The sequence below is a fragment of the Cibotium barometz genome, chromosome 5, assembly GCF_041138505.1.
Source record: "Cibotium barometz isolate CiBa-2024 chromosome 5, ASM4113850v1, whole genome shotgun sequence".
NCBI classification, from domain to species: Eukaryota; Viridiplantae; Streptophyta; class Polypodiopsida; order Cyatheales; family Cibotiaceae; genus Cibotium; species Cibotium barometz.
The window spans coordinates 59,411,882-59,556,060 of NC_141050.1; the positions used below are offsets into that span (position 1 = coordinate 59,411,882).

The 144,179-nt window shown below is 42.9% G+C and overlaps 2 protein-coding genes across 3 annotated transcripts; one reads left to right on the top strand and one right to left on the bottom strand.

The window, feature by feature from the left end:
* The first annotated feature begins 15,737 nt into the window (after nucleotides 1-15,737).
* Nucleotides 15,738-88,528, top strand: LOC147638707 (3-hydroxyacyl-[acyl-carrier-protein] dehydratase FERN, mitochondrial-like). Of its 2 annotated transcripts, XM_086798669.1 has the most exons (3): nucleotides 15,738-16,145; nucleotides 48,755-48,870; nucleotides 87,963-88,528. In XM_086798669.1, the coding sequence occupies exons 1-3, from the start codon at nucleotides 15,762-15,764 to the stop codon at nucleotides 88,051-88,053; spliced, it is 591 nt and encodes a 196-aa protein (XP_086654795.1). In that variant the 5' UTR covers nucleotides 15,738-15,761; the 3' UTR covers nucleotides 88,054-88,528. The 2 variants fall into 2 exon arrangements, with proteins under 2 accessions (XP_086654795.1, XP_086654796.1); XM_086798670.1 differs by lacking the exon at nucleotides 48,755-48,870.
* A 2,117-nt stretch (nucleotides 88,529-90,645) lies between these two features.
* Nucleotides 90,646-95,497, bottom strand: LOC147638708 (zinc finger CCCH domain-containing protein 63-like). Its single transcript, XM_086798671.1, has 8 exons — nucleotides 95,120-95,497; nucleotides 94,559-94,941; nucleotides 94,235-94,414; nucleotides 93,692-93,742; nucleotides 93,476-93,595; nucleotides 92,742-93,017; nucleotides 91,583-91,918; nucleotides 90,646-91,366 (listed from the first exon to the last, which is right to left on the bottom strand). Exons 3-8 carry the CDS (start codon nucleotides 94,385-94,387, stop codon nucleotides 91,208-91,210), a joined length of 1,095 nt encoding a protein of 364 aa, XP_086654797.1. The 5' UTR covers nucleotides 94,388-94,414; nucleotides 94,559-94,941; nucleotides 95,120-95,497; the 3' UTR covers nucleotides 90,646-91,207.
* Nucleotides 95,498-144,179: the final 48,682 nt, after the last annotated feature.

Here is a 144,179-nt window from a genome sequence, read left to right on the forward strand (position 1 = left end):
TTTTATTTTTTTACTTTTATTTTCTATTTTCTATTTTTTACCCACGGACCTTTTTCCCTTTCCCTTTCACTTTTTTTATTTTGACATTCTCCGTTCTAGAGGGGAGAAGTAAAGACACATTTTTGTTTTGCCCCAGGACCTTTTCCCTTTTTCCCTTTTACCTTTACCTTTTTTGTATTTTGTATTTTTTACCCACCGACCTTTTACCTTTTCCCTTTCTCTTTCACCTTTTCATTTTTTTTTTATTTTTTACTTTTTACATTTTTGGTTTATTATTTATAGTTTTAATTTTTTATTTTACTCCAAAGGGGTTTTCCTAGAATCTTTGACTTGGGGCTTGCACACATTAAATGCCTCCAGCTACTCAAAATAGACTTTTGGATTTTTTTGGCTAGTGGCCTAAAAGCGTGCACACATTAAATGTGGCCAGCCAATCAAGATGTCACAAATTAGAGAGAGGATTAAGCATAATTAACTCGCATTAATTACACCAATGCAAAATCATAGAATGTGCAGAAAATAGAGAAATTTTGGTGTGTTGCCAATCCTCCCCTAATTTCTATTTTTTTCCCGATTTCTCAACTTAAGGAGTTAAATTTTGGAGAAAAAATATGCTAGAAAACCGGTTTTATGGTCTATTTAACCCAATTCTTTACTAAATATCATGTTCAATTAACTATTTTTTATTTCAAATTTAAAAAATGCAAAAAACCACAAATTAAATTTGTAAATAATAAGTGGAAGAAGAATTAACCTAAATGCACAAATTGCAGAACCCACAGAAAATGAAAAACATGCAGAAATTGAGAAACAGGTAGAAATTATAGAAATTGAATAACACGTAAAAATTACAAATTCCAACAACAATGCCACAAAATAGACAGATTTTCAACAATTCATTTCTACCCTTCTTGAAAAACAGAAAACATAATTATAACAAAAATTAATCATATGCACACATGCATTCAAAATGCATTGTGGTTATGCGGTGGAGCGACGCCATTTATGGGAAGGCCTTACACCATCGAAAGAGCGCTTTGCCCAACCGCACTCGATAGCATAAAACAACTCAACCAAGAAGCTAATCTTTCATAACCTAGCTCACAATTGTGACTGTTATGAAAAATATGTTGTGGGGACTATGTTATGCAAAATATCTTGTGGTGACTATGTTATGCAAAATACCATGTGGATATGGACATCATTGCAAGTGTTCTATAAGGATACTTCTTGTAAGATTCCTCCCCAACCCCTCAAGATGTCCAGTTTCTTCCCCTGTATCAATCCCCTTTTCAGAATAATAAAAGATCTTGTTTCTACTTGTTTTGGCCTAGAGAGAGAAAATATTCTAGAGAGAGATAATCCAGTTTTTAGATATCTTTGGATGGAAAAATATCCCTTCTTATTAAAATAAACTCCCCCGAAACAGAAGTTTAAAAAGAAATTCCTAAGGTGCATTAGAAATAAATTATAATGTGCACAGACCTTAGCCTAAGGATCAAGATTTTCTAAAAATTTTGGATTATGGTCCAATTAAGGTTCCTATGGACCAATAAGATTAATCCAAATGTAGGGAGGAGATAAATTGAAGAATAAAAGAAAAAAACCTAAAAAATGAGTAAATGCTCACATAAGATGAAGAGTGGACTAAGGACCAAAGAAAAGAATTAAAAAACTGAATTTTGACACCTCAGAGTGGGGATCTCCCCTCATGAAGTAGGCACCTTTTTCTTATCATTATCCCCAATTATTAATCAATAAAATGAGATATTTTCATCTCTCCTCTCTCCTGTTTCAAAACTAGATCCAAAAAGTAAGCTGAACTGACCCAAAAATGGTCAAAAATTAACCAAACTGATCTGGAAAATTCTCTACTCCTGTTCCTCAGCCATCTACATTGAATTTTTTAATAATTCAATTGTTTTTTGCCTAATCCTCTCCAAAGTGAATTGGTGGCCACTTTTGCTTCAAACAAGAGTAGAACCCTCAATCCCTCAAGCCAAAGGAGAGCTTACAAGCTCCATGTAAGTTAATTTTCTTACTTTGTTCGAATTTTAATGAAAAATCTATGGTTTTCTTGATTTTTATGTTTTGCAAATGATTGAATTAAATTCAAATGCTATGCCTTTGATGAAAAGGCCACCCCCTTCTCTTCTTTACATTCGAACCTTTCTTAATCCTAGAAAGATTAACTAAGTGATTAATTAAACTCTTCTTATTGTTTACTCTCTTGAATTTAGAAAATTGTGTAGATTAGAGTTCTATAATTCTAAATTGGGTTAAAGAAAGATAAAAATGAGAAATGGCCAGCCATACAAAGGAGGTTATGGCAAAATTTTCCAGAATTTTGTGAAAAAGAAAGTTTGTTTTTATGTTATTCCAAAAGAGTAATTCCCATCTTTTTTGCATCTAAAAGAAATATTCTAATTACTCCATGTACTTATTCACCTATGAATATGCATAGATATCATTGATATTAATTATTAAATTTGATTTCTATGCATAGAAAGATGCATAAAGGAATTTTTTTAAATTACAAAAGTGTTATTCTTATTAAATTTGAAGATGCATAAAGGAATTTTTTTTATTATAAAAGTGTTATTCTTATTAAATTTTATTTCTATGCATAAAAAGATGCATAAAGGGTATTTTTTTATTACAAAAGTGTTATTCTTATTAAAATTGATTTTTATGCCTAGAAAGATGCGTAAAGAAATTTTTTTAATTATAAAAGTGTTATTCTTATTAAATTTGATTTCTATGCATAGAAAGATGCATAAAGGAAATTTTTTATTACAAAAGTGTTATTTTTACTAAATTTGATTTCTATGCATAGAAAGATGCATAAAGGAAATTTTTTATTACAAAAGTGTTATTTTTACTAAATTTGATTTCTATGCATAGAAAGATGCATAAAGGAAATTTTTTATTACAAAAGTGTTATTCTTATCAAATTTGATTTCTATGCATAGAAAGATGCATAAAGAAATTTTTTTAATTACAAAAGTGTTATTCTTATTAAAATTGATTTTTATGCCTAGAAAGATGCGTAAAGGAATTTTTTTTATTATAAAAGTGTTATTCTTATTAAATTTGATTTCTATGCATAGAAAGATGTATGAATGAATTTTTTTATTACAAAAGTGTTATTCTTATTAAATTTGATTTCTATGCATAGAAAGATGCATAAAGGAAATTTTTTATTACAAAAGTGTTATTCTTATTAAATTTGATTTCTATGCATAGAAAGATGCATAAAGAAATTTTTTTTACAAAAGTGTTATTCTTGTTAAACTTGATTTCTATGCATAGAGAGATGCATAAAGGAATTTTTTTTATTACAAAAGTGTTATTCTTATTAAAATTGATTTTTATGCCTAGAAAGATGCGTAATGAAATTTTTTTTATTATAAAAGTGTTATTCTTATTAAATTTGATTTCTATGCATAGAAAGATGCATAAAGGAATTTATTTTATTACAAAAGTGTTATTCTTATTAAATTTAATTTCTATGCATAGAAAGATGCATAAAGGAAATTTTTTTATTACAAAAGTGTTATTCTTATTAAATTTGATTTCTATGCATAGAAAGATGCATAAAGGAATTTTTTTATTACAAAAGTGTTATTCTTATTAAATTTGATTTCTATGCATAGAAAGATGCATAAATGAATTTTTTTTATTACAAAAGTGTTATTCTTATTAAATTTGATTTTTATGCATAGAAAGATGCATAAAGGAATTTGTTTTATTATAGCGTTATCTCTTTAAAAATCGATTTTTAATGCTTAAATAGATGCATAAAGGAATCCTTTTTATTTTAAAAGTGTTACTCCTATTAATCTTATCCGACTCGAACCTTGAATCAGACAACCAAGACCAAACTCTTTCGTCAGTTTCGAGGAAAGAAGGAGTGACTAGTTTATAAAAATACACTCAAAACTCCCAGCAAATCTGAAACTAAGTTTGAGACCCTTCGAATTGATTTGTGGATCAAGGTTATAGTATTCGAGGAATTTCGTATGAAATTCAGAATTCCGAATAAGAAGTTTTGGGGATACTGATTCAAGAAATACTCCTTGTATTCAAAAGAAAATCAAACTGAAAACTTGCATAGAAACCCTGTTTTCTTAAAGGAATGTCTTCCGCTAGAATGCTAGAGGGGGTAGAGGGCTCTCTCAGCTCATCTTCGAGCCACTAGACTCTCCATCAACAAGAGAATGCCCTATAGAAATATCAAGCATACCAAGGGGCTCAACCACTTTCTCTTTACCTTTATGTGATGTCATGTGAATCAGGATGTAAATGAATGATATGGGATGTGAATGGATGATATGTGATGTGAATAGATGTGATGAGATGTGATGTGAATCGGGATGTGAATGAATGAGATGTGATGACATGTGAATCAAATAGATGTGAATGAATGGATGGATGGGATGTGATGTGAATCAAATAGATGTGAATGAATGGATGGATGGGATGTGATGTGAATAGATGTGATGAGATGTGATGTGAATCGGGATGTGAATGAATGAGACGTGATGACATGTGAATCAGATAGATGTGAATGAATGGATGGATGGGATGTGATATGAATTGATGTGTTAGATCACCGTAGCACCACTACGGGTGCTACCACAAGAGGGGACGGCCTCTGGCTCACCACCTAGCCACAGAGGAAGAATGAGGATTTTCCCTCATCCCCCAGGCTATATAGTGTGTGGTCTACCGTCCACACTAGCCTGCTGGTCGCCCATGACTCCGCATGGGCATCCTCTCTCACTGAACCCCGGATGGCCACGTCCTTGACGCTCCGGCTGAGGCATTGACGCTAAAGCCCCGTCTGGCCATCCGGTCTGCCGTCAGTCACTCACAAGCGTTACAGCCTACGTGACATTACTCCCCCCTTAAGAAGAGTTTTCGTCCTCGAAAACAAACTGGGGAAACCTCTTGGAAATTGCATTACGGCATTCCCAAGTAGCTGCCTCCTCATCCATGTCTGTCCATTTAACAAGTACCTCCTGGTACACTTTATATCGGGTTTGTTTGTCAACGATACCCTAGAATCTTTTCAGGTTCATGTGGTATCTTTGGTGGCTCTATCAAGTCCACCAAAATCTCTGGAGAAACTGCGTTCTCTAACTCAGGAACTGATTTCTTCAGTTTACTGGCATGGAAGACAGGATGGACTTGAGAACTCTCCAGTAACTCAAGTTTATATGCTACGTCCCCAATCTTTTTAAGGATTTTAAAAGGACCACAATATCTCGGAGAAAGTTTATCACACTTTCCCGTTTTCATGGTTTCTGACCTCACAAGAACCTTGAGGAATACAAAGTCACCTTCTACAAAGGTCACCTTTCTACGTCCTTTCTACGTCCTTTCTCCGCATAAGTTTAGCGCGATCCTGAGCGCTACGAATGCTCTCACATGCGGCTCTGAGCATATCATTCATATCTTCAAGGAAATCTTTGACAGATTGAATCTTCTCCTTTTCTAGGCCTACAGCCATCGGAGATCTCCTGGAGTCCATACATTAACATGAATGGTGTAAATCTAGTCGTCGCTGAGTGTTTGGAGCTGTTATAGGCAAACTCCAATAAGGGCAAGTACTCTTCCCAATTAGATTGCTTCTTAATAACATAAGAACGCAACGTATCCTCTAGAATTTGGTTAACTCTTTCAGTTTGACTATCAGACTCCGGATGATCTGCCGTACTCATACTCAGAGTAGTATCCAACTTTTTGAAGACTTCCCTCCAAAAATGACTGTTGAACTTTCTATCTCTATCCGACACTATCTGCGGGCAGGCCATATAGCTTGTAGAGATGTTCAATAAAGAGTTTTGCCAACTCTGGCGTTTTAACAGTTTTCTTCGTGGCGATAAATTTTGCCATTTTAGTTAACCTGTCCACTACCACCCACACCAAGTCATTCCCTTGACTCGTCTTGGGTAAACCGGTAATGAAATCCATGGAAATGCTTTCCCATTTCCCCTGAGGAATCTCCAGTGGACGGAGTAGTCCTCCAACCTTAAGACGTTCGTGTTTATTGACCTGGCACTTATTGCATTTCAGCACATAAGTTTGGACGTCCTTAAACAAACTAGGCTAATAAAACTGTCTTTTTACTAGTGTATAGGTCTTCTGAATCCCGAGATGACCCACACTTGGACTATCATGACTTTCTTTAAGAATTTGGGCCCGAAAGTCACCAATAGTTGGTACACATACTCTACCCTTGTAGAGTAAGTACCCGTCGTCGCGTCAATGGAGTAATTAACATATTTCTCCCCCCGACAAAGTTTATCACTCCCCTTTAAAGCCGTGGCAGTAAAAGGTGATGAAGGGCCTACATCAGAGCTCTCCGGCTCCAAACTATACCCAGAAGACATGGCTAGTCTCTCCGGACTAACTCTCACTTCCCTTCCCATTGCACCTTCGGCCAGTCTCTCCGGACTAGCAATCCGTGCCAACGAGGGAGGTGGTCGCGTCTGTGAAGAAGTGCGTACGCGTACAGCATGCTAGACCTCTGTAAAAGATGGATCGTGCTCACATAAACCATGTAGTGACTCCAAGAAATCATTCTTGAAGACTGTGAAACTAAGTTCATTAATCTGTGGCATGCGACTAAGTGCATCTGCCACCATGTTATACTTACCTTTCTGGTAACGTATCTGAAGGTCAAACTCTTGTGGAATCTCCGCCCACCGAGCTTTTCTACCCTTCAGTTCACTTTGACTTGAAAGCCATTTCAGACTTTCATGGTCCGTCCGGACCTCAAAAGGAGCACCATATAAATAGTGTCTCCACTTTTTCAATGCATGAACTATCGCTAGTAACTCTCGCTCATAAGCTGAGTAGTTACGTTGCGCACGATCTAACTTTTTACTCTCAAATGCAATTGGGTGTTCCCTTTGCAGAAGTACGGCCCCAATGGCCTCATTACTAGCATCTGTTTCCAAGACAAATGGCTCATTTGGATCGACAATAGTCAAAACACGTGCAGCTGCTACTACGGTCACCTTGAGCTTATCAAAGCTCTTCTGTTGGACTTCCCCCCAACTAATGTTTTTAGTTTTTTACCGTAAACTGGTCAATCAACGGGACTGCGATCTTCACGTAGTCCTTCACATACTGTCGGTAGAACCCCGACATGCCAAGAAAAATCTGCAGTTCCTCGAGATTCTTCGATATTGGCCATTTAAGAATAGCCTCTACTTTTTCTGGCTCCATCCGCGTACCATCGGCGCGGATATAATATGGCCAAGGTAGTGAATTTCTGTTTCAAAAAATTCACATTTGCTCTTCTTTGCAAATAGTTTGTGCTCTCGCAACAACTCGAACACTAGACGCAAATGCTCTATGTGTTCTTTCTGTGTCTTACTGTACACAAGAATATCATCTAGGAAAACTACTATGAATTTTCCCAGATATGGACGTAAAATGCTGTCCATCAGCATCATAAACATCGCTGGAGCATTGGTTAGCCCAAATGGCATAACCGAAAACTCAAAATGCCCGAAACGGGTCCTAAATGCTGTCTTCGCAACATCATCTGCTTTAATTCTAACCTGATGATACCCTGATCTCAGGTCTACTTTTGTAAAGTATCTTGATCCATAGAGTTGATCAAACAACTCATCCATGCATGGCATCGGCGGCGGATACTCGTTATCTGATTAAGAGCCCTATAGTCTATGCACATCCGCATAGATCCGTCTTTCTTCTTTACCAGAAGAATAGGCGATGCCCACGGACTTGAACTAGGCCAAATAAAGCCTTTGTTCAAATATTCCGTCAATTGTTTTTCCACCTCCTGTGCCTCGGAGTGGCTTAATCTATAAGCAAGTTTGCTTATAGGTTTTGATCCTGGCATAACTTTGATGCCATGGTCTACTTCTCTAGATGGTGGTAAGCCATCTGGCAAATCATCAAGAAAAACATCCTGAAATTCCTCTAATAAATTCATTAAAGTATCTATGTACTTTTTCTTTAATGTCTCTTTCACCTTGGATTTTTTCTTGTTTGAATCACATGCATGCCAAACAGGGTTTTCAAACAGTGGGTCTCGTCCAAGGCTATTTTGTTTTCCTTGTTTGTCTACCGCAAACATCATCTACAGTTTCATCTACGAAAACAAAATTTAAAAGAGGGTAACAAGCATATACCTCTGCTATCTGGCCTCTACTGTGCACAGCTCCATGGAAGAAATAAGTGGTGTGGCGGGGATAGTACGATCGCCCTGCAGGGTAATGACTCTACCTCCATGCTCAAAACGTAGCGTATTATGTAGGTAACTCTGAGCTAGACTAGGGCCCAACAAGCTATACAGCCACTCCCTGCCTAGATATACGTCTGCTCTGGCTAAGTGCATGACCTGAAAGTTAAGCGGAGCCTCATAGTCCTGCATAGATAATGGGACCCCCAATACTACGGTATTCCATACCGTTTTGTCATACCCATTGGCTAGGCCAACAGTATACTCATGATCGCTCTGGGTCTCAGTCAACCCCAACTTCTTGACTAATGTGAGTAGTTCAAGAAGTTGTGGCTAGCTCCATCATCGATAATAAAAACTCTGACTCTATAGCCACCTACGGTGCCATACATGCGCAGTAGTTCAAGAAGTTGTGGCTAGCTCCATCTCATCGATAATAAAACTCTGACTCTATAGCCACCTATGGTGCCATACATGCGCACCATGTCATGCGGACCTACAGTAGGCTGCCACATCACTGGTGTCACTGAACAAGCATGATGCTCATCACAATGACACACTGTCACCTCTCTGAACTCTGCGAAACTAAGAGGGAGTCTCTGCACTGTATGCAACTGCCTAGAGGATTTACCATCTCTTTTGGGCTTACTTCTGCTCGTGCTGGCTTTAAGCTTTGGACACTCAGCCTTCGTGTGCCCTACATCGTTGCAATTAAAGCAGCGATTTTCCTTTCGCGCTTTAATATACTCCTGTAAATTTTCCCCCGCGGGAACCTATGCAGGAACCACCCTGGTGTTGGATTTTAATTTTAATTTTATTTTAATTTTATTTTTATTTTTGCATCCGCCTGGGGACTAGCCGCCGGCGCTGGCATGGCGGCTGGCTGCTTGGGCTGCGCTAGTCGTCTTACTCCAGGCTTGGAGATGACAAGGCAGACACCTCACCCCCTCCGATAAGGTGCCGTGACCTCCACTCCGGGCTTGGAGATGGGCGCGCCACAGTGTGTGCGAGCAACCGGTCCTGCACAGCAGTGCCAAGCGTCCAGATTCCCAGCCCAAATCCCTCTGCCTGGCCGTCTTCCCCCCCACACACAGTGGGCTATTACATAGTCGACCAGATTCCCACACACAATCAATAGCACCAGACAGCCGCCCTTACACAGTCGACTTCTTTTCTTATAGAGAATTAAACACAAATTGACAAGCTCCAAAGCAAAAAAAAACACAGAAATTGCTTACCTGCAATGGAGAGCTTGAGTGTGTGTAAGGGAGAGAGAGAGAGAGAAAATAGAGGAAACCTTCCTTCCAACTATGTTCAACCTCTTCTTCTCCATGACTTCTTGCTGTAAGTCCTTTGGGATAAGGTTATCCCCCCAAATTTGATTGAGAGCCAATCATTAAACGGCTGGGCCCGCTTTGCACACCACTCGCGATCCCGACGCCAAGCTCTGATACCAATGTTAGATCACCGTAGCACCACTACGGGTGCTACCACAGGAGGGGACAGCCTCTGGCTCACCACCCAGCCACAGAGGAAGAATGAGGATTGCCCCTCATCCCCCAAGCTATATAGTGTGTGGTTTGCCGTCCACACTAGCCTGGCTGTCCATGACTCCACATGGGCGTCCTCTCCCACTGAACCTCGGCGGATGGCCACGTCCTCGACGCTTCGGCGGAGGCGTTGACGCTAAAGCCCCACCGTCGGTCATAGGCGTTACAGCCTACGTGACAAGATGTGATGAGATGTGATGTGAATCGGATAGATGTGAATCGAATAGATGTGAATGAATGGATGAGATGTAATGTGATGTGAATCGGGATGTGAATGAATGAGATGTGATGACATGTGAATCAGATAGATGTGAATAAATGGATGGGATGTAATGTGATGTGAAACGGGATATGAATGAATGAGATGTGATGTCATGTGAATGAATGAATGAGATGTCATGTCATGTGAATGGGGATGTAAATAAATGATATGGGATGTGAATGGATGATATGTGATGTGATGTGAAATAGGATAAATGTGAATGAATGAGATGTGATGTGAATGGATGAGGTGTGATGAGATGTGAATATGGGTAAATGGGAGTGGATGAGATGTGATGAGGATAAATGAGGAAAGATGTGATGAGATGGAAAATGATGTGATTGGATGAGAATGGGAATACATATGAATTGAATGTGGATTAAGTAATGTGGATTGATGTGGAACAATGTGGAAAGACGGGAGTTCATTATAGAAACTGTATTTAAGACCGTTTTATGTCAATAATGCTGGGGAAGCATTTTGACCATCTTGTGAATGAGGTCGTGAGAGACCTATGTGTTAAATTTGCATCACCTGTGCTGACGGAGAGTCAACGGAGGAGGACGTCTCGCATAGCAAGGTCAGCCGAGGTCTTGAACGGCCTCGATTTGATTTAAATGGTGAGCTTCCGGTACGATGGACGAGGGACTAAGGAAACGGCCTATGAGTGAAGCGCTAGGTGACATACGAAGGATCCTAGAGGGTGCTGACCATACGGTGCCTGGGCTCTGGGTTGCCGAAGATACCCACACGTGCATCATGGAAGATATTGGAACAAGGAGTAAGAGTTGTTTTCTGAATTTGGGCATGGATATGGTTGATTTACCTTGCTCGTCCTCAACGAATGAGTCCATGGCTCTTTTATATGGATGTGTTGGTTGATCTTGCTGATCTTCAACGGAGATTCCTTTGATTTTTATAAGTGAATATATTACCGGGTACTATGAGCTAGGAACTATTGAAAAGGCCCTTGAGTGGACAGGTGGTGAGCGTTCTGGTTGCCAATGATGCCATAGATACACCGATGAAAGAAAAATTGGAAATTAGGATTCAACCAGGTATTTTGGAGGATTATGATTAGTGATACTATAGTTTCATTAAAAGATGGTTTTAAAGACAGCTGAATCTGTGAAAAAGGCAATTTCATATTAGGTGTGTAAGTGGTGTGACTAGTTTTAAGTTTGCATGAATATCCAGCTAGGGGACCTAGGAACTCTTTTTCTTGGTACCTGGGACAAAACCTAACCAAATTCTTAAATGGATCCCATCACTACAGTGGTTGGGCGGTTGGCTAACCCACGGGACTAGAAAGGGTTAGGCTGGACTGATGGATCCCTAAAATGAGACTCAATTCTGTTATGGTACGATAGATGAAGTAAATCTCAGATAAAAATTGTTCTATAGAAAAGAATCAACGGCTGTGCCTCTCAATGAGGAAAAAAGCGTTGGTCTCTATGATCCAAGTGCAAGTCTTTTTCTTGATCTGACTATGGGACTTACGGGTTCAGTCAGATCACTTCAATTAATTAAGGCTCTTGATTACGTTAGAGTAAAATTATCCTGGAGAAATTGTCCGTGCTTTCCGGGTGAGGGAAGTTTTTCTGGGTCCTATTTTGGAAGAACCGAGGGATTAGTCTCTTGTCTGGATATCCATGGGCAAGGCCCCGACGAGTGAGGGACCCTGGCCTGTGCAAGAAGTGCTACTTCCACTGTGAGCACCCTTGAATTCGTTGCATGGAGGGGACATGGATCTTTCAGCTGGTATCAAAGCAAATTGGCTAAAGTGGATCAACTGAGAAACCAGAAATGTCAAAAATTTATGAAGTAGCAGTAAAAAGGTTGTAATTGTGTGATGAAATTCATACAAATTGATATTCAGAATGAAGATTCATAAATAGGTAATTAGGTCTTCAAATAGGAATAATCCGCAATTGTATGGAATCTTTGACTTGCTTGAGGCCTAGACATGATAGTGTTTACCTTAAAATTCCAAGGACCGTGACTACCCGTATATACCGAGGGTATAATTGTAACTCTTTACTGGCAGTATATACGAGTAAATCTAAGACCTTGAAATTATAAGCAAAAATGCTATCCAGATGATGAATTCGAATGTGGTTGATATGATTTTAAAATTCTAGTTGAGAACTGATGAGTTGATTTGGACTGTGATTGAAAAATGATGATTCTTGAATTTTGGTTGAAAAGCGATAAGCTGAGCAAAACCACAATGAGGATGAATGGGACGAGTTCCTGTGATGATGTTCATAACTAGAATGACGATAATGACTTCAGCAAATCACTATGAGATTAGTGGATTATGCTGACAGATTGCTACTGTTAACACTTGAACTAGTGGATCAAGTTAAGGGATGACAAATTAAAAACCTGTATAATTGAAATTCTCATGGAGGAATGTTCACATGGAAATTTCGGTCTAATGGACCATTATTGTGTTAAGGATATGAATGATATGATTTGAATGAATTGTTATGTGATGATGAGTTATATATAAGGGATCTTTATCCCAGGATTCTGTCGGGTTCACCAAACTATAAAAAACCCCAGAATCAGTTGGATCTTAAGGGAAAGAGTTGTCCTCTAGTTTGCGAGATGAGGACATCTCGTGTTTTTTAAGTGGGGTAGGATGTAAGGTTCCTCCCCAGCCCCTCAAGATGTCTAGTTTCTTCCCCTGTAATCAATCCCCTTTTCAAAATAATAAAAGATCTTGTTTCTACATGTTTTGGCCTAGAGAGAGAAAATGTTTTGGAGAGAGATAATTCAGTTTTTAGATATCTTTGGATGGAAAAATATCCCTTCTTATTAAAATAAATTCCCCCGAAACAAAAGTTTAAAAAGAAATTCCTAAGGTGCATTAGAAATAAATTATAATGTGCACAAAAGACCTTAGCCTAAGGGTCAAGATTTTTTAAAAATTTTGGATTATGGTGCAATTAAGGTTCCTATGGACCAATAAGATTAATCCAAATGTAGGGAGGAGATAAATTGAAGAATAAAAGAAAAACCCCCAAAAAATGAGTAAATGCTCACATAAGATGAAGAGTGGACTAAGGACCAAAGAAAAGAATTAAAAAACTAAATTTTGACACCTCAGAGTGGGGATCTCCCCTCATGAAGTAGGCGCCTTTTTCTCATCATTACCCCTAATTCTTAATCAATAAAATGAGATATTTTCATCTCTCCTCTCTCCTGTTTCAAAACTAGATCCAAAAAGAAAGCTGAACTGACCCAAAAATGGTCAAAAATTGACCAAACTGATCTGAAAAATTCTAGAATCAGTTTGCTTGGTTAGAGGCTCACTTTTTCTATAAATAGAAGCCTCCCCCTTCGTAAAAGCTTAATGGTGTTTATGCAGTGTTACTCTACTTCTGTCCTGAGCCATCTACGTTGAATTTTTTAATAATTCAATTGTTTTTGGCCTAATCCTCTCCAAAGTGAATTGGTGGCCACTTTTGCTTCAAACAAGAGTAGAACCCTTAATACCTCAAGCCAAAGGAGAGCTTACAAGCTCCATGTAAGTTAATTTTCTTACTTTGTTTACGAATTTTAATGAAAAATCTATGGTTTTCTTGATTTTTATGTTTTGCACATGATTGAATTAAATTCAAATGCTATGCCTTTGATGAAAAGGTCACCCCCTTCTCTTCTTTACATTCCAACCTTTCTTAATCCTAGAAAGATTAACTAAGTGACTAATTAAACTCTTCTTATTGTTTACTCTCTTGAATTTAGAAAATTGTGTAGATAAGAGTTCTATAATTCTAAATTGGGTTAATTACATTAAGTGAAGAAAGATAAAAATGAGAAATGGTTAGCCATACAAAGGAGGTTATAGCAAAATTTTCTGGAATTTTGTGAAAAAGAAAGTTTGTTTTCATGTTATTCTCGCTCCAATAAAGAGGCATTGGCCTAGCTGGCTTGGGATATAATTAGCTTGCCTAAGAGTGAAGGTGGTTTAGGCATCCTTCATCTCCCTTCTAATACTATTGCTAGGCTGGTAGTGCTTTTACCCAAGTGTCTTCAATAGAAGGAAATCTGGTTAAGGATGCTAAGGAAACTAGTGGACTGCTCAAGTGTTTATTTTGATGCAGTTTGGCAAGGTCTAGGTTGGAAAGATAAATTGTTTTCTCATGCTCCTCTCAAAGTAACATGGTCCTCACTATGCAGGATGCTTTGTACTAAACGGAAAGAGGTGTGGAACTTATGGTCTGGGATGGTTGTGGTAGAGCTTCACGAAATTCTTTGATGTGTCTAGGGATTTGGTGGACTCATAAGTTTAACCCCCCTTTAGCTTTACAAGGCCCTAGAATAGCCAAAAGGTTGAACAAAAAGGTTTCATGAGATTTATTGACTGGGATGGGGCATCAGTGGGTTGGAAATAGCCTGAGCAACTGGAGATAAATCTTGCCTTATCTAATAGGGAAGTGCAACTTGTCAGATATAAGGAGGTGCAAAATGGCTGGACATCCATAGCAATGGATGAGTCTTGTTGGATTAGGGACTAGTCCTGGTTTAATGGATCTAAGCTAGACAGAGGTACAACCAAAGTCTTGTACAATGCTTTGAGAATAAGTGAGGCATCTACTGTAATAGAATCTGGAAAGTGAGCTGGAGCTCCAGTTGTTGGAGAAGGAAACAAAAGGCAATATGGGAGACTGAAATACCTATTAAATCTCAGTTTTTTCTTGTGAAGAGTGTGTATGGGAGCTCTACCCACTGGTTCTAAACTGGTTTAGAGGAACTTCACAAGTGGATGTTGCCCTAGATGTAAGACTGCCTTGGAAGATGGGAAGCATGCATTTTGGGATTGCCCTGCCATTAGGGGAGCTTGGGTTAAGATTGGGAAATGGGTCCAAAGCAACTTAGTGGGTGCAAAGTCAGTGGGGGGATTGGTTGATTGGGATATTGATGATTTGATTTTTAATATTATCAGATTCTATTGCCTGTGGGAGATCTGGAATTCTAGAACTGAATTGTTTTTCAGAAAACTTGTGACACATGAATTGATGTGAGTGGGTTGATGCATAAGTGTATATGTATGTGCTGGTCTATATGCTTGGTTAACAAGTTGAGTGGGGCTGAACTGTTTTAGTTGATTCAAGCTCTACAATCTGCCATTATCTGACCCTTCTCCTTTTAGGTGTTACATGTAGACATACTAGGCTATGTCTAATGATATGGTGTTCTGGATTGCAGGGTCTTAGAAAGTTGAAAGTGGATGCCAACTAGTCAGATATGCGCCTAAAAAACGAAGAGATGGTACAAGAAGGTCAAGCAAGCAAGTCACATCTTTGTTGCTTTTAGTGAGAATCTAGTAGGTATTAGACCAACAGTCAAAATTTGATTCAAAAAAGGGGATGTGAAGGGTGATGTGCTGGAGAAGCAGGCCCCTAGGGGATGTTCTACTGAAGCTATGGTTGAAGCTTGCATCTTGCTTGGGTACCAGATTTCTTGGGAAGAGTCATCTTTTGTATGTAAGGATGATAAATGGGAGTTGGTTTGTAGGTTGCCTAATAGAAGTTGCTAAATTTGCTGTTGTTGATTGATTGTGTCGGGGTTGGAAGGATGTGATCTAAAGCTTCTTTATTGGAATAATATATATATAATATTGGTAAAAAAAAAAGAAAAAAAAAGAGAGGAGGAGGTATTGGGTTCCAATCTAACAAAGTGTCATCTAAAATTCGGCACAAACCAGTGATTCTTCATGAGGCTACTAACTCAACCGAGTCTCCTGTGCGCGAAAGTCCTAAGAATTTCAGGTGTCATACCTCATCTCAAAGGAAATAGATTTATTGCAGGACGACCTGCAGTAGGACCAAACCCTCACCATCTGGATAGGAGAATCCTCTGCACAGAAACCATATCGGAGGAGCGTACAGACCAGCCCAATAAGCTCTGTGAAAGGAAAACTATCTCATTAGAACGCTGCTTTACCCTCAAGGATGTGCAGTCATTCTGCCAGCTTTGCCAGATTACAAATCCAATTCACCTGGAGCTCCCAGAAGCTCAACGTCGCGGGTTTTCGGCCTGCTTAGTGCCAGAACTGTTGTATGCTGGGCTTTTTCCTGCAATCATTGGCACACATTTTGTAAGTTGCCTACTTTACTTTGATACATATACATATGTGTGTGTGTGTGTGTGTGTGTGTGTGTGTGTGTGTGTGTGTTTGGGGGTTGGGGTGGGGGGCGGTGGGGCTTAATGCTGTTTGAAATGTGGTAGACATGTTTAAACTTTAAAGTGTTGCAGTAATGGGCATCTGTTCTATCCTTAATGTGCTATATGCATTGGATTTTAAGGTGCAAGAAGTTTCCAACTGCCTCCGAGGTCTACATATATCAACGTTTAACAATGGCACCCTCCTCTTTGTTTTGTAAGAAGCATCGGCCATGGCCTATGATACAAGGAGGTTGAGACGAAGATACTACAAGAGAAGTTGCATACCAAGCATGCTATGGATTTTCATGCGCAATTGCTTCAACTATTGGAGCAGCCAGAGCTTTTTGAACTTTTCATATCTGGCAAATATTTTGATTCATGATATTGATTGTCCACAAAAGCTTATCCAAGGGAAGGGGAGAGACATATGATGTGAGGATCACACAGAAACTTTTTTGAGAGCTGAATATGGCCAATGCGATTAAAATAAGAAGGCTGGATTTAATGATTAGGTTGATTCAAAGTCTACAAATGTGAGTGCACTGCTCACAAAAAGATTCTAGCTAATATAAGAATCTGAATCTTGACGCGGCTCATCGCCCGCGTATTCATAATGCGTACCCATTGACCACCGCCAACTAATGATGAACTTAGTTCTTGAAGGAATATTCTAGAGAATATTCCCTATACCATTTCGGGCCGGTCCCCGGACCCCAGCTAATGCTTGTATCCCTCATTATCTCCTAACCATCAATGGTTGCAACTATGATCCCTTCCGGCATCTAAGCTGGGGTTCCCACTAAAGATATGTGCACCAATGGCTTCTCCTCACAATGGGGGCTGTACAAATGTGCACCACATATCAATGTGAGATACATGTTGAGAGGCGGGCATTAAATATATACTAACATCCCCCCTTAATGTCCACCTGAAGATGAACTAAGAGTTTCTTGACCCAATGCCAAGTCTATGAAGATGTCGAGTGAGCTGGTTCTTCCCAAGAGCTTTGGTGAAGATGTTAGCGCAGTTCTACTTCGTAGAGGTGTACTCCAGTTTCACAATCTCATTCTCGATCAACTCCCACACACAATGATATTTAATCTCAATGTGCTTTGTGCAAGCATGAAACACAGGGTTCTTTGCAATGGCCCTGCAACTCTGATTGTCGCATCGTAAGGTCATGGCTGACCTCACTGGAACTCCCATATCTGCTAGAATCCTCTTCAACCATACTGCCTCACAAGAAGTAAAACAGCCTTGTACATTGCCTCAATTGAAGAAAGTACCACTGTGGGTTGCTTCTTACTAATCCAAGAGAACACACCGGATCCAAGTGAGAAGCAATATCCAGAAACCGACTTTCTGGTGTCATAATCTCCAGCTCAATCGGAGTCACAATATCCCACTAAGAAGTCACCAGATATGTATGTAATTCCATACTCGAGTACCTTTGATGTACCTGAGCACACACATTGCTACATTCCAATGACTTTCCCTTGGTTTGTTGGAGAACCTGCTCAACACACTAACTGCATAGCGAATGTTTGGTTTAGCATTGCACAAGAAAATCAAACTCCCAACAAGCTTCCTGTACATCTTGATCTCAATCAAAGGTGAAGTGTCCTCAGAGGAAAGTCTAAAGTTTACCTCCATTGGTGTACTTATTGGCTTGCATTCTGTCATACCAAATGCCTTCAAGATCTCTGTTGCATACTTATGCTGAGAAATGAAGATCTTGTCAGACTCTTTACATAGAGAACAACTATCATATATTTGCCATCCTTTCTGAGTACATACAAGTTAGCATTAGATGCACTTCTAGAAACACCAATATTTTTGAAAAAAGTATCTATTCATTGGTACCATGCCCTTGGGGCTTGTTGTGCGGACCATCACAGAGGAGGTCTCACCGACAGTGCAAACTCTCACCTGTGCTCATGAGGTATGGTCTAAATTGGAGGATCTCTTTGCTCGAGATTCGTCGATGAGGGCAGTTACCTTGCAAGGGCAGCTCTACGGTTTGTTATTCCCTGAAGGCAGTTCCATGTAGTTGTTCCTCATGAAGGCCAAGGTTATCCATGACTAGTTACTAGCTATGGGTGCTACTTTGTCCTCTTCTCAGTTGGCTGCACTTATTCTCACTAAGCTTCCCCTGGACTATGGTGTGATTTGTCGATCTTTGCGGTGCCAGGTCATATCCACTCAGTTGGATTTTGATGCTCTTAGCTCCTACTTTTGGAGGAGGAGTTCTTTCTCGTTTCACAGGGTAGGTTGAAGGTGTCAGTCAACAGTTCTGACGAGGCACTTTTCTCAGTTCAGAAGAAAAGTGAAGCAAATATAAAACACAGATGTAGGCCCAGGTACAAGACCTGTAAATGCTGGAAACTGATGTTTATTGTTGAAATCTGAGCACGAGGGAAGCTCGTAGGTGCTGTACAATGGTAAGAAGCAGTAGAAGCAGCTGCTAATGACCTCAACTGGATGCTGAAAAATGAGATGAACTGGGGGAAAGGAAGTCAGCCCTTATATATTCCCCCAGGATGCTGGTTGGCGAGCTGTGGCAGGCCGACAGCATGGCAGTAGCATAAAATGCTACAAAAAATGTCTAAAAATACCAAAAAATGGTAGAAAAACTGCTGAATAATCTCTGCTTAGATATGCCAATGCAGGGCCTCATAAATGGCCAATACAAGCATGAAAAAAGTGATGTAGACCCTTTGGAGATGATATAATCCAACACCTCCTCTTCACCAGAGGGGCGGTCCAATACCAGCACGTTGAAGTAACACCTCCATAGTAGCTCTCGGAAGTGGTTTGGTGAAGAGATCAGCCACATTGTCCTTGGTAGAACAGTAGGCCAGTCGAAGAAGGCCCAACTCGATCTAGTCGCGTACAAAATGATCATGCACTTCAATATGCTTGGATCATCCCTATATCACAGGATTCTGTGCTAGAGCAATAGCACTTTGAGAATCCGAGAAAATAGTAACTGGGGAAGTGTCGGCACAGCACAAATGCTCTAGAATTTGATGAATCCAAAGTGCCTCAGTGGAGGAGAGAAGGTAGGATTTATACCCAGCCTCGGTAGAAGAATGTAACACGCGGAAGCTCTGGGAGTCTTCTTTCAGCCCTAAACACTCCTGGAAACAGGCTGATGCAAAACGCAGATATAGAGAGAGAGTAGAGAGAGAGAGATATGCTAGAAATTCAGTATATTACTATAGTACAAAAAGGTACTTGTCTGCAGCCCTAGGCTGCCTTGAAGAAAAGGTGATAACACCCAAAATTCTGTCCCCCTATGGGACTCCTACTAGCCCAATCCGTAGGGGATTGAATGGCCTATACAATGAGCATGTGTGCCTATTTATAGGCCTTGGAATCATTGTAGAACTGGCCGACTGCTGGTTGGCCAAGCAGTCGTGGGCATAATCCATACAAAACCTGCGTTTGTGTCAGATTTGGACTAGCCGCTTCTGATCTGGTCCAGCCGCCTCTGAACTGGTCCCGCCACCCACCTTTGCAAGCAGCCGACAGCTCAACCTTATCCTTCCATGCCCTTGCTGTTGGGGTAAAGGCGTTATGCCCACCCTTATAGTGTGTACAAGCCCATAAGTTATAGTACATAGTACACTTAGTACTTTTAATGTACTAAGTGCACTATGTGTACTAGTGCAATATACATGTGTGATAGGGGAGTCACACAACTGGTATAAGAGCCCTGGTTTTAGGGTTTTGTTCTCAAGTGCTGCATCGCTGGAATTCAACTGGAATTCATTTGCTGCGTGTGTTGAACTATTCGCAGGCAGGTGGGCGGAAAGAGAAGGAGTCGAGGGCAGCCTTTTCTCCTTCAGCAGAGAGGCGAAGTGACGTGCTGCAACAGACCTTTGTAGTGGCTAAAGGCGAGTGTGGTAGCTCTACATGGCGAAGGCAGCGCTGGCCCTTCAGCGTGGAGCGAAGAAGCGCTAGGCGAAACATGAGCGAAGGCGGGCGTTGAATCACACGTAGGCGGAGGTTGGGCGAAGGCGTAATTGCGCGCTGGATTGCAGTGACGGGCAGATTCACCCGCGAGCTAGTTCTCGTGTGCTGGGCGCAAACTGTGCGCCTAGTGGCCATCGCTACAACACACAACTGTCCGTCAGTGTCTGTGCGCGCAAGCTCTTGTTGCTGGAAGGCAGCGTAGCTGGAGCGCGTGGTGTGCGTGGCCTCCCTGCAGTTCGCCTGCATCGACGATGTTGAAACCAACATCCAGCATGCGAATACGTCAATAAGGCGAATGCGTTGGTGAACCCGACGTGAAGATTCCACACCTTGTGGCTTTACGCCTGCAGCAGCCAGGCGGAACAGGCCTTCAGCGCTGGGCTTCGTGGAAGGTGCAAGTTCTACATCTTGTGCACCTTGTGCCTGCGACTGCCCTCTTGAGGTCTTCCGTGCTGCTGTCCACAGAGCTCTGCAGCGTTTGGATCAGCCTGAGCGTGTAGCAACATCAGCAAGAAGCCTCCCTCCCTTTTCTGCAACAGCATCAAATTTTCTGCAGCAGCATCACCACCCCCCTTTCCTGCAACAAAAAATCAGAAATTACAAGGTATTTTCCTCAATTTTTTTTGGGATTTGCAATTGAGCAAGTACAATCAACAATTGAGCAGATACAGGTGTCGAATTGCTCAATTTTGAGCAAAATTGGCAAAATTGGGTGACATTGGTCACAATCAGGATCAATTTGCAGGAAATTGGTCACAATCAGGATCAATTTGCAGGAAATTGAATGTCGAAATTTGGGGCTTTTGATGTAATTGTGCAATTAAGCACTCATACAAGCTGTATGATGTGAGAAATCGCACATTTGGGCAAAATTGCAGCAAATTGCAGTGCAAATCAAGGGGCTTTTGTGCCGATTGAGTTGATTTGCATGCAGGCACTCGCATTTGATGCTGTGGATAATGTGTTGATGCCTTACAAGCACTCAATGTGCCTGTGAATCAAGGGGCTTTCATGTATTTGATGTATATGTGGCCAAGGGGAAGCATCGTGAACACTCTGGATGCCTCCATGTGCGCTAATGTACCATGTATGATCAGAAATTGATCTTAAATCAAGGGGCTTTTCAAGTTTGTATGCTTGTTGAGCTTGGCAAAGCAGCAGGCAAGACATTTATGCCTTGAATCCTCAAAAATCAGCTTGCAGTCAAGGGGCTTTTGCCCAATTTCTGTTCGGGACTGTTGTATGCAGTGTACAGGACTGTAAAAGTCTGATTTTCACTCATTTGGACAGCCAGGAGAGCATTTATTGCTATTGTACCTGCTGGTACAGATTTGGCACAGCTTTGTGCAAGTTTTGGCATGGCTGTACACTGTTTTGAGTGACCAAAAGGTTCAATTTCAGCTGCTGTACTTGTCGGTACAGGTTTGGTACATCATTGGTGAGCACTTGGTACTGCTGTACAGTACTTTGGAAGGGCAAAAGAGCACATTTAAGGTGCTGTCCAAAATCTGCAGCAACCAGATTTTGGTGATTTCATCACATAAAGTGGGAGAAAAGTTGCATTTGTGCTTCCGCAGTGGGAGATAAAGCTTGGGAGAATAACTGTGAGCACTTTGTGTGCTTTTGGTGCAGTGTTTGCACATTTTGCAGGGAGTCAGGCATTGACAGGTTGCATTTTGCTATGGCAACCACAGGTGAGAGCTCTTCATTGCTTCACATCAAGAAGCTTGAAGGCTCGCATAACTATGATATTTGGCAAACCCAATGCTACAATGTGTTGCTCCAGAAAAAGCAGCACAAGCCTATCAAAGAAAGAGGTGTGATGCCCGCTTCTCTTACTGCTGAAGAGTGGGAAGATATGGATGAGCTGGCAAGATCTACTATCATGTTGTCTGTGTCAGACTCATTACTTTTCAGCATTCGTGAAGAGAAGACAGCTTGGGGAATGTGGCAGAGATTGCAGGACTTGTATGCCCAACAAAGTGCCTCAAGCAAAGTGTATTGGTTGAAGAAACTCATAGGTCTTCAGATGAAGGAAGGGGCGTCTATGACAGCCCATCTAAATGAGTTTAATGGTATTGTCAGCCAGGTCATTAATCAAAAGTTGGCAATGGACGATGAGTTCAAAGCCACTTTTCTGTTATGCACTTTGCCAGAGAGTTGGGACACATTCAGGACAGCCACTAGCAATTCGCATGCTATGCTGTCATATGCAGATGTTGAGGGTGCTCTTCTTCAAGAAGAGATGAACAGGAAAAACAACTCTGTTGGAAAGTCCAATGCAATGAATGCACGTGGGAGATCCCAGCAAAGGAGGAAAAGCCAAGAAAGGGGAAGGAGCAAGTCTCGCTCCAAAAAGGATTTGGAATGCCATTATTGTGGCAAGAAGGGACACATTAAAAAGCAATGCTACAAATGGAAAAATGATCAAAAAGAAAAGGGAAAAGGCAAAGACAAAGAGAAGGATGAAGCCAAAGATGTAAAGCCAAAGGGCAAAAGTGGAGTCAAGATTGAAGAAATCAATGTGTCACATGCAGGTGGCAGTGAGGATGAGGTCCTATTTACGTCTTCACTTGATGCCCATTCACTTCTTACAGGTGGTCATGGTATGCACTCATGGATCATTGATTCAGGTGCCTCCTTTCATGTCACAGGTTGCAGAGACTTGTTTGTCAGGTATACTGCTGGCAATGAAGGAGTGGTTTATTTGGGTGATAACCATGCATGCAAAATTCTTGGCAGAGGTGATGTGAGGCTTGTATTTTCAGATGGATCACAGCTTATGCTCCATGATGTCAGGCATGTGCCTGAGATCAAGAAGAATCTGCTTTCTACTGGACAGCTTGATGATGCTGATTATGTTACCACATTTGGTAGTGGAAAGTGGAAAATTAGTAAGGGCTCACTGGTTGTTGCCAGAGGCTCTAAGGTGGACACTCTTTACTTTATGCATGCAGGTGTTTGTCACCATGCTAATGTAAATGCAACCGAGCTGCCGGAAATCTCTATGTGGCATAGCCGGTTGGGACACATGAGTGTCAAAGGAATGGAGCAATTGTCTCGTTTGGGTTACTTGCCTTCTCTAAAGTTTTCAAGTTTTCAGTTTTGTGAGCATTGTATATATGGTAGGCAACTACAGTGTCCCCACACGAAAGCTCTTGGACAGAAAGATGCTCAGTTAGAGCTTGTGCATACAGATGTATGTGAGATGCCTCAGCTTTCTTTGGGAGGGGCAAAATATTTTGTGTCTTTTATTGATGATGCCACACGCAAGGTGAGGGTCTATCCTCTTCGTTTGAAGAGTGATACATTCTCAGTGTTTCAGAAGTTTGTTGCTCTTGTTGAGAATCAAACTGGCAAAACACTGAAAGCTTTGCGTTCCGACAATGGTGGAGAGTATATGTCCAAACAGTTTCAGGACTTTTGTGATGCTGAAGGCATCAAGAGGGAGCTCTCTACTCCTTATGATCCTCCACAAAACGGGACAGCAGAGAGGATGAACAGGACCATTCAGGAGAAGGTCCGTTCTATGTTGTCACATGCTGCATTACCTCATGGTTTTTGGGCTGAAGCTGTTATGACAGCTGTTCACCTTATAAACAGGTCACCTAACACGAGGCTTGGTGGGAAAGTGCCAGAAGAAGTATGGACAGGGAAGCCTCCGTCATACAAGCACTTGAGAGTGTTTGGCTGCGTTGCGTACGTGCACATACGCAGGGAAATGCGCACCAAACTTGATCCTAAGTCTCACAAATGCATATTCCTAGGATATGGTGACAGAGGTGAAATGGGGTATAGACTTTGGGATCCCATGAATAGAAAGATCATACGCAGCAATGATGTCATTTTTTATGAAACATGCATGTATAAGGAGCCTGCAAGGCAACAGGAGCCTGGCAGAGTCATCTTTGATGATGATGGACATCATGGACAACAACAAAGGGCTGTAAATCAGCTATTACAGCAGGAAAACCAGCCCTTAAATGGTGCTGAAAATGGTCCAAATGGACAGCCAGACATGGCAGAAGATATCCCTATGGATATACCACAGTTAGAGGAGATACCGGGCATGATTTTTCAGCCTTATGGCATGGAACAAGAGCCACCAATGGGTGATATGCAGGCTGGACAGCAACCTGCAAATGATGGTCATTGGGTACGGAGGTCCACAAGACCCTCCAGAGCCCCTGACAGGTTTGTTCCAGGGGTTGACTACTTGATGCTTACTGACTGTGGGGAGCCCTCATGTTATAAGGAGGCTTTACAGAGGGCAGACAAAGCTCTTTGGGAGCGTGCCATGAAGTCAGAGATGGATTCTCTGCATAAAAATGAAACTTGGAAATTGGTGCATTTGCCTGTAGGCAAGAAGGTTTTGCCATGCAAGTGGGTATACAGGCTCAAAGCTGCACCAGATGCAAAGCCAAGATACAAAGCCAGGTTAGTGGCTAAGGGCTTTAAGCAGGAATATGGTGTGGACTTTGAGGAGATCTTCTCTCCAGTGGTCAAAATGACCACACTTAGAGCTGTGTTAGCTTTGGTTGCGCATGATGATTTGGACTTGATTCAGATGGATGTGAAGACTGCTTTTCTTCACGGTGATCTCCATGAGGAGATATATATGCAGCAGCCAGAGGGTTATGCAGTAAGTGGAAAGGAAAAGCTTGTATGCAAGCTGAAAAAGAGTCTTTATGGGCTCAAACAGGCACCAAGAGAATGGTATCATAAATTTGATACATTCATGAAATCTCAGAAATTCAGGAGAAGTGACATAGATCAGTGCTTGTACACCAAGAAAGCTTTGGATGGCAGTCTATTGATTCTCATCTTGTATGTTGATGATATGTTGATTGCCGGGAAATCTCGTAAGGAGATGGATACCTTGAAGCAGAGGCTGCATCAAACCTTTGATATGAAGGATTTGGGTGATGCAAATCACATCTTGGGTATGCGGATACTTCGGGACAGAAATCAGCATGTGTTGTATTTGTCTCAGAAGGAATATATTGGCAAAGTTTTGCAGAGGTTCAATATGGACGGGGGGAAGAAGACTAGTACTCCTTTGCCTCCATATGTGAAACTCAGTGCTATGGACAGCCCACAGTCAGATAGAGACAGGGCTGATATGGCCAAGATTCCGTATGCTTCAGCTTGTGGCAGTCTCATGTATGCCATGGTTGCTACTAGGCCGGACATTGCATTTGCAGTGGGAGTGGTTTCTAGATACATGGCCAACCCTGGCAAGAAGCATTGGGAAGCAGTGAAAGGTGTCATGAGATACCTGAAGGGCACACAGGATATGTGCATTTGCTTTGGCAAACAGGATGCATTAGTGCATGGTTACACGGATTCGGATTATGCCGGTCATCCAGATAACCGGAAGTCTACTACCGGTTATGTGTTTACATTCACAGGAGGTGCTGTGTCATGGATATCCAGGATGCAGAAGTGCATAGCCTTATCTACTACAGAGGCCGAGTATATTGCAGCCACTGAGGCTTGCAAGGAGGCATTATGGCTATCTCGGTTAGTGGTTGATTTGGGCTATACAGGGGATATTCCATTGTTGCATTGTGACAGTCAGAGTGCCATCCAGTTGGCAAAGAACCCTGTCTTTCATGCAAAGACGAAGCATGTGGATGTGAAGTATCACTTCATCAGAGAGGTGATAGAGAACAAGCAAATTCAGCTTGTTAAGATTCATACGGATGACAACCCGGCTGATCTGTTGACAAAGAGTTTGCCTCCGGAGCGGTTTGCTCATTGCAGACACTTGATGGGCATTGGATGAGGCCAGTTTCAGCCTTGATATGGCCTTGTATATTATCATGTACATGCTGATTTTTCTTTTCCTTCATTTAAGGGCACTTTGCCTTTAAGTGGGAGGTTGTTGGGGTAAAGGCGTTATGCCCACCCTTATAGTGTGTACAAGCCCATAAGTTATAGTACATAGTACACTTAGTACTTTTAATGTACTAAGTGCACTATGTGTACTAGTGCAATATACATGTGTGATAGGGGAGTCACACACTCACTTGGTGAGTTGACTTATCCCCACAACTCTCTCTCTCTCTCTCCCTTGCTTCTCTGTGTATGTCTCCCACATGACCTAACCCTAATTTTCTGTTTCTCCCACACACTTGCTACAAGTCCACACTGGCCTGTGCTGCACCAGATGCTCCAAACTCCTAGTTCTACTGATCTTTTACTGGTTGCTCCCTTGTGGATGAGCCCTGAGAAGGTACATGGCATTGATCATGCACATGACATCCCCCTTTGCTAAACTTGATGACGGGATTCCAACCTGCTCTTGGATGACTGTCATCATCCCAAATCCTTTCCCGAAGTCCCTCTGTCATCCATCCATCCATCCCTGGCAACCCTTTTCTCTGAAAGCTCGGCCTGTTCTCCAAACCACTCTGTCTCAGACTAAGATCTATGCATCTGTTCCATCTAGTCCACAATCCTTTCTTGCCCTGACTCTGAACACTGTCTTGGTCTTCATTCCTGAGAAATGAGTCTGGCACTCTCACATCACCCTTGGAGGATAAACCTCCCTTGGGACCGTTGCCCGTGAACCTATCTGGCTCAGAGGACTGCCATCCCCTTTGGCTTTGTGGAACACCACCAACAAACCTCCTGGGAGCTCTTCCCGATCTGTGTTCCTTGCCTTGGGCTTCGTATCCGTGTACTTTCCTGTACCTTGGACATGTACACCATCATATGGGACTGATTCAGTGTCTAGCTTTGCTGAGCCTGAAGCTCTGATACCAATGTAACATGCGGAAGCTCTGGGAGTCTTCTTTCAGCCCTAAACACTCCTGGAAACAGGCTGATGCAAAACGTAGATATAGAGAGAGAGTAGAGAGAGAGAGAGATGCTGGAAATTCAGTATATTACTATAGTACAAAAAGGTACTTGTCTGCAGCCCTAGGCTGCCTTGAAGAAAAGGTGATAACACCCAAAATTCTGTCCCCCTATGGGACTCCTACTAACCCAATCCCTAGGGGATTGAATGGCCTATACAATGAGCATGTGTGCCTATTTATAGGCCTTGGAATCATTGTAGAACTGGCCGACTGCTGGTCGGCCAGCAGCCGTGGGCATAATCCATACAAAACTTGCGTTTGTGTCAGATTTGGACCAGCCGCTTCTGATCTGGTCCAGCCGCCCACCTTTGCAAGCAGCCGACAGCTCAACCTATGCCCCTGCTACAAGTCCACACTGGCCACACTGGCCTCTGCTGCACCAGATGCTCCAAACTCCTAGTTCTACTGATCTTTTACTGGCTGCCCCCTTCCGGATTAGCCTTGAGAAGGTACATGGCATTGATCATGTAGATGACAAAGCAGAAATAGTCCTCTGCTTTTGAGACTTCAAAGAAACCAATCCAGAACCAAGCATGAAGCAATATCCAGATGTAGACCTCCGAGTATCAAAACAGCCTGCCCAATCAGAATCTGTGAAGCCAACCAAATCAACACCACAAGAGTAGGTGATGCCATAATCTGAAGTACCTCGAAGATAACGAAGAACTCTCAAAGTTGCTTGCCAATGAGACCTTCGAGCGGCTGATGAGAACTGGCTGAGGACACTCATAGCATAGGAGATGTCTGGACGGGTGTTGGCAAGGTAAAGCAATGAGCCAACAATCTGCTGGTACTGTGTGGAATCCACCAAGGGTGTATCATCCTCCTTGGATAACTTGGCATTGGGATCCATGGGACGAGAGGTGTGTAAAATCAGACAACCCATAGAGTGTGAGCAATTTCCTCACATACTTCTGCTGAGAAATGAAGATACAGTCATCTTTCTACCAAACCTCCAGCCCAAGAAAATAATGTAGAAGGCCAAGATCAGTCATCTCAAATGTCTCTGAAAGCTTGGACTGAACCTGTGTGACCAACCCAATATCTGAGCTAGAAAGAATGAGGTCATCAACATACAAAAGACACAAATATCTCCATCAGAAAGAAGCACATAAAGATTGCTGTCAGCATGTGCCCTCTCAAAGCCAAGAGATCTTCTAATACCCGGCACGGGGTGCTTGTTTGAGACCATAATGAGCCTTCTGCAAAAGATAAACATGGGTGTCCTATCCCTGAATCACAAAACCAGGAGGCTGCTCAATAAACTTCCTCTGAATCTCCATTCAGAAAAGCCGATTTGACATCCATCTGGAACACGGGCCATCTGAAGTGTGCAGCCAGAGCCAAAACAATCCTGATGGTGGTATACCTGGCTGTAGGAGCAAATGTCTCATCAAAGTCTTCACCTGCCATCTGAGCATATCCTCGCGCAACAAGGCGGGCTTTGTACTTGTCCAAAGTACCATTTGCATGAAATTTGACTTTGAAAATCCATTTCACACCAATAACATGACGATGTAAAGGCTGTGGTACCAAACACCAAGTGTTATTCCTCTCAATAGAGGCCCTCTCTGCTTCCATGGCTTGCTGCCACTGTGGCTGTGGAAGAGCCTCCTCTGGACTCTCAGGCTCATCAATCTCCTGGAGAGAACTCATGAGAGCATAATTCACTATGTGATGAGATGTGGAAGCCCGAGATGAACGGCGAGGTCCAATGGTGGTGGTAGAGATCTAGTTATGGAGCTGTGCATCAGTGAGACCTAAAGAGTTGTTGAACCCACCGAGGTAGGCCAGCCTTCCTCTCAAAGCGTGAAGAAGAAGATCCAGCTGCAGTAGAGGACCTCATCTGATGTTGCTGGAAGTGGTAATGAGGTAAGCACTAGTGAGGGTAATCCCGGAGTCAAATCAGGACTCATAGGGTCTGGGAGCTGCAGAAGCTGATGCAATGGGAACGGGTGACTGTAAAGGAGTAACTGGCACCGGGGTTGTAGCAAGGGGAGGAGGAGGAGCTAGACGTGGAAGAGGTAAAAGATCACTAGCATCTGCTGGGAATGGATCATCCAAAAAGTCGGAAGATGCATCAGGTGGAGAGGAATCAATGCCAAACAAGCTCTCATCAAACCGAGCATCAGGGGAAATGATAATGTCATCAGCCTCCGGATCCCAAAAGCGGTACTCTTTGGATCTCAGATTGTCCTGTGAAGATCATCCTCTTTGACTTTGGGACGAGTGGTCCTTTTCTTATCTGGGACATGCACATAAGCAACACAGCCGAAAACACGAAGATGAGAAACAGACGGCTTGTGGCCTATAAAAGCCTCCTCGAGAGTCATCTCCTCAACCACTTTTGTGAGAGAGCGGTTAATGAGATAAACTAAGGTAGCCACAGCGTCACCCCAGAAAGCACAAGGGAGACCTGCATGACGCAACAAAGCACGAGCCATCTCTTTGATGGTCCGGTTCTTTCGTTCCACAACTCCATTCTGCTGAGGAGTGTAAGGAACAGTAGTCTGCCGGTGAATGCCCTTTGAAGCAAGGAAGTCATCAAATGGTACAAACTCGCCACATTATCAGTCCGAAGGAATGAAACTCTACCCCCAGATTGATTTTCCACCATCGCGATCCAAGTCCTAAAACTGGCAAAAGCATTTGATTTGCGAGCTAGAAAACATACCTAGACTTTGCGAGTGAAATCATCCACAAGAAGAAGAAAATATCAAGCCCTGCCAAGAGACTCAACCTCCATAGGTCCTACAAGATCTGCATGTATAAGCTCTAGTCTTCGGGTTGCTTGATGAGTCGCCTCCTCTGGAAATGCATCTCGATGATGCTTGCCCATCATGTAGGATGAGCAGATGTGTGAGAGAGACCGGAGCTAAGGTAGTCCGCTGACAACCTGCTTAGAATGGAACTTCTGTAAGGCAGCAATGGATACATGACCGAAGCGAGAATGCCACAGAAGTATCTACCTCAGAAACCAAAGCCAACACGGGTGAGAAAAGCTGATGAATATGGGAATCAGTGTGAGGGATTTGGGAAGAAAAATTGGTGATCTTGTAGAGACCCCCATCGTGGACTCCATTGGCAACAATCGAGAGAGTCTTCCTGTCGATTACTTCGATGACCTCATCATCAAAGTACACACCAAGTCCCTTCTGAGAAGCTTTGTATATTGAAAACAGATTTTTGGAAATTCGTGGTACATGTAGAACATCATGTAAGGTGGCACAGGAACCCAAAGAAACATTACCAACACCGGTGACAGGAAGCGAAGAGTTGTTGCTGATACGAATTGAAGAAGAGAGAGTCTGGTAGTCCTCCAAGGTGTGGGCCTGATTGGTCATGTGGGCAGAAGCACCACTATTACCAACCCATTCCACCGCTTCAGGTGTGACACTAACCTCTTCAGGAGAAGTCATCTCTGTGATCACGAGGAATGAATCCTTTGAAGAAGTGGATGAATTTGTGACTGCCATGTATGCAACCTTGGCAGATCCCTCCTCTGAAACTTTGCCTTTATCTTTGGTGTTGTCCTTGTCAGATGCTTTAGAAGCATCCTGGGCTTTATACTTGGCTTTTGCTACTCCAGAATCATCACGACGAGCAAAGCAGCGAGCCTCAGTACGACCTGTCCTGCCACAATAATCACATTCTGAAACCGGCCTCTGGTAGAAACCAAAGTGCGGTAGAATAGTAGTCACCTATCCAATTGTAGTCCAGACAAATAACAAATGAACAGGAGCTAGAATGCTCCAGAACAAAAAGGAAAACGACACCTGTTGGCCCCAAAGCTTGGTGCCCCTTTCGGTATTTCTTTATTCAAATTCAATGGAAAAGTTTAATTGAGTACAACAAAGCCAGTCAAGGAAAGTAAACCTGCATGTTCAATCTGGCAGCCCTCAAGACCTCTTAGCATAGAGGATTCACATACAGATCTGTGTACCACAAAAGCAATACACTGTGGTCTCCTCTAATTAACCAAGACAATACACTGTGGTCTCCTCTAATTAACCAAGACAATACAACAGGGCAACCTTGAGCACGCATCTGGCTGTTCCATGTTCATGGCTCTTCAAACTCAGCCAAAGTACAAATCCACTGTCCAACTCTGTTTCCACCCTTCAAACTGCCATACCCCTCCTCTCACAAAGGGCCAGAAGAAACAACTCTGTAGCAGACATAAGCCAGTGGAAAGAAAGAGAGAAAGATATGTTCAGAGTATACCAACTGTTATGCACAGTTCTGCACCGGATGGACTGACCGTACCAGCCTGTACCCGCAATTGCCTGTGTCAGCAACTCTGCAGCACACGTGTGCACCTGTCCGTACAGATTTGTACTTGCAGCACGTGTGTACCTGTCCGTACTATTCACACTGCAGCCGCCTGACTGATGCATCGCCTGTATTGTTGGACTGGGCTGGATTGTACCCGACTGTACCTGTCCGTACAGAACTTCACCTGCAGCTGCCTGAATGTTGCGCTGCCTGCACAGCTGGACTGATCTGTCCGTACAGTACCCGCATGTACCTATGCGTCAGAAAAAACTGCAGCACCTGTACCAGGCCGTACCTGTCTGTACCAGTCGCCCTGCAGCACCTGTACCGTACAGCTCTCCTTCCGGCATCCTGCTCCAGCTTGCTCTCCACGCAGCCAGACCACCCGTCTTTTTTCAAAAAGCAAGAGAGAGAGAGCATGGAGAGGGAGGCGTGTACTCTAAAAGTAGAGTAGCCCCCTCCATAACTATCCTAGTGGCCCTTTAAAGTTTATCAAACTTTCTAAGGGCCACCCAAGGTTTATAAACTTAATAAAGTTAGATACCTTGGTCCCCTTTCACAATTGGGGCTGTCCACACATATTACTTTTGTCCGGACACCCAAGTATGCATCTTTAAAAATTTATGTTGCATTTATCTTGCTCACCAACTACCATGCTCACATTTATGCTGTTCCACTTTCACAGGGTCATGACATACCCCCCTCTTGAAAAATGGCAAGCGTCCTCGATTGCAATCTGGTGATACAGCAAAATATCCAAAGTGAAAAGTACAATATGGCAAGATCAGTGTCCCAATCTCTCTAAGCCATGCATATGTAGCAACATTCACTGCAAACCAATGGTGTAGTAGTAGTCCAAGTTGTATACCACTGTGAACCATACACAACCACAACATCCAATGTGACTAGTACACATATATCATAGAAGTCCCATAAACAGATGTACTGTTAGCCATCAGTACCTTCGGGTGAGACAAAAGCTGCGCCAAGCAACCTCTAGATGTCATCTGAGCCTGTCTGTATCAAGGGAGTGGAGGTGCTACCCCCCTCTTGAGCATCAGGCAATGCTCCAGACTCATGCTCTGCTGAACCTGAATGAGCCGTAACAAGAGTCGGCTCCAACTCAAAGGCATCGAGATAAAGCTGCAAAACCTGAGGTGAATCTGTTAAGTCACCTTCCTCCATCCACTTCGCATCCATCGGTGAATAGTTCTTGAACTGCACAAGATAGCGACGGGAAACTTTACCTCGTACCTTTCTTTCCTTATGTGCCAGTATCTGCTCTGGAATAAGAACCTCATCAAGTTTCTCAACTTCCGGCTGAGCCTCATCTGATACATTCTCAGGCACATCCCCACGGAAAGGTCTAAGTAGACTCCATGAAATGCATTGTGAATCCTCCAGTGATCTGGTAGCTTCAAGCGATAGACCACCTCACTAATCTTTTCCAGTACTTGAAAAGGTCCATAATAGCGCATGCTCAACTTAGGGAATAAGCACTCTTTACCCTTCATCTTTTTGAGCCTAGCTTTCTCAATTGCAAAAGAACCCAATCACCTAATGCAAACTGTAATCCACGTCTGTGACGGTCTGTTGCTTTCTTTTGCTTTTGCTGAGTTTTCTGGAGTGCCAACTTAACTCTCCGATAAGCTTGACATCCATGTTTTTCACATACTGGTCAGTCTCAAAGATCTTATCCTTTGTGTATGCTGTCTTATGCACATCCTCGGGTCTAATGCGTATCTGATGATACCCGCTTTTCAAGTCTATCCGACTAAAGACTGTTGAGTCCAGTAAGCGGTCCAATATGTCATCGATCCTCGGAATAGGGAATCAATTCTTGATGGTATTCTTGTTTAGCGCCGTGTAATCTATACACATGTGCTAAGAACCACCTTTCTTTTGCACGAAGAGCACAGGTGAGCAAAAGGGTGATGAGCTAGGCTGGATCAACCCTTGTTGGGCTGTACTAACGCGGTACGGCGGTCTATTTGGTGGGGTACTCCCCGGAATTAGATCAATAGCATGATCTTCTAGCCTTTCCTGAGGAAGTTCTCCTGGCAATGACTCGAAAAAACAATCTTGGAACTCACGTAAGAAAGCAGTCCTGTCTTTATCCAACACAGACAAATTAGATTTAGACTTATCATCTTTTGCATCCTTTACAAAAACCAAGAACGCGAAAGATGCTTTTTCATTACTGATGAAATTGCCGAAGCTGATACAATAGGAACAGATTCCCTTTAAGCTTTACATCCAAAATATGCTCTTTCCCTCTATGAGTCAAAGTAATCTTCATGTACTCTATGGCACCATGGCATACCCAACAAAACATCACATCCATCAAGTGGCATGATGAAGAACTCACTGTCCACATAACCCTGCACATGAAGCCTGAGCTTCCCAATAATAGGAGTAACGGGTTCTACATACCCAAGACAAGCCATATTAGCCTCATACAAAGGCCCCATCTCCTCTGGGCGGATTCCCAATTGGCCAGCCAAATCCGGTGAAATAAAGTTGGCTCTAGCACCTGTGTCAAAGAAAATCAAGGCATGCTGATCTCTCACTTTGCCCCATGCCCTGCACAACTCAGTCTCTTCACCACCCGGCTGTTCCCCAACAAGATCAGGAACTAACCCTGCAGAAGGTATTGGTTTCTTAGACTTAGACTCCCCTTTAGTGTCAGAGTCCTTTTGGGACTTACGCTTGGGACAGTTAAAAGACATATGTCCCTCCTCTGTACAATAAAAGCACTTCCAAGCATCCATCAAAGCCTCTCTCCTCAGGAGTTGGGCATTGGTAACTTCTTATACCGCTTCTCTGTAGACCCTTTTGCATCACGCGAAGCATGCCTTGACTTTTCAGATTTCTTGCTTGAGCTTTTACTTCCTTTAAATCCAGATGAGACTCCAGTGAGTAACGCGTTTGCCGTCATAGCATTCTCTATCATCTGCGACATGTTTGTTACTCCAGTCTTTATGCAATAGTCACGCACTTCCTTGGGCAGCCCACAACAATACTTCTCCACCTGCGCAGACAAAGGCACTGCACGATAAGAAGTAATTGGGAGTAAAGCTTCCCAAAACTTCTTATTATAATCCTCAAGATTTTCACACTTTGATGCATCTAACTTGTGCCATGTTGTCATTACATCCACCTCAAAAGTAGATGTGAGCCACACGGAAGAGAACACCTGTTTAAACTGTATCCAAGTAGATGGTGCTATGTCCTATAAAAGAAGAGTGGACCACCACTGCAATGCATTGCCCTTGAGAAATGTCACGTACATCCCGCACTTGGATGCCACGTAGACATTTTTTGTACAGAAGGTGCAGAACCTGGGATGGTGAACTGTGTTAGAAGTCATCTCCTGTCTATTTTTTATACACCAAGGCCTTTGTTGTGGGTGTGTCCGCCCTTATGAGGTGTTTTATCATTTTTCCACACTCCCCGTATTTTTCCCTATTTTTTCCCATTTTTTCCAGTGGTGGGGAGGGTTGCCAGAGAGTGGCAGGAGCACTCCAGGGCTGGCCGACTGTCCCAACAGCAGTCCTACTGCTGGCCGACTGCATACAGATGATGCGTAGGCCTCTGGACTGCTGGCCGACTGCATTCACACAATCGTGGACCTTTATCTGCTAAATGCAGTCGTGGAGTTGTACAGTGCTGGCCGACTGCTCTCCCTGGGATGTATATATAGCCCCCTTGCCCCCACCACTTCCTCATTCAGTTTTTCTCGGGATCTTGTGTATAGAGAAGAGTTTACACACCTATCTCTCTGTGTTTCTTGTGCTGTTTATTTTCTGCAGTCTACTTGCTCTTGTCTACCCAAGTTTGGTTATCATTTCCGCTGCATATTCTGACATGGTATCAGAGCCCTAGGCTCTAGACAGATCTTGGGCGTTTTTCTGAGCAAGAGGGGGAGCGTTAGGCTGCTGATTGGTGGACTGTTTTGGGCTGAACGGGAAGAGAAGGTGCAAGAGGAAGGCGGGCCAAGGTGCTGGACAGCCACTTGTAGGTTTACAGATTTTTTTCCCACCCACCCACCCTTTCAGGTTACTCTCCGCGATGGCAGATTTACTAGAGATGGCTGAGAAGCACGTGAAGATTCCGACTCTTCCCACGTTCCCAGTGGATCGTCAGTTGGACGGGTCCAATTACGGCATCTGGAAGGTCATGATGGAGTCGGTTCTGGAGTCATATGACCTTGCTGATTTTATTATCATCGAGGTGCCACGGCCGGAAGCTGAGGAAGGGGAGTTATTATCGACGAGGAAGGACCGAGAGGCACAGGTACACATGTGGGATCGTGTCAACGCCAGGGTCCGGTCGTTTATTTTCCTCAATTGCACACCACAAGTGATCAATCATGTGAAGCACATGACGCTAGCGAGAGGCATATGGGAGCACTTGGCTTCTTTGTATAACAGGGTGTCACCCATGAAACGGATCTCCTTGAAAGTGTAGATGCGGGTTATGAACCCTGCAAAGTCTTCGACGATGCGGGAACACATTAACAAGCTGCAGGCCCTTCAGCAGGAAGTCCTACAAGCTGGGAAAGAGATATCATCTGAAGATATGGCCATCACTTTGCTTTCCCACTTGCCTGGTCAGTATTCTGCTTTCTATTCCTCGTTGATCATGAGTGGCAGGCTCAGCACCATTACTTGGGAGGAGCTTGTGCCAATGGTCTTGGACCAGGAGGAACGTTTCACGAACCCTTCTCACGGCGGAGGTTCGGAGGCCTTAACTGGCCAACGGTCGAAAGGCCGGAATACCAACAAGGGCAAAGGGAAGGCTTCACCAGAGAAGTCTTCTGAGAAGAAGCCTGATCCAGAACGAGAGAAGCTGAAGGCCGAAAGATCTTGTAATGATTGTGGCGAGAAAGGCCACTACTGGAGGAAGTGCCCTAAGCGGACAGGGAAGAGTGCTGATTCCTCAGCCTCAGCTGCAAAGACTCCGGCATTTGTGCACTTAGAGATGGTGGACTCCGATGCTTCATCATCTTTGAGCGAGGAGGCAGTTGGCTTCACCGCGAAGGATACCCGGGAATGGATTCTCGACAGTGGTGCTTCCAGGCACACGACTCCATCCCGTGACTTCTTTCTGGATCTGAAACGGCAGTCAGGTCGTATCTTTATTGGCGATAACACCACTATTCCGATACATAGTGAGGGCCGGATGGAGATTATTCCCGACGGCAAGGGGGGCAAGCATGCTTCCCGTGTTCTTTATGTCCCTGCTCTGGGTTTTCATCTTTTGTCAGTGCATGAGGTATGCAAGACTGGCTTTCGGGTGGAATTTGAGGAGCATTCAGTTGCTCTAAGGGACCGTGAGACAGGCAAAGTTGTTTGGGAAGGCGGTGTGGAGAATGGCATCTACAAGCTCTCTACACTCTCCTCATTGACAGGCTCTCAGGTCGGAGATTTGTGGCACTTTCGTTTTGGCCACTTAAATGTGGATGCTTTGCGGCGCGCCTTCCGGGACCAGATGGTGGTTGGCTTGCTAGATGTTGGTAATAGGCAAGGACGCTGCAGTTCTTGCATACGTGGTAAGCAGCACAGGGAATCCTTTCCGAAGCAGGCTTCCAGGCGGGCTTCGAAACCATTGGAGTTGATTCACATTGACTTGTGTGGACCACAGCAGATACCATGCTTGGGAGGATCTCTCTACTTCATGCTGCTTGTTGATGATTGTACCAGATTCACGTGGGTCTACTTTCTTTCCCAGAAGGACCAGGCTTTTGCTCGGTTCAAGGATTGGCACGTGATGGTGGAGAAAGAGTCTGGATATCAGGTTAAGACTCTCAGGGCTGATAAAGGAGGTGAATTCTCCTCGACTATATTTTTCAGGTTTTGTGCAGATCATGGCATCAAAAGGGAATTGGCCAATACCGGATCGCCTTCGGAGAATGGAGTTGTTGAACGTAAGAACAGGACTGTGGTGGAGATGGCGAGGACCATGCTGGAGCATCGTGATCTTCCACGTCCACTTTGGGGTGAGGCTGTGGCAACGGCTGTCCATACCATTAACCGCTCTCCGACGACTTCTGTACCCCATATGACTCCATTTGAGGCATATTTTGGCAGGAAACCCGATGTCTCGCACTTCCGTGTCTTTGGGAGTGACGCGTATGTACATATTCCGAAGAAGTAGAGGGGGAAGCTTGACTCCAAGTCCCGCAAGCTGGTATTTGTGGGGTATAACTCTCTTTCCAAGGGATACAGGTTGTATGATCCAAAGAGGAACGAGATTGTTGTCAGCCGGGATGTGGTCTTTGACGAGCATGTTCCAGCACTCAAATGCCAATTTTGGGTTAGGCATGGAGTAATCCTAAGACACATTGTCTGTCGAGACAGGGAATATCTGCAATGTGCGGCTCATCATTGAGCTTCCCCCGCCCACCAATTTTAAGGGATCCCAACGTTTCATGGGACATGTTGGCTATTATCTCGGCGATTCATTTTTATGTATGTTGATATAGCTCAACCTCTTTAAGGACTCTTGATCCTTTTGTAGTGGACGGAGGAATGCCAATAGGCTTATACCACCCTCAAGAAAGTCTTGGCTAATGCTCCTATTCTAAGATCCCTCAACTGGGACATTATCTTTCATGTCCACATTGACGCCGATAGGTTGAGCCCGCAGCTGGAGTTGAGCCTCCGCGACCACAGGAGGCTGCACGATCTATTCGAGTACCTAGGTGGTTGTTAGACACCCTTTGGGAGTCAGGTGTCACGGAGCTACCCTCCGAGTGGACCACAGAGGACGGCCCTCGAAGATCACATCGAGTCCGAGATAAAAGCAACACGGCAGAGCTTCTTCAGGTGAACTATGCCTTGATGTCTCGTATCATGCGGGACAAAGAGCCCACTTCTGTAAAGGAAGCCCTTTCACAGGATACTTGGAGGAAAGCCATGCAGGTGGAACTTGATGCCATCGAGAAGAACAACACTTGGGAGTTGGTACCGACGCGGTCGAAGCGGTCAGTCATTGGTGTCAAATGGGTCTTTAAGACCAAATACGCGTCTGATGGGTCGGTGGACAAACACAAAGCCAGGCTTGTGGCTAAAGGTTATGCTCAGCGCGACTACGAGGATACCTTTGCACCGACTGCGCGGATGACCACGATTCGGACCGTTCTTGCCCTTGCTTCTTCTTAGAGGTGGCCCGTGTATCAGATGGATGTAAAATCTGCGTTCCTTAATGGTGACCTGCAGGAGGAGGTGTATGTTGAGCAGCCTCCCGGCTTTATTGCTCCAGGATCGGAAGGGATGGTTTACAGGTTACGTAAGGCCTTGTATGGTCTTAAGCAGGCTCCCAAGGCTTGGAATCAGAAGATTGATTCCTTCTTTATTCGGATTGGATTTCAGAGATCGGTTGCAGATCCGAACCTGTATCTCTTTCGGGAACGCGGCATGGTCACACTCATCATCCTTTATGTGGAGGATCTCATTCTCACCGGCGGTCATGTGGAGCACATTGGAGTGACGAAGGCTGCCTTGTCAAAGGAGTTTGAGATGACCGACTTAGGCTTACTCCACTTCTTCTTGGGATTGGAGATCTGGCAGACCCAGAGGGGGTTTTTCGTCTCTCAGCAGCGGTATGTTCATGAGTTGCTTGAGGCCTTTGGGATGGAGAACTGCAAGCCTATTACTTCGCCGATGGACCCGACACAAAGTTAACCGTTACAGATCCTTGTGAGCCAGTTGATGCCTCGCAGTACCGGAAGTTGGTTGGGTCATTGATCTGGTTGCTGAACACCAGATTGGACTTGAGCTTCTCCGTGGGGCTGTTGAGCTCTTTTATGCAGACGCCATTGAAGACTCATTGGGACGCAGGATTGCGGATCTTGCGGTATCTGCAGAGTACGAAGGATCTGGGACTCTTTTACACAGGAGGGAATGGAGTCAAGCTCCAAGGTTGGAGTGACTCAGATTGGGGAGGAGATCCAGACACGAGGAGATCTACTTCAGGATACAGTTTTACCCTCGGCTCAGGAGCAGTTTCTTGGAGCAGCAAGAGGCAGCCAACTATTGCCCTTTCTTCGACAGAGGCAGAGTATCGGGCTGCTTGTGGTGCTGCTTGTGAGGTTGTATGGCTGCGGAGGCTGCTAGGCGAGATTTGGTTTCCACAGAGGGAGCCCACAGTCATCCAGTGCGATAACCAGAGTTGTATAGCTATTGCTCGGAACCCGGCTTTCCATGCCCGGACCAAGCATATAGAGATACAGTATCACTTTGTACGTGAGAAGATCTTGGCTGGTGACATCTTGCTACTTTATTGTTCGACGGAGGACAATGCGGCGGACCTCTTCACGAAGTCTCTACCTCAGGCTACGCTCAGGCGGCACTCCAGCTCCCTTGGGTTGGTTTCACAGCCAGGAGCTGAGAGGGGGTGTTAGAAGTCATCTCCTGTCTATTTTTTATACACCAGGGCCTTTGTTGTGGGTGTGCCCGCCCTTAGGAGGTGTTTTATCATTTTTCCACACTCCCCGTATTTTTCCCTATTTTTTTCCATTTTTTCCAGTGGTGGGGAGGGTTGCCAGAGAGTGGCAGGAGCACTCCAGGGCTGGCCGACTGCCCCAACAGCAGTCCTACTGCTGGCCGACTGCATACAGATGATGCGTAGGCCTCTGGACTGCTGGCCGACTGCATTCACACAGTCGTGGACCTTTATCTGCTGGCCGACTGCATTTATGCAGTCGTGGAGTTGTACAGTGCTGGCCGACTGCTCTCCCTGGGATGTATATATAGCCCCCTTGCCCCCATCACTTCCTCATTCAGTTTTTCTCGGGATCTTGTGTATAGAGAAGAGTTTACACACCTATCTCTGTGTTTCTTGTGATGTTTATTTTCTGCAGTCTACTTGCTCTTGTCTACCCAAGTTTGGTTATCATTTCCGCTGCATATTCTGACAAACTGGTCCCATGTGAGCCCAGTCTGGGACGAGTCAGCCAGGGATCCATCTCAGTCGTCCGAGGTCAGGTGTGCATTGTCCTACACATGAGTCTAAGGTCAGGTGTGCACTGTCCTACACATGAAACAGTGCTAGTTCGCGCTGTGAGTCTCCCTCTAGAATGATGTCAGTGATTTTGTGTATCTGGTATGGTACCGGATGCCAGATCATTGAGTAGTTAGTGTTTAGGACAAGGGGCCAGCCCATAGGGCTACCCCGGATCTTAGTGTGGGCATGGGAATGGTGTAGAACCACCCCCATGAAGGCTAGGAAGGCCGAGGCTGAACCCAGCAGCCATGGAGGGGCTGTAGGACAGCCCTAGGGCAAGAATAAGGCAGATTCCAGGATATTACAGCCTTTATATGGCTGTAGGGCAAGTATGCGGCATCCCATACAGGCTGCCCAGCCCTTGGATTGTGGGCAAAAGCTGTGCCCAGCCCTCTGGAAGCAGGCGCATCACCTTTCAGCTTGATAGGGAAAAACGCAGCATTTTATGGGATTTTATTCAGCATTTATTGCTGAATATTCACAGTCATGGGACATTAAATGTTGGCCGCCTGGCTTTGTGCTGGCTGACTGCTGCAGTAGGAGTACTATATAAGGGAGAGCCCACAATCCCATTCATTCTCCACCAAGAGCTCAAGCATAAGAGGCTAGACAAAGCCAAGAGGGTGCTAAGCAAAGGGGCGAAGGATTCAGGTCAAGGGCAGGGTATTCCCAGCCAAGAAAAGGTCCAAGATTGCTGTATTTTCTTTCATATTTCTCATCATTCTAATAAAGCAAATACACCATCCGTGGTGGGGGCCCTACAGAGGGTAATTGGGACCCAATACTGTGTCCTCTCCATCTCTCCCTTCTCTCTCTATTTTCTGCACATCTCCTTTCAGTTTGTGCGTTAATTTCCGTCGCGAAAAGAGTGCTGAATTCTGAGTATTGAAGTTACCGATTCTTCTCCGAAGCTTCCGCATATTACAGTGGTATCAGAGCCTACTCCAAGTACAAACATTCAGCAAAGAAACCAGAATTTTCTCTCGCTCGTGTGGTTGGTTTTTAGACGCCGGTGGACTACCCCTTTCGGAGTGACTTCTGTCCCTGGAAGGATGGTTGGTTTTTAGCCTCCGGAAGCCTCATGAAGTCTCCCACACAGATAGTGGATGGTCAGATTGCGTTCTGGAAAGGAATTGCATTTTCTTGCTATGGCGAGCTTCGACGACGAGAGAGACCAAGAACCATGGGACCAGAGTGCACCAGGCAGCCCAACTAGGGCACGAGGCTTGTATGTCACAGACATGTTCCAACAGATGATGCGAGCAATCGTAGAACAGACAGCCAAGTTGGATGAGCAGAAGGCGCAGATCTTGGCTTTGGAGGAGCGTACCCGCTCTCCAGCGTCGCGTTTTTCATCTCCTCCTCCCTCCCCTTCTGTATCCCAGATACCAGATCCTCGACACAGAGACCCTCTCGCGGGGTCACAGCCGCAGCCAAGCTCTTTGCTTGAGTTGTAGATGCGTGCATTGAAGATCCGACAACGAGAAGACGAAGCCATGCGACGCGTGGAACACGAGCGTTACCTTAGAGCCTTGGACGCCAGAGCCTGCTGCCCCATATTTGGTTCAGCTTCTGGCTCAATTTGCTGCTGAATTTCTGCACCACCTTCATCATTTGCTGGCTGTCCTGTACCCTCATGAGTTGGATCACCAACTGTGGAATGAAACTCCATAGGTAGTAGACCTTCAAACACATCATTTTCAGCCTGATTTGCATCATAACCAGCCATGGATATTTCTGATTTTTCATCAAAAATCACATCCCGACTAGTGAATATCTTCCTGGATAGTGGGTCATATAACCGGTAGCCCTTGCTCTCACGGCTATACCCAACAAAAATGCATTTTGTGGCTTTATCATCCAACTTCCTCCTCAACTCTTTGGGTATGTGTGCATATGCAAGACACCCAAAGATACGAAAATGTGATACAGAAGGCTTGCGGCCATGCCAAGCCTCAAAAGGAGTAATGGAAACCAATGCCTTTGTGGGACATCGATTCAAAATATGACAAGCACACATGACAGCTTCCACCCAAAAGATATGTGGTAGCCTCTTTGCCTTTAGCATACATCTGTCCATCTCCATGAGTGACCGATTCTTCCTTTCTGCAACCCCATTCTGCTGTGGAGTATAAGGAGTAGTATACTGATGTTTTATACCTCTACTCTCAAGAAAGGAATTCAACATGTGTGACATATATTCCCCCCCTCGGTCAGAACGGAGAGTCTTGACCTTGCATCCTGACTCTGTCTCAGCAAGTGCTACAAAGGCCAAAAATGCATCATATACCTGTGATTTCTGTGTCAAAGGATAGACCCAGCATATATGAGAGAAGTCATCAATGAATGTTGCAAAATAGAAGCAACCACCTAATGACTTCGTCTGCATGGGACCACAAAGATCACTGTGTATAAGCTGCAACTTTGCAGTTGCTCGTAGAGCCTGATCACGTGGGAAGGAAAACCTATGCATCTTTCCCAAAATACATCCTTCACAAATGTGATCTGGAGGCTTCTCCATGAGAGGTAGATCTGTAAACATGTTATGTCGCTGCATAAGCATAAGACTACCAAAATTTACATGCCCCATGCGAGCATGCCATAACTCCGCATCAACCATAGCTGGAGTAAAAGTGAATGCATTATAAGCAGACTGATCCACTGGCTGAAATGCATCCAACTGATAAAGTCCATGACATAATGTACCAGTAAGCATCAAGGTCAAAGCATTAGCTTTGTCTCTGACCATGCATTTATCATCATCAAAGTGGACTTGCATTCCACAATGTGCTAAAGAAGAAATGGACAACAAATTCTTCTTTATCCCTGGTACATATAAGGCATCTGTAAGGCGGAGAATGGAGCCATCAATGGCTGTGAGCTGAATCTCCCCAATGCCACGAACTGGATATGAAGCATTGTTGGCACACTGAACAGTTTTGCCAACAGGGGCAGGGCCAACATGACAAAACAAATCCCTGCGAGATGTGATATGCTTTGAGGCACCACTATCAAAATACCAAGTACATGCATGCTCTGTCATATTGAGTGCCTGTGAAGACCAAGAGGCATCATAGCTGCATGTATAGAAATAGTAATCTGTGTCCTCAACAAAAGAAGCAGTCTCTGGAGGAGCTTTAGAGGCATCATTTACAGACATCCCAGCTTCCTTTGCCTTCTCTTTGACAATCCTCTTTCTACACTCTGTGATGTAGTGACCTGGCTTCTTACAGTAATGACATTTGCCCTTCTTCTTGGGTTGTCCATCACCTTTCTTGGTATCCTGTGATGAACCACCATCACCTGAATTTTGATTTGAACTCTTTGGCTGAGTTTTTCCTTTCCCCTTTTGACCTGTAGTAAATGCTTGTTCAGCACTTGTGTTCATATTCATATTCTTCCTCATTTGCTCTTCTTGTAGCAAGAGAGCAACAAGTTCCTGATACTTAAGGGGTTCAGCAGCATTCCTCATGCTGAGGTTCAAAGAGGTATGAAAAGCCAAGTAAGATCTTGGCAAAGAGTGCAAGATGGTGGACACAAGCTGTGTCTCAGGAATAATCTCATCCACATTGATGAGTTGCTCTCTCAAATCCTGCAGCTTGTTTAAGTGGCTAGACATATCATCTCCTTCATGCATTTTCTGATTTTCAAGCTCTCTCTTCAAAAACGAAATTCGAGCCTCATTACGAGCAGCATACATCTGCTCCAAAGTCACCCATGCATTCTGTGAAGAGCCAGCTGAACGAATATGAGGTATAATAGACCTCTGTACTGACAATGCAATGAGTGACAAAGCTTGTGCATCCCTAGCATCCCATGTCTTCTGAGCATTTGTTCTTTGAACAGGCAATGGCTGCCCTGGAGCCTGTACCTGTTGTCCTCGTCCACGAGCACCCCCTTGGGGAGGAGTCTCTGGAGCCAATGGACCTGGACGTGGTTCATCACCACTAACAAAATTCCAAAGACCTTTTGCCACAAGCACATTTTTCAGCATAAAACTCCACAAGGAGTAGTTCGTGCCGTCCAATTTGTCTTCCTTAGACAAATACGTGAATACATCACTCTGCTGTTGATTTGCCATTATGCCTATGCACAATGTTGTACCTGTGTATCAAAAAACCCAATAGCAAGAACCCTGAAAGCAACTGTACTCCACTGAATACAGTTCACCCAAATATGCCTGCACTCTCAATCCTCTGAATGTGCAACTCACTGAACCAATGACTGAGTAGAGCAGCAAAAATGGCTTACACAATGCCAAAATGTCCCAAAAATGCCTAAATTACTGCACCCAAAACCTTGCAAAAAGCCTGTAGACTTCTTTGCAAGAAAGTCTGCCTGTATCTGCCTGTAGATTTTCACAGAGAAAATAGAAATGCCCAAAAAACAAAATTTGTAATGCTTACCACAGTTGAGATTTCAACAGGTACAAGTACAAGTACCAAGTACAAGTTGACTGCAGTGTGCAGGAGCGAATGACTTGAATGTTGTACTGTGCAGGTACAGTTTACTGTACGGAGCAGACTGCAGGTACAGTGGAAGTACGGCGGATGTACTCAGATGGAGCACTGTACTGAACAGTGCGAACAGGTACACTGCAGGCAGGTACAGTACGGGTACAGAAGCAGTCGACTATAGGCAGGTACTGGTCAGGTACGGAACACTGTGCGCAGGTGTGTACAGAGGACTGTACGGAGCAAGGCGACCACAGTACAGTACTGAAACAGTCGACCAGTGCTGTGTCGACTGTATTCAGGTACAGTCGGCGCTGACTTGTACGGAGCAGGCACAGATGTACGGAACAGCAGGTACTGTCGGTGAACAGGTACTTGGTACGGAAAGCTGCAGTGTACCTGCTGAAGGCGGCGAGCTGGTACGGGTAGGTACTGTTGTACGGGGTGGACAGGACCTGAAGGCGACAGTGTACGGGCAGGGCAATGGGTAGGCCTACGATGCTCTGATACCAAATGAAGGCCTATGCACTGTTCGGGTTAGGGTTTGGAGATGCTGCAAACACTGGCGTAGAGAACAGAGAGAGAGAACACGACTGCTGTATATTCAGATGATAAAATGTGAAGTACAATAGCCACATAATAAGTGACCTAAAGAGATGTGTTCACACCGGGTGGACCAAAACACTTATAAACTGCTTATAAGTGAAACTAAGCTAAACTAGGGTCAAAATCCTCCACTAACTGAAGTAAAAAGTGCCCCAGTAATCTACTGATGATCACTAGCACTCCTCTAGGTGCATACACAGCAAAAAACCCAACAAAGTATGTGCCCGAAAATGCCAGTGCTGTACTTGTTTCATATGCGGGAGATTTGCTCATAACAAAGTGCACATGCACATATGTTTGCATGCTTGAAATAGTTTTTGCGTGAACCGTTTTTGTGTGTTTGCCTACTTTGAATGTCCAGTTCACGGGCCTAGGACGCCTACTTCTGTACCATTCGATTGCCTTGTATTCTGATGTGTTTTGTGGACTGTGAATAGGTGGTAAGTGCACACAAATCCCTTTCATTAATTTAATAAAATGGTTTGTATGGTTTATAACCTTTGTAGGTTCACATTCATTTAAAATGGGTGGACATTTTTACCAATGCCTTGGGGCCAACCCCATGGTGGGCACCCTAATGGCCAGCAAGTGTGGGTGGACACCCCACATGTGGGTGGCCCAATGAGTAAGCCACCTAACTTGCACGAGTGTGGGCATCTTCTCATCCTTGTGAGGCTAATCGTCACCATCCTGCTCTTTCACCACTCCATCGTTTTTCCTCATACTAGGAGCTACAGTTATCCAATTGCGAATTCGAGCACATATATGTGATCAACATCACAAAAACGTCCATCTCCACCTCTCCATGCGCGTGAATCAGCAAATCTACCTGGAGGCCTGTATGGCTGCCACATCAGCAAGCTAAACTGAATGGACAGCACTCTTGGAGGTGTGCCATGCATCGGCTGCTTGGTTTCGTACCTGGGAGTGTCCACTGGTGCCAGCTCTCCATTTTCAGCATTCCGGTGTTGTGAGAGGACGAGCCAGACGCTAGTACGGGCACACCAATGTTGTGTGTGGACTTGGAGCACAAGGGACACGTTTGCTTCTTTCCAGTGACTGACGGGGAATCGACCATGGATGAGGGCATGAAGGGCTCAAGAAGAGAGATGAGAGTGCTCGGAATTGAAAAGCATGAGGGATTTGTAAAGGGAAATTACTATTTATGGTCTTAATGATGAAAATGTTTACAGTGAAAGCTAATCACACCACTAACCATGCTAAAAATGTATGTACATGCCTGTAACAAGGTAAAAGTGCACTACAACAAACCTAGCTATAGAATGGTATAATTTCAAAGAAGAGGAAATATTTTTTATAGCAAGAGCTCGTCACCAGACACAACTTAGGTAATGCTGAAGGAAATCAAGGTCAGTTTGAGTCCACTATTGTCTGATTGTGTTAAGTGTGGAGACTTAAAAAGCACAAGCAAAAGCAAAAGTCCAAAGCAAAGGAAAAAAGTAAAATAAAAAGCAAAAAAGAAGATAAAAAATCATATTCTATCCAGTAATGCTTTTATTTTGTGCACGTTGAAAGAAAAGGGGGGGGAGAACTTATAAAAAGTGTGCTTAGAGGCAAGAGAAAAAACAACCCTCTCTCTCTCCAGTTACTTGCACAGAGAATCTGCTATGTCTGATGGAACTAGTGGAGATAGTAAGAGCATACACACACTTGGCCCTGTTAACAAAGACTGAAGATCTGAGGCATAAATCTTGTCAGTGTATTGTCTTGTAGTTATTCGGCTCCATGTGGTCCAGTCTTGTGTATAAGAATAATGGTATCAGAATTTAGAGAACCAGATGGAGGGACATCGTTACGTAGCTAGCAGTGTTGCAATGCATCATCAGAAGTAAAAGTGGAAGGATTTTAATGTGTGCCATTTTGTGTCTTGTACGCTGCAGCCATCAGGACTCCATATGAGGACCATCTGGTTTCTCTTTTATGTTATATGTTTTTTTTTCCTTTACCTGCATAAAAGAGATTTCTGTTAAGTATGAAAGAACAAATAAAAAATCACAGCTGAAAGATCCATATAAGATAGCCGCAGCCAACCAGGGGCGCGGTGATGCCAAGCAAGTGCAGTGGAAGTTGATGAGAAGAAGATCCCGTGATCGCACTCTCTCATGACTATAGTGCGCTTTGCTTGTGCTCATCTGGACAGCCCCTGTGTATGAGCCCAAGGGGCCATAAGAGGATGGATAATATCTCCCCAAATAGTACAGATGCACTGGGTGTCATAAATATGAATGCCCTCAATCACCTTTGTGCAGCTGGCTTTCCAAATCTGCCAGGCTGTGATGCTGACGATAATCTCCCAAGTGGTGGTGTCAAGCCTCCCCTAGGGTGGTGTGTAGTGTGACCGATTAGTATCCTGTAGTGTGCACTTCTAGGCCAGTCCTGTGTCAATCATAATGGTAGTGTCATGTCCCTGCCCTCAAAGAAAATCTGTGGTTTAGACTTACCAAGACAGACAGTAGAGCCCCAAGTAATGTAGATATTGCCTCTCTTCAATCTGCCTATAAGATGAGCTAAAGAGTTCTAGGTCCTCTAGGATCCCAATGACGAAATTTGATGGGGTATCCACCATACAATCAAAGGCACCAAGATCCTCAAGTCACAGACTCAGGGAGGGGGTCAATCCCAAGTATCTTGCAAACCATACGTCAATTTAAGCACGTGGATGCAGTAAATACAGTGGCGGAGATTTATGAGATGATTTTGGAGTTAGCAAACCAAGAATTAGCGAGGCACAATCCAGGTACGTGCACAAGGGAGTTAATTTCAAATTTTCTATGAACATAGATTTACATATGTATGAGACCAGTTTTCGTTGCTAGTGTATTTGGTCTTGAGAGGGGAACCAGCTAGCTCATTCGACATTGTCTACAAAGTGTTGGAGAACACCATTTCCAGTTGAATTTAAGCTATGCCACTTGGAATTAGAGTGGCTGAAACTGGACCTCTAAAACGATGATGTAGCTTCTTTTATTTTTGGGCCAGGGAAGCACACTGCAGAGGTTACAATTGGTGTTTGTCCTGCAAGGTACAAGACATTGAATATGCATAGTTATTGCTAATTCTTATGAAACCTTGTCTGTAGATGTCACATTGTTGCTTTGATATTGCCACCTGTTTTTAAATCGTTGATTGACATTTCTTTGCTTCTTCTACATGGAATGACATTTGAACCTTATTAAAGGTGTGCCTCTGAACTGCTTTTACCAAAACACGTGGTATTGTTTCAAGAAAGTTTCAGTCTGTATCTTTCTCTCATGATCATCCTTCTTGCTATAGCTTGATGATCACATAACTTCAGATGATGGATCAAGCTAACAACTGTCTACTGGAAACAGCCAGGATCCATATATGTATCACAGAGATTGGAGTTCAAAAGTCCAGTGCTTGTGGGACATCATCTTCTTGCTGAAGTGAAAGCAATGCATTTGAGGAGTGTTCGAAATAAGTACAGGTGCAATTTACACGCTCACATTTTGTATGCATTGCCAACGATTTGAAATTTGGGTAAAGCATTAGTAATTTAGGCTAGGCCAGCCCTCATCAGAAAAGCTTTGAGAACATCAGTCCAATCACATATCTATATAGTGTGGCTTGAAAAGTTTAATGTAACATGACTGGAAGCTAAGCGTGATGAAGAAGCGCCAATCTACTGCATTATCATGATTCTATATAAGGATGAACACAGATCCAAACTCATATCTATAATCTGTGTTCTTCCTGCTACAATGCATAACAAAAGGTTATTGCACTGTCCTCTACTAGAGAAAGGGGAAAACACTCATGGAAGCTGCAGTGATGACCATGAAAGCCCCGTCTGCTGCTGTCTGCTGCCTGGGTAAGTGGCACTGCAGATTGCTCACAAGATATTGATATGACCCTCAACCTGCCCTTACATAGCCCTGTTTGCTGCTGTCTGCTGCTTGGGGAAGTGGCACTGCTTGCTCACAAGATATTGGTTATGATCCTCAACCTGCCCTTATATATGCATCTGAAAGCTGGTCGACCTAAAGGGCTGCTGGGTGGCCTGTAGGACTGGCCCACAATCCCGTAAAGTGTCATATGCTATCCATGTTGGGGCTGACCACTTGTCACCCACTTGTTGAGGTGCCCAAAACGTTGCCCATTCTGTCCATAATCGCCCTTGAACCTTGCCCTTCGGGTGACTGCAGCTTAGGATCATGTCCATGTGCATCCTAATTAAGGCAGGCAAACTTGGAGCACTTGGGTACCTTTGCTCAATTCTGAAGGATCGGCTCTAGAACAGTGTGGGTGCCAAGGGTGCCCACACTCTACTGGACCGGACAATCTCTGGCTATCACAACAGCACACCATAACACCGCTACATGGTGACACCGCCACAGTGGATCAACCCTAGAGGAAACATCCTGGAGCATTCAATGGACTATCCAGAAGCGGAGGCGCACACACCAGCATTGTCGGCAGTGCAGTGACACTCCAACAAGCATCTTCTAGAGATAGGAGATTCCACCAAGGGCCGCCACACTGATCTCTAGAGGAACCATCCCGGAGCATTCAATGGACTGTGCAGAAGCAGAGGCGCACGCACCAGCATTCAAGGCACTGCAGTGACACTCCAACAAGCATCTTCTAGAGATGGAGATTCCACCAAAGGCTGCCATTCCGATGGCATCTACCAGAGATAGGAGATGCCACTGGCTCCACGGACTCTACCACGTCTTGCAAGAATGCTTATATGGTCCCTCAACTCATCTTGAAGGACATCCTTCATGCTTCATCCTTTATACTACATCCTAGCCTTATCCTTGGGTGCTGTGGTCACGGGTCATCAATTTGAGCTTGTGTGTCGTCCTACTTACTGTAACCTCTGTTGGGTGTGCACGGTACAATGAAGAGCATGTAACAGTGTCTTGGAGTAGTACAAGTGTTGCCTAGTATTCTTGTCACTCTTGCCGAACTTGACACTTGTGTTATGTTCCACTCCATTGTGTTTGTAACTTGGTTGTAACTTGGTAGAATACTAGGCAACACAAGTGTTGCCTAGTATTCTTGTCACTCTTGCCGAACTTGTCACTTGTGTTATGTTCCACTCCATTGTGTTTGTAACTTGGTTGTAACTTGGTAGAATACAATGCTAATCAATACACCTAAATACATCAAGATTTAATGGACAACATGCTCAATACCAGAAGTAATTTGCTGAATTGACAAGAGACACACAATGAGCTGGAACGGCCGGCCCCTCCCCCAAATAAAGTATATTGATCTTGGGAGAATCAAGTACATAGTGTCGTGGGCATTTCCGACCAGATTTCCATACCAATGCATATTAATACAGTATTGCAAACAAAGTGGTTGTCGGTGTATACTTGCAACTCACACTACCCTCTCAAGTGCCCATGTTCCCTACCATGTGCTCTCTATTGTTCCACCAACAGAAGATAGCAACAATCTGCGAGAGAGAACGTAGGATAAGAGAACACTACACAGGGTATGTGATCTTGAAATCTGGTTCCTCCCTCTTGCTACTTGCTTCCATATTTAAGCATAAAAGCTTACCAATTGCAAGTAGAGTTGATGACAGCGGAAGTCTTTGTGATGGAAGTGCTTGGAGTGTTGAAATCTTCGATTTGTCGCAATTCTTCATGATGACGAAAGTCTTCAAGAGGATGAAGGGAACCCTGTGAAAGTTTCTCCTATGGTTCAACTTGAGAAAGGAAGGCTGAAATTAGGGTTCTCAGCAAAAAGACCAAAAATTACAGCAAGAAGGAGAGATGTTTTGCTGAATTTCAGTCATTGGGAGTGTGTAGGAGAGTGAATAGCACCCGGAAACACTCTTGGAAGCTTGGGAAACACCCTAGCAAGCTTGGATATGGAGTTGAGAAGGAGAGTGCAGAAAATATAGCCCAAGAGGCCTCATGAAGGATGCGTCTACTTCTAGAGAGAGAGGGAAGAGTGAGGTGGTGAGTTGTCCACTCTAGGTGGCAGGTACGTGCTTTGTGGAGCAAGCTAGAACGGACACATGGCTGGTTACTCCTTTTGTACAAAGGGGATAAGGTCTTGGCAGTGGACGTTGGGCTTTGTCCACCTTAGGACATCAGTGTGTGAACACCAAGCTGGTCATAATTTATAAGTGAGTTTTGGTTGCCCAAAACTTAATGAAGTGTATACACACTCACTTATAGATTAGTGCTAATTCCTAAGGCTAGGTTTATGACCAATACTTATCACTTGTCACATGCCACATAACCATGTCAGTAGACAGTTTCACACGCACGGTTCATGGGCGGACGTCCTCTTACCCGGAACTACAAATTGGTCAAGCAAGCATGAAAACATCATGCAATTTTTGCAAGCAAGCACATAAAGATGCTATGCAATGTAGCATTGGTATGGACAATCCTTGTTCATGAGACTATACCAAAATAGACGTGCTCCAGGCAAGTACACGAGGTACCACACTCAATGGAACACCAATCTACTAGGCATTTACGGGTATGTACACAGAGGCACAAGTCCGAACGGAAAGCCAAATCTACAGTATCACATGAGTAGCATCAATTCCCGGTATATACAACTGCCATGGATACCAGTCCAATGTACATACATGATGAGAAAGCACGGGTGGATCAATTAGGTGGCCAAATGGTGACATTCCCCCCGGCTTCTAAACAGTTGTCCGCAAGTAAAAAGCATCCAAATATGTCTGAAGCACATGCGGGCAATCTCTGAAAAACTCTTTATCTACCCATTTAGCATCAATGGGAAGATAGTTCTTAAACTTCACAAGGTAACGCTTGACAGCTTTGCCTACGGCAGGCTTGCGTTTCTTGTGATACACAATCTGCTCTGGTTGCAAATCTCCTCAAGTTCATCCACTTCTGGCGGATCGTCAATGACCGTGTCACGGGACTCCAGCCCTACATACTTGCGTAGGAGACTCGCATGAAAAGCATTGTGTATGTGCTAATGACTAGGCAATGCCAATCTGAAAGCCACTTCATTGATCTTATCGATCACTCGAAAAGGCCCAGAATACCTGGTTGTAAGTTAGAATATGACGCCAGGTCTCTTTGCAAGTCTTGCTTTCTCAATTTCAACAATACCCAATCATTCTCTTTACCATCCAATTGCCTTCTATGCTTGTCGACAACCTTTTTATGCTTGTCTTGTGACCTTGCAATGACTGTCTGCACCTGAGAAAAAGCAATATCCAAGTCTCTTACATACTCATGAGCTGCAAATGTCTCATCCTTTGTGCAAAGGATGGGTGGCAAAACCACCTTACCATAAACAATCTCAAAGGGGGCCTTTCCCGTAGATGCATGCACCGTATTGTTGTATGCAAATTGCACAAGCGGTAAGTACTTCTCCCAAGAAGACTTCTAATCCGCCACATAACATTTCAAGTTGCAGTCTCACTTTGCCCATCCGTTTGAGGGTGATAAGCTGATAAGAAGTCCAATTTGGTGTCCATGTTATCAAATAAGGCCCGCCAAAAGAGACTTGTAGTCCTGGGATCTCTATCCCCCACAATGGACTTTGGCATTCCATGATGCTTCAACACTTGTGCAAGATATATTTTAACCATATGCTCAGCTTTGATGATCTTTTTGACTGGCAAGAAGTGAGCTTGCTTGCTAAACCTGCCCACAATTGTCCAAATTGCATCATTATCCTGTTGGGTCCGTGTGGCAAGTCCATAATGAAATCCATTGTAATACTTTCCCATGGCTACGTGGGAATAGGTAATGGTTGAAGCAAACCTTGTGCCTTTTGCCTATCATATTTGATGATTACAAGTTTCACGGGCTTATGAGCCAGATTCCTCCATACATGGAGTGAATACAAATGAATTAAATACCATAGATGTTGTTGGTCATGAAACCATTTGTTGATGAAGACTGTGTCACAGGCAATCTCCCACCTTCACTAGGCTAGGCACCCGCACTACACTGGTCTTCCAGGACCGTGCACCAACAGGCACGCTCGTACTAACACCAAGCAGGGTGATTCACCGCAGAGGGAGGAAAACCTGGTACTACAAATGAAAGCTTTTCTCCCAAATTCCCAGGCCAACTGACCTTCATTGGCTCTTAGAGCATGGTCAGGGCAAGCACAAGGAAAATAGGATCTCACAGAATCCCAAAGAGAGAGAGACAAAAGAAACATTTGCAAAAGAAACTATGCAAAATAGAATTCTTGCTAGATATGAGAGGAGAAAAACCTAGTTTTTACACTATATGAATGACCCATTGCCATTGACACGTGTAGCTAAACAGTTCAGCCAACTTGCTGATTCGAAATCAAGTGTAGACTGGTTTGGGGCAGGTACTAGTTCTATAGAGCCTTAAACATGTTGCACAAGGGCAATTACGGGCAGGTACTTGCTGTATCAGTCCAGAAAGGAGGGAAGACAACAAAGCCTTGTTTTAGTGCACCAGGTAAGAGAAAAAGTGTCAGGTTTGCTGCAGTCCACCTGAGAAAGAGAAGAGAGAGTTGGATTCTGTTTCAGCACGCCGGCAAGGAGAGAAAAGAAAGAAAGATATATTAAGCATCTACTATAGACCCAATGGGCCTATGAGACCAAAGTGATACAATAATGTCCATGGCATATCTCATCATGGAATGGAAAATAAAACAGAAAGAAAACATAAACATAGCTATCTCACTGGGGTGATACAAAACTGTCCATGGAAACTCATCATGGAATACTAAGAACATAGAAACATGAGAGCAACATCAGCTCCGAGTAGATGGTATACCCCTCTCCAAAATATCAAGCATGGGGCTAATGAGTATGGCCGAGAGGTCTCCCTTAGCTATGTCACTTGGAAAGGTAGCTCGATGGTGGTGGAGCATGTCCTGGATCTGGAGCTGATGAGGTGAAAGTGGCCAACGGGGGGCCCAGGCAACGTTGGTCCTGGAAGTTAGTGATCCTGGAGAGTGGACCGAATCCCTCACGAAATAGACAGTGAAACCTCCCGCGGATCTCATAGTATACTGGGCAGCGGCATATGTAATGCTCCTTCATCTCAACCTCTGTGTGGCATAGTCGGCAGATCCTCTCCTCTCTGGTTCTCCATATGAGCTTCCCGGCTTTGAAGATGCGCTCAGCTCTACCGTCTCCATTCTGAGGCGGTGGGATGAAACCCGTATCTAGCCAATTGCAATCCGCATGGCATGGGACATGTGAACACTCAAGTAGCTCTGCTGCTGGATGAATCCATCCTCAGTGAGTGTGAGGAAGTGATCTCTGTAGAAGTGCATCTTCGTGGGGAGCTCCGGAGGTGTGATCCATGTGCAATGTGTGTAAAGGCTGAGAAGATCTAACTGGATAACCCGATTGGTATCCACGTGAGACAGCCGGAGAAAAGGGGAGTCAAAACTGTACTGAAGGGGGGGTAGGCGATCTATGCAGAGCCCATATACTGAGAACCAAGTGGAAACTAGTGCATACCATACTCCAGAGTGCCCCTCAAGTGCTAGCTCTCTGGAGGACTCCGAGGCAAGCCTTGGGTACCTGTGGGGATCCATGTGACTGATGCGATGGAGGTATGTGATTGTCTGGAGGAAGAGTGCATCGACTACCATGGGGGCTGCAGCAAACTCTGCCTGGATAATCTGGTGTGGGACTGATGGTTTGTTGTAGATCATACGGGACAACATCATGACCTGGGGCCTCTCAACTTGCTGCCAATCCTCATGGGATAAATCTGACCCCAGAAGGCTGCTCCATACATCAAGGCTAGTATGGGGATCAATATGCTTGTAAGTGTGGGACCAGCCCGGCCTAATCCATCAATGAAGCTCGAGATCCCAGCAATGTAGAGGCCGAAAAGAGTGGGTGATAGAGGGCAGCCCTGTTTCACCCCAATAGTGCTGGAAATCTCTTGTGATGTACCTCTTGGGGCTCTCACTCGTTCAGCGATGGACTCATAGAGGGCGATGATGCTCCAAACCATGTCAGATGGGACTCTGATCTCGTGTAGACGGTGTAGGAGGCGGGCTCGGGGTACAATAACAAAAGCTTTGCGGAAATCCACAAAGCAGCAGTAAATCCTCTGATGTCGTGCTCTACCCTCCTCGATGATGGCACGGAGGGTGAAGATGTGGCCAAGGGTAGAGTAGCTCCTACGAAAGCCAGCCTGTCCTGAGGCTCTGCATCCCTAGCTCTCTGCAAATGAACTGAGCTCCGCCTCTAGCACTGATCCATAGAGTTTGGCCAATGTGTGGCCAATCATGATCGTCCTGTAGTTATTAGGATCAAGTGGATCTGTCACGACCCTGTGTTTTTCTCTGGACAAGATGCAGGTGTGCACGGGGACATGGTGGACAGTGTGAATGGCATCAGGTGGGAGTGAAGATGGAAGCCCATGTGTGGATAACCCCATGTGTGAAAGGGGCCAAAGAGATTTTAGCTTTGAAGGTTTAAAAACCTTTAAAATCATTTATTAAGCCCTTCATTAAAGAAAAACGTGGCCCATATTCTAATTTGGGGCCACGTGTGCTTTTTGGGGAAAAGGAGGGCTAGCAGGCAAAAGAGGCGCCTATCCCTAGAGGAGGCGCATGTGCTTTTTTTTTGGGTGGCTGCGTAGAACTGGACTGTAGGCTGGCTGCGCACAGGGGATTGCTTGCAGGTCTGTACGGACAGCTGTACGGACAGGACAGAAAACAGGCGCATACAGGCTGCTGTGCATGGGGAGTCTTCTGAAAAAGAGGCGCATACAGGCAGGGGCTGCAGGGCTGTGTTTCTTGCAGGCGGCTGTGCGCCTGCAGGACAGCAGGCGCACAGAGCTGGGCGTGCTCTCTCTCTCTCTTTTCCTTGCCAACAGGTGGGCTGGATTTCAGGCGCATCATACAGGAGGCTGAACTGTGTGTTGCTTGGGCAGTTTTCAGGGCACCTTTTGATAGGAGAAAAAGCGCATGGCTGCAGGCGCTTTTCTATCTCTTTCTTGGTGCAAAAACGGAGGACTGGACTGAACAGGGGGCTGGTTTTTTCATGAACATAGACATCATGATGATGGTGTTCAACTGATGGAACTTTCAGCCTTTCTATGCTTTGATTCGGGACTGTTTTGGGACAGTTTATGGGCTGTTTTTGTTTGGCTGCAAATTCAGCTATGTGCTTGGGTTTTTGGCTGCAAGTACAAGGTCATTTGGTAATGTTTCTTGGCATGGGAGTGATGCAAGCTCGCATGGCTGCGTGCTCATGGAGCATTTTGTTTTCTTCCTGCTAGAAAGGAACAGTGGGACCTACAGTATGGGAATCTCTACGTTGCCAGATGTTTCATGAGGGAACAGGTAACTAGATGTATGGGAAACATGACAGAAGTTTCAAAGGGAAACAGGCCTAAGGGTTTCATGTGGAAACAGGTCGTAGGTTTTCTCGAAAAGACATGTTTTTGGGTTTCTCCAGGAGATAGGTCACATGCAGGCAGAAGGTACAGGAGTGGACACATGTTTGATACAGCCTTGCTACTGATAGGACAGGGGACAGGGAATCCATGACAGAGATGGATAGTACCCTTGGAAGGTAGAGAGGGTTTGTACAGGTGTGTCGACTGTATGGTATGCTGTGCTGTGATGCGAGTTCTCTTTTGAGAGACAGTTTGAGAGTCTGTGTTGTGATGCAGAAGCACTGGATGTGTCAGGGTGTGATGCTGTTCATAGTGTGAGAGGCTATGGATGGTTGTGGCAGCCTTGATCATGGGAGAAAGCTTCTGTATGCAGACTCAATGTGAGAAGAGTCTTTCGATGTGAACAATGGCTGGACTTGTTTGTGGATGCCGAGTGGACAAGAAGCCAGATGCAGGTTCTTTGCAGGCTTTAGGAGTTCTACTGTGACGGCTGAGCTCCCAGCCTTATATTGTAATCAAAGCTCTTACAATCAATTAAAGAAATACCGCAAGGGGCGCCACTGCGATTTGGGGCCAATCGGTGTCCGTGTAGTGTTTGCAGGAGCACTCTAGCTCCCTCTGTTTGTTTTCCTTTTCTAGGTCTTCAATGGTGTTGAAGTGTTTTATGTGCGAGTGTTTGTTCCACCGCCCTTTGGGTTTCTGAAGGCCGGTTTACATGGTTCCGTTTGCCGGGACACATCGTCGACTTTCTCAAGGAGGCGAGTCCGTGGTTGCTTTGGTCGGGACAATCGCCAACTTTCCTAAGGGGGCGAGCTCGTGGTTGTCTCATGAGAGTCACATCAAAAGCTTCAACATGAGGAAAGTAAAAAGGAAGTGCAGGACACAGTACAGGATTTTGTGTCTTTGCCTATATGAGGTGAAGAGCAAGAGCTGAAGATGAAGTTCAGGAGAAAAGACATCAAGGACAAGAAGTAGTCGGCCAGGAACAAGAAGCAGTTGAAGTGTTATGGTGCAAGAGATGCGTTGAAGGCTATGGCTTTCGACAGTTTGTCACCAGTGGTGTCTTCATAGAGGCTTGATGGGTTCGGAAGACAGTTTCTTTCTATGTTAGTGGTGATCTACTATGCTTCATCGAGGACTTGTGCTTATCACTTGGGTGGAGTGCAAGCAGGTTTTGGGTGCCTGAGGATGTATCAGATGAGGCTCAGATGGAAGTGGAGGAACTTGACGAGGTTCTTCTTCCCAAGCATATACTGGCACATAAGGAAGGAAAGGTACAGGGTAAGGTTTCCCGTCGCTATCCTGTGAAGTTCAAGAGCTGTTCACTGATGGATACGAAGTGAATGGAGGAGGTTCACTGATGGATGCGCAGTGGATGGAGGAGGGTGACTTAGCAGATTCACCTCAGGATTTGGAGCTTTATCTTGATGCCTTTGAGTTGGAGTCGACTCTTGTTACGGCTCATTTAGGTTCAGCAGAGCATAGGTCTGGAGCATTACCTGATGCTCAAGAGGGGGATAGCACCTCCGCTCCCTTGTTACAGACAGGCTCATTTGTTATCTAGGAGTCGCTTGGTGACATCTTTGTATTCATCCGAAGGTACTGAGGCTGACAGTACATCTGCTTATGGGACTTCTATGATCTTGTGTTCTAGACACATGAGATGATGGTTGAGTATGGTTCACAGTCGCGCGCACCTGGAACTATAACTGCAACCATGGATAACTCTATGGAGGACATAAGTCTTGCGAGCAGTCCTAGAGTTGGTTTGGTTCATGGAAATATGGATCGAACTCTATTTGTGCATGTATGCATACACTTTTTGAGGTAGAGGTATTTTTGTATTCTGGTGCCATTGGATCTTGGTACCATTGAGAATACATTGGGAAATACTCTGCATTGTGTCATCTGCTGCATGTATGTTGGTATGATACATCAAGTGCTTTATTATGTTCATGGATGCACCACTGGGTGTGTGACTCCTGCGGGATGGCCATGAGACATATGTGGGAAAGTACTTAGTGGATGTAGTGTTTGGATGCATTGAGTGCTTTCATATGCTCATGTTTTACCATCAGTCATGGGTCCTGCGGGATGCCCATGGGCGTAAGACTTGCGAGCAGCCCTTAGACTGTTACTTTGGAGTAGGTAGAGCATTTTGAGGAGCATATTGTTTGCGAATGCATATGTGTGTCATGCATATGTAGAATGATGCATGGTTTTGTTTTTGGCTAACACAGTTAACGTGTTTCCATTTGGTTTTAGACTTTTGCTGTAGGTTCTGAAGGAACAAGCAAGAGGACAGTGTGGCTTATTGTGCAGGATGATTATTCTATCATCCAGATGCATTGGAAGGCCATTGTTTTTGCCATATGGGATATCTTTGCTCATGAGATGCTTTACTGTGCCATTGAGTGCAATCGAGGACGCTTGCCATTTTTCAAGAGGGGGGTATGTCATGACCCTGTGTTTTTCTCTGGACAAGATGCAGGTGTGCACGGGGACATGGTGGACAGTGTGAATGGCATCAGGTGGGAGTGAAGATGGAAGCCCATGTGTGGATAACCCCATGTGTGAAAGGGGCCAAAGAGATTTTAGCTTTGAAGGTTTAAAAACCTTTAAAATCATTTATTAAGCCCTTCATTAAAGAAAAACGTGGCCCATATTCTAATTTGGGGCCACGTGTGCTTTTTGGGGAGGGCTAGCAGGCAAAAGAGGCGCCTATCCCTAGAGGAGGCGCATGTGCTTTTTTTTGGGTGGCTGCGTAGACCTGGACTGTAGGCTGGCTGCGCACAGGGGATTGCTTGCAGGTCTGTACGGACAGCTGTACGGACAGGACAGAAAACAGGCGCATACAGGCTGCTGTGCGTGGGGAGTCTTCTGAAAAAGAGGCGCATACAGGCAGGGGCTGCAGGGCTGTGTTTCTTGCAGGCGGCTGTGCGCCTGCAGGACAGCAGGCGCACGGAGCTGGGCGTGCTCTCTCTCTCTCTTTTCCTTGCCAACAGGTGGGCTGGATTTCAGGCGCAGCATACAGGAGGCTGAACTGTGTGTTGCTTGGGCGGTTTTCAGGGCACCTTTTGATAGGAGAAAAAGCGCATGGCTGCAGGCGCTTTTCTATCTCTTTCTTGGTGCAAAAACGGAGGACTGGACTGAACAGGGGGCTGGTTTTTTCATGAACATAGACATCATGATGATGGTGTTCAACTGATGGAACTTTCAGCCTTTCTATGCTTTGATTCGGGACCGTTTTGGGACAGTTTATGGGCTGTTTTTGTTTGGCTGCAAATTCAGCTATGTGCTTGGGTTTTTGGCTGCAAGTACAAGGTCATTTGGTAATGTTTCTTGGCATGGGAGTGATGCAAGCTCGCATGGCTGCGTGCTCATGGAGCAGATTGTTTTCTTCCTGCTAGAAAGGAACAGTGGGACCTACAGCATGGGAATCTCTACGTTGCCAGATGTTTCATGAGGGAACAGGTAACTAGATGTATGGGAAACATGACAGAAGTTTCAAAGGGAAACAGGCCTAAGGGTTTCATGTGGAAACAGGTCGTAGGTTTTCTCGAAAAGACATGTTTTTGGGTTTCTCCAGGAGATAGGTCACATGCAGGCAGAAGGTACAGGAGTGGACACATGTTTGATACAGCCTTGCTACTGATAGGACAGGGGACAGGGAATCCATGACAGAGATGGATAGTACCCTTGGAAGGTAGAGAGGGTTTGTACAGGTGTGTCGACTGTATGGTATGCTGTGCTGTGATGCGAGTTCTCTTTTGAGAGACAGTTTGAGAGTCTGTGTTGTGATGCAGAAGCACTGGATGTGTCAGGGTGTGATGCTGTTCATAGTGTGAGAGGCTATGGATGGTTGTGGCAGCCTTGATCATGGGAGAAAGCTTCTGTATGCAGACTCAATGTGAGAAGAGTCTTTCGATGTGAACAATGGCTGGTGGACTTGTTTGTGGATGCCGAGTGGACAAGAAGCCAGATGCAGGTTCTTTGCAGGCTTCAGGAGTTCTACTGTGACGGCTGAGTTCCCAGCCTTATATTGTAATCAAAGCTCTTATAATCAATTAAAGAAATACCGCAAGGGGCGCCACTGCGATTTGGGGCCAATCGGTGTCCGTGTAGTGTTTGCAGGAGCACTCTAGCTCCCTCTGTTTGTTTTCCTTTTCTAGGTCTTCAATGGTGTTGAAGTGTTTTATGTGCGAGTGTTTGTTCCACCGCCCTTTGGGTTTCTGAAGGCCGGTTTACATGGTTCCGTTTGCCGGGACACATCGTCGACTTTCTCAAGGAGGCGAGTCCGTGGTTGCTTTGGTCGGGACAATCGCCAACTTTCCTAAGGGGGCGAGCTCGTGGTTGTCTCATGAGAGTCACATCAAAAGCTTCAACATGAGGAAAGTAAAAAGGAAGTGCAGGACACAGTACAGGATTTTGTCTTTGCCTATATGAGGTGAAGAGCAAGAGCTGAAGATGAAGTTCAGGAGAAAAGACATCAAGGACAAGAAGTAGTCGGCCAGGAACAAGAAGCAGTTGAAGTGTTATGGTGCAAGAGATGCGTTGAAGGCTATGGCTTTCGACAGTTTGTCACCAGTGGTATCTTCATAGAGGCTTGATGGGTTCGGAAGACAGTTTCTTTCTATGTTAGTGGTGATCTACTATGCTTCATCGAGGACTTGTGCTTATCACTTGGGTGGAGTGCAAGCAGGTTTTGGGTGCCTGAGGATGTATCAGATGAGGCTCAGATGGAAGTGGAGGAACTTGACGAGGTTCTTCTTCCCAAGCATATACTGGCACATAAGGAAGGAAAGGTACAGGGTAAGGTTTCCCGTCGCTATCCTGTGAAGTTCAAGAGCTGTTCACTGATGGATACGAAGTGAATGGAGGAGGTTCACTGATGGATGCGCAGTGGATGGAGGAGGGTGACTTAGCAGATTCACCTCAGGATTTGGAGCTTTATCTTGATGCCTTTGAGTTGGAGTCGACTCTTGTTACGGCTCATTTAGGTTCAGCAGAGCATAGGTCTGGAGCATTACCTGATGCTCAAGAGGGGGATAGCACCTCCGCTCCCTTGTTACAGACAGGCTCATTTGTTATCTAGGAGTCGCTTGGTGACATCTTTGTATTCATCCGAAGGTACTGAGGCTGACAGTACATCTGCTTATGGGACTTCTATGATCTTGTGTTCTAGACACATGAGATGATGGTTGAGTATGGTTCACAGTCGCGCGCACCTGGAACTATAACTGCAACCATGGATAACTCTATGGAGGACATAAGTCTTGCGAGCAGTCCTAGAGTTGGTTTGGTTCATGGAAATATGGATCGAACTCTATTTGTGCATGTATGCATACACTTTTTGAGGTAGAGGTATTTTTGTATTCTGGTGCCATTGGATCCTGGTACCATTGAGAATACATTGGGAAATACTCTGCATTGTGTCATCTGCTGCATGTATGTTGGTATGATACATCAAGTGCTTTATTATGTTCATGGATGCACCACTGGGTGTGTGACTCCTGCGGGATGGCCATGAGACATATGTGGGAAAGTACTTAGTGGATGTAGTGTTTGGATGCATTGAGTGCTTTCATATGCTCATGTTTTACCATCAGTCATGGGTCCTGCGGGATGCCCATGGGCGTAAGACTTGCGAGCAGCCCTTAGACTGTTACTTTGGAGTAGGTAGAGCATTTTGAGGAGCATATTGTTTGCGAATGCATATGTGTGTCATGCATATGTAGAATGATGCATGGTTTTGTTTTTGGCTAACACAGTTAACGTGTTTCCATTTGGTTTTAGACTTTTGCTGTAGGTTCTGAAGGAACAAGCAAGAGGACAGTGTGGCTTATTGTGCAGGATGATTATTCTATCATCCAGATGCATTGGAAGGCCATTGTTTTTGCCATATGGGATATCTTTGCTCATGAGATGCTTTACTGTGCCATTGAGTGCAATCGAGGACGCTTGCCATTTTTCAAGAGGGGGGTATGTCATGACCCTGTGTTTTTCTCTGGACAAGATGCAGGTGTGCACGGGGACATGGTGGACAGTGTGAATGGCATCAGGTGGGAGTGAAGATGGAAGCCCATGTGTGGATAACCCCATGTGTGAAAGGGGCCAAAGAGATTTTAGCTTTGAAGGTTTAAAAACCTTTAAAATCATTTATTAAGCCCTTCATTAAAGAAAAACGTGGCCCATATTCTAATTTGGGGCCACGTGTGCTTTTTGGGGAGGGCTAGCAGGCAAAAGAGGCGCCTATCCCTAGAGGAGGCGCATGTGCTTTTTTTTGGGTGGCTGCGTTGACCTGGACTGTAGGCTGGCTGCGCACAGGGGATTGCTTGCAGGTCTGTACGGACAGCTGTACGGACAGGACAGAAAACAGGCGCATACAGGCTGCTGTGCGTGGGGAGTCTTCTGAAAAAGAGGCGCATACAGGCAGGGGCTGCAGGGCTGTGTTTCTTGCAGGCGGCTGTGCGCCTGCAGGACAGCAGGCGCACAGAGCTGGGCGTGCTCTCTCTCTCTCTTTTCCTTGCCAACAGGTGGGCTGGATTTCAGGCGCAGCATACAGGAGGCTGAACTGTGTGTTGCTTGGGCGGTTTTCAGGGCACCTTTTGATAGGAGAAAAAGCGCATGGCTGCAGGCGCTTTTCTATCTCTTTCTTGGTGCAAAAACGGAGGACTGGACTGAACAGGGGGCTGGTTTTTTCATGAACATAGACATCATGATGATGGTGTTCAACTGATGGAACTTTCAGCCTTTCTATGCTTTGATTCGGGACCGTTTTGGGACAGTTTATGGGCTGTTTTTGTTTGGCTGCAAATTCAGCTATGTGCTTGGGTTTTTGGCTGCAAGTACAAGGTCATTTGGTAATGTTTCTTGGCATGGGAGTGATGCAAGCTCGCATGGCTGCGTGCTCATGGAGCAGATTGTTTTCTTCCTGCTAGAAAGGAACAGTGGGACCTACAGTATGGGAATCTCTACGTTGCCAGATGTTTCATGAGGGAACAGGTAACTAGATGTATGGGAAACATGACAGAAGTTTCAAAGGGAAACAGGCCTAAGGGTTTCATGTGGAAACAGGTCGTAGGTTTTCTCGAAAAGACATGTTTTTGGGTTTCTCCAGGAGATAGGTCACATGCAGGCAGAAGGTACAGGAGTGGACACATGTTTGATACAGCCTTGCTACTGATAGGACAGGGGACAGGGAATCCATGACAGAGATGGATAGTACCCTTGGAAGGTAGAGAGGGTTTGTACAGGTGTGTCGATTGTATGGTATGCTGTGCTGTGATGCGAGTTCTCTTTTGAGAGACAGTTTGAGAGTCTGTGTTGTGATGCAGAAGCACTGGATGTGTCAGGGTGTGATGCTGTTCATAGTGTGAGAGGCTATGGATGGTTGTGGCAGCCTTGATCATGGGAGAAAGCTTCTGTATGCAGACTCAATGTGAGAAGAGTCTTTCGATGTAAACAATGGCTGGTGGACTTGTTTGTGGATGCCGAGTGGACAAGAAGCCAGATGCAGGTTCTTTGCAGGCTTCAGGAGTTCTACTGTGACGGCTGAGTTCCCAGCCTTATATTGTAATCAAAGCTCTTATAATCAATTAAAGAAATACCGCAAGGGGCGCCACTGCGATTTGGGGCCAATCGGTGTCCGTGTAGTGTTTGCAGGAGCACTCTAGCTCCCTCTGTTTGTTTTCCTTTTCTAGGTCTTCAATGGTGTTGAAGTGTTTTATGTGCGAGTGTTTGTTCCACCGCCCTTTGGGTTTCTGAAGGCCGGTTTACATGGTTCCGTTTGCCGGGACACATCGTCGACTTTCTCAAGGAGGCGAGTCCGTGGTTGCTTTGGTCGGGACAATCGCCAACTTTCCTAAGGGGGCGAGCTCGTGGTTGTCTCATGAGAGTCACATCAAAAGCTTCAACATGAGGAAAGTAAAAAGGAAGTGCAGGACACAGTACAGGATTTTGTCTTTGCCTATATGAGGTGAAGAGCAAGAGCTGAAGATGAAGTTCAGGAGAAAAGACATCAAGGACAAGAAGTAGTCGGCCAGGAACAAGAAGCAGTTGAAGTGTTATGGTGCAAGAGATGCGTTGAAGGCTATGGCTTTCGACAGTTTGTCACCAGTGGTATCTTCATAGAGGCTTGATGGGTTCGGAAGACAGTTTCTTTCTATGTTAGTGGTGATCTACTATGCTTCATCGAGGACTTGTGCTTATCACTTGGGTGGAGTGCAAGCAGGTTTTGGGTGCCTGAGGATGTATCAGATGAGGCTCAGATGGAAGTGGAGGAACTTGACGAGGTTATTCTTCCCAAGCATATACTGGCACATAAGGAAGGAAAGGTACAGGGTAAGGTTTCCCGTCGCTATCCTGTGAAGTTCAAGAGCTGTTCACTGATGGATACGAAGTGAATGGAGGAGGTTCACTGATGGATGCGCAGTGGATGGAGGAGGGTGACTTAGCAGATTCACCTCAGGATTTGGAGCTTTATCTTGATGCCTTTGAGTTGGAGTCGACTCTTGTTACGGCTCATTTAGGTTCAGCAGAGCATAGGTCTGGAGCATTACCTGATGCTCAAGAGGGGGATAGCACCTCCGCTCCCTTGTTACAGACAGGCTCATTTGTTATCTAGGAGTCGCTTGGTGACATCTTTGTATTCATCCGAAGGTACTGAGGCTGACAGTACATCTGCTTATGGGACTTCTATGATCTTGTGTTCTAGACACATGAGATGATGGTTGAGTATGGTTCACAGTCGCGCGCACCTGGAACTATAACTGCAACCATGGATAACTCTATGGAGGACATAAGTCTTGCGAGCAGTCCTAGAGTTGGTTTGGTTCATGGAAATATGGATCGAACTCTATTTGTGCATGTATGCATACACTTTTTGAGGTAGAGGTATTTTTGTATTCTGGTGCCATTGGATCCTGGTACCATTGAGAATACATTGGGAAATACTCTGCATTGTGTCATCTGCTGCATGTATGTTGGTATGATACATCAAGTGCTTTATTATGTTCATGGATGCACCACTGGGTGTGTGACTCCTGCGGGATGGCCATGAGACATATGTGGGAAAGTACTTAGTGGATGTAGTGTTTGGATGCATTGAGTGCTTTCATATGCTCATGTTTTACCATCAGTCATGGGTCCTGCGGGATGCCCATGGGCGTAAGACTTGCGAGCAGCCCTTAGACTGTTACTTTGGAGTAGGTAGAGCATTTTGAGGAGCATATTGTTTGCGAATGCATATGTGTGTCATATGTAGAATGATGCATGGTTTTGTTTTTGGCTAACACAGTTAACGTGTTTCCATTTGGTTTTAGACTTTTGCTGTAGATTCTGAAGGAACAAGCAAGAGGACAGTGTGGCTTATTGTGCAGGATGATTATTCTATCATCCAGATGCATTGGAAGGCCATTGTTTTTGCCATATGGGATATCTTTGCTCATGAGATGCTTTACTGTGCCATTGAGTGCAATCGAGGACGCTTGCCATTTTTCAAGAGGGGGGTATGTCACGACCCTGTGTTTTTCTTTGGACAAGATGCAGGTGTGCACGGGGACATGGTGGACAGTGTGAATGGCATCAGGTGGGAGTGAAGATGGAAGCCCATGTGTGGATAACCCCATGTGTGAAAGGGGCCAAAGAGATTTTAGCTTTGAAGGTTTAAAAACCTTTAAAATCATTTATTAAGCCCTTCATTAAAGAAAAACGTGGCCCATATTCTAATTTGGGGCCACGTGTGCTTTTTGGGGAAAAGGAGGGCTAGCAGGCAAAAGAGGCGCCTATCCCTAGAGGAGGCGCATGTGCTTTTTTTTGGGTGGCTGCGTAGAACTGGACTGTAGGCTGGCTGCGCACAGGGGATTGCTTGCAGGTCTGTACGGACAGGACAGAAAACAGGCGCATACAGGCTGCTGTGCGTGGGGAGTCTTCTGAAAAAGAGGCGCATACAGGCAGGGGCTGCAGGGCTGTGTTTCTTGCAGGCGGCTGCAGGACAGCAGGCGCACAGAGCTGGGCGTGCTCTCTCTCTCTCTTTTCCTTGCCAACAGGTGGGCTGGATTTCAGGCGCAGCATACAGGAGGCTGAACTGTGTGTTGCTTGGGCAGTTTTCAGGGCACCTTTTGATAGGAGAAAAAGCGCATGGCTGCAGGCGCTTTTCTATCTCTTTCTTGGTGCAAAAACGGAGGACTGGACTGAACAGGGGGCTGATTTTTTCATGAACATAGACATCATGATGATGGTGTTCAACTGATGGAACTTTCAGCCTTTCTATGCTTTGATTCGGGACCGTTTTGGGACAGTTTATGGGCTGTTTTTGTTTGGCTGCAAATTCAGCTATGTGCTTGGGTTTTTGGCTGCAAGTACAAGGTCATTTGGTAATGTTTCTTGGCATGGGAGTGATGCAAGCTCGCATGGCTGCGTGCTCATGGAGCAGATTGTTTTCTTCCTGCTAGAAAGGAACAGTGGGACCTACAGTATGGGAATCTCTACGTTGCCAGATGTTTCATGAGGGAACAGGTAACTAGATGTATGGGAAACATGACAGAAGTTTCAAAGGGAAACAGGCCTAAGGGTTTCATGTGGAAACAGGTCGTAGGTTTTCTCGAAAAGACATGTTTTTGGGTTTCTCCAGGAGATAGGTCACATGCAGGCAGAAGGTACAGGAGTGGACACATGTTTGATACAGCCTTGCTACTGATAGGACAGGGGACAGGGAATCCATGACAGAGATGGATAGTACCCTTGGAAGGTAGAGAGGGTTTGTACAGGTGTGTCGACTGTATGGTATGCTGTGCTGTGATGCGAGTTCTCTTTTGAGAGACAGTTTGAGAGTCTGTGTTGTGATGCAGAAGCACTGGATGTGTCAGGGTGTGATGCTGTTCATAGTGTGAGAGGCTATGGATGGTTGTGGCAGCCTTGATCATGGGAGAAAGCTTCTGTATGCAGACTCAATGTGAGAAGAGTCTTTCGATGTGAACAATGGCTGGTGGACTTGTTTGTGGATGCCGAGTGGACAAGAAGCCAGATGCAGGTTCTTTGCAGGCTTCAGGAGTTCTACTGTGACGGCTGAGTTCCCAGCCTTATATTGTAATCAAAGCTCTTATAATCAATTAAAGAAATACCGCAAGGGGCGCCACTGCGATTTGGGGCCAATCGGTGTCCGTGTAGTGTTTGCAGGAGCACTCTAGCTCCCTCTGTTTGTTTTCCTTTTCTAGGTCTTCAATGGTGTTGAAGTGTTTTATGTGCGAGTGTTTGTTCCACCGCCCTTTGGGTTTCTGAAGGCCGGTTTACATGGTTCCGTTTGCCGGGACACATCGTCGACTTTCTCAAGGAGGCGAGTCCGTGGTTGCTTTGGTCGGGACAATCGCCAACTTTCCTAAGGGGGCGAGCTCGTGGTTGTCTCATGAGAGTCACATCAAAAGCTTCAACATGAGGAAAGTAAAAAGGAAGTGAAGGACACAGTACAGGATTTTGTCTTTGCCTATATGAGGTGAAGAGCAAGAGCTGAAGATGAAGTTCAGGAGAAAAGACATCAAGGACAAGAAGTAGTCGGCCAGGAACAAGAAGCAGTTGAAGTGTTATGGTGCAAGAGATGCGTTGAAGGCTATGGCTTTCGACAGTTTGTCACCAGTGGTATCTTCATAGAGGCTTGATGGGTTCGGAAGACAGTTTCTTTCGATGTTAGTGGTGATCTACTATGCTTCATCGAGGACTTGTGCTTATCACTTGGGTGGAGTGCAAGCAGGTTTTGGGTGCCTGAGGATGTATCAGATGAGGCTCAGATGGAAGTGGAGGAACTTGACGAGGTTATTCTTCCCAAGCATATACTGGCACATAAGGAAGGAAAGGTACAGGGTAAGGTTTCCCGTCGCTATCCTGTGAAGTTCAAGAGCTGTTCACTGATGGATACGAAGTGAATGGAGGAGGTTCACTGATGGATGCGCAGTGGATGGAGGAGGGTGACTTAGCAGATTCACCTCAGGATTTGGAGCTTTATCTTGATGCCTTTGAGTTGGAGTCGACTCTTGTTACGGCTCATTTAGGTTCAGCAGAGCATAGGTCTGGAGCATTACCTGATGCTCAAGAGGGGGATAGCACCTCCGCTCCCTTGTTACAGACAGGCTCATTTGTTATCTAGGAGTCGCTTGGTGACATCTTTGTATTCATCCGAAGGTACTGAGGCTGACAGTACATCTGCTTATGGGACTTCTATGATCTTGTGTTCTAGACACATGAGATGATGGTTGAGTATGGTTCACAGTCGCGCGCACCTGGAACTATAACTGCAACCATGGATAACTCTATGGAGGACATAAGTCTTGCGAGCAGTCCTAGAGTTGGTTTGGTTCATGGAAATATGGATCGAACTCTATTTGTGCATGTATGCATACACTTTTTGAGGTAGAGGTATTTTTGTATTCTGGTGCCATTGGATCTTGGTACCATTGAGAATACATTGGGAAATACTCTGCATTGTGTCATCTGCTGCATGTATGTTGGTATGATACATCAAGTGCTTTATTATGTTCATGGATGCACCACTGGGTGTTTGACTCCTGCGGGATGGCCATGAGACATATGTGGGAAAGTACTTAGTGGATGTAGTGTTTGGATGCATTGAGTGCTTTCATATGCTCATGTTTTACCATCAGTCATGGGTCCTGCGGGATGCCCATGGGCGTAAGACTTGCGAGCAGCCCTTAGACTGTTACTTTGGAGTAGGTAGAGCATTTTGAGGAGCATATTGTTTGCGAATGCATATGTGTGTCATGCATATGTAGAATGATGCATGGTTTTGTTTTTGGCTAACACAATTAACGTGTTTCCATTTGGTTTTAGACTTTTGCTGTAGGTTCTGAAGGAACAAGCAAGAGGACAGTGTGGCTTATTGTGCAGGATGATTATTCTATCATCCAGATGCATTGGAAGGCCATTGTTTTTGCCATATGGGATATCTTTGCTCATGAGATGCTTTACTGTGCCATTGAGTGCAATCGAGGACGCTTGCCATTTTTCAAGAGGGGGGTATGTCACGACCCTGTGTTTTTCTCTGGACAAGATGCAGGTGTGCACGGGGACATGGTGGACAGTGTGAATGGCATCAGGTGGGAGTGAAGATGGAAGCCCATGTGTGGATAACCCCATGTGTGAAAGGGGCCAAAGAGATTTTAGCTTTGAAGGTTTAAAAACCTTTAAAATCATTTATTAAGCCCTTCATTAAAGAAAAACGTGGCCCATATTCTAATTTGGGGCCACGTGTGCTTTTTGGGGAAAAGGAGGGCTAGCAGGCAAAAGAGGCGCCTATCCCTAGAGGAGGCGCATGTGCTTTTTTTTGGGTGGCTGCGTAGAACTGGACTGTAGGCTGGCTGCGCACAGGGGATTGCTTGCAGGTCTGTACGGACAGGACAGAAAACAGGCGCATACAGGCTGCTGTGCGTGGGGAGTCTTCTGAAAAAGAGGCGCATACAGGCAGGGGCTGCAGGGCTGTGTTTCTTGCAGGCGGCTGCAGGACAGCAGGCGCACAGAGCTGGGCGTGCTCTCTCTCTCTCTCTTTTCCTTGCCAACAGGTGGGCTGGATTTCAGGCGCAGCATACAGGAGGCTGAACTGTGTGTTGCTTGGGCAGTTTTCAGGGCACCTTTTGATAGGAGAAAAAGCGCATGGCTGCAGGCGCTTTTCTATCTCTTTCTTGGTGCAAAAACGGAGGACTGGACTGAACAGGGGGCTGATTTTTTCATGAACATAGACATCATGATGATGGTGTTCAACTGATGGAACTTTCAGCCTTTCTATGCTTTGATTCGGGACCGTTTTGGGACAGTTTATGGGCTGTTTTTGTTTGGCTGCAAATTCAGCTATGTGCTTGGGTTTTTGGCTGCAAGTACAAGGTCATTTGGTAATGTTTCTTGGCATGGGAGTGATGCAAGCTCGCATGGCTGCGTGCTCATGGAGCAGATTGTTTTCTTCCTGCTAGAAAGGAACAGTGGGACCTACAGTATGGGAATCTCTACGTTGCCAGATGTTTCATGAGGGAACAGGTAACTAGATGTATGGGAAACATGACAGAAGTTTCAAAGGGAAACAGGCCTAAGGGTTTCATGTGGAAACAGGTCGTAGGTTTTCTCGAAAAGACATGTTTTTGGGTTTCTCCAGGAGATAGGTCACATGCAGGCAGAAGGTACAGGAGTGGACACATGTTTGATACAGCCTTGCTACTGATAGGACAGGGGACAGGGAATCCATGACAGAGATGGATAGTACCCTTGGAAGGTAGAGAGGGTTTGTACAGGTGTGTCGACTGTATGGTATGCTGTGCTGTGATGCGAGTTCTCTTTTGAGAGACAGTTTGAGAGTCTGTGTTGTGATGCAGAAGCACTGGATGTGTCAGGGTGTGATGCTGTTCATAGTGTGAGAGGCTATGGATGGTTGTGGCAGCCTTGATCATGGGAGAAAGCTTCTGTATGCAGACTCAATGTGAGAAGAGTCTTTCGATGTGAACAATGGCTGGTGGACTTGTTTGTGGATGCCGAGTGGACAAGAAGCCAGATGCAGGTTCTTTGCAGGCTTCAGGAGTTCTACTGTGACGGCTGAGTTCCCAGCCTTATATTGTAATCAAAGCTCTTATAATCAATTAAAGAAATACCGCAAGGGGCGCCACTGCGATTTGGGGCCAATCGGTGTCCGTGTAGTGTTTGCAGGAGCACTCTAGCTCCCTCTGTTTGTTTTCCTTTTCTAGGTCTTCAATGGTGTTGAAGTGTTTTATGTGCGAGTGTTTGTTCCACCGCCCTTTGGGTTTCTGAAGGCCGGTTTACATGGTTCCGTTTGCCGGGACACATCGTCGACTTTCTCAAGGAGGCGAGTCCGTGGTTGCTTTGGTCGGGACAATCGCCAACTTTCCTAAGGGGGCGAGCTCGTGGTTGTCTCATGAGAGTCACATCAAAAGCTTCAACATGAGGAAAGTAAAAAGGAAGTGAAGGACACAGTACAGGATTTTGTCTTTGCCTATATGAGGTGAAGAGCAAGAGCTGAAGATGAAGTTCAGGAGAAAAGACATCAAGGACAAGAAGTAGTCGGCCAGGAACAAGAAGCAGTTGAAGTGTTATGGTGCAAGAGATGCGTTGAAGGCTATGGCTTTCGACAGTTTGTCACCAGTGGTATCTTCATAGAGGCTTGATGGGTTCGGAAGACAGTTTCTTTCGATGTTAGTGGTGATCTACTATGCTTCATCGAGGACTTGTGCTTATCACTTGGGTGGAGTGCAAGCAGGTTTTGGGTGCCTGAGGATGTATCAGATGAGGCTCAGATGGAAGTGGAGGAACTTGACGAGGTTATTCTTCCCAAGCATATACTGGCACATAAGGAAGGAAAGGTACAGGGTAAGGTTTCCCGTCGCTATCCTGTGAAGTTCAAGAGCTGTTCACTGATGGATACGAAGTGAATGGAGGAGGTTCACTGATGGATGCGCAGTGGATGGAGGAGGGTGACTTAGCAGATTCACCTCAGGATTTGGAGCTTTATCTTGATGCCTTTGAGTTGGAGTCGACTCTTGTTACGGCTCATTTAGGTTCAGCAGAGCATAGGTCTGGAGCATTACCTGATGCTCAAGAGGGGGATAGCACCTCCGCTCCCTTGTTACAGACAGGCTCATTTGTTATCTAGGAGTCGCTTGGTGACATCTTTGTATTCATCCGAAGGTACTGAGGCTGACAGTACATCTGCTTATGGGACTTCTATGATCTTGTGTTCTAGACACATGAGATGATGGTTGAGTATGGTTCACAGTCGCGCGCACCTGGAACTATAACTGCAACCATGGATAACTCTATGGAGGACATAAGTCTTGCGAGCAGTCCTAGAGTTGGTTTGGTTCATGGAAATATGGATCGAACTCTATTTGTGCATGTATGCATACACTTTTTGAGGTAGAGGTATTTTTGTATTCTGGTGCCATTGGATCCTGGTACCATTGAGAATACATTGGGAAATACTCTGCATTGTGTCATCTGCTGCATGTATGTTGGTATGATACATCAAGTGCTTTATTATGTTCATGGATGCACCACTGGGTGTTTGACTCCTGCGGGATGGCCATGAGACATATGTGGGAAAGTACTTAGTGGATGTAGTGTTTGGATGCATTGAGTGCTTTCATATGCTCATGTTTTACCATCAGTCATGGGTCCTGCGGGATGCCCATGGGCGTAAGACTTGCGAGCAGCCCTTAGACTGTTACTTTGGAGTAGGTAGAGCATTTTGAGGAGCATATTGTTTGCGAATGCATATGTGTGTCATGCATATGTAGAATGATGCATGGTTTTGTTTTTGGCTAACACAATTAACGTGTTTCCATTTGGTTTTAGACTTTTGCTGTAGGTTCTGAAGGAACAAGCAAGAGGACAGTGTGGCTTATTGTGCAGGATGATTATTCTATCATCCAGATGCATTGGAAGGCCATTGTTTTTGCCATATGGGATATCTTTGCTCATGAGATGCTTTACTGTGCCATTGAGTGCAATCGAGGACGCTTGCCATTTTTCAAGAGGGGGGTATGTCACGACCCTGTGTTTTTCTCTGGACAAGATGCAGGTGTGCACGGGGACATGGTGGACAGTGTGAATGGCATCAGGTGGGAGTGAAGATGGAAGCCCATGTGTGGATAACCCCATGTGTGAAAGGGGCCAAAGAGATTTTAGCTTTGAAGGTTTAAAAACCTTTAAAATCATTTATTAAGCCCTTCATTAAAGAAAAACGTGGCCCATATTCTAATTTGGGGCCACGTGTGCTTTTTGGGGAAAAGGAGGGCTAGCAGGCAAAAGAGGCGCCTATCCCTAGAGGAGGCGCATGTGCTTTTTTTTGGGTGGCTGCGTAGAACTGGACTGTAGGCTGGCTGCGCACAGGGGATTGCTTGCAGGTCTGTACGGACAGGACAGAAAACAGGCGCATACAGGCTGCTGTGCGTGGGGAGTCTTCTGAAAAAGAGGCGCATACAGGCAGGGGCTGCAGGGCTGTGTTTCTTGCAGGCGGCTGCAGGACAGCAGGCGCACAGAGCTGGGCGTGCTCTCTCTCTCTCTCTTTTCCTTGCCAACAGGTGGGCTGGATTTCAGGCGCAGCATACAGGAGGCTGAACTGTGTGTTGCTTGGGCAGTTTTCAGGGCACCTTTTGATAGGAGAAAAAGCGCATGGCTGCAGGCGCTTTTCTATCTCTTTCTTGGTGCAAAAACGGAGGACTGGACTGAACAGGGGGCTGATTTTTTCATGAACATAGACATCATGATGATGGTGTTCAACTGATGGAACTTTCAGCCTTTCTATGCTTTGATTCGGGACCGTTTTGGGACAGTTTATGGGCTGTTTTTGTTTGGCTGCAAATTCAGCTATGTGCTTGGGTTTTTGGCTGCAAGTACAAGGTCATTTGGTAATGTTTCTTGGCATGGGAGTGATGCAAGCTCGCATGGCTGCGTGCTCATGGAGCAGATTGTTTTCTTCCTGCTAGAAAGGAACAGTGGGACCTACAGTATGGGAATCTCTACGTTGCCAGATGTTTCATGAGGGAACAGGTAACTAGATGTATGGGAAACATGACAGAAGTTTCAAAGGGAAACAGGCCTAAGGGTTTCATGTGGAAACAGGTCGTAGGTTTTCTCGAAAAGACATGTTTTTGGGTTTCTCCAGGAGATAGGTCACATGCACGCAGAAGGTACAGGAGTGGACACATGTTTGATACAGCCTTGCTACTGATAGGACAGGGGACAGGGAATCCATGACAGAGATGGATAGTACCCTTGGAAGGTAGAGAGGGTTTGTACAGGTGTGTCGACTGTATGGTATGCTGTGCTGTGATGCGAGTTCTCTTTTGAGAGACAGTTTGAGAGTCTGTGTTGTGATGCAGAAGCACTGGATGTGTCAGGGTGTGATGCTGTTCATAGTGTGAGAGGCTATGGATGGTTGTGGCAGCCTTGATCATGGGAGAAAGCTTCTGTATGCAGACTCAATGTGAGAAGAGTCTTTCGATGTGAACAATGGCTGGTGGACTTGTTTGTGGATGCCGAGTGGACAAGAAGCCAGATGCAGGTTCTTTGCAGGCTTCAGGAGTTCTACTGTGACGGCTGAGTTCCCAGCCTTATATTGTAATCAAAGCTCTTATAATCAATTAAAGAAATACCGCAAGGGGCGCCACTGCGATTTGGGGCCAATCGGTGTCCGTGTACTGTTTGCAGGAGCACTCTAGCTCCCTCTGTTTGTTTTCCTTTTCTAGGTCTTCAATGGTGTTGAAGTGTTTTATGTGCGAGTTTTGTTCCACCGCCCTTTGGGTTTCTGAAGGCCGGTTTACAGGATCTCCGGCTTTGAGGACGGGGGTGATGGTGTTGGTGGACCAAGAGGGTGGAAATCCTTCACAAAGGGCTCTATTGAACATATAGGCTAGTAGGGGCGCCAGGGTATCATTGGCATGCAAGATGTACTCGGCAGTGAGTCCCTCATGATCCTGAGCTCGCCCATTGCGTAGTCTACAAATGGCCTTGAGGACCATGCCCTTTGTGAAGAAGGTGAAGGTGGTGGGACGGGGATTTGGTGGTGGGGGTAGTGGTGGTGGCTGATGGGGGATATGATAAGAGGGAGCGTTCATAGGAGTGCCATGTGTCCGGGCAGGTGATAGGTGTGGGAGGGCGATGTTCTCAGAGTTTCCTCCAGGCCTCTTTGTAGTTCGGCCCTAAGAAAAGTCGGTATAACTCATCCTCTATCCGAGCATAGAACTCTCGTTTCTTGTGTTGGGTGAGTCGTTGGGAAATCCGTTGTGCTTGGCGCTTTGTGATTTGCCCAATCCGTACCTCATGCTTAAGATGGGAGCGTGTGGCCCGGCATTCGTCATCATACCAACAGTTTTGGGGCATGGAACCGCAAGGTGGCTTGGCGGTAGACCGCCGCGTGCATATGAAAGAAGCAGTGGCCTTAGGCCTGGTTCCCCTTGAAACCTTTGTCCTGTTTCCATACAGAACCATTCAAAAACAGTGTCTACAATGGCATACATCCAGTTACCTGTTCCCTCATGAAACATCTGGAAACATAAATATGCCCATAACTGTAGGTCCCTCTGTTCCTTTCCATAAGGAAGAAAACAATCTGCTCCATGAGCATGCAGCCATGCGAGCTTGCATCACAACCATACCAAGAAGCACATCCAAGTGACCTGTACTTGCAGCCAACCAAAACATCCCATAAATAGTCCCTGGAATCCACTCTCCAAGCTGCCAAACCCCTCCTCCCAAAAGAGAGAGAAAGAAAAGCGCATGGGCAAGGCTGCTGTCCAACCCGACGCTCCCTGCTGTCCAGCCCTGCCAGTCCTCAAAGAGAGAGAGAGCGTGCTCAATCCAGCCCCGCCTCCTAGCAAGAGAGAGAGAGACATGGCAGTTCAGCCCGCCGGTTTGTTGCACAAAAGAAAGGGCCCTGTGTGTGCTGCTACCCGACTTGTAGCAAGAGAGGGAGAGAGAAGCTTGTGGATGAGCCTGCTGTCCAGCTGGACTCTGCGCTCCCTGCTCAGCTCTCCTTTTCCTACAGCCCAGCCTGCCAGCTCCCTCATGAGAAAGAAGAAGAAGAAGGCGTGTACATGCTGTTCTGCCCTGCCTGTTTTTCACCAAGAAAGAGGCCTCTCTCTACAGCTGCCAGCCCCTCCATAAGAAAACGCACACACCTCTAGCTTTTTTTCCCTGACCGCTAGAAAAGCACCTCCATAAGCTGGAGCCCGAATTCTTCATAAAAAGGGTCTCCCCCAAAAATAGCTTATGGGCCACGATCCCTCCATAAAGAAAGAAAGAAAGAAAGAAAGAAAGAAAGATTTTATTAACGTCTTCCAAAAGACCGAACTCGGCCTATGAGACAAATCAGTGTACCTGTGTGGGGTATCCCCTGTCATCCCAACAAAATGAAAAAATACTGAACTAAAAAGCTGAATCTGGGTGTGCAATAAGTACAATGAGACACAGGGTCGTGACATACCCCCCTCTTGAAAAATGGCAAGCGTCCTCGATTGCACTCAATGGCACAGTAAGGCATCTTATGAGCAAAGACGCCCCATATGACAAAAGCAATGGCCCTCCAGTGCATCTGGGTGATAAAACAATCATCCGGCACAATATGGCCACACCGTCACGTGAAAGTGACAAACAACTCTTGCTTGTTCCTTCAGAACCTGCAGCAAAAGTCTAAAACCAAGTGGAAACACGTAACCTATGTTAGCCAAAAACAAAACCATGCATCATTCTACATATGACACACATATGCATGACACATGCATTCGCAAACAATATGCTCCTCAAGATGCTCTACCTACTCTAAAGTAACAATCTAAGGGCTGCTCGCAAGCCTTACGCCCATGGACACCGTGCAGGACCCACGACTATTGGTACATCATGAGCATATGAAAACACTAAATGCATTCAAACAATACATCCACTAGATGTGGTTGGAGTAAACAAGGTCAAGCTCATGATAAAAAAGGACCTGAGTGTAATGTGAGATGGGTGGTGGTGGTGGAGGGACAAGTGGTGTGCAGGTAAGAGTGAAAGAGAGGTAGGCATGGTCAGCTTCAAAAGGGGGTGGCAGAATGGAGAAGTCGGGGAGAAGGTGTGCCAAAGCCGGAGATGCCATAAGGTAGTCCATAGTGCTAGTACCTCCTGAGTGAGGGAAGGAGGTGAGGGCGCCGGAGGAGGGCCATCGGGACATCCCATTATAAATAACGAGACCATGTGCAGCTCCCAGCTCTAAGAAATATCTCCCATACACTGTGACCTCCTCACGGTCCTGTGATGATCGCTGCAGCCCTGTGTCAGTGATGTCCAACTCCTGTAGTTTGATAGGATCATCTAGATCGAGTAGTGGGACTTGCTGATGTAAACCGGCCTTGGTCTAGATCTCCTGGCCAAACCAAAAACATGTTTCCTCGAGAAACCTATGACGTGTTTTTCCACATATGTCCCTCTTGATGCTTTACCCACTCTGCTCATGGCCATCTTGTAGGAGCCACACCCAGTGCTGCATCCATGAACATAATAAAGTACTTGATGTATTATACCAACATACATGCCTCACATGACACAATCCGGAGTATTCCCAATGTATTCTCAAGGGTACCAGGATCCAATGGCACCAAAATACAATAATACCTCAGAAAGTGTATGCATGCATGCACAAATAGAGTTCGATCCATATATCCATGAACTAAACCAACTCTAGGACTGCTCGCAAGACTTATGCCCTCCATGGAGTCTCGAAGTGTTAGCTCAGGTTGCCGCAGACTTTGAGCTCAACCAAACCATGCCATTCCATAGGAGACCAGGTCCACAAACAGCATCATCTCAATATCCAGTTGACCAATCCTGTGGTCAAGAATAGCCAGAACCATATGACAAAGATCAAGGTCCCAATCTTCCTCAATCATACCTTAGTTCCAAAGCAAAAACCATCCATAGTTGCAGTTATAGTTCATGGTGCGGCCGATTGTGAACCATACCCAACTGTACCATCTCATGTGACTAGTACACAATATCATAGAAGTCCCTTAAGCAGGTGTACTATCAGCTATCAGTACCTTCGGGTGAATACAAAGATGTCACCAAGCGACTCCTAGATGACAACTAAGCCTCTTTGTAACAAGGAAGCGGAGGTGCTACCCCCCTCTTGAGCATCAGGCAATGCTCCAGACCCCAGCTCTGCTGAACCTGAATGAGCCGTAGCAAGAGTCGGCTCCAACTCAAAGGCATCAAGATAAAGCTGCAATACCTGAGGTGAATCTTCTAAGTCACCCTCCTCCATCCACTTCGCATCCATCGGTGAACAGTTCTTGAACTTCACAAGATAGCGACGGGAAACTTTACTTTGTACCTTTCTTTCCTTGTGTGCCAGTATCTGCTTAGGAATAAAAACCTCATCAAGTTCCTCCCCTTCCGGCTGAGCCTCATCTGATATGTACTTAGGCACCCAAAACCTGCTTGCACTCCACCCAAGTGGTAAGCACAAGTTTCTGATGAAGCATCGTAGATCACCATTGCTAAACATAGAAAGAAGCTTCCTTTCGAACCCATGAAGCCTCTGTGAAGATACCACCGATGACAAAGTGTCAAAAGCCATAGCCTTCAACCCATCTTTTGCACCATAACACTTCAATTGCTTCTTGTTCCTGGCCGACTACTTCTTGACCTTGGTGTATTTTCTCTTGAGCTTCATCTTCAGCTTTTTCTCTTCACCTCATATAGGCAAAGACACACAGTCCTGCACTACCTCCTGCACTTCCTTTTCACTTTCCACATGTTGAAGATTTTGATGTGCCTGGTGATTGTCTCGGCCAGAGCAACTACGGGCTCGCCTCCTTGAGAAAGTCGACGATGTCCCGGCAACGGAACCTTGTAAACCGGCCTTGGTCTTCGGACAAAACCAAAGGGCGGTGCAAAAACAAACTTGCACACAAAACACTTCAACACCTTTGAGGACCAAGAAAAGGAAAACAAACAGGGGGAGCTAGAGTGCTCCTGCAAACAGTACACGGACACCGATTGGCCCCAAAACACAGTGGTGCCACTTGTGGTATTTCTTTAATTGATTATAAGAGAGCTTTGATTACAATAAGGTTGGAAACTCAGCCGTCACAATAGAACTCCTAAAGCCTACAAAGACTCTGCATCATGGCTTCTTGTCCACTCGGCATCCACAAACAAGTCCAGCCATTGTTCACATCAAAAGACTCTTTCACATGAGTCCTGTATACAAAAGCTTTCTCCCATGATCAAGGCTGCCACAACCATCCATAGCCTCTCACCCTATGAACAACATCACACCCTGAAACATCCAGTGCTCCTGCATCACGACGACGACTCCAAATTGTTTCCCAAAAGAGAACTCGCATCACAACAGAGCATACCATACAGTCGACACACCTGTACCAACCCTCTCTGCCTTCCAAGGGTACTATCCATCTCAGTCATGGATTCCCGAACCCCTGTTCAATTAGCAGCAAGGCTGTACCAAACATGTGTCCATTCCTGTACCCTCTGCCTGCATGTGACCTATCTCCTGGCCAAACCAAAAACATGTCTCTGGTGTTATCTTGGATATCGAGGGCTGCAGGCATCCAATCCAACTCAGCGTAGGGCTTGTGTGAGAGGCACTTGCACTCCCACATATGGAGCAGCCATATGTACGACTAGTCAACACCCTTAAGCTCATCCGCGGCCTGTATAGGGGAAATGCTAACAAATATTGAGTTGAGGGGGCAACATTGCCCAGGACAACCTTCTGATGCCAGCACGCGCTCTGCAGTTTCTCGTCACCACAAGGTGGACTGACAGGTTCAGTAGGTGCAGTTTAACAACCTTAGCACGTGTGCACCAGGGGCAACAGGTCAATTGGGCCGACTACCTCTTCTGGGAGCTCCATGCAGTCTGCTCCCCAACCCCCAAGCCAAGTTGGCGGCAGCAACATTACTAATGAGGGTTCTCTATTATGCAATGGGATGGGTTGGCTACTGTGTGCGGTCCGATTGAGCGGACCAGATGCTGTTGTTTCTTCGTTATATCCTACATCCACCTCTTCTATTTCCTCACTAGCTAAGGGGCCACACCATGAACCCGCACCTACAGAACAGCCTCAATCACCCCCAAGCCCCAGGCCCACACAAGAAGATCTCGCTACCACTACAGCTACAAAAGCCGCTATGAAGGCTTAAGAAGAGGAAGAGGAGCGCTAGAGGCAGGATTTTCTTAATAGGAGTTTATATGAGACCCCACCCGCTGACAGGTTCATGGAGATGCCTCCTCATGATTAGGCCAGGTCTTCATCCCCCAGTGACACCCAGAACACATTCAACACTCTCTGTTGGGCTCGCGCAGGCAGTTTCAGTTCTAGCCAGAATTATGCAGAGAGTATCCATGCGGCCCGCGGAATTGTGCCTAACTTTGCCCACGGCTTTGCCAACATGGCACGGGAGCTCATCTAACAGATGACAGACTGCATCTCCCGATAGCAAGAAGTGGCACAACTTTCACAGAGGAAAATGTTATTAGCCAAAGCCCAGGAGAGAGCGGTGTCTGAGGAGTTATACCAGACCAATGTATAGTTCATGGAGCTGTTGAAAAAGTTCAACCAACAAACAGAGCAACTGGGCATATAGCTATCAACAGAATTACTGAGCTCCAGCAACAGGTCAACCAAGCCCATGTAGCGGCCGCGACGACAGCCCACAAAGAGCTTACAGTCATTGAAGGACTACATGAGGAGGCAATGAGCTAGGCCTAGATAGCAGAGGATACTCTAGCCCGCACCATCGCTTATTTTGCAAAGCATCACGATTTAACAAAGGCCACCATCCATCGCGTGCATGAGCAGCTCGAAGATGCTGAGGCCCGGGCCACCCAACCGCCATCCACTCCATCGGCTCCTTCGTCCAGCTCAGTCGACCACAAGGTGGATGCACTCATGGAGACCGCCACCGAGCTCCCCATTTTGGCATTTCCCCCTCAAACCCCTTATCAGCTCCTTGATCTACAGTTTCGAGCCATCCGCCTTAACCTTCTCCAACACGATATCTATATAGAAGAGTCCCTCTCCCGCCAACAGTATACATATGCTCTATCCAAGCTCCCCATAGATAGCCCAACTCTCATCCCCCATTTTTTCTTCCGGGGAGTACTCACCTTCCAACACCCTCATGATCTCTTTGAACTCCCTTTCCACCCCCACCCTCACAGCCTGGAGTTTATTACTTCGTTATGGCTTCCCTGCCACCACAGCCCAATCTGATCTCATTGATTTATCTTTACCAGATGGCGGATGCCCCTACCCCTATCTCCCTGTCCTCTCGAGCCAAGCGCTGCAGTACCTCCGCACAGCTGGTTGGCATGTCGTCCACGACGCCTACCTCTCCCTCCTCAATGATCCTCTACCACCCTACTCGGCACCCGGCTTTCTTATTCTCTACCACCGTTGCTTCATCCAAATCAAAGTCATGAAATCCACTGGCGTATGCCAGTTCGACAACACCCACATCGTCTTTCCATGGGAGTACAGCGAAGCCGAGGCTCCCGCCGCAGTCAATTTCTTCTATGCTCATGATCCTCAAGCTGCCGCTGTGTGACATGCAACGGAAGTCTTTGTATTGGAAGATCCTGTCACACAAATGCTCACACCGTCTTCTGTATCCTGAGTTTCATGAGTTTAGCAATCCATTTTAATACTTCAAACTTTTAAAGAGATGAGAGAGAGAGATATGAGAAGTGTACACCAGATTGGGTCCCGAATTACCCACTGAAGGGCCCCCTATCCCGATAACGAGATAGTATTTGCTTTATTTCTTTGGAGAGAATGATTGTGGATTGTCGATAAGCCAAACGCAAGATCTAGGAGGATCGGAAGCCTGGCTGAACTTTACACGGCTGTAGAAACACCTCGATGAACTGATCTCGAGCCTATGCACTCTTCCCAAGGGCATGAGGAAGGGCTGCACACTTGAGGCTGAGAAAAGGAGATGGTGGACTGTTCTAAGCTATGTTAGAATGTTGTAAATGCTTATGAATGCTATGTTACCTTCACCAGATGGCTGGGGCAGATGTAGATGATGCACTGAAGGCTGGATACTGATGTAAACTGATGATTCAAGGCTGAGAACTGCTGTAGACTGAAACGCAGACCTGTAGGGATGATCGCTTGCATGCACTCTCTTCTTCTTCTCTCTTGTGCTTGTGAGATAGCATGTTAATCCATTAATAGTGATGGATGGGTCAAGAATACAAATAAAAACTCAGGGTAACTTCATTAGAAGTGGCAGAACCGCCATTGCAGAAGCAGAGGAAGGTAATCCTAGAACGACAGTTACTTCCAGGACCTAACCAAATGAAGCTCCTATGGAAGCCAACATCTTTCAAAAAACGAAGAGGGGGAAATCGAAGAGAAATCGGAGTAAGGCGTTGATCCTTCGCCACAGGATCAAAGTCCAACTGGTAATCCAAGAAAAGTAGTTGTCGTGGGCCAAGGGTAAAAGGGTTGCCAACAAGTGCCTAAGATGTGGCTTTCGGGGAGTTGAAGTCAACTTGGAAGAACCCTTGTCGGATGTCCAAGTAAATGTGCATCAAGGAAGTGCACAGGCAGTTCCGACGGGAGGGCTGCCAGAAGCCAATCTCTAACTTGTGAACGGGCGGAACTCGTCTTGTGAGAATTTGGAATTTGACGGTTCTCACGGCCTATGGGAGTGGAGAAGGATTGGCTTGGGAAGAAGCTATAATGCTAATCAAGGGATGGGCAGCTGACTTTAACACTCTTTTTTTTATTCCGTATGTTGATGCAGGCATAGAAGCAGGAGAGGCAAGAGGAGGGGCTTATCTACGCAGGAGAAGGGAAAGAAAGCGAGAGGAAGAGAAGAAGGCGGCTGAACAGAGAAGGGGGGGGGGGGTTGAATGGCAGGCATGAGCACAGAGAAGGGAATGGTGTGCATAGGAGGCAAATGGCGGGTAGGTGGAGATGTGCCCAGAGAGGAGGAGGGCGCAGTGAAAGGCAGGCAGAGTGAGCTGGGGCACAGGTCTGCAGCAGGGGAGAGGTGTGCATGTCAACAGTATGGGGAGCTCCTCCCAATACGGCTGCATGTGCTTTGGATTTTGGATCCTCTCCACTCGGTATACATATGGGTAGAAAGTACTTGCTCTTGCAAGTCATGACAGATCGCAGACTTGGCACGAGAGGAAGACCTCAACTTGGGCTGTATGCAATTTTTTTAACTCATGTATGCAAATGATGTGGTGCTCTTTGCAACTTGGCAGGTCTCTATGATCGTGTTGATGGTAATGCGATGAGGTATCCTTCGTGAAGTGGAAACAACACAAGACAGACAATGCTGAAAATGAGCAACTGCACAGTGACACCACACTAGGCCGGGAGCCATTGTTCTTGGAGAGCCCCTTGGCTGCATTTTGTTGTTTGAAGCTGTTCTGGCCTTGTACAGTTCTGTTTGTGCTCGTTGGGCGGCACCCATAACCAACCCTTTTTTTCCTACCACTCTACTTCACCAACACACTTCGTTGCTACTTGGATTTGTGCCTGGAAGTGTCCTAGTTTTCCATTTTCAGCACTCCCCAACGCGAGTCTGCAACCTAGGTGCTGGTACGGGCACACCAGTGTCGTGTGTGGACCTGGGAACACCAATTTCATGGTTGCTTCGCTTCAGTGAGAGCTGGGGATTGCTAGAAAACGTCTACAGCAACAGAATGCTTCTCTGACATACAATCTTGTTTGGTACATGCATTCGTTCAATTTGTATTTGGTGTTTGGGGAGAAGGGGGTGGCGGGGTGTGGAGGGTGGGGGGTTGTTTCAGCTTCCCGGGTGCCAACAGTACAACATAAAGTAGGTGGCTTGATGATGTGGTGCCCGTAGAGGTGGTTCAGCTGGGTACTGAAATGGACAGCAACCAACACATTGAGAGGGGCACCCTTAAGATGAGGATCACAAATATGCAGTCATAATTGCAATTGAGTGAGTGTAGGCTGTAGACCCGTGTGGACAAAAAAGATGGAGAGCTTTTGTGCAGGAAAAATGACGATTAAGCTTGTAGGGATGGGAGCCGTCATCGTGCATGGGATTTTAGGTGTCCACACCTACCCTGTTTTAGCACATGGGTGGTCAACCCTCACTTCTGGGGTGTCCACCACCAATCCCCACAGCTTGGCCAATAGGGTGTCTACAAGATTTTGATTCCGGGCACTTCAGTAAAGTGTCCACCCATTTTTTAATGAGTGTGAACTTGCAAAGGTTATAAACATTACAAAACATTCTACTAGTTTAAAATTAAGGTTGAGAGTGCAATTACCACCTATTCACATGCCACAAAACACATCATAATTTAGTGCATTTGCACGGTTCATGGGTAGGCGTCCCAGCTTCGTGAAGTCGACATTCATGGCACATGTGTGCATGTGGACTTTGTCATGAGCAAATCTCCCGTCATGGATCATGTACATCACTAGCATTTTCGAGCACAAGTCTGGCACGTCAGAAAGCGCGGAACAATGATCTCGGAAACTGAGATGCTGGCCACAAACGGGCATGAAAACTGGTATTCCGGGCACTTGGATCCACACACTGGCCTCAATAAACGGGCACCATGAAGGTTCCTTGGCTCCGTAAATTGACACGAGATTAGAGGAGACCATTTGGGTGGCCAAATGGTGCATCCCCCTGGCTTCTAAATAGTTGTCCTCAGGTGAAAGGCATTGAGGTACGTCCGAAGAAGCTGCAGATAGTCGGTGAAATATTGTCAATCCACTTGCATCAATAGGAAGATAATTTTTGAATTTCACAAGGTATTGTCTGGAAAGCTTGCCACCAACTAGCTTCCTCTCCTTGTGAAATACTATCTGCTTTGGCTGAAGTTTTTCTTGATGCTCAATTACCTCTTGTGGCTCCTCCATGACAGGGCCTTGATCCCTAGATCTGGCCCCCCATGCTTTTGCAATAAACTCACATGAAATGCATTGTGAATCTTCCAATGATCAGGTAATGCTAACTTGAAAGAAACTTCATTACCTTGAAGGGCCCATAATACTTCGTAGAAAGCTTAGGGCATGCTCATGTTGGATATTTCAGAGTCTAGTACGGTGTCCAGTGTTGTGTGAACACCCTCTTATTAATAGAACATAAGATAGGGCCTTGGTGCCTATATAAAGAATTGTTCCCCCCCCCCCCCCAAAAAAAAAAAAAAAAACAAGAAAAGATTCTTCGGTTAGTTACCAAAATGCAGCCGAAGTGGCTAAGTGCATGACCCAGTCTCCATCATAGGAGACAAGAAAAACAGATGGGAGTAGAGAGGCTCTTCCTCAGTGGCTGGTGCTCTTAGAGGAAGGCTATCTCATGGGTGGAGGGGGGCGGGGGGGATTGGGACAACCAAATAGGTGGCCTGTAGTACCAAGTGACCTGTCTGTTTCATAACCCTGAGGAAAGGGCTGCTGCTCCAGATCTACAAAAAAGCCTCTCAGCGTTGTCGCATATACTTAGAGCTGCCTCGCAACTTCTCCCACTGACCATGGAGGGTGTGAATGGTATTCGTCCATATGCTCTTGATGGACTGAGCAGGCGGCGTGGTGTTGCCCTCTATGACCTCGCTGGAGAGCGAGTATGCTTGCATAATCAAGAACATGTGATCTAGGATATCCATCATGGCATGTGTATTTTCTCTTAAATTCGGCACTTCACCACTCCTTGCTTGGCTGTCCATAATGCCAAGTGCAATATTTACGCGGTGTCCAAACCCACAAGATTGTTTCCCCGCTAAGGAGAGGGCAAAAACCGTGCTCTCATACTAATGTAATTTACTTGGTCGGGAGCAAGGGGTGGGATTGCTGGAAAACCTCTACACTGACGGAACTCTTCTTCAACATACAATCTTGTTTGGTGCTTAAAGAGCCCGTGGAACATTGTACAAAATAAAATACTCTTGGTATTAGGAGGGAGGGGCCGTGGAGCCCAGTGTGGTGTCACTGTGCAGTTGCTCATTTTCAGCATTGTCTGTGTCTTGTGATGTTTCCATTTCATAAGTGTTAAGTGTTGTTAATTATTTACGAGACAGTGCCCAAATAGTGGACCGAAGCAACCATGAAACTGGTGTTCCAGTTCCACACACAACATTGGTGTGCCCATACTAGCACGTGGGTTGCAGCCTCACCTTGGGGAGTATGCTGAAAGTGGAAAACTAGCACTGGAGGACACTCTTGGGGACAAATCCAAGCAGCAGCAACCATGAAACTGGTGTTCCAGTTCCACACAACACTGGTGTGCCCATACTAGCACGTGGGTTGCAGCCTCACCTTAGGGAGTATGCTGAAAGTGGAAAACTAGCACTGGAAGACACTCTTGGGGACAAATCCAAGCAGCAGCAGCAGCGAAGTATGTTGGTGAAATAGAGGGTGTAGGACACAACCGGTTAGTCACGGGCTCCACCTACGAGGACAAACAGGCCCCTAGAACACGGGGAACAGCTTCAAACAGCAAAACCCAGCCAAGGGGGCTCTCCAAGAGCAATCGCTTATCAGCAGTGGCTTGCCAGGTGCCTGTACAGATGGTTCAGGTGGTCAACAGAATGGACAGCAACCAACACATGGAGAGGGGCACCCTTGAGATGAGGATCAGAGATATGCAATCGGAATTGCAATTGGGTGAGTGTAGCCCCATGCGTGAGAAAAAACGATGGATAGCTTGTGTGCAGGAAAAATGATGACTTGCAGGGAGAGGAATCGTTGTGCATGGGATTTTAGGTGCCCACACCTACCCTTTGCCACATGGGTGGTTAGCCCTCACTTATGGGGTGTCCATCCCACAGCTTGGCTTGTAGGGTGGCCACAAGATTTGGGCCCTGGTCACTTTAATAAAGTGTCCACCCATTTTTTAATGAGTGTGAACCTGCAAAGGTTATAAATATTACAAAGAATTTTAATAGAAGGTTCAGACTGCACTTATGCTCACATGCCACAAAACACATCAGAATACAGGGCATTCGCATGGTTCACCGGTAGGCACCCCAGCCCTATGATCTAGACAATCATAGCAGGCAGTCACACGAAAATAGTTCACACAAAAACAGTTTCAAGCATGCAAACATGTGTGCATGTGCACTTTGTTATGAATAAATCTCTGGAATCTCAAGTTTCCATGGTTGCTAACCTATAGTGGAGAAGCAGGCAAACTGCCAGTGGGGAAGCTGTGGGAAATGCTTCAGCCTGTGCAGCAAGAGTTCCTGTCAGTCTAACTTGACATGTGATGCTTGAATTCACCTCTAAGTTGTACAGTTATATTAGCACAGTTTGATCGCACTTGAATTGAGTCATCTTTCGTCCGATATCCATGTTTCAAGGTGAGAAGGGAGGTTCAGAGGTGATGCAGTGGTAGATCCAGCAGGAGATCTTCAGTAACAAAGGTAAAGAAAGAAACGCTTTGAAGGAAGACTGTAAGTCAAGTTCTTGCAATCTTGAAATAGATTGTCAAGAAGGAACTGTGTGGGTTTAAATGCCAGTCAAAGAAAACACAGTTCTCTGTGTTGGTACAGCTGTGCCATCTTAAAGCACTGCTACTTGATTCTTTTTTCTTTGTTGGATTCGTGATAAAATGCAACACTGCCAAGTTTTTGTTTGAGTGGTTCTTGCACTCTTTAAGTCAGTAATCCATTCCTTATTTTTGATGTGCAGGGTGGAATTCACAACCTTGTGTTGGAAAACAGAAGGGAAGATTCTTGCTGTGGAAGGAAATGCTATTGCTCTGCTACCAAGCCTGGTTTAAGCCTTGTGTTTGGAAAAAAAAGGGAAGATTCTTGCTGTGGAAGGAAATGCTATTGAAGTGAAAGATTATCGTTCTACTGTGCTGATTACTGGTATATAAAGTCACTGGGCTTCTGCTTTTGATAATGATGTCAAGAGAGAATGGCATGCCACGAATGCTGTGCAGCATGCAGCTGCAGTCAAAGAGTGGCTTTGGAGTTTTTTTGTTTAGAGTAGAGTTAGGAAGAACAGGAAGCTGCACCATGATGGGTCTCAATGTCACCAACCAACATGAGTTGTCCCAAGACCTTGTACTGATTTTTGAAGTTCAATACCCGATAAAAGGATATAACATGTGGGTGTTAATAGGGATCTACAATGCTATGGTATTGATAATAGGACCCAAACTATGAGAATAGATAGCATGTACTATAGCATAGTCCTTATGAGGATAGATACTATGCACACTATAATCAGACACAAACAGAAGTTCGTGGTAAGACTTTGTTTGGACTTAAAATGTTTTCCTGCACCACCTTTTAGTTCAAAAAATTGCACCTTGTGTGACCTAGGTTAGATGTTACCAATTAAACTGTTGTTCTCCACAGATACAATTCGAAAACACCATGAGTAATTATGAAAGTCAAAGTTATGGAATAAATCTACATGTTTTTAAACACAGCTCCTTTGAAGAATTTCAAGGTTTTCTTGTACCACCTCACAAAGCCCCCATCATCACCTTCTTGTCTCTGGACCAACCACCGCTACTATCCTTGTTGCCTACCCTTGAGCTCTTGACTTATGTGTGCATGGATTTCAAGATATATCAACTTTGGCCAACTACTTTCATCGTGGCCTTCATCCTTCCGCTTAACTATGGGAATTCAGGAGATTAGCACCATAATTATGTAAGTTGGAAAACAAAGAAGTCCTCTACCATGTTTGATACATAAATTATGTCAAGGCCAACATACTAGCCAAAGATGGATGTAACTTTTGCAACTCCAAGGTACTAGCCAGGATGGATGTAACGAACAGAGTATTTTTACAATATTACTAATTGTTTGATGCAAGAAAATTTCCCTAAAATACACCATGTTAGCACATAAGCTAGAAAATTTAATGTCATGACATCTATGGCCTTGCTTGAGCTTGTGTGCTCACCATTCATTTCCACTATGCACTACTCATTTGTTCAATTGAGGGTGAGCATTACTTAAGCCTGGCTAATCGTGATCTCATTTGTTCAATGTTAGATGATGGTTAGGAATGATTAAGCATCGCCAGAAGAATTATCATTTTTTACATTAACAAATACAAGTAGTCTTTGCACACTAGTAAAGTTTTAATTCACCTTGCGTAACATTCTCAAACATATATAAATAAATCATAAATTTGCCACCGAAAATGGCAACGTGACCCGAAAGTTTCTCTTACCAAGCTTTATAATTTTTACACAGCACCATTTCAGACTCCAGAGCAGATGTGAAAATAGAAAGACAAAAATGCAAAACGCTTGGCCACCTATTCTTAAATCTCTCGTAGGGGCAGGTCACATGCACAGCAGTCAAAAAAGACCGGCTTTACCTGCACGGGTGCATTAATTTTTTTTAAAATAATAATAATAATAATAAATTCTCGTTGTCAACCAATCAAAATAAAGATGATACGCGAAACTTGAATAGTAATAGCGGATTTAGCATCGAGATTTCCATGCTAGATCTGGGATTTCAAATAAAAAGCATAATTTTCCGTTTGGCCCTTTTGGCAATTGCCGATTTCTCGGGAAGAAGCGTACGCAACTGCAAATTTGGGTTTTTCGAGAGCACAGGTGGGGTTGTACGAAAAGTTCTGCGGGCTACTGGCAGCAACAAGATGCAGGAACTCCGAAGCACGGCAGTTAATCTTTGCATTGCATTTATTCTGAGCATAACCGCTGATAGTGATTTGTAGTGGCTAGTCTCTCCCATACGCAACCTGCCCCTCGAGATTTGTTTCCCTCTTGCACAGCATTAATACACAAAAAAAGGAGGGAAGAAAAAAGAGGATTATGGAAATTTAGTAACTCCATATCTTTGTTGATCTGAAGCCTCACAAAATGCATGCACACAGCATGCCAATTCTGAAAACTCGTAGATCAAAGGAAGTTGGTAACACATGGCTGTGTGCCCAAATGGCAATCTTGCAAAGTGCAAGAATCTCTTCTTGTTGTGGAGTCCATTGAAATATTCAGAACAATCTCAATGCATGCAGTCGTCATATTCACCAGTGCTCATCAAATCAACACATCCATAATGCAGTGCGTAAGCTGTCTTAAACCTTGCATACAGTCATCATATTCACCGGTGCTTACCAAATCAACACATCATATTCGCCAGTGCTCACCAGATCAACACATCCATAATGCAATGCGCAAGCTGTCTTAAACCTTGCAGATTTATGCAATGGGTGCAGGCTTGAGCTGCACTTGCTCCATAAGTGAGAACAAGAAAGAAGAATCATCATGCAATGTTTTTTTTGAGTCTGGTTGAATGTATCATGTTTGAGGACTAACCACTTTGCCTCACATCAGGTTGGCACCACCACGTTGGCAACAATATATTTCACAGGATAAGATTGACATTACGTGTTTGATGAAGTTTACTAGTGTTAGTTTAAGCTAGCCTGAATGGAAAAGAATAGGCCCACCCCCATGTAGCTTGCTGTTAGAGAGAAAGCAAGTGGAGCAGCAGAAAAGAAGTTAAGGAGTAGCTCTGATCAACAATGGAGCAAAACTCATCATGTTTTCCAAACCACCAATGCCAACAAATATTGTCTGGAGTTTTCCAACCCAACAGGCCAGTATCGAAGCAGGCTGCCATATGAGAAATGGTATGCCGAACTCATGCCGAGAATAACAGAAATTACTTCCCTGCTTGGGTAACCGTGTAGAATCACATGAACAAATGACGAACCTTGCCCTTGTAATAATGCTAATTGTATGGCTAATCTTATCCCTCACCCTATTGTATATATGTTTCAAAGGCAAAACCAATTGTGTGCCTTTTCTTGATAATCATCAAAAGGTAAAGATCATTACCTGTCTTGGCCCTTGCCTATTTAAGACAGGTTGCTATGTCTAGGAAAAAAAAAAGCAATGTCTTGTTACGAGAAAGAGAGGGTCTAGCTTACTGGACTCAACCTTGAGGTCCCAAGGAAGAAGAATATGGAAGTTCCAAACTAGAAGACCCTTGGAGATTGCTGTCAGGTAAGGCAGAAAATGGATGATCAAACTTGCAAGCATGCCCAAATTTACAATACCCATGTCTGGCATAGAATGTGCATGGTGGAGCTCCCTGCTCAAAAGATAAGGAAAAAGACATCCTTAAGAATATTAGACATCATCCTAAACAAAGCCAGCTATCAAAATCCACATCACGGAAATTATAAGAACTTTACATATATCCTACATGCACTAGAGTGCATGTGACAAAGCCATAATGATGCAGAACTACGTATAGAACAAAGCAATGAGACTCAGGTGGGGTTTGCAAGTACGAGATAACATTTACCGGATGCGATGGAAGGCCTGTTGGCCCTAGGACAATCACCCTTGGGGTTGCATTTCTTTCTTTAGGGTGGTGAAACCTGCATGCATTTCCAAACCTGCAGTCCCCAGTTTTCATATAGTACTGGCACTCGGGCTGCCCAGGCCTCTCTGGGTAGAGTGTTCCACTTGGCCCAGACGGTGAAGGTAAAATGCTTGGGAAGGCCATGTATGTGGGTGAAAACGGGGTTGCAGCAGGAAAAGTTAGGGTATAAGGATCTTGCAATGGTGGAACAGCTCCATAAACGTAATCGGCGTGATTGACTGTGGCATTGTGCCCTGCATCAATTGAGACAAAGCCCTGCAAAAAGCCAACATGCTAGTTAATTTCTACATTTAGGGATAAGATACAACATACATGGCTTATCCCATGCAGTGTAGACCCATGTAGTCCCTATGAAAGTTTTTTAATGTCAAACACCTTATCACATGGCTGTAAAGAAATGCTATCACGTTATGTGACATGTGAGATGAGCATATTATGGAACACCTGCCAATTCCTTACAAGGTTACGTGGAATATTCAAGAGTGGACCCCTGCCTGATTGGGCATCTGTTATTTGCTCATGTGTACAGTAGCAAGCAGTGTTCCTGTTATTGATTCTAACCATAAAGTGGGCACAAAAGTTGGAACATTACAAATATGATTTCGAAAGAATTATCATACACTAGTACTCATCAGGACTGGTCTGCACATAAGTGACCACTTATTTGTATTAAATCCCACATGCTCCATCAACCAACATGGCTCATACTACAGATCACTTTTTTGATGGAATGGATAGATTTCAAGCTGATTGGTGTAGAGATTTTGAAGGGAAGAGCTGGTAGTATCCCAAATGAGGAAAAAGCTGTATGCATGCATGTATTTATGCATCTATGTAGGTATGTATATTACAAAACTTGGGCTAATTGTGTTTAGACAATTGTCTACCACCTTACCAAAGAAGCCTCACCAAAGTTCATCATGCAAGTTGCCAGATGCAGCTGAGTCTAGATGGCATTCCATCCATTAAACCCTGGGATTTGATTACTCTATTATCCTTCTATATGATGATGGAATATTGAAGGTTCAGTGAAATACACATTTTTTCTTGGGTGCATTAAGAGGAGAAGCTTTAGTACCTGGTGAGTGTTCCATCCAGGTGAGACTTGCATAGGACTTGGAGGAGCCATGGCAGAAGGGAAGCTTGGATGCGATGGTATATTGATGTAAGGATTTGTGTCCATGGAGGTTGGTTGAGTCAAATGAGGTGTTGGTGGCCAATGGGGGGTGTAACCCACTCCTCCTGTGTAATCCCATGGAAAAGCTTGCATTGCTATGTCTGGATGGTTGAACTTGCATGTCACACCATACTTGCATGATCCCCTTCTCATGTAAAATGCACAATCATTCTCACCCTGCATGTCATATATCAGTCAGTTTGTATTGCCATCATCAGTGATGCTATCAAATGGCTTGTTGCACATCATTAGATGCATGAGTGATGGTGAATTCTATAGGTCCCTTATTTACCCCCACATATGCAAGGAGGATTTCTGCACCTTGGTATATACTTGTCCAAGAGAAAACCCACATTGTACACGCACGTGTTATATACAAAATAGATAAGTATAACTTGAGGAAACAGTGAAGGTACTAATTATTATTATAATTAGAACTTGACATAGAGTGAGAAGACTGATTAGTTAGTGGAGTTTATAGATTTTGAGAGATGAGACTTATGGGGCATAATTAGATGCATGTGGTGTATGATAATCAATTTATTAGATGTGTATGTTACCTGTTCAATTGCGTAGTTGATTCTGGCTTATGCTGTAAATGCACTAATAAAGCTTGGTTAGAAGGTAGAACTTACAGGGCGTAAGGGGAGATTCAAGGAGTTGAGTTGAGGACGTTGATTTGCAGCTTGCTTGTCACGAGGATGATGGAATTTGCAAGTGGAGCCAAACTTACAGCTACCCGTTTTTAGATAAAACTGAATGCAAACATGCCCACATTTATGCACGTTAATTATAATTATCTTATTACCAAATCATAATTACCACTTGCCAGCTAATTATCCTTGATGTACCTGGCATTCAGGTTGGCCAACTCTTTCTGGGTAATCCTCCTTGCTTAGGGCCTGCAAATTGAATTATTATGATCATTTTCGCTTAATATCATTGGAAAGAGTAATTCTTATCAATCATGCATTTGTAATGCCAAGCAGATTTGTAATCCCCTAATGCGAGCATTAATGAGAGAAGGGGTCCATATAGATGATGACAAGCTTTGAAATGTACAGTGAGAATGCTGATATAAAAAAACAATAGTCGTGAAACGCTTAATTAAATGTAAGTGCTTAATGGAGCAGTGGTGAAAAAGTAGATTATTGCATTGAATGATGGTAGAGTCGATTGCAAAAGCAGTACTATAATCAAGGGATTATTCACTACAACAATCTTCAGTGTAGTAGTAAATGTGCATTTGGATCCCACAAACTATTACACGCAGAGCCAGTGTTATAGTGGCGTTATAATAGCTGAACACATTGATTATTTTTTAAGCGTAAACAGTACAGGTGTGATCGGGCGTAAATCACAGGATTAGATAATAATTAAGAAGCTTTTCTCACTGGGATGCGATCGGGTGGGTGGTTATATCTACAGTTTGTGCCGAACGAGCAAAGGCCTGTTCTCATGTAGTAGCTGCAATCTGGCTCCCCAGGTCGCTGAGGATAATGTGTGGATTGATCCATAATTAACCTCGGTTTTGAGCTGCTAATCATGCATATAGTTCCTTATAATTTACGCATCTGCAAAAAATAGTGGTTTGAATCTGAGATTAATCAAAACATAAGTCAAGTAAGGAGAAAAGTCATTTTGAAGACTGATTTATTACGCGAGTATTTATTTTCATATACACACATCCATGGATGGGTTGATTAAAAGGGCTTCACCTTGCATAATCACAAGATTAACGATGATCACTTGATCCTCTCCTGCTGATGATGGATGATTGCAGGAAAATCCTCCTGGTATGCTGTTTAAGACGATGATTAACGAACACAGAAAAGGTGATCAGTGATTGGAAACTCTCGATTAACGGGAGCCTTAGGTAATGCCACGGCGCCACATAGGCTGCAAGATTAAAGCCGAGATTAAGATCTTAAACCGTATCCGTATGATTGTTAAGCCTTGGAATACTATTATTCTGGCCACGTGGCAGAGTGGAGGCCCTCAAATGGATGCCCTGCGGGTGGTCAAGCATATTGCTGAGGTGGCGTCGCCAGCGCGAACCGAAACAAGAGCATATTGCTGAGGTGGCGTTGACAGCGTGGCCCTAAACAAATGATACAGTCACCGACGAGTTGGGAAAGCAAAGATCAACACTCCTAATAAGGGGTTATCAATAATGTAACTAAGCCCGAGATTGCAGCCATAGTTACTTAACCTAATCATGCCCTAATTACAAAACAGAACCACAAAAGCATAACTAATCTGCAAGGCTAGTAACGAACATAGAAATGATTGCGCTGCAATTAAGGTTCTGCAATCAAGCTCTTAATCCGTTAGAGAGAAGAAGCGACGCGAGAGCTGCCTGCTGCAGCTGCTTTGCTGCTCAGCTTAATTATAAGACAGGGAATTGGTATGAGAGAAGTCTAAGCAATTAACGCTCTCCTGCAGCCGCCTGATGGTGTAGAAGCTCCACATAGATCATATATAATCTGCGGGAGTTTCCTGTAGATATATAACAAGGAAGCAGATCATCAAGTTTGTGCTGCAGTGAAGGAGTGATGAAGAGAATTTGGAGAATATAGAAGACTGTGATATGCGAAATGTTATGGATGATAGATCGATGAAGAGGGGGAGCCTGTTATCAAAAAAAAAACTAAAGTGAGAGAGAGAGAGAGAGAGAGAGAGAGAGAGAGAGAGAGGGGGGTGGGGCAGCCACTGGGGCTCATTGTAGAGAGAGAGGAGAGGGTGGGGCAGCCACTGGGGCTCGTTGTAGAGAGAGAGGAGAGGGTGGTAGCCACTGGGGCTCATTGTAGAGAGAGATTATAAAAGACTGTGTGGTCAACATTTATTCCATTTTTTAACATCTTATTCCCTTTTACTTATTTAAGCGGCTTTTTCTTGTTCTATACTTCTTCTAGTCTTGGACGTTCTAATAACTGTAATAATAATGGTATTACTATTACATTGTAAATTCGTGTGCATAGCACGTGTGCATAAGAGCTCCGTGACCCCATAAAAAAAAGACGAGATTCCTGACACGTTCGGCTGTCATCTGACCACGTGGCAGCATGTAAGTCGTAGGCGTCCATGATGGGAGGAAAACCATCCCTGTAGTAACGCTGTAAATATATATATGTGTGTGTATATGTATAGAGTATGTACAAGTTCTTAAATGATGCTTCTTATGATGTGGACACTCTCTCCAGAAAAGGGGTTACCTAGGGTTTTGATGCGGCTTTCACTGACTGACTCTGGAGTCTGGACCTCGGCCCAGTGCCCACCAAAAGAAACACATTTCTCTACACATCAACGGGACGTCTTCACCTTTAAAAATTTCAAAGGCTAGCAAAAGTTTCCAACTGGTTTTTGGGAGCCCTGGAAAATACACTAGGTGACGGTTTCCTTGGTAACATTGCCTCTTGCAAAGGAGTGTGCTTCATCCAATTTTCTCCTCTCTTTTTTTTGGGAGGGTGCATTAAATGTGCATGCAGTGTGTGCTGCCGTCCGTCGTGTAGCCTCTAGGTATCAAACCTAGGTCCTCATCATCATGGAACCTGACAGTTCTACAGTTGCTATAATTTTACTTTTTAAAAAAATAATTTTCATTTTTTAAGTTACTTTAGCTTAAATAAATGTCATAGGAACTTAAAAAAATGAAATTCTCATTTTTAAAGTTACCCAAACTTCACATTCATAGGACTTCCAAGTAAAGCAAGGTTGCTTACACAACTAGTAGGAACGACTTCAACAAAGGGCTTTACACACATGGGAGTGGGGGAGGGCACCCAATAATCTGGTGGGCCACTAGGTCATGGGGCTAATACTTTAGAGAAAAACATTACATAGTCCACTAAATGCATTTTTGCTATTGAATTATAATAACTTCCATTTCAGTGGTACACATTGGTTATGTTAAAGGATTGTTATTTATTCAACTCACTTGTTTTTAGAGTATTCATTATAACATATACGTTAAAATTCGTAAAGCTCGATGCACATAGCACAGTGTGTATTTTTTTGCTACCAAAATTGAGAAGTCATCGTAAAAAATATGAGCTTATATAATTTTCAAAAAGGGATGGTATTTTATAAAATTCAATTGTAGTCTCCAACTTGTATATTTTGTTTTCTTTAGCGGTAAGAAAACAAGAAACTTTTCGGAGCACTCATGAAGTGATTGCTATGTTGCCTTCATGATGGTCATCTATTTAATGCACCAAATGAGTGCTCAACCTTTTGATATACTCAACGTACATCCATCATGATGGCACCATGATTTACAATATGAGAATGGCAAACAACATGTCTCTCATTTGCTATACATCACCCTTGGAACCCTTGGACCTTGGAGGATAATAAACCCAATCAAAACCATGTCATGTGCATATCATAAAATACTACATGCAAGCATTGCATCTCTAGTTACCAATATGTGAACTAATATTACTAGCTAAACAACATCCCTAGAGATGCAAGCATTGCATCTCTAGTTACCAATATGTGAACTAATATTACTAGCTAAACAACATCCCTCATGAGAATTGGCATTGTTTTCATCCTCTTTGTCCTTGAACATTTATATCTTGTGTATCCTTAAAATTCACTTTTGATTTCATTGAAACAAAATAATTGAAAGCAGCAAACAAGGGTGCATTAGGCGTAAGTTATGGAACAACACATTACAAGATACATATAACGGCAACTACTACTAGTAAGATTTATTCTAACTTGTAGCATAAGAATACCCAAGATTTATTCTAACTTGTAACATTATAATACCCCACCCCCTCATCTTCCCTTGTAATTCGCGTTCAATAATCTAACAAATGTGAGATTTAATTTCATGTGTGTATGCCTCTTAAATGTGTGTGTCTGTGTGCACGAGCACGGGCGTGTGTGTGTCTGTGTGCACGAGCACGGGCGTGTGCATGCGTGTGTGTATACGTGCATGTGTGCATGCATGCGCATGTGTGTGTGCATGCACGCGCCAGTGCTTGATCATATGCATGTGTTATCTCCACACATGCAAATAACTGACTTGGTGGGTGTGTGCATGAATGGTGCGAGTTCCGAATGTTATCTGGAATATAATTTCTTGTGCATGTATATAGTTCTTACTTGATTTCTTTCGATTCTATCTGGCAAGCTCATCATCAGATAAATTGTACATGTGGGAGTTACTTTTTTTCCCCAATAAGTTTCTTCTTTGTGTAAACTTAAGTTGTTAGGGAACAAGTATGAATATAGAAGTTGGTTGCATGTCCCCCTTCTTGTTTCTCATCATCCATGGCCTTCTTGAAGGGTGATGTATGCCTTTTGAAGCCAATTTTTCCATTTTTCTTGATGATGAGGTATGTGATGGAAAATTTGGCTTCAAAAGGCATACATCACCCTTCGAGAAGTCCATGGGTGTGATGAAGAACACTTTCTCACCATAGTGGAAACCCACCTTGAAGTAATTTTAGGTTTGGCTTGTTTGTAGCAACAATTCTACCTAAGCTTTCATGCTTTTGGTACTCGAGGTAAAGCAGGTTGAGTAGCTTTGGGAACCCATTTGAAGGTAGGTTGTGGCTTCCTTGCTTGGTTCTTCTTTCTCGCGAAAGATGTGGATGTAGAGTTTGCAGTAGATGTTGGTGTGAAGGACGTAACCTTGGGTTGAATTGATGGTAAGGCTTCATCCTTGCGGCACTCAAATGCTAGGTGTTGTAGCGCATTGGGGATTTTTTCCATGGTAACACTCCTTGTGGCCCAGTCAATTCTGCATTGAGCTACATTCATTGGTGTGGAGTTAGGGATTTTTTCCATGGTAACACTCCTTGTGGCCCAGTCAATTCTGCATTGAGCTACATTCATCCATGTCCATCCGAGAATGCCATGTTCTTTCAAGGTTCTAGGAGGCATGACCAAAAAATTACCAACCAAGTTTTCGTTATCACCGTATATAATAGTTTTGAGCGAGCCAAGCACTTTGGTATTTTTGGCACCGATACCTTCTACCCTCAAGTTTGTTTTTGCAAGTAGAGGCTTATCCAACTGATTCCATGTAGCAAAATTGTGTAAATTATGACTAGCACTTGTGTTAAGCAGTGCATTGTAGAAAACCTTACCATAAGGGGGGCTAGGTAATTCAATCTAGTGTCCTAAGAGGTGGAATATAGTCATCCTTGTCATCTACTACCTCTCTAATATATACTAGTGCAGTAATAGGTTATATTTTCTTCTTCACGATGTTGAAGTTTGATTTGTCTCTCTTGTGCTTCCTTTTGAGCTTGGATCTTTTTTAGTGCAGCACGTTCCTTGGCAGAAGTGCGTAAGGCATCTTCAGTGAGAGGACCGTAATGCGTAAGGCATCTTCAGTGAGAGGACCGTAATAGTATTTCATAAATTTACTACCATTAAAGAATCCAACAGTTTTAACTTTGTCAAGAATCTCAATGTGTATAGTACCTTGTGGCGTAACTTCGCAAACGTGAAATGGTCCTTTCCTCGTGTATTTAAGCTTTTTCTTCTTATTATAGACCCCATACATAAGTGCAATATGGGCCTACCTTGATCTCTTTATCTTTGAGGTTTTTTTCGAACCACCGTTTTCTATGGTCTTTCTTAGTTAGCATATTGTGCATGGCGAGTTGTCTTTTCTCCTCGAGCTGTTCCAAAACCAACAACTATTACATGGAAGATGATGTCCCAGTCAGGTTTCTGCAAGATTGGAACACTTACCAAGGCTTGCCTTAGCATGCCATAAGCTTGTTGACACTCCCTCGTCCATACAAATACAAATAATAGCTTGTACAAAGGACGAGCTACATAGAAAAGAATAAACCGATGGTAGTAGCTAACATGGCCCAAGAATCTATGGACTCCCTTGTAGTTTTTGGTGGGGGTAATTCCAAAATAAATATGACCTTGCTTTCATCAGTGGAAATCCCATCCTTGGACACTATATGCCCAAGAATCACTCTGTGTTTTACGCAAAATTGGCACTCGTAAGGGTTTAAGGATATACGATACAGTTTGCAGCGTTTAAATACCTTACATAAGTAAGATAAGTGATCCTCCCATGATGAATGAACGCACAAATCATCTAAGAAAGCTTCAAAAAACTTCCTTAGAAAATATTTAAATGCAGTGTTTATGAGTCTCTGAAATGTGGCCGGTGCATTGGTTAGGCCAAATGGCATAATCAATAGGCATATACATTGTCTTCAATGACAAAAGCAGTTTTAGCTTGATCCTCGGGTGCAATAGAGATCTGATTGCAGCCTGAGTAACTATCTAAAAAGCTATAAGCCTCCTTGCCTGCGACTTGTTTAAGCACATGTTTTAACTGTGGTAAGGGGTAGTGATCTCTACACGTGGCAACGTTCACTTTCTTGAGATCAACACACACTTGAAATTTTTCGTTTTTCTTGGGCACAATTACAATGGGTGAAGCCCACTCTAAGTGTTCAATCTCATACATGAATCCACACTCAATGAATTTATCAATCTCATCTTTTAAAATTTTGGCATATTTGGGACTCATTGGATAACGTCGTTGTTGGACTAGTCTAGCATCGGTAGTCTAGCATTGGGAGCCATAGGGATTGTGAGATCCCACTACCCCCTCCGCGCACCGAATTCCCGATTGCTGGTAGTGGAAGCAGCTTCCTCTTGCACGGGGCAGGGTTTCCCACTCAAGGCCTCGCCCTCGAATGTCCGGGCAGGAGACTAAGCTGGTGGTTATTCCGAAAACCGAAACCGGGAAAATTTCCCATGCCCGAAAAACGGGGACAATTTCACCATTTATATTTTCTTAACGAATTTTCTAACGAGGTCAAGATACTGAACTAACCTTCATGTGAATAAACCAGATAGAAGGGAAACTATTACAGACTTAACTTGAAGGGATCAACGCTTTTCTCCTAATTGAATCAGGCACAGCCGTTGATCTATTCATTTGCGAAGTCTTCAGGATTTTAATTAACTACTTGAGTTCTAAGCGTAATCTTATTAATCAATTTTATTATTAAAACTCTACTGATTCCAGCCTAACCCCATCCGGCCCATGGGTTAGCCACTGCCCAACCACTGGAATAGTAGAACCAAACAAGTACTCACCCACCCATAATTGAAAGCCTTTCTTAACTTTTGCTTTACAATACAGATACTCACACACTCCTCTTTAAACTTTAATTTATAAAACAATCCATTGACAAACAATTACTGGGTACAGATGTCACAACTCAAAATTTCCATTCAATCCTTGTTTCTCACAAAACAGTATCACTCTGGACTCTCCATTGAGACCAGCAGGTCAACAACGAGATCCAGTAGCAGATTACAATAAGTTTCTCGTCATCATACATATATATCTTCCATGATATACGCGCTATCCTCGGCACCGCGAGCCCGTGCATCGTCTGGTCAGAACCCTCTAGGATCCTCCTTAGGTGTCCTCGCACTTCACTCAGGGACCGCTTCGTCGGCCCTCATCCATCGTATCGACGAAAGCGTACCATTTTAACCATATCGAGGTTGGTCACAAGACCTGGGTAGGCTTTGCCGCGTGAGCCGTCCTTTGAACACTCCCCGCCAGCTGTTGCAACCGAACTTCCCTTAGAACACACAACTTCGATAGTTTTTCTGAATTTTCTCATTACCATCCTAGAGAATATAAAACGGTATAATTTTCCTTCACTGAGTATTTACTTATTCATTTTTCCAATATTCATGGGATTTAATATAGGATTAAAGTGAACTCTTATTTTGATAAAAAAATTCTTTTATGCATCATTTTATGCATAAAAATCAATATTGTTGAAAGTAACACTTTTGTAATAATAAACAATTCTTTTATGCATCATTTTATGCATAAAAATCAATATTAGTGAAAGTAACACTTTTATAATTTAAAAAAATTCTTTTATACATCTATCTATGCATAAAAATCCATTTTAATGAAAGTAACACTTTTATAATAAAAATATTCTTTTATGCATCTATCTATGCATAGAAATCCATTTTGATTAAAGTAACACTTTTATAATAAAAAAATATTCTTTTATGCATCTACCTATGCATAAAAATCCATTTTGATGAAAGTAACACTTTTATAATAATAAAAAACTCTTTCATGCATCTATTTATGCATAAAATCCATTTTGATGAAAATAACACTTTAATAATAAAAAAAATTCTTTTATGCATCTATTTATGTATAAAATTTATTTTGATGAAAAAAACACTTTTATAATTTAAAAAATATTCTTTTAAGCATCTATTTATGCATAAAATCCATTTTGATGAAAATAACACTTTTATAATTAAAAAATTATTCTTTAATGTATCTATTTATGCATAAAATTTATTTTGATGAAAATAACACTTTTATAATAAAAAATAATAATATTTTATACATCTATTTATGCATAAAAATCAATATTGATGAAAGTAACACTTTTATAAAAAAAATATTCTTTCATGCAACTATTTATGCATAAAAATCCATAATGATAAAAGTAACACTTTTATAATATAAAAATATTCTTTTATGCATCTATTTATGCATAAAAATCAATATTGATGAAAGTAACACTTTTATAATAAAAAAAATATTCTTTTATGCAACTATTTATGCTTAAAAATCCAATGATAAAAGTAACACTTTTATAAAAAATTATATTATTTTATGCAACTATTTATGCATAAAAATCCATAGTGATAAAAGTAACACTTTTATTTTAAAAAAAATTCTTTTATGCAACTATTATGCATAAAAATCCATAATGATAAAAGTAACACTTTTATAATTAAAAAAATATTCTTTTATGCATCTATTTATGCATAGAAATAAAAGTAACACTTTTATAATAAAAAAATATTCTTTTATGCATCTATTTATGCATAAAAATCAATAATTATGAAAGTAATACTTTAAATTTTTTTAAAACCAATATGCATTTTTCTATGCATAGAATTTATATCTAATGGAAATCACTCTTTTATAATTAAGAAAATAACCAATATGCATCTTTCTATGCATGAATGAAAATGACACTTTTAGAATACACAACGATGGGGATTACTCTTTTTTATTAATAGAAGATGAAATTTATTTCACAAATTTTTAGAAAATTTGGCCATAACCTCCTTTGTATGGCTGACCATTTTTCAATTTTTCTAATCTTAATCTACTTATTATCCCCAATTGGTTTAAAGCATTCTAAACTAATCAATTTTCACTTTTAAGAGAGAAACAATATGAAAAGTTTAATTCCAACAAATAGATCACTTAACTAGGAATTCATAATGCCCTTACCGAGTATTGGCTGTTTCGGAATATCTTACTCATTAATCTTGATCTGATAATACCCTGATTTGAGATCTATCTTAGTGAAGATCTGGGTTCCACTTAGCCTGTCCAGAAGCTAATCAATTCTGGGAATAGGATACTTATTCTTAACTGTCAGCTGATTGAGGCCTCTATAGTCCACAGAAGGTCTTAGCGTTCCATCTTTCTTTTTCTGAAAGAGAACTGCACCCCAAGGTGAAACACTGGGTCTTACAAACCCTTGTTCCAATAGTTGTCTAAGCTGTTCCTTGAGTTCGATGGCTTCAGGAACTGGCATTTTGTACGTGCGCAAGGCTACGGGCTAAGCTCCGGGGGTCAATTCTATCACATGATCTACTTCCCGAATTGGGGGCATCTCTGTTAATTCTGCTGGGAATAAATCATCATATTCACTTAACCATTCAGGTTCTTAAGCTTTTAACTTTGAGTCTACCGGATTCATTTTGACAGGATAAATGCGCTGCTTCTTTCTAAGTCCTTTTAGTAACTTAGAAGCTTTTACTAACTGCAGACTAGGGGATCCTGAAATTCCGGTTCCTTGAACTTTGTTTCCGTGAAGGTCACGGAAGGAGATGGTTCCATTATGACAGTGAATGTCAGCTTGATTTTTGTGGAGCCAATACATTCCAAGGATCCCGTCGAAAACTCCCAAAGGTATAACTCTGAACTGACAGTCAGTTAAATTCCCATCTACTGAATACGATTTGTCTCAAGGTGAGTAAAAAGAATCTTCCCACTTGCCAATTCAACTTGCATAGGTTTTCCTGATTTCTGATCTAAGACTAGCTTACGCAACATCCAGGTGAAATGAAATAATGAGTACTGCCTTAATCAATCAAAAGCTTAAAAGCCTTACCCTGATACTCAGCTGGAGTATGAATGACGGAGAATTGACGGTTTGGCCTTTGGTTCTCAATTGTAGCAAAAATCTGTCCTCTTTCCTCTTCCACTACTTCTGCAATTGTGACTGCTCTGGCTGCTGTAGTCTGAGGTTGAAATCTTTCTCTTTGGTTGCCCCAGTTCTGGGAAGGAGTTCTGAGGCTACTCTGGAAAGAGACAGACGGCTGAGCTGGAGTTCTTCTGGGATTTCCCTGATTTGGGTGAGATGGTCCTTGATTTGACTGATAGGAAGGGGTTGGTCTTTGCATTCTCGGTCCTTGACTTCCCTGTCCCCTTGACATGGCAAGAGTTGGGTAGTCTTTCAGCCGGTGACCAAAACCATGGCATCCAAAACACCGGTTCTCACTTCTGAGCTCATCCCTCTGAATCCTTGAAATAGGTGGGGCTTCTGAGAAAGTGTGCTGGGGGAAGGGCCTTCTTTCACTTCTTCTGAATCTTCCCGCATCCTAATTTTGAATTGGGCCTTGTTGCCTCTTTGGGAGAGGAAAGTTTGAAGTACTTCCCAGGGTTTGGAATCTTTTAAAGTTAGAGGGTGCAGGCTTTGGCCGGACCTTAACAACAAAGGTTTTGGTAAAGTCCTTTGCCATTCTTACTGCTTCGGCCATTGAGACACGTTTGGCATTCTTTACTAAGGTGGTGTCCAATGGCTCGTTCATTCCTCGAATGAACCTGGCCATCAGCTGCTCTTTATCCAACTGAGGGAAATATTTGAGGAGAAGGAAAAAAGCTTGATGGTACTCTTTAATTGTCCGGCTATCCTGCTTTAATTCCAAGAATTCATTCATTTTAGTTTCAAGGAAGCTCGGAGGACAAAACCTCTTTCTGAGGTAAGCTTTAAGATCGGTTCAGGTTTGGGTATTCCGGTCGAGATGGTTAGTCTCGCAATGATTCCTCCAAGCGACCCTGGCCGTTTCCACAATCTTTAACCTGGGGAGAGCCATCTTGCTTCTCTCATTGTAGCCAGTTACATCAAAGTATTCCTCCATTGCCTCAATCCACTTTTCCACTACTTCACCTAATTATTCCCCTTCACCCTTGAAGGGACCAGATTGGGATCTGTGCAGGGCTTTTCGAACATCCGGATCTAACTCTTCTCGTCATCGGTTAGAGGATCCGGTTGCCTTGCACGGGCCGCGCGCCTCATGATTCTGACAAAACGAGATTTTTATCAACTTAACTTTGACAACAGATTTATGATTATTTAATTTTTACAATTTATTCTTTAAACAAATAATTATTTCATCATACTTCGTAAAACAAGATTAACCACATTCACAATCATGAAAACAATTTGGAATTTTTTTACAAAACATCATTTATTATCAAAAGTTTTCGATATATACATAGAGCATCATGGCTCCCAAAAATCACTGCCTCAATCGTATTCGCATAAAGAAGCGAAACTGCGAAGGAGACATACCATGGTACACACGATTCATTACAGAAAGAGGTGCTATAATTCTATCTCTAGGGATAAAGCGGCTAAGAAGCCTAAAAACTCGGGATGAAGTTCTGAAGTTCCTGGGTGAATGATCAAAGAGTTGCACATGCTGAACAAGCCCTAGCGTGATCAAAATCATGGCTAAGGAAATATTCTACCTGAGCCTTTGATGCTGACTGGTACTGACATTAATACATCGTCCTCTACAGAGCCACATTTCAAGATGTCCCTCAAGAGGATGAGGAAAGTAGAGACTCTCAAAATGACGTGCGAGTCTCACTCTGCTTACTCGGATCGTAGCAGAGTTATGAGGTGCTCGAATGCAAAGGCTATCATATCCTGACTCTGGGAGAGTACAGGAATGCCAGAAAGATTCGGGTACCCATCTATAAATTCCAATTCAATTTATGAGTTTTCAATTTTTGAAGTTCCTTCAACATAATATTAACAAGAGAAAACATTATTTTCCAGATTTACTTTAAAATTCTTAAGCAATTTCTACTGTTGTTACATAAATTTACAACAGTGCTCTGATACCAACTGTGAGATCCCACTGCCCCCTCCGCGCATCGGATTCCCGATTGCTCGCAGCAGCGGAAGCAGCTTCCTCTTGCACGGGGCAGGGTTTCCCACTCGGGGCCTCGCCCTCGAATGTCCGAGCACGAGACTAAGCTGGTGGTCATTTCGAAAATCGAAATCGGGAAAATTTTCCATGCCCGAAAAACGGGGACAATTCCACCATTTATATTTTCTTAACGAATCTTCTAACGAGGTCAAGATACTGAACTAACCTTCATCTAAATAAACGAGATAGAAGGGAAACCATTACAGACTTAACTTGAAGGGATCAACGCTTTTTTCCTAATTGAATCAGGCAGAGCCGTTGATCTATTCATTTGAGAAGTCTTCAGGCTTTTAATTAACTACTCGAGTTCTAAGCGTAATCCTATTAATCAATTTTATTATTAAAACTCTACTGATTCCAACCTAACCCCATCTGACCCATGGGTTAGCCACCGCCCAACCACTGGAATAGTAGAACCAAATAAGTACTAACCCACCCATAATTGAAAGCCTTTCTTAACTTTTGCTTTAGAATACAGATACTCACACGCTCCTCTTTAAACTTTAATTTATAAAACAATCCATTGACAAACAATTACTGGGTACAGATGTCACAACTCAAAATTTCCATTCAATCCTTGTTTCTCACAAAACAGTATCACTCTGTGGACTCTCCATTGAGACCAGCAGGTCAACAACGAGATCCAGTAAACAGGTTACAATAAGTTTCTCGTCATCATATATATATATATCTTCCACGACATACGCATGTGTGTTCTCACCACCGCAAGCTTGTGCATCGCCTGGTCAAAACCCTCCAGGATCCTCCTTAGGTGTCCTGGCACTTCACTCAGGGACCGCTTCGTCGACCCTCGTCCATCGTACTGAAAGCGCACCATTTTAACCATACCGAGGCTGCTCAAGACCTCGGCAGGCTTTGTCGCGTGAGCTATGCCAGCTGTTACAACCGAACTTCCCTTAGAACACACATATATCGAATGCTCCCTCCAGCATTCTGGCGTAAGACAGTCCTTTAAGAAAATAGGGTTTCTATGTAAGTTTTCAGTTTTGATTTTCTTTTGAATACAATGAGTATATCTTAATTCTGTATCCCAAGACTTCTAGATCACAGGTTTGGATTCCCAAGCAAAATTCCTTGAATTTTGAATTCTTGATCTTGAGATCAAAATCAAAGGTCTCAACTTAGTTTCAAATTCGGTGGGTGATTTGAGTGTAGAAAACTGAACTGGTCACATCGTCATTTCTTAAAATTGACGAAGGAGTTACGTCTTGCTGATTTAGGGTTTGAGTCTGGAAAGGTTCTCCCTGAACTATCTTTCTCGAAGGTAATATTTGAATTACTACTTTAGTGAATTCAAAACTAAACACGAATTCTTATGAGGAATAAATTAGTCATTTATCTAAATCCCGACTTCGATAGTTTTTTTGAATTTTCTCATTACCATCCTAGAGAATATAAAACGGTATAATTTTTCTCATTACCATCCTAGAGAATATAAAACGGTATAATTTTTCTTCGCTGAGTATTTACTTAATATTCATTTTTCTAATATTCATGGGATTTAATATAGGATTAAAGTGAACTCTTATTTTGATAAAAAAATTCTTTTATGCATCATTTTATGCATAAAAATCAATATCGGTGAAAGTAACACTTTTGTAATAATAAAAAATTCTTTTATGCATAAAAATCAATATTAGTGAAAGTAACACTTTTACAATTAAAAAAAAAATCTTTTATATATCTATCTATGCATAAAAATCCATTTTAATGAAAGTAACACTTTTATAATAAAAATATTCTTTTATGCATCTATCTATGCATAAAAATCCATTTTGATGAAAGTAACACTTTTATAATAAAAAAATATTCTTTTATGCATCTATCTATGCATAAAAATCCATTTTGATGAAAGTAATACTTTTATAATTAAAAAATATTCTCTTATGCATCTATTTATGCATAAAATCCATTTTGATGAAAATAACACTTTTATAAAAAAATATTCTTTTATGCATATATTTATGCATAAAATCTATTTTGATAAAAATAACACTTTTATAATAAAAAATATATTCTTTTATGCATCTATTTATGCATAAAAATCAATATTGATGAAAGTAACACTTTTATAAAAAAATATTCTTTTATGCAACTATTTATGCATAAAAATCCATAATGATAAAAGTAACACTTTTATAATAAAAAAATATTCTTTTATGCATCTATTTATGCATAAAAATTAATATTGATGAAAGTAACACTTTTATAATAAAAAATATATTCTTTTATGCAACTATTTATGCATAAAAATCCATAATGATGAAAGTAACACTTTTATAAAAAAAATATACTCTTTTATGCAACTATTTATGCATAAAAATCAATAATGATAAAAGTAACACTTTTATAATAAAAAAATATTCTTTTATGCAACTATTTATGCATAAAAATCCATAATGATAAAAGTAACGCTTTTATAATTAAAAAAAATATTCTTTTATGCATCTATTTATGTATAAAAATTAATATTGATGAAAGTAATACTTTTATAATAATAATAAAATATTCTTTTATGCATCTATTTATGCATAAAAATCAATAATGATGAAAGTAATACTTTAAAAAAAATTTAACCGATATGTATCTTTCTATGCATAGAGTTTATATCTAATGAAATTCACTCTTTTATAGTTAAAAAAAATAACCAATATGCATCTTTCTATCCATGAATGAAAATGACACTTTTAGAATACACAACGATGGGGATTACTCTTTTTGATTAATAAAAGATGAAATTTATTTCACAAATTTTTAGAAAATTTCGCCCATAGCCTCCTTTGTATGGCTGACCATTTTTTAAATTTTCTAACCTTAATCTACTCTGGAATTATCCCCAATTGGTTTAAAGCATTCTGAACTAATCAATTTTCACTTTTAAGAGAGAAACAATATGAAAAGTTTAATTCCAACAATTAGATCACTTAACTAGGATAAAGAAGGGCTGATTTTAAGAATGAGAGGGGGAAAGCCTTTCCAAGAAGGCATAGCATCTGTTTATCATTTTAAGATAACAAACAATTTAGAAAACCATTAAAAGAATAAAGAAAAATATAAGATTTCTAACTTACATGAATTCTGGGAGCTTTCCTTTGGCTTGATGGTTTGAGGGTTCTACTCTTGTTTGCAACAAAAGTGGCCACCAATTCTTTAGAAGAGAAAATGGTCAAAAACTAGTGACTTATTAAGAAATTCACAGTTCTTGGCTCTTGGGAGGAGGAGTAGAGTAACAGTGCATAAAACACTATTAAGCTTCAACAAAGGGGAAGGCTTGTATTTATAGGAAAAAGTGAGCTCCTAACCAAGCAAACTGATTCTAAAATTTTCCAGATCAGTTTGGTCAATTTTTGACCATTTTTAGGTCACTTTAGCTTACTTTTTGGAACTAGACTTGAATTAGGAGAGAGGAGAGATGACATATCTCAATTTTTGATGATTTAAAACTCCACCACACATGTGAAGTAGGCGCCTCATTCATGAGGGGGGAATCCCTATTGTGAGGTGTCAAAAATCCATTTTTTTAGTAATTCCTTTGGTCCTTAGTCCACTCTTCATCTTATGTGAGTATTTACTCATTTTTGGGGGGATTTTCTTTATTTCTTCTATTTATCTTCTCCAAACATTTGGATGAATCTGATTGGCCCCTCAAAACCTTAATTTAATTTTTTTTGAAAATCTAGACCCCTAGAATAAGGCCTCTTGAACAGATTATACTTGATTTCTAATGAACCTTCTGAAAATCTTTTTGAACTTCTGTTTGGGGGAACTTATTTTAATAAGAAGAGATATTCTTCCATCCAAAAATATTCAAAATTTGAATAACCTCTCTCTAGAATATTTTCTCTCTCTAGGCCAAAACAGGTAGAAACAAGATCTTTTATATTTCTGAAGAGGGATTTGATTACAGGGGAAGATTCTGCACATCTTGAGAGGCTGGGCAGGAATCTTACATTCTCTCCTACTTGAAAAATGCGAGATGTCCTCATCTCGCAAAAACTGGGTGTAATCCCGCAAAACAGTTCGGCTTCTTTATCCCAGGTGGCATCTTCAAAAGGATAGAACTTCCATTTGACCAATAATTCTGTTCCTGAGAACCTTTTCTCGAACATCAAGGATTTCTTCAGGTTGGAGTTCCAACTGCCCTTGGGTTGAAGAACTTAAGATTTCATCATCAAGCACATGAAGAAGGCTGACATGAAATACATTATGTACTTTGAGATAAGGAGGCAGAAGAAGCTCATAGGCTAAGTCACCTACTTTCTTTGTAATCAGATATGGCTCATAATATCTGGGGAATAACTTCTTGTACTTCCCAAGAGATAGAGAACTTCTTTTGGGACGTACTCGAATGAAGACCATATCTTCTTCTTCAAATTCTCGGTCTGTCCTCTTCTTATCTGCATACTGCTTCTATCTATCCTGGGCAGCTTTTATATCTTTGCAAATTGACTACATCTGCTGCTCTATGTCATCAAGCATCTGTCTGAAGTTAATGGAGTTAAGCAATCTTGTCCATACAAAGCTTTGAAAGGGCTCATCCCAATACTTCGGTGTGATAAGAAGCATTGTAGGCGAACTTGACTAGGTGCAGATAGCTTAACCACTTCTTGGGTTCCTTGGCATGACCGAAGTATATCTTCAATTACTTGGTTCACCCTTTCTGTTTGACCATCGGTCTCAGGGTGGTAAGCTGTGCTGAGATCCAAGAAAGTCCCTACTGCTTCAAAAAATACATTCCAAAATCTTGACGTGAATTTGGGATCTCGATCACTTACTATTCTTCTGGGTAGGCCATACAATCTGAAGATTTCCTTGAGGAACACTCTGGCCACATCCACTGCAATGTAGGTTTCTTTTACTGGAATTAGATGGGTAACTTTGGTTAGTCTATCAACTACCACGAAGATGGAGTTGTAACCTGATTGCACTGAAGGTAATCCAGTAATAAAATCCATACTGATGCATTCCCGCTTCATCTGGGGGGATGTTTAATGGATGTAATTTTCGAGGCATTTTTACTCTCTCGGCCTTGACTTTCTGACAGGTTAGACATTGACATACATGATTAAGCACATCCTTTTTTAAACCAGGCCAAAAGAAGCTTTTCATGTAGGTTTTAATGAAACCTGGATGTCCTGCAATAAGACTGTCATGGGCTTCATTCAGAATTTGACCCTTAGTTCCCTCATCATTGGGAATGCATAGCCTACGACGATTATAATACATAATTCCATCATCCAGGCTGTACCCTTGAACTCGGTTCAACTCCTGTAGAGTTTTGCTTTCCTGCATAAGGATAAAGCGGCTAAGAAGCCTAAAAACTCGCATGAAGTTTTGAAGTTCCTGGGTGAATGATCAAAGAGTTGCACATGCTGAACAAGCCCTAGCCTTATCAGAATCATGGCTAAGGAAATATTCTGCCTGAGCCTCTGACACTGACTGGTACTGACATTAATACATTGTCCTCCACAGAGCCACATATACCAATGTCGCTCAAGAGGATCAGGAAAGTAAAGACTCTCAAAATGACGTGCGAGTCTCACTTTGCTTACTCGGGTCGTAGCAGAGTTAATGAGGTGCTCGAATGCAAAGGCTATCATATCCTGACTCTGGGAGAGTACAAGAATGCCAGAAAGATTCGGGGTATCCATCTATAAATTCCAATTCAATTTATGAGTTTTCAATTTTTGAAGTTCCTTCAACATAATATGAACAAGAGAAAACATTATTTTCCAGATTTACTTTAAAATTCTTAAGCAATTTCTGTTGCTGTTACGTAAATTTACAAAAGTGCTCTGATACCAACTGTGAGATCCCATTGCCCCCTCTGCGCACCCGGATTCCCGATTGTTGGCAGCAGAGCGGAAGCAACTTCCTCTTACACGGGGCAGGGTTTCCCACTTGGGGCCTCGCCCTCGAATGTCCGGGCACGAGACTAAGCTGGTGGTCATTCCGAAAATCAAAATCGGAAAAATTTTCCATGCCCAAAAAACGGGGACAATTCCACCATTTATATTTTCTTGACGAATTTTCTAACGAGGTCAAGATACTGAACTAACCTTCATCTGAATAAACCAGATAGAAGGGAAACTATTACAGACTTAACAACTTGAAGGGATCAACGCTTTTTTCCTAATTGAATCAAGCATAGCCGTTCATCTATTCATTTGAGAAGTCTTCAGGCTTTTAATTAACTACTTGAGTTCTAAGGCGCCAAAGCCCAACCCCACTGGAATAGTAGAACCAAACAAGTACTCACCCACCCATAATTGAAAGCCTTTCTTAACTTTTGCTTTAGAATACAGATACTCACACACTCCTCTTTAAACTTTAATTTATAAAACAATCCATTGACAGGGTACAGATGTCACAACTCAAAATTTCCATCCAATCCTTGTTTCTCACAAAACAGTATCACTCTGGACTCTCCATTGAGACCAGCAGGTCAACAACGAGATCCAGTAACAGGTTATAATAAGTTTCTCGTCATCATACATATATATCTTCCACGACATATGCATGGGTATCCTCGGCACCGCGAGCCCATGCATCGCCTGGTCAGAACCCTCCAGGATCCTCCTTAGGTGTCCTGGCACTTCACTCAGGGACCGCTTCGTCGGTCCTCGTCCATCGTACCGGAAGCGCACCATTTTAACCATACCGAGGCTGCTCAAGACTTGGGCAGGCTTTGCCGCGTGAGCCATGCCAGCTGTTGTAACTGAACTTCCCTTAGAACACACATATACCAAATGCTCTCTCCAGCATTATGGCATAAGACAGTCCTTTAAGAAAACAGGGTTTCTATGCAAGTTTTCAGTTTTGATTTTCTTTTGAATACAATGAGTATATCTTAATTCTGTATCCCAAGACTTCTAGATCACAGGTTTGGATTCCCAAGCAGAATTCCTTGAATTCTGAATTCTTGATTTTGAGATCAAAATCAAAGGTCTCAACTTAGTTTCAAATTCGGTGGGTGATTTGAGTGTAGATTACTGAACTGGTCACATCGTCATTTTTTGAAACTGACGAAGGAGTTACGAGTCTGATTCAGGGTTTGAGTCTGGAAAGGTTCTCCCTGAACTATCTTTCTCGAAGGTAATATTTCAATTACTACTTAACTGAAAAAAAAGAACCACAAAGGACACTCCAATCCCTGTTGCCTCCACTTCACAAGATATCCCCAACCACTCCATTAGTTAACATGGTTTTTCTTGCCCAACCTACTGTAAGGTGCTTCACCATCTTACCCATGTGAATAAGAACTTAACTTTTATAAGACATCGTTGGAACATATAAAGTGGCTTTACATGCACTTGATGTCAAATAGGAAAAGTCTATGGACTTAGTGTACATAATTTCTTAAGACTAGTAATAGAGGCTAGACCATTTTTAAGTTTGGCTGGCCTAATGTGAAAACTAGCCATTTGTATGTATATAAGTCATTTTCTTACAATAAGCAAGACACGATCATGCCTTTGTAATAGTTTTCTTCTAAGCTCTCCTTCATCCCTCTTCTTTCTTGCATGCTATTGAATCTTGTTTGCTTGATAGATAGGTTTGATTATAGGTTTTTATCTTGCATTAGCTTCTCCTCCTTCCCTTGTTGCCTTTTGTGAGAGAGAAGCATCACCCACGAAGGACTATCTCTTCTTGCCTCCATCCAAGCATTTGAGAGATCTTCCTTCACCCCTTTGGAAAGGAGCATTTTGGTGTGAGAACGGAGTGGGGATGCAAGAAACACGAGCTAGCACACCCATAATGGGAAGGTCAAGGGTGAGACCCAAGGACAAATGCTTTGGCAAGGCTAAGGTAAGCTTTGACTTGAACATATTTGGCTCCATTGTACCACCTTTACAGGAACTTCTTTCATGTCATTGTATGTCTAAGTAAAAACTGTAGTTATAGTAAACGGGACATGTCTCTTCTATTATACCACTAGGGATGCGTTTTCCTTAGTACACCTAACAACATGCACACACAACACAAGATGGAGTTCCACTCTCCCCATAAGAGCCCATTATAGAAGTGCCTTTTGCACAAAACCAAGTTTCAATTCTTCTCCATTTCGACAAGGAACTGGGAACCTGAGAAAAGGGTAAAGAGCCAATGTCTGAGATCACAAAGGGATCCGAGCAGGAGGAATCATATGCATTTCTTGGTGTAAGGATTTTTTGGTAGATGTGAGATACATGATGTTAGTGAGCTGGGCAATTGACCATTACGTATGATGCCCTCAAGTGGGACTCTTTACCCATTACATATAGACTTTATTACCATACTTTGGGAAGATTGTATATAGGGGGTGGGGTTCCTCACATCATTAAGGATGTATAGTTGATGCACTACAACCAATTGGATTGTCATTTCCAATTATTAGCCCAATAACTATTCCAGACTTAGTTTGTATCAAGAGTTTCTCTCAACTGAATAAATCTCTAGCACTCCTCCTTTAAGGTAGCTCTAAATGTGTATATTGCTCAAGTTGAATGTGTATACTACTCAAGTTGGAAAATATGTACACTGATCTAAATGTGTACACTACTCAAGTTGGAAAAAATGTTTTTTTTGTTTTTTGAAATCTGTTTTTTTTGGGTTTAACGTGAACTTGGCTCATGCCATGTCTAGGTAGAACTTGGCTCATGCCATGTCTAGGTAGAATTACATCTAAATGGTCTCACATCTAGCTACGCATGCATGAATGGTCTCAAATCTAGGTAGGCATACATGGATGGTCTCAAATCTAGGTATGCATGGATGAATGGTCTCATGCCTGATGGGCTCATGTCATATCTAGATGGTCTCACATGTAGTGGTACTCACATTTGGTTGCTACATCACATCTAGGATTTAGAGAGTGGGCAAAGTGGTAACTTCACCTACAGATTTAGGTTGCTTTTGCCAAGTGAAGTGATAGATTTCCTAATGCATGTTCCCCACCTTGATAGTGTTGAAACGAGCCAACAAGGAGACAAAGAGATTTTTAAAGGAAGATTTGACAAGCAAGATGATCTCACATTGGTAGGCTCATGCCTGAATGGTCTCACATGGGTATGCTCATGCCAAAATGGTCTCATGTGGTTAGGCTCATGCATGAATGGTCTCACTTGGGTGGGACAATTCCTTAATGCTCTCACATGGGTGGGCTCATGCCTGAATCATCTCACACCTCATGGGCTCATGTCACATCTAGATGGTCTCATGCTTGACGGGATCTTGTCATGTCTACTAGATGGCTCACATGTGGTTGGATCACATTTGGTGGCTCACGTCATATTTGGTTGGGCTCACATGTGGGGCTCACACCTCTGGTGGACTTATTTCGCGTTGTCTAGGAAGACTCATGTCTTGTGATGGCCTCATGTTCACATTTGGGTAGGCTTATGCATGGATGGTTTCACATATTTTTAGATGAAATGGGCTCATGTTTTATGGTCTAGGTGGTGTGGTAAGTGGAGCCCCATGCCTATGCTAGGGTTGGTGATGATGAGAAATAACTAGCCTTATTTCTCCAATAACTGAAAAGGATAAGAATTTACCTTGAATATATTGAGGCTAGTACAAATTTTATGATAGGAAAACCTTTTTAAGACATAGGTACATTTACCCTTATAAGTCTTAGTAGTTTTAATCGATCGCTATGATATAGAAGGTGCAATTACCCTTAGGGTCATGTCATTTTTGGCAAGTTCGCATCGCATTTACTAGTTTCATGTTCATGTATGTTGGTTTCACATTCATATCTCACATTCATGTTTGGATTGTGCATGACTATGTGCTCACATCTCCAACCTTAGAGCTATTTAGTCCTAGTCTTACTAGTTTTTTATGATTCTTAGATTTAATGAGGGATGTTTGATGTTCCTAATCCTAATTATGGGTGTTTATGCAAGTGATTGATTTTTTGGTTGATTTTTATGTGCTCTAAGGCTACCAATTGAAAAGTAATGCATAAATAATAAAAAGAAACTAACTTCCATATAGATTGGAGCTTATACTTTATGTTTTTAGGAGTGAATTGATTTTTTTGGTTGATTTTTATGTGCTTTAATGCTACCAATTGAAAAGAAATGCATAAACAATAAAAAGAAACTAACTTCCACACCACACAAGCTGACCATATATTACATCTCATACATAGTGATATTTGTGGTCCAATGTCAACTCCATCTTTGGGAGAAAATGCACCTGACCTGTTCGAGGAGGACGGGCTTACAAGCTCAACCCCAAGTATGTGAAAGCTCTCAAGGTAGAGATGGAAAAGATGGAGGAAGCCAAAATCATCTCCCCTATGGAACACTTAGACTGGATTTCCCCCATGGTCATCTCACACAAGAAGAAGACCAACAAGATCCATGTCTGTGTGGACTTCAGGTCTCTCAACAAAGCAACCATCAAAGATGGTTTTCTCCTTCCTTCCATGGATCAAGTTTTAGAGGATGTAGCCAAGCATGTCCTGTATAGTTTCATGGACAAATTCAATGGATACAACCAAGTCACCATCCATCCGATTGACCGTGCCAAGACAACATTCATCACCCAATGGGGGACCTGTGTATACAATCAAATGCCCTTTGGACTGTGTAACGCCATGGCCACCTTCCAAATGCTCGTTATTATTAATGAACATCTTCAGGGAGTACCTCGTCACCTTCCTCTACACTGTCATTGATGAATTTTTTTATTCCTCAATGACCCGCCTTGTCTCCAAGATAGAGACCTTTTATAAACGTCTCTCCCAGTTAGCTCTGGTTTTTGCTAAGTATCGCTCGTCTAAGCTATGCATGAATCCTTTCAAGTGTCATTTTTTAGTAGTCCAAGGCACCCTCCTAGGTCACATGTATGCCAATGTGGCCCTTCTGCTGACCCATTTAGTTAAGCCTTCCCACATCTTCCAATGGTCTGACATAGCCTCAGCTATCTTCTCCTACCTCAAAAAGAGACTCACCGAAGCCCCCATTCTCATTCCCCTTGATTGGTCGATCATCTTCCATGTCCATATCGATGCTAGCCTCACTGCGGCGGTGGGTGTGGTTGTGACTCAGCCCAGTGAGAAATATAATATGGATAGACCCATCTATTATGCTAGCCACCTCCTCACACCTCCTCTAAAAAACACTACTCCACGATGAGCGGGAAGTCTTGGCTATCGTCTATGCTATTGCCAAAAGTGTTGACACTATCTCTTAGGCTCCCACTTCATGGTCGTCATCTCCGACCCACCATGCTCTCAGGTATCTTCTCAATAAACCACAAGTGGCTGGTCGTGTTTGGCTGTGGTTTCTACTCTTCCAAGAGTTCAACTTTGAGATCCTCCTTTGGTCGGGTAAACAACACATCATGGCTTAGCACGTCTCTCGAATCGACACCTGGGAACCTGCTTAGGTATTGAGATGATGAACTTCTTGATAGTTTCCTTTTCAAAGTTGATGCTACCCTAGACTGGTATGGGGATGTCGTTGAATTTCTTTCCACATGATAATTTCCAATCAACACTAGCCCCAAGACCAAGCGTTGGCTCCTAATTAAGAGCTGAGCATTCCAACTCATCGTTGGCTAGCTGTACAAGGCTGGTCATGAATGGTGTCTTACGTCGATGCATCAATCCACATGAAATGTTCACTCAAGTCTTGGTTGTGGTCATTATCCTAGGCATGTCTGAGGCACTCTTTTGTTTCAGCATGTCCTATGGTGGCCCACTATGTTCAAAGATTCCATTCAATTTGCCAAATCTTATGATACCTACCAACAGTGTAGTCCCAAACCCACCCATTAGAACCGCTGGCCCCTTTAGATCTACCTCGCTTGGTTGCCATTCAAGCAATGGGGTCTTGATTTCATGGGGTCCATTGACCCAATGGCACACCCCAGCCCGATGTAGATACATTCTATTCGCCACTAATTATGCGACCAAGTAGGTAGAATCCCAAGCCATAAAAGACTCCATAGTCAACACGGTGGCTAGGTTCCTCTACGAGCACATCCTTATCCGCTTTGGCTACCCCTTCGAAATCACCAGTGAAAGAGGCTCCCATTTTGTGAATGAAATCATCAACCCCTTACTCAGCAACTATAAGATTTTCCACCGCAAGTCTTGTGCTTATTACCCTCAGGCCAATGGACAGGCGGAAAGCACCAACAAAGTCCTCTGCCACTTACTCCGCAAGATGTATCATCAGCACCCCAAACAATTGGTCGGAAGCCCTCCTTGTTGACACTTTGTGGGCTTACTATATGACCTTCAAAGCCACCACACGCCACAATCCTTTTCAACTAGTCCATGATATGGAGGCCATTTTGCCCTTCGAATTCAACCAAGGGTACTATTGTGCTAGAACCGGCCTTCAAGATGACCCTCACTAGAGTTCTTTAGTGCTCCATCTAACCATATTTGACAAAGCTAGGGAATTGGCCATGATATGGAGGCCATTTTGCCCTTCGAATTCAACCAAGGGTACTATTGTGCTAGAACCGGCCTTTAAGATGACCCTCACTAGAGTTCTTTAGTGCTCCATCTAACCATATTTGACAAAGCTAGGGAATTGGCCAACCAAGCTTTGGAGGTGGGAAAAAAAGATGGAAATACTAGCATAATCGACACCTGAGGAAGCCCCGCTCCTAGGAAGGACAACTTGTCTTGGTGTACCAAGCTCTCTATTTGAAACGGGCCAAGAAGCTCATCCCCCAGCTTGGGAAGGCCCATTCCTCATCCAGTAAATCCTTCCGCAGAGTGTCGTCCAACTCCGCACTCTGGATGGCCTACTACTTCCCTTGGTTAATGGCTCCAGAATCAAGGCTTATCATCCAGAGGCTACCCTCATTACTTCTATGTCATCATAGCTAACCCCTTCCACCCCTTATAAAAAAAGGAAGGTTTTTTATTTTTGTTTCATCTACACAGTCTCCTTTCTCTGCTCATCTACTGCTTCCCCAATTTTATCCTCTACCACCCTTTCTCACATTCTGTTTTGCCTTCCGTACCATCTTAAGTTTCAAGCTCTCTGTCCTCACTTGCCACCCTCCTTTCCCTCACCAACACCCTTCTCCTCTTCCACCGGCCCTCAACCTTTAGCACCACAGTGTCAGCCACTCTTGGTTCCAATGCTGAGATCATAAATTTCCTACATCCCCAATTGTGGACTAATATAGAACAACATTTTGACCCCCTTGTAATCATACTAATAATGTCCATAATGTCTCTCAGCCACACCTTCACAGTTGTTTGGCTGACCAAATCACACTTTTCTATGGTCTGGTGCACATTACCTTGCACTCAAGGAAGTTCAATACATGTTCAGAGTGGAAGGCAACTAAGTATGCAAACTTCACATGTACTTCTGTGGTATGTGTGCAGATTACCTTGCACTCATGGCAATCCAGTACATGTTCAGAGTGGAAGGCAGTTATGTAAACTTCCCATGTACTTCTCCTTTCCTCTCTATTTTTTTCTATAATCTCCCTTTCTTGGTGTGCATCCTTTGTTGCAAACTCCCTTTCCTTATCTCTCTCAGATGTAGTGGGAACTCTATTTTCTTTCTTTCCAATTCAGTGGTACACCTAGCTTCTATCCTCCCTCTATCTCTTTCAAATTCTGTGGTCCATCTCTCTCCTCCCTTCCCACTTCTGTAGCCCCAGCGTAATCTCTATCTCTCTTCTTCTTGGTGCCTCTAAACTCTTGAATCCTCCTCTCTGCCTCCTCTGAATCTCCTAACTCATTTCTTCTGGCTCCTCTACTTCACGAATTCCTCTTCTTCCTCTTGATGGACTCCTATACTTCTTCTTCTTGATTCCTGCCTTCTACTTTCTCTTCTTGATTCATCCCTTCTACTTCCCCTTCCTGATTCCTCCCTTCTGTTTCCTCTTCCTTGACTCCTCCCTCCCGATTCCTCTTTCGAGTAGTAGACAGGTAACAGGCTGAGGTAGTTAGAATATCAAACACAGGCACGAATGCATGGGATAGCAGAACATGGCTGCGTTTACTTCGTAGGGTTTAACCAAGATAATTGTTAGCCCACAAATCTCTCTGAGATAGGCACTTCTAATTCTGATAGCATCCGAACGTTTCCTTTCTGGTCAAACTTCGCCAATCACTTGGCTCATGTGCCGACCTATATTCCTTGTGGCCACTTTTTTTCTTCTCTCCTCACTAAGGATGGTGAGCACTCTAGTGGTGGGTGACCTTGTAGCCACCAAGGGTGCCCATAGTGGCCCACTTTTTTTCTTCTCTCCTCACTAAGGATGGTGAGCACTCTAGTGGTGGGTGACCTTGTAGCCACCAACAAGGGTGCCCATAGTGGGCCAACTCAGTAAAACTAGCTAGAAGTAGCATGCAAGCATCAGCATTGAAGGTGCTACAACACTGACACTCCAACAACCAAGTCCTATCACCCCAACGACATCTGCCAAGGATAGGAGATTCTTACACTAATATCGTCATGCCAAGGGCATCTTCAAGAGATAGTGGGTATGCTACCTAATCGACTGGGGCATATATGGTCCCTCGCATGCCTCCCGCCCCACAAAGTGTCCATGGCCTTGCCCTGCACACTCCTCTTACCTTGTAGTATGTGTCTACAGTCACTTGGCTAGTCTTGAGTAGTCACTTGCCTCCATCTTGAGTTGTATGTGGCATCCTCTCCGCTGTGACCTCTAATGAGCATGTGTGGCACATGAAAAGCTATAAGAGAGGAGAGAGCTTGAGCTCTTGCAAGCACACACACACATACACAAACCCTAGAAAAGAACGCACAAGGTGAGAGGCTGAAAATTCTTCTTCTTCTTCACACAACAAAAGAGGTCTACAAAGAAGATAAAGTGACTAACACACATAATAGAGTATATACAAGTGGTCCACAATGTGAACATGCTAGAGGAGTGGGCAGATGCGAACTAGTCGGTGTAGTCCATTTGTAGAATCTCTGGCGAAGATATGTTGGTGCCAGCTACCAAACCCGCTAGTGATGTAAATGTCGAACGGTCATGCAGGCGGCTCGTGTCATCTCATGTTGAGCTTGACATCTCAACACTCCCCCTCAAGCTCAACTCCAGCTCATGAACTCTAAGCATATCTCAAAATCTACGAAGCTTCTCAGATCCCAAGGCCTTCGTGAAGATGTCAGCAACCTAATCCTATGTGCTGACATAGGCCAAGTCGATGTCGCCTACTAATACTCTCTCCCTGATGAATAACTCAATGTGTTTCATCCGTGATGGAAAACTCGGTTTTTTCTAGCCAATTATATACTACTAAGATTCACAATATATGACAACCTTTCTCTCCACATGCAACCCCAAATCAGCAAACAACAAGTAGCTTGCGTAACCAAGCTACCTCACATGCTACCACCTCAGCTCCTCTGTACTCGCCGACAAGGCAACTATGGACTGCTTCTTTTTGCTCCATGTCACAACAAAACTCCCCAATAAAAACATAAATCCACTGGTAGATCTCGTGTTTGAGATGCTACCTCCTGCATCTATGTACCCATATAGCTCCAATGGTAAACCTACTTCATAAAATAATGTATAATCAACAGTGGCCCTCAAATACTGAAGTGTGCGTCGCACACTATCAAGATGTGGTTTGCGTGGAACCTGCATAAACTGGCTCTCTAAACGAACAGTGTAACTCAAATCTAGCCTGCTGATCATAACATAGATCAAAGTCCCCATAATCTTGTTGTACATAGTGGGATCCTCCATTACATAACCTGTATAATCTGCACTAAGCTTTCCATTTTGATCTAATGGCACTGAGATTGGCTTACAATTAGCCATCCCATACTTGGACATGTCCAATACATACTGTCTCTGTGTGTGACAGCCAAATACCCTCAGGTGTGCGAATGACCTCAATTCCCAAAAAGCAGCGCAGATCTCCCAAATCCTTCATCTCAAACTTCCTTTTGAGAAGACTTTTCACATGCTCAATCTCATCCAAGTTGTCACCCCCAACAATAAGATCATCTACATATATGGTGATGATCACAAACCCTCATCACTCTTGTGCACACACAAAGAGTGATCTGCATCTTCCATATGAAAACCAATAGTGACAAGATACTCAGTAATCTTGTCATGTGCTTCAACCCATACAAGGCCTTACAAAGCTTACATACATACTCTGGGTGACATGTATCCTCAAAACCAGGTGGCTAATCCATATACACTTCTTCTTGCAAGTCTCCATGCAAGAACACATTTTTTACATCCATCTGATGTAAAAACCAACCTTCAGCTACTACAGCCACCACAATCATAGCTGTCAAAGTTGCCATCTTTGCAACCGGGGAAAATGTCTCCTCATAATAAATCCCATGTGTTTGTGCATATCCTTCGACTACTACCAATCTAGGCTTGTACCTGCTTATGTTGCCATCATTGTTATGTTTCACCTTATACACCCACTTATAGCCAATAGCTTTCTTGCCTTTAGAAAATGGCACCAAATCCCAAGTCTCATTTCCATACAATGCATCCATCTCCTCATCCATAGCTTTCTCCCAACACACATTTCCAATAGTCTCTTCAAAACATGTGGGTTCTACAACCTGTACAACTTTTGACATATAAGCATAGTGATGTGCCACATAACCATCATAAGTCAACCTCTGCACAGAGTTTTTGACTCTTCCAGATCTTCGTAGCTTTGCATTCATGGCTTTCATAGCCTTATTCACACTAGGTGTCCTCATTGTTGGAATCCCAAGCTCCTCATCAAGCCTCATCTCGAGCCACTAGAATCTCCATCAACAAGAGAATGCCGTGAAAAAATATATGGCATACCAAGGGGCTCAAACATTTTCTCTTTGCCTTTATGTGATGTACTAACTACATTTCCAGGGGACTGGTATTATGACGCAGCCTACCACTCCATGGTCTATCAACAGGACCACTTGATGAGAACTCTCATGATCCACTCAATGATTGTGATTGCTTACTTACATTCGGTGCAACCACATTTCCACTTACATTAGCCCCAACAACATATTTTTTAGTAGCATACCAACTACTCATCTCATCAAATACAACATCCCCACTTACCCTCAATTCACGTGTAGCATACCAACTACTCATCAAATACAACATCCCTACTTACCCTCAATTCACGTGTAGCAGGATTATAGCATCTATATCCCTTTTGCTCAAGGGAATACCCAATAAACATACATTTTTCTACCTTTGGATCTAGCTTAGTACGCAACTCATTTGGCACATGCACATATGCAATAAATCCAAAAAACTTTTAAGTGAGACAAATTAGGTTTCTTGTCTCAGTAAACGTCTCCTCTAGCATTACATCATGTATGGCTATAGTAGGAGTCTTGTTCATAATATAAACTATTGTAGACACAGCCTCAACCCAATAGCTATGCGGCATATTCTTCTCTGCCATCAATGTTTGTGCTATCTCTATAATGTGCCTGTTGTTTCGCTCAGCAACTCCATTTTGTTGCGGAGTGTATCTACATGTAAATTGTCTCTGAATGCCATTCTTTCGCAAGAATTCAGAGAACTCATTGGAGAAGTCTTCTCTCCCTCCATCTGACCTTAGGCACTTCACGTGCTTTCATGTCTGTTTTTCAGCCCCCATCACTCTGAAATTTTGAAAAATGAGTAAACACTTCACTCTTCTCCTTCATGAAATACACCCATACTTTCCTCGTGTGGTCATCAATGAATGTTACGTAAGTAGTACCTACAACCACCCATAGATATAGTCTTCGCAGGACCCCATACATCTGAATGCACAACATCTAGTACATTCCTACTCACATTTATATCATGTGAAAATACATGTTTTGTTTACTTTCCAAATTGACATGCTTCACAAACTTTCTGCATACCTTCAAATTTAAACTTAGGCAGCGCTATCACAATTTTTTTAGTCTGCATAGACTTCATTCTTTGCACATTTACATGCCCAATTCTCTTATTCCAAATGTTTGTATCTACAACAACTCCTGAACCATTTACAAACATTGCAACACTCACTTCAGGTATATTTACATTCAATTTAAACATCTTGAACCATTTACAAACATTGCAACACTCACTTCAGGCATATTTACATTTAATTTAAACATTCTGCCCACTCTATTTCCTTTTGCAAGCATTCTGCACTTATCTTTAAAGTCTTCTACATAATAACTAATCAAGGTTAAACCAGACCTGCAAACCCTGCTCAATCATTTGGCCAACAAAAACCAGATTATTTGTAATGTGTGGAACATGAAGTACATTTGCAAGGTACTTCACCTTACCATAGACAATGGCACATTCCCAACATGGACAATCGGATGAGTAGTGTCATCCCCTGTTTCAACAAAACCTAGTCTCTCAAGACTCTTTATTTCCTTGAACCACTCACCATGACTTGTCATGTGGTTCAAAGCACCTAAATCAACATAAGAGAATTGGGCATATCAATGTGCAAAGAATGAAGTCTATGCAGACTAAACAAATTGTAACAAGAAGGCAAAGACTATGTCTATGGGCATGTAGAAAGTTGAAGGTATGTAAAAAGTTTGTGGCATGTCAATTTGGAAAGCAAACAAAACATGTGTTTCCACATGACATAAATGTGAGCAGGAATACACTAGATGTTGTGCACTTAGATGTATGGGGTCCTTGCAAAGACTATGTCTATGGGTGGCAGGTACTACGTAACATTCATTGATGACCACACGAGGAAAGTGTGGGTGTACTTCATGAAGGAGAAGAGTGAAGTGTTCACTCATTTTTAGAATTTCAGAGTTATGGCTGAAAAACAGATAAGAAAGCATGTAAAGTGCCTGAGGTAAGATGGAGGAGGAGAATACTTCTCCAATGAGTTCTCTGAATTCTTGTGAAAGAATGGCATTCAGAGACAATTTATATGTAGATACACTCCACAACAAAATAGAGTTGCTAAGCAAAAAAACAGGCACATTGCAGAGATAGCACAAGCATTCATGGTGGCTGAGAAGAATATGCCACATAGCTATTGGGCTGAGGTTGTCTACAACAGTTTATATCATGAAAAAGACTCCTATTGCAACCACACATGATGTAATGCCAAAGGAGAAGTTTGCTAGCAAGAAATCTGATTTGTCTCACTTGAAAGTTTTTAGATGTATTGCATATGTGCATATGCCAGATGAGTTACGTACCAAGCTGGATCCAAAAGCAGAAAAATGTGTGTTTATTGGGTATTCCCTTGAGCAAAAGGAATATAGATGGTATAATCCTGCTACACGTGAATTGAGGGTAAGCATGAATGTTGTATTTGATGAGATGAGTAGCTAGTATGCTACTGAAAAGGATGTTGTTAGGGCTGATGTAAGTGGAAATAAGGTTGGATAGAATGCAAGTCAGAAATCACAGTCATTGGGTGGACCACGAGAGTCCTCATCTAGCAGCTCTGTGTTGATAAACCATGGAGTGGCAGGCTGCATCATAATTCTAGTCCTGAAAATGCAGTTGGTATATCACATAAAGGTAAAGAGAAAGCGGTTGAGCCCCTTGGTATGCCTGACATTTTCGTAGGGCATTCTCTTGTTGATGGAGATTCTAGTGGCTCGAGGATGAGCCTTGAGGAGCTTGGGATTCTAGCAATGAGGACACCTAGTGTGAAGAAGGCTATAGAAGCCATGAATGCAAAGTTACGAAGATCTGAAAGAGTCAAAAATCTTGTGCTGTTCTACAGAGGTTGACTTATGATGGTTATGTGGCACATCATTATGCATATATGGCACAAGTTGTGCAGGTTGTAGAAACCACATGTTTTGATGAGGCTATTGGAAATGTGTGTTGGGAGAAAGCTATGGATGAGGAGATGGATGCATTATATGGAAATGAGACTTGGGATTTGGGGCCATTTCCTAAAGGCAAGAAAGCTCTTGGCTGTAAGTGGGTGTATAAGGTGAAACATAACAGTGATGGTAGCATAAGAAGGTACAAGGCTAGATTGGTAGCCAAAGGATATGCGCAGACACATGGGATTGATTATGAGGAGACATTTGTCTCAGTTACAAAGATGGCAATTGTGAGAGTTGTGATTGCGATGGCTGCAACTAAAGGCTGGTTTTTACATCAGATGGATGTCAAAAATGCGTTCTTGCATGGTGACTTACAAGAAGAGGTGTATATGGATCAGCACCAAGTTTTGAGGATACAGGTCACCCTGATTATGTGTGTAAGCTTGGTAAGGCCTTGTATGGGCTGAAGCAAGCTCCACGAGCATGGCATGACAAGATTGAAGAGTATCTTGTCTTTATTAGTTTTCATATGGCAGATGTAGATCACTCTTTATATGTTGTGATCATCACCATTTATGTAGATGGTCGTATTGTTGGGGAGTGAATTGGATGAGATTGAGCATGTGAAAAGTCTTCTCAAAAGGAGATGAAGGACTTGGGAGATCTGTGTGCTATTTTTTAGCAATTGAGGTCATTCGCACACCTGAGGGTATTTGGCTATCACAGAGACAGTATGCATGGAAATGTTATCCAAGTATGGCATGGCTGATTGTAAGCCAATCTCAGTGCCATTAGATCAAAATGGCAAGCTTAGTGTGGATGCAATCTCAGTGCCATTAGATCAAAATGGCAAGCTTAGTGCAGATGTAAGATTCCTCCCCAGCCTCTCAAAATGCGCAGTATCTTTCCCTGTAGTCAAATCCCTCTTCAGAAATATAAAAGATCTTGTTCCTACCTGTTTTGGCCTAGCGAGAGAAAATGTTCTAGAGAGAGGTTATTCAAATTTTGGATATTTTTGGATGAAAAAATATCTCTTCATATTTAAATAAGTTTCCCTGAAACAGAAGTTCAAAAAGATTTTTAGAAGATGCATTCGAAATAAATTTAATCTGTGCAAGAGGCCTTATCGTAGGGGTCAAGATTTTTTTAAAATTTTAAATTAAGGTTCCTATGGACCAATAAGATTCATCCAAATATAGGGAGGAGATAAATAGAAGAATAAAAGAAAAATCTCCCAAAAATGAGTAAATACTCACATAAGATGAAGAGTTGACTAAGGACAAGGTTAATAGTTAAAAAAGAGAGATATTTAGAAGAAATGATGCATTTTTGACACCTCAGTATGGAGGAATTTCCCTCATGAAGGAGGCGCCTATTTCACATGTGTGGGAGAGTTTTAAACTCTCAAATAATGAGATATTTTTATCTCTCCTATTTTCAACTAGATCCAGAAAGTAAGCTAAACTGACCTAAAAATGGTCAAAAATTGACCAAACTGATCTGGAAAATTCTAGAATCAGTTTGCTTGGTTAGAGGCTAACTTTTTCCTATAAATAGAAGCCTTCCCCTTTGTTGAAGCTTAATAGTGTTTTTGCACTGTTACTCTACTTCTCCCATGAGCCAAAAACTATGAATTTACTCATAATTCATTAGTTTTTGACCTTCCCTCTTCTAAAGATTGGTGGCCACTCTTGTTTCAAACAAGAGTAGATCCCTCAAACTATCAAGCCAAAGGAAAGCTCTCAAATTCTCCTTGTAAGTTGGAGATTCTTCTCTTTTCTATTTCATTTTATGATTTTTATGATTTTTATGATTTTTGTCTTCTCTAAAATAAATATGATGTTATGACTCATTGAAAAAAGGCATTCCCCTCTCTTCTTTAGTAAATCCAACCATTTTTTATCCTAGATGAATGATTAATGGATAAAATCAAGTTTTTCATAATGTTTCTCTTAAATAAGTAGAAAATGTTTACATTAGAATGATTTAAATACTCTTGGTGAAATTCTAGTTGATTTGAGAGAGTCAAAATTTGAAAAATGGTCAGGCATACAAAGGAGGTTATGAATAAGTTTTATTTTTTTATTCAAAAAGAGTAATTTCCATCGTATATGTATTCTTAAAGTGTTATTTTTTATTCTAAGTATAGAAAAATGCATACTAGAATTATTTTATTAAAAAAGTGTTACTTTCTTTAGAATTAAATTCTATGCTTAGAAGGAAGCATATTGAAATTGTTATTTTGATTATAAAAGTGTTATTTTCATCATAAATGATTTTTATGCATAAATGGATGCATAAAAGAAATTCTTTTATATTAAAGAGTGATTTTCATCATAAATGATTTGTATGCATAAACATATGCATAAAAGATATTTTTTAATATATTAAAAGTGTTATTTTCATCATAAATGATTTTTATGCATAAAAGAAATTCTTTTATATTAAAGAGTGATTTTCATCATAAATGATTTGTATGCATAAACATATGCATAAAAGATTTTTTTATATTAAAAGTGTGATTTTCATCATAAATGGATTTTATGCATAAATTAGATGCATAAGAGAAATTCTTTTATTCTAAAAGTGTAATTCCTACTAAATTGGATTTATGCATGGAAAGATGCATAAATAATTTAATTTAATCCAAAAAGAGTTATTTTCATCAATTTTGATTTTATGCATAGAAAGATGCATAAAAGATTTATTTTTATTTTGAAAGTATTATTTTCATTGAAATTAAATTTATGCATAGATAGATACATAAAAGATTTATTTTTATTTTGAAAGTGTTATTTTCATAAAAATGGAATTTATGCATAGTAAAATTCATAAAAGGTTTATTTTTAATTCGAAAGTGTTATTTTCCTTAAATTTGAATTCATGCCTAAATAAATGCATAAAAGGAATTTTAGAAAAGTGTTATTCCTACTAAAGTTGTCTTTATGCCTAATTAGATGCGTAAAGAATCTTTATATCAAAAAATTAAAATTCTCTTACATTCTATAAATAGATGTGATAAGATGTGACAGGAATCAGATAGATGTAAATGGATGGATGGAAGTGATATGAATCAGATAAATGAAAATGGATGAATGGATGTGATGTCCTGTGAATTAGGATGTGAAGGAATGTGATGGCATGTGAATCGTGATATGAGTGAATGATAAGGGATGTGAATGAATGATGGCATGTGAATCGAATGTGAATGGATGATGTGGTTTGATGTATGAATGATGTAGATTAATGTAGATTGATGTATGGATGATGTGCTTTGATGTGTGAATGATGTGGATTGATGTAGATTAATGTATGGATGATGTGGTTTGATGTGTGAATGATGTAGATTGATGTATGGATGATGTGGTTTGATGTGTGAATGATGTAGATTAATGTAGGTTGATGTATGGATGATCTGGTTTGATGTGTGAATGATGTGGGTTGATGTAGATGGATGAATGGATGATGTGGATGTGGATGTGGATGTGGAAATGGATGTATGGATGTGGATGTGGATGTGGATGTGGATGTGGATGTGGATGAATGAATGTGGATGTGGAAATGGATGTGTGAATGTATGAATGTGAATGGGGATGTGGATGTATGAATGTGGATGTGGAAATGGATGTGTGAATGTATGAATGTGAATGGGGATGTGGATGTATGAATGTGGATGTGGATATGCATGTATGAATGTGGATGTGAAAATGGATGTATGGATGTGGATGTGGATGTATGGATGTGGATGTGGATGTATGAATGTGGATGTATGGATGTGGATATAGACATGTATGTATGAATGCGGATGTGGAAGTGGATGTATGGATGTGGATGTACGAATGTGGATGTGTATGTGGAATAATGAATGCGAATGTGTATGTGAAATGATGTGACGTCGATATGAGTGAATGGATGAGATGTGATGACATGTGAATTGGGATGTGAATAAATGATATGTGATGTGAATGAACCTGATGTGATGAGATGGAAAATGATGTGATTGGATGAGAATGAGTACACATATGAATGGAATGTGGAATAAGTAATGTGGACTGATTAGGGATAATGTGGAAAGACGAGAGTTCATTATAGAAACTGTATTTGTGACCTATTTGTAAATGATTGTTTTATGTCAAGAATGCTGGGGAAGCATCTTGACCGTCTTGTGATTAAGGTCGTGGAGACCTAACTGATAAAGTTGCAATAGCTGACGCAGAGTCAACGGAGGACATCTCGCGTAGCATGGTCGGCCGAGGTCTTGACCAGCCTCTGGTGAGCTTCTGGTACGGTGGATGAGGGACCAAGGAAGCGGCCTATGAGTGAAGCGCTAGGTGACCTGCGAAGGATCCTAGAGGGTGCTGACCATACGATGCTTGAGCTCTGGGTCGCCGAAGATACCCACACGCGCGTCGGGGAAGATATTGGATCAAGGAATAAGAGTTGTTTTTTGAATTCGGGTGTGGATCTGGTTGATTGACCTTGCTGGTCCTCAACGGATGAGTCCATGACTCTTTTATATGGATCTGTTGATTGATCTTGCTGATCTTCCACGGAGATTCCATTTTGTTATGTGAAGATATTGCCGGTTACTATGAGCTAGGAACTATCAAAAAGGCCCCTGAGTGAACAAGTGGTGAGCGTTCTGGTTGCCAATGATGCCATAAGTACATCGATGAAGGAATGATTGGAAATAAGGATTCAACCAGAGATTTTGAGGATTGTGATCAGTGACACAATGGTTTCATTAAAGGATTGTTTTAAAGATAGCTGATGCTGAAAAAAAAAGGCAGTTTCATATTGGGTGTGTAAGTGGTGTGACTAGTTTTATGTTTGCATGAACATCCGGCTAGGGGACCTGGGAACTCTTTTCCCTGGTACCTGAGATAAAACCTAACCAAATTCCTAATTGGATCCCATCTCTACAGTGGTTGGGCGATTGGCTAACCCATGGGACTGGATGGGGTTAGGCTGGACTGCTGGATCCATAAATCGAGACTCAATTTCTGTTTAGTTCGATAGATGAAGAAATTTCGGACAAAAATTGTTCTATGGAAAAGAATCAACGGCTGTACCTCTCAATGAGGAAAAAAGCGTTGGTCTCTATGATCTAAGTAAAGTCTTTTTCCCTGATCTGATTATGGGACTTACGGGTTCAGTCAAAAGAGCTCAATTAGTTAAGGTTTTTGACCACGTTAGGGAAAAGTTATCCTGGTGGAATCGCCCATGCTTTCCGAGCAAAGGAAGTTTTTTCGGGTTCAGTTTTGGAAAAACCGATGGATTAGTCTCTTGTCAGGATATCCGTGGGCGAGGCCCCGAGTGTGGGACCCTGCCCCGCACAAGAAGTGCTACTTCCGCTGCTAGCACCCCTGAAATTGTTGCGCGATGGGGACAGGGATCTTACAATGCACATTATGTGTTGGAGGATCCCACTATGTACAGGAAGATTGTGTGGAGTTTAATCTATGTCACAATCAACATGCCACATTTGAGCTACACTACTGGCTTAGAGAGCTAGTTTATGAAGGTTCCGCGCAAACCACATATTGACAGTGTGTGTCGGTATTTGAGGGCCATTATTGATTATGCATTGTTTTATGCAGCAGGTGTACCATTGGAGCTATATGGGTACACATATGTAGATTGGGTAGGGAGCATCTCACACAGGAGATCTACCAGTGAATTTATGTTTTCATTAGGGAGTGCTGCTATGACATCGAGTAGCAAGAAGCAGCCCACAATTACCTTGTCGTATATAGAGGTAGAGTACAGAGGAGGTGCGGATGGCAGCATGTGAGGTAGCTTGGTTACGCAAGCTACTTTGCTGATTTAGGGTTGCATGTGAAGAGAAAGGTTGTCATATATTGTGACAATCTTAGCAGTATATAGTTGGCCAGGAACCCAGTTTTCCATGTGCGGACGAAACACATTGAGGTACATTACCACTTCATCAGAAAGAGAGTCTTGGTAGGCGACATCGACTTGGCCTATGTCAGCACACATGATCAGGTTGCTGACATCTTCACACGAAGACCTTGGGAGCTGAGAAGCTCTGTAGATTTCAAGATATGCTCGGAGTTCATGAGCTGGAGAGTTGAGCTTGAGGGGGAGTGTTGAGATGTCAAGCTCAACATGAGCTGACACTCACAAGGTGCCTGCATGACCGTTTGACATTTATATCACTGGCGGGTTTGGTAGCTGGCACCGACATGTCTTTGCCAAAGATTCTATAGCTGGACTGATTAGTCCAGATCTACCCACCACTCCTCTTAGCATGTTCACGTTATGGACCGCTTGTATATACTCTATTATGTGTGTTAGTCACTTTATCTTCTTTGTAGACCTCTTTTGTTGTGTGAAGAAGAAGAAGAATTTTTAGCCTCTCACCTTGTGTGCTCTCTTCTAGGGTTTGTGTGAGTGTGTATGTACTTGTTAGAGATCAAGCTCTCTTCTCCCTTGCATCTTTTCAAATGGGACATCTCCAACATGGGCAATCGGATGAGCAGTGTCATCCCCTGTTTCAACAAAACCCGGTCTTTCAAGACTCTTCATTTCCTTGAACCACTCACCCCTATGACTTGTCATGTGGTTCAAAGCACCTGAATCAACGTACCATACATCATCTTTACATGCTGCTACATCATTTCTAGACACACCATTGATCACATGTTGCATAACAAATAACCTCTCATTATCCTCATCATTTATGCTAGAGGATGCATAGTTGTTTTGCTGCACTTTTCCATTTCACATGTCACTCTACTTCTTATAGCAATCTGCCTACACATGTCTAGGCTTACCATAGTAAAAATAACCTCGTGTACCATTATGCTGCCTTTGCCAATTACCGTGACTTCTTTGACTCCCCCTACCTCTAAATTGTCCTCTTCCACCTGTGTGTTGTTGTTGCAAATCTTGGGACTGTTGCTACTACACTGACCATAATTCTGATTACCTTTTTGGCCACCTCTTTGGCCATTTCCACGACCTCTACCTCTTCCTTTACCTGAACTTGTGTAGACGGCCTGCTGCTCTAAACTGTTTTTGGTTTGTGAAGATTGTTGATCTTCACCCAAATTCTTCTCTTCAATGATCAGCATTAACACTAAGTCTGTGAAGTTGGGAATGTTCTCCCAAGTCTAAATAGACATCTTGAACGCCTTGTATTGTGGCCTGAGACCACGTAGACACACTTTCACCTTATCATCTCTCATCATCAACAAAAACACCAATTGATGCAAGGGATTCCACAATGCCCTTGATCTTCAAAGAATAATCATTCACATACATATTTTTCTTCTCCACATTATGAAGCTCATTCTTGAATTGAATCTTTCGTGCCTTGGTGTTAGTTTCATACAACTTCACCAAGGTGTCGTGTGCATCCTTAGGTGACTTGGCATCCTATGTATTCTCAATCATAGTGTCTTGTACGCTGATAGAAATCCAATACATGAATTTCCTTGTTCCTTGATTCCAATCCTTGAATTCTTTTACATCTACAGCAGTTGGATTAATTTGCGGTATCTCTAGTGCCTCCTCATGTTCACCTTCAATGTAGTCCCAGCAGCAGTAACCTTTTCCCATCAGGAAATTGGTTAATCTAAATCTCCAAGCATGGAAGTTGTTCTTGTCAAGCTTCTTTGCAACAATTTGGTTTATTCCATCATTCGACATATTTTCTACAACACAAATTTACCAAAAAGAGCACTCTTGTTTGACCTACACAAACTATTGTATTCTCTGCAGGTAGTACTATAGTGCACCCAAACTGTCACAACCAGTGACCTCACTTTGCATACATACACCCAATGGCAACTTTAAGACCTCTTTGCAGTACACACAGTGTCTGCACAACCAATCGCCCTTCTTGTAATCCCAAAAAATAGAATTCTACAAAGAATCAAAATTTACTCATGCAATGCTCATGAACACCCTGCGAACTGAAAAATGGAGGTCCAGACGTGCCCGAAACATGTTTTCAGCCCAAAAATATTGTCCAATGGACCCAACGGACATAATAGTTGCCTTGTAGCTTTGCTCTCGTGAAGAAAGCTCCTCAATCAGAGTTCGTTTGCTGGTGCCTCCCCGAAGAGCTCCCGACAAGGGTATAGTAGCCAACCTAAAGGGGGAAGAGTGAATGAAACTCTTACCCTTGTACCGCTTTTTGTGCTTCTTTTACTTGCCTCTCAGCCCTTAGCATTGTTGAAATTTGAGCAAAATGATGAGCTATGGTGGATCATACACTAGAATCAACATCATTAACAAAGTGATTAAGAAATGATTAAGACGTAATTAGTGGGTAATTAGCAGATAGATTAATGTAGGCATGGATACTCTAAAACCAGCAAATTCTCATTAGGGCTATGCCTCAATTTATAGAGTTTACATCAAGCATCAAATCCCATTGATTTCTCCATGATTCACTCCCAGAATATCTCCACCTTTTGCCTGATTCTCTCCACCTCTTCTCTTTTCCCTGAATATCTCCCAGAATATCTCCACACTCCTAAATTCCCTCATGCTACCCATTATTCTCTCCCAGTAGATTCTTCTCACCTTTTCACAGGTTCTTTCACAATTACATCTCCTCTTTTATAGCCTCTATCCAAGAGCTTGTTCCCACACACACCCTATTCACTTGTATATTTCAACACCTCCCCTCAAGTGAATACTCCTAGTACACCTAGACCCTATACCAAGTTTGCCTCCCCTTACTTGGTAGTCCGCGACCAGTGTCTACTCCTCCCCTCAAGTTATCTCAGCACACCTGGACCTTGTATCAAGTTTCTCTCTTACTTGACAGTCCGCGATCAGTGCCTCAAGTCCCTAAACTCCATAGTCCTTGACACTCTCTCTCTCTATGTGTCCAAGGCTACTATAAGTGCCCGCGACCTTGACTAAAGTGCTCACACATACATCTACCACTTGGCCTACATCATCAGTGGCTCAGAGGTGGTTTTACTTTATTGGGGCAGGTTACATTGGGTTGTGGGGTCTCTCTCTCTCTCTCTCTCTCAGAGATTTTCACATGGCTCCTCACTCTTTGGAGCCTCACATCTTCTCTTTTCTTCAATCTTCTTCTCGTGGGGCAGCATCTCTCCACGCGTCCGTCTCTTCTTCCAGTCTTCTCGGGGCAGCTTCTCTTCTTGTGGCAGCTTCTCTTCTCGTGTCCATGTCTTCCTTCAGGTCTTCTTCTCGGTGTGGATCCTCTTCTTGGGAAGAGATATTCTTCTTCTTTCATGGTTGGGGCCATGAGCTCGTCCGTCAGGTCATTTTGCTCCATGTGAGCAACATGTTTCAATGTTTTGCTGACAGTTCCTTTGGGCTTTTTATGTTTATCTTGTATCATTATGCAATGCAAACCCAAATTTATGCGGGAGGTCTTACCTCTTGCCTTAATCTGGACAAGGGCAGTGTCTGTTCCCATTTTTACACTGATAAAATGTGCCCAATACATAATGCATATAGCATTCATTCTCATGCACATTCCAAATGCAACTCTGGCTGTGAATAATCTTGAATTTGAGTGAGATTTACAGGCATTAACCAAGGGTTGAATGCAAAATGATGATTTTCACAATTTTATCAGCACAATTTTACCAGAAATTACACTAAATTAAGGGTAACCAATTTGTACGGGATGGTTGGAGTATCAAACCAACTCCGATTTGCAATCTGAAGTTATAGGGATCTGTATCAGATACCTAATGGTTAAATTGAACCCTCAATTGCACCAAAGTACAGTGATTAGCACTGATTAATCACTGATTAGCAAATTAATGCTCTGGTTTGTGTGCAAAAAATAGAGTATGCGGGGAGCTCAGATCTGGTGCCTTCCACTTCAAATGAGCTCAAATGCTTTCAAAGGCATCAATAGCAATGAGTATAGTAGAGGATTAAGCCAAGAAACACAAGATTTGACCAAATAATGAAAGCTTAATCTCTGTTTTACCAAAGTCACCTGCAGATTTGATGAAGAGCTTGGATCTCTTTGTAGACTTGATGAAACTCAATTCTGTCTTCACCATCTTGTAGAGCATTCTTGATTACCCCTTGATCTAAGAGGAATTAGAGAGCTTTGATCTGTGGAAGTTGCAATGTCAAAAACATCTCAGAAAAACGTAGCCTGCAAATCGAGCTCCCGCCGGCGTTCTGCGTTGAATTAGCCCACAAGATTTGAGATGTGTGTAGCCCTATGAGTCTACTATGAGTACCTAAGAGGGCTTAGCCTAATGTTATGTGTGCAAGGAGAATGGAGTCCTCCACTGGCTGGGGGTGAAGGGGAGAAGTGAAAGCTTACTAAAAAATTGATTTTTTTGGCTAATTATCTACTAATCCTCATTAATTAACTAATGGGCTCATAAATATGATTGATTCTAGGCATGGCTCTGATACCATGTTGAAATTTGAGCAAAATGATGAGCTATGGTGGATCATACACTAGAATCAACATCATTAACAAAGTGATTAAGAAATGATTAAGACGTAATTAGTGGGTAATTAGCAGATAGATTAATGTAGGCATGGATACTCTAAAACCAGCAAATTCTCATTAGGGCTATGCCTCAATTTATAGAGTTTACATCAAGCATCAAATCCCATTGATTTCTCTATGATTCACTCCCAGAATATCTCCACCTTTTGCCTGATTCTCTCCACCTCTTCTCTTTTCCCTGAATATCTCCCAGAATATCTCCACACTCCTAAATTCCCTCATACTACCCATTATTCTCTCCCAGTAGATTCTTCTCACCTTTTCACAGGTTCTTTCACAATTACATCTCCTCTTTTACAGCCTCTATCCAAGAGCTTGTTCCCACACACACCCTATTCACTTGTATATTTCAACAAGCATGAACCAGGCTCTGATAACATGAAAAGATTCAGGGAAGGAGAGAGCTTGAGCTCTTGCAAGCACACACACACACATACAAACCCTAGAAAAGAACACACAAGGTGAGAGGCTGAAAATTCTTCTTCTTCTTCACATAAAAAAGGAGGTCTACAAAGAAGATAAAATGACTAACACACATAATAGAGTATATACAAACGGTCCATAATGTGAACATGCTAAGAGGAGTGGGTAGATATGGACTAGTCGGTGTAGTCCAGCTGTACAATCTCTAGCAAAGATATGTCGATGCCAGCTACCAAACCCGCCAGTGATGTAAATGTCGAACGGTCATGCAGGCGCCTCGTGAGTGTCACCTCATGTTGAGCTTAACATCTCAGCAGTACAGTGGGTAGCCTTATATCAGTGTTTCTAGAGTAGTGCAAGTGTCTTGTTCCTCTTGCAATATTGTCTCCTTGTGTTTCATTTTATTTATCTTATGTATCCGTCATGTGAGTAGTGAGGATTATGGGCATACTGCCTAGACAGAGAGCCCCATCACTTAGTGTGCCGAGCAACCAACCTTGCTAAAAATTGTCACAAATGTATGGACACTTCTTTGTGCAATGATCAGATTTTAGGAAAATGCGACACTTCTTCATTTTCTTACCCATTTTTTCAAAAATTAGATTAAATAGACATGATTAGGCCCTTGCAACGATGCACCATGCCAATGTAAGACCAAGGACATGCCTAACATATGGATATCTTGGTACATTGTATGAAGATCCAAGCCAAACCTGACACTTGACTACCCAAAACAAGCCATTAATGCTTCAAAAATCAAGAAAATGTAGAAGTATAAATTTGATGAAATAATTTAGCAATAATTGGAATCTTGATTTAGGTTTGAATTTAAAATAAGTTACAACTAAAATCTGAATTTGTTAGTTTGTTGTAACTGACATAACTATCTATGCAGGAAAACTCTAAAAAAGACCCGAAAGCCTTTGGGAACCAGGAAATCGAACCACAATGCCTTTGGAATCTGATTCTAATCTGCTCAAGGATGGCAAATCGGTAATTTTTACTTCTTTGATTCTTCAGGAAATTAGTGTTTATTATTATCAATGTCTCCACTAAAATAGTGTTTATTATTATATAAAATAAAATAAAATGCCACAATTACTTTAGTGGAGACATTGATTTATTAGTATAAATAGAGTAAATCACGATATAAGCTCACACTATTGTCGGATTTTGGGTACCAAAGACTCAACAACTAAAAAAAGATTCTAAAAAGTAAGTTTAATTGAATGAATTATTAATGTAATACATTTTTTTTCCATGGAAAATATCTCTCATCTATTAAATACTATGTAAGGTTTAGGAGAAATTTATAATGAGTCAAGATCAATTTTTTCTTGCATGTAGGAACCTACTTTGTAAATTTGTAACCTTTTTGGATTATAGTGTTTGATATAACTCTACTTATGGTGATTTATATATCAGTTATGTTTAAGGCTATTTTTATCATTTTAATATTTTTCTAAGGTTTTCCACATTCATGAAGACATGTCTTAGAAGAGAAATGCTAAAATACTGCTCCTATTCACAAGATATGAATTTTTTTGCAAACAAGACATATTTATGTCCTGTTGAGCTACCAAACTAGTGTTAAGGTGTAATTACCCTAAAGCCTATCACCTAGGTGGGTCATCAATGTCTACAACACTAGTTGAGCTCGATATCTTAACACCTACTGGGTGCAATGCACGTAGCTCTTCCTTGGATGATGACTAGGAAGTGGAAGACACTTCGGATGCAGAATCAGATTTGGATTTGGATGTAGAGTCCAAGCCCGAGAATCAGAAGCAACGGAGCCAGAAGCTAGATAAGGAAGTCGATGAATGACTTTTGGCAATATTGGCAAAGCTTACCAGAGAAAATGCGGGTGGGTTTGGATCCGGATTTCATCCTAGAGTTTGGTGTACCAAGTGCTCCAATGAAGGTCATACCAAGGAGGAGTGCAAGCTGACCCCATATTGTGTAATCTGCACGACCAACACACATAGCACAGAAGCTTGCCAGTACAACAATCATGTTTATCATCCACCACAAACCACACGACCAGGGTGACCCAGTGTTTCCATCTAAAAAGTGGCACCTATCAATCTGGAAAATGCTAATGCACGGCTGTATTGTTCTTATGGGCTCGATACATCTAGAGAAGTACCTAGAGACAATTTTCATTGTTATTATTGTAAAGCTCCGGGTCACCGTAAGTCTGAATGTCCAATTTGGAAGTGCCATCAAGGGGAATTACAACGAAATTAGGCAGAGGGGTCTACTTCTCAGGCTCTGGAAATTAACATGGTTAAGATTGATGAGCCTATTCAGGTGGAAGACATTCCACCAATGGCTGTACTGGTGGTGACATGTTCACAGGAGTCAGTAATGCAAGAAAAGAATATGCGCAAAGGACAAACCCATGGATGGACCAAAAGCATGTCTGGGACCAAGTTGCCAAGTTAGTACAAGAAGCACAAGAGGCGGTTGGGAACGATCAGAAGGTCCAGTCCTAGATTCTAGTGGCATGTTCGACTTTGCTATCACAGAAGCACAATAAGGAAAGTACAATTGTCATTCCTTCTTCTGGGAAACCTCATGAAAGACAAAGTAAGAAGCAGTTGCTGTAGATAGCTCGGGAAGAATCAGACCTCCAAGAGGAACTAACAAAGGATGAAGGAGGTTGGAGAGTGCCAGTACGCACCATATGCGTAAAAGAGGTCCAGTTAAACAAAGGAGGCCAAAAGGCGCTAGTTCACACAGGATGCGGGAAAGCTATTCAGTTTGACGTCACTCTGCCAAAGAGGCATGAATACAAGTCAAAGGAAACAAAAAGCTTCAGCGAGATGGGGAAGTAAACCCCAGAGATGATAAGTCAGTCAAAGAAACATGATTTGGAAAGAAACAATCTCGATGTGGAAAGATGGTAGCTTTTGAGTATGATCTCTAAGAGGATCTAAAGAGTATGAAGTTAGATATGAAACTAGATCAACTGTTTTCTTTAGTACCCAATTACTAGGAAAAACTAATCCAGAAGCTTGTGGGGGAGAAGATTGTCTTCTTGAGGTTCCAACCATAGTGGTCCATTCTCTAGAAGACAAAGAGGATCAATCTGCTTTCAAAGTCCAGCCAATCGGGATTGGGAAGAGGCAATTACGGAAGTGAAAGTTCAAATACAGGGTAAGGCCATCAAGGCTATGGTTCTTGATGGAGGATCTGGAATAAATATTATTACAGATAAAACTCTCCAAGAACTATGCATCCTAGAGAAAGAGTTAGAACCGGCTCCATTTCTCATCCAAATGGCAGCTGCATCAACGAAGAGTGAAGCCGCTTGGGTTATTCCAGAAATCTGAAATCTAGATAGTAGGATGTGACTTCCTAGTTTCTTTTATTGTGTTGAAGATGGAAGGAGTGGTTGATTCTTACCCCATGTGTTGGGTAGACCATGGTTGAAGCAAGAAAAGATTAAGCACAATTGGACAACTGATCAGATTACAATCCGAAACTAGAAGAAGAAAGTCTGTGTACAAGTGGCATCCTGTGATATGTTACAAGAGTCCGTGTGCCAAGTTTGTGTTGAAGGATTGAACTGGCTAGGAGGAGTTAATGCTGTGGATAAAGAGGAAGAAATCCTTAACCAAAATCCAGATTTAATATCACTATTTGAAATGGATATGGATAAAATTGTTTCCCATTATAGTCCAACTTTGGATATGGTCCAATCTTTTGCATGTTAGAGAGCACTATCTTAGATGGTGCAGGTGTACCAGAGGAAGTTCAAGCTCTCATCCAAGAAAAATAAAATCATGAGAAAACAATGAAGCACACTCGTAGGGTGACAGCAACAGATGAGGTGGAAGACATGAATCTGGGTGATGCGGAGGATCCAAAGATGGTTTGTGTTACCAATAAGCTGGATGCAAAATTTAAACAAAAACTCTAAAAATTATTCAAATCAAATGTGGATGTATTTTATTGGAGTTATAAAGATATGAAGGGAGTTGATCCTCAGTTTTATCAACATCATATCAATCTTAAGGAGGATGTCGTTCCTATCAAGAAACAGTGGTACCGAACGAACCCAAACTATGCAAAGCAGGTTAAGGAGGAAATTGATAAACTCTTGAAAGTAGGATTTATGTATCCAATGGATAATGTGACTTGGTTGTCGGTGATAGTGATTGCGCTGAAAAAAAAATGGAAAGCTCTTAGACTGCATCTATGTGGATTACCGGAAGCTCAAGGCTACAACACAGACAGATCCTTTTCCACTTCTGTTCATAGATTGAGTGTTAGATGCTGCATAGGCCATGAGATGTTTTCTTTCTTGGATGGTTTTAGTGGATATAATCAAGTCATGATGGCTCCAGATGATAGAGAAAAGATAGCTTTTGTTACAAAATGGGAGCATGTGCTTCCAATGTGATGACATTTGGTCTGAAAAATGCTCCAACAATATTTCAAAGAATGGTTCAACAAATTTTCTAGGATTACTTAGTCACATTTATGAAAGTATTCTTGGATAATTTTAATTTCTTCAGTAAAATGATGGAGCATCTCCTATTTTTGACACTCTGTCTCGAAAGGTGCCAAACCGCCCGTCTGAGTCTCAATCTAGCTAAATGTGCATTTGCAGTCACCAACAACGAAATCCTGTTAGGACATATAGTGTCAATAGCCACCAGAATTGTAGTGGATTCTAAGAAGGTGGAAGTAATTAAGGCTTTATTGGCACCTCGCAATATCAAAGAATTTTAAATATTTCTACGTTATATTAAATGGCATAACCGATTCTTGCGGTATCTCGCAAATGTGGCTTATCTGATGTATCTTCTTACAAAGAAAGATGTTCCATATAACTATTTACAACTGATGTTGGCAGTGGCACCAATTATTTAACCACCAAATTGGTCCAAACCATTCCATGTCTTTGTTGATGCCTCTGATGTAGCCATTGGAAGTGTACTTATGCAAGAATCTGAGGATGGATGGTTCCAATCAGTTTATTATGCCAGTCGGATGTTGTCTAAAGCTAACAAGAATTATTCTACTACGGACCGAGAAGCACTTGGAATGATTTATTTAGTGAAGAAGTTCCGGCATTATCTTTTGGGCAATAAATTCCCTTTTAATGTAGATCATCAAGCTTTGGTATTTTTGGTCAATAAGCCTAATTTATTAGGAAAATTAGCAAGGTGGATGCTGATATTACAAGAATTTGAATTTACTGTTTGTCATACACCAAGCAATCAGCATCATGCAGTTGTAGATTTTATGTTCTCAATAGACACTGGAGAAGCTTGAAAAGGTGTATCAGATTAGTTACCAGATGAAAATTTGTTCTGAATTACCATAGCTCCAGATTGGTATAACGAAATGCTTATGTTCTTAATAGAAGGAAATTTTCCAGATTGTAGGACCACAAATCTTTGAAAGCATTTAGCTCTCCAAAGTAAAACCTTTTTCGTAATTGAAGGTCAATTATACAAAATGGGAATTGATCAAATACTTTTCCAGTGTGTCCAAGTACATGAGCGCAACAAGTAGTATTGATGGAAGCACACCAAGGTGTAAGTGGTGGCTATTTTTTGGAAGAGTAATGGGCCGAAAAATATTTCAAGCTGGATTATGGTGGCCTACAGTGATTAATTAAGATGCATGTAAGTTTGCTTCGAGAGTGATATTTGTCAGTGATTGGGCTAGCCAAGTGCATTAGACCGGATGCCCCACAGTCCTCCAGTGGAACCTTCTCAGAAACGGAATCTAGATTTTGTCAGACCATTTAAACCGCCAGCTCAGTGAAATAGCAATAAATATATTTTGGTAGCCACCACAGATTATCATACCAAATTGGTGGAAGACAAAGCATTGAAAGATAATCAAGCCTATTTTGTTGCAAAATGTCTTTATGAAATGATTATGACCACATTCGAATGCCCAATTGAGTTAGTCAATGATGATCAAGGTGGACACTTTTTGAATGGATTAATTAAAAGATTAACTCAATACCATATGATTACTCATAAGAAGTGCATAGTATATTATCCGCAAGCCAATGGTCAAGCTGAATCGCCTGAGTACAACTTCATTATTGTCATTATCGTGAAATCGTGGGGGTAAATCTTTTTTCTGTTTAGATTATCATTACCGCGGTTAGTTAACGTTCTTATTATCTACTTTTCATCCTTCACTTCAATCTTTTATTACCAGAACTCACTTTGCACTTTTCACTTTCCTTGCTTTCTTTGTGTTTGTTGTTCTCTCTGCTTTCTTTCTGATTGTCGCCTTCACACTTTACTCTATTCTCCAAACTCAGAAGCAACCAGCCATGGTGAAATTTGAAAGGCTTACAGCAACCATGGATGTCAATCTTAACCAAAATAAAGCATGATTGGAAAAAGTGGACCTATTATACAAATTGTGTCCATGCCATGGAGCCAAATACCACCTGGCCCTGAAGTTTTAAAACAGTTGCTGGAAGTGCAGAAGAACACAGTCATTAAAACTGCAGATGACAGCTTTGCCTTCACTCCTAAATATGTTTCTAAGGTTATCAATCTTCCATTAGAAGGCACAGTTGACGTACGAGGTTGACGTACCAACTGCTACAAAGAAGGACATGGAGTACTATTTTGGCTCCAAAGATTCAGCCAAAGAATACAAGCTCAACAACCATCAGGATGCCCACAACAGATTACATTTTTTATTTATTCCTGAAATGATAATCTTAACACAAGGTACATGTCAAAAAAAGTCATAGGGTTATATTTGTATGCCTTTACAGGGAAGCTAGTTGCATGGGCTCGAAAGGAAGAATTCAAGAACATTGGGCATAACTCCAAGACCAAGATTGGTCTATTTATCTAATTCATGCACCAAGAAGTTTTGCAAAGCACACGAGGTTTGCAGACAGCTGCTAGAGGTGCATTTGGTTTCATGCACAAGGATAAGTGCAATAAAAAGAATCAAGTGCAAGGGAGTGCCGCTATAGAAAGAACACAGGATAATGCACCAAGAAGTTTTGCAAAGCACACGAGGTTTGCAGATGGCTGCTAGAGGTGCATTTGGTTTCATGCACAAGGATAAGTGCAATAAAAGAATCAAGTGCAAGGGAGTGCCGCTATAGAAAGAACACAGGAGAAATAACAACATACAACAGCCCCAATGAAGGGACAACCCTTCGAATCTAGCTGGTCAACAATAGCACTCCGCAGAAATCTCTTTTCTAAATAAAATTGATGATATCAATCCGAAAAAGATACAAGCTGCTTACAAATGTATCTTCCCATGTGCAGACAAAGCTGTATCTCTTCAGAGCAGAAGTAGATGAAATCAGAGAAGAGCTCCGTAAAACAAAGGAAGAGCTACAAACACTTTCAATAG

Bases quoted from the DNA above. Each gene is read 5' to 3' on its own strand.
- LOC147638708 (XM_086798671.1), bottom strand. From the start codon at position 94,387: ATGATTAGCAGCTCAAAACCGAGGTTAATTATGGATCAATCCACACAT. The intron at 93,743-94,234 runs GTGAGAAAAGCT...TTCAATTTGCAG, and splicing joins ACCCACCCGATCGCATCCCA to GCCCTAAGCAAGGAGGATTA. The intron at 91,919-92,741 runs GTACTAAAGCTT...GGCTTTTTGCAG, and splicing joins CTGGATGGAACACTCACCAG to GGCTTTGTCTCAATTGATGC.
- LOC147638707 (XM_086798669.1), top strand. From the start codon at position 15,762: ATGAGGCTACTAACTCAACCGAGTCTCCTGTGCGCGAAAGTCCTAAGA. The intron at 16,146-48,754 runs GTAAGTTGCCTA...TACTGGAAACAG, and splicing joins CAATCATTGGCACACATTTT to CCAGGATCCATATATGTATC. The intron at 48,871-87,962 runs GTGCAATTTACA...TTTGATGTGCAG, and splicing joins AGTGTTCGAAATAAGTACAG to GGTGGAATTCACAACCTTGT.